This window comes from Zingiber officinale, chromosome 9B (genome assembly GCF_018446385.1).
Source record: "Zingiber officinale cultivar Zhangliang chromosome 9B, Zo_v1.1, whole genome shotgun sequence".
Lineage (NCBI taxonomy): Eukaryota > Viridiplantae > Streptophyta > Magnoliopsida > Zingiberales > Zingiberaceae > Zingiber > Zingiber officinale.
Genome location: NC_056003.1, coordinates 89,325,442 through 89,469,620, shown reverse-complemented (window position 1 = coordinate 89,469,620; position 144,179 = coordinate 89,325,442).

Sequence of the window (144,179 nt, the reverse complement as noted above, 5' to 3'; positions counted from 1 at the left end):
TCAAGAACTAACTGCTGAGTACCTCTGGGAGTATTGCCAACTTTTCGGCGAATGCCCTGGATATATAAGAATGGGTTGCCCCAGTATCGAATAAGACAGTTGCACTTTGCTGTAAAATACAAATCTGACCTGTAACAATTGTCGAGGCATTCGCTACGTCCTCTCTGGTGAGTGAGTAGATCCTCACATTCATCGTGGCTGAGGGGGCTTCTAATCTTCCCTGGCTGATGTGTGGATCGTCTAAAGCAGCCTGCATCTGATGCAACTGTGCTGGCTTGACTTCGTACTGAATCGGCTGTGGTGGAGGCAAGATGGTCTTCTTTGGGCATTGTTTAGCCATATGCCCTTCCTGGCCACATTCGAAACATCATCGAGTGCCCTTGCGACAAACTCCTGAGTGAAATTTTCCACAAGTGGAACACTTGGGATAGCTGGGTTGTTTACTAGCTGGTCCTCCTTTTGGGTAACTCCCTGGTTTACGTTTGTTGCTGGAGTTCCCGTTCCAGTTAGAGCCGTGGTAGCTGTGGCCCTGGTGTTTCTGAGTACCTGAGCCTCCTTGGTCTTTCGACTCTGAGAGGACTTGCTTCTGCTGCTGGATACTGTTCTGGTAATGCTCGGTGGTTAAAGCACTGCTCACTAGTTCTTCTGTGGTTTGCGGCCTACGGACACCGCTGGCCACATTCATTGCTATTTCTGACCTTAACATCTTGAGCATCAACCGGACTCGTTCCCTTTCAGTGCTGACTAGTTCTGGGCATAGACGAGCCAGTCAGTTGGATTTCCTCACAACCTCCTCAACTGAAAGGTTGCCCTGACGAAACTCAGTGAACTCGTCGTAGTGGCGGTTTGTTACCCGCATGTGAAAGAACTCCTCGAAGAATTCCTTTTCGAAGTCAACCCATGTCATCTGATTCACTGGGCGCTTCGCTTTAACTTTCTCCCACCACATACGTGCGTCTCCTGTCAGACAGAAAGAGGCGCACTTAACCTTCTCATGCTCTGGCCAGTCCAGAAGCTCCATCGTACTCTCCAGTGTTTTAAACCAGGCTTGAGCATCCCATGTTTCACTGGTGCCTGAGAAATTCTCCAGCTTGACTTTCTGCCACTGGATTAGATAGGCTTCCCTCTGTGTCCCCGTTGCTGGGGCCACTGGAGCTACAGGTTGGACTGGTGGAACCTCTATCACTACTGGAGTGGCCAAGTTAGGCTCTGGAGTGACAGTGGGAGTGTTCTGCTGATTAGCCCTTAAAGTGGCTATTTCCTATTGCTGTTCAGCTAATTGCTGCTGTAACTGAGCCACTACTGCTGTAAGGTCTGGAGGAGGCACTGAATTGCCTGCCTCATGCTGGGGCTCAGTGGCTGGTGCCCTTCTAGCTGGGCGTCCTCGTGCCATTTCTAGAGACATAGAGGACATACATAACTAATACAATCATAATTGCGTAATTACTGTTATCATGTTAAATACTATCATAAACAAACATGCTTTAGTTATCTCTAAACATGAAACAAGAAACATATGTAAAGTGAGAGATGTTCTTACTTGGAAGCTGCAGGTTCAATGCTGATGTGTGTGAGGAAGTATGGAACATTGCTCTGATACCACTCTGAAACGACCCGCCTCCTACTGAAACTAGGCTGCGAGGCCGGACCGTCACATTATGCTATGCTAAGCTGTAAGTGCGGAAAACTGTACTAATTAAAATTTCAGTCTGCGAATGACTATTACTGTCTGTAAGATCAGGTTCAAAGATCTTTTCATTGACATACATATACTAGGGAAGGAACTCACACTTCCTATTTGATCATAACTAAAATGAGACCCTTCCAGTTGAATTCAGACATCCCAATCGATCGGTTGATCGATTGGAAGTGCCTGATCGATCCACTGATCGATTCGGCGTGCTACTTTGCACGGGGGTCCCGTCTGGATCGATCGGCTGATCGATCCAGGATGACCAATCGATCCAGTGATCGATTCTAAAGCTCTCTGTTTGCGAGAGCTAATTCCCCGATCGATCGGTTGATCGATCCATTAACTCTCTGTTCGCGACAGAACGCTACCGGATCGATCGACTGATCGATCTAGAAGCTTACTGTTCGCGGAAACGAGCTCCCCAATCGATCAGCTGATCGATTGAGGGCCCTCCAATCGATCGACTGATCGATTGGGGTTTCTGATTTCGCAGCTGAGCTCTGATTTCAGCACTGTTTCGTGCACAAATCACATATATAAGTACTAAAATAGCTGGAAAACATCCTAATGTCAAACAACTAGTATTATAAGTATGGCATAGTGCATAGTTCACTAGTTCATGGCATTTAAACATACTAAAGTGCGGGCTAATAAAAATGCTAAAAAGTTCTAATGCTTAAAAACAAAACTCGCTGGATCCCTAAGATCTTTATTCCAAGTTCCTGCCCACACACATCTTTGTAGCATTGTCCTCCAGCCTCCGCTAATCCATCTTTCCTTTACCTTTATCTGCAATATAAGGAAAAGAAGTATTTGTAAGCTTGGGAGCTTAGTAAGAAACCATCTACCTCACAAAACATGCATACGATGCAATTTATGCTTTTAAAACATGCTATATGAAATATATACTTAACATGTTAGAGCATGGCATGACATACTATAATACAAAACATAGAAATGAAAAGCTGATCATGGCAATATCTCCTAGTATCAACAAGATAAAACTAAACTGATACAATATCTGACTAAACCAATGCTAAGCTGATACAAATTCTGAACTGTAATCACATAACTAAATTGTGAAGCTTTGAAAAACTATTTATCATAAATAGATTAAAATACATAATCATGCTGCTGTTGGGCCCGGCAACTGTACTTGCTATGCGCGCATCCCTAACTAGACCCGGGGTTGCAAGTCCCAAATTTAGTAGAGTTACTAGGTTATCTAAACCTAGGGACGACTATGAGTGCCCAACCCAAGGACAACTGAAGTCCAGTACAGTGCCACTGAAAAGTAAAATACTGATTTGTAGCTAATATACCTTATCTTGCTCTTACTAGGTTATCTGAACCTAGAACTAGGTTATCTGAACCTAGAGGCGACTATGGGTGCCCACCCGTTGGACCGTAATGCTATAAAAGTTGTAGCAAGACTAACTGTGATAAAAAAAATGCTTCTACTTCATTTATCTAAACTATTGGAATGCCTATAGGGGCATTTTACTGAGCTAAGCATTAAAGCAAACACTTGGTGTGCACTAATTTACACCCTATATACTGAAAATTCTACACATGACTAAACTAATGCATAAAACGTACAAAAATCTTCTTATACTGCAGGTGAGGGGTTTCTTACCTCCTGCGCTAGTTTTTCTTACAATCCAATCGCTAAGTTTTCCGGAGAAGGGATCTCTTCGACGATCTTCTCGCGTCTATGCGTTCTTCTCGCGGAGAGGAGCGCCCTCGTACCTTTGATGTTGCCGGAAGATACTCCTATGGCCCTAGGGATGGAACCCTAGGTTCTTCCTTGGACTCGGGCGCCGAGAGGTGAGGAAGGAAGAGGGGTCGGCGGGTGAGGGTTTGAGGGAGAGAAAATTATCGATCAAAATAATCAATCCCCACTTAAATCTCCTATTTATATTAAGTGATTAAATTCCACCCCAACTCAATCATAAATATTATTGTTCCTCTCTTCTTTAAGCACACCCCTGCTGGGGCCACCTGGTTACTTAAACTCTCTATAAGTCGTAGGGTTCGCTAGGTCTCGGGTTCGATTCTCGCTTAAGCTGTTTTACGTTTTTATTTATTTTTGCTACTTCTGCTACTCCAAAAATTCCGTAAAAATATTCTAAAATTCCAGAAAAATCATAGAATATTTCTAAAATTGATTTGAGAATTTTTCGGGCATTACAATCCCCCATACCTTATAAAAAGTTCATCCTCGAACTTAGAATAACTCTGGGTACTTCTGTCTCATACTAGCTTCTGTCTCCCAAGTTGCCTCTTCTGCTGTGTGACTTTGCCAAATAACTTTTACTAATGGTACTTCCTTGTTCCGCAATTTCTTAACTGCTCGGTCTATTATCCGAATAGGTCGACAGTCATAGCTGAGGTCTTCGCGGACTTGTACCGACTGGGGCTCAATCACCTGGGTGGCATCTGGGACATGCTTCTTCAGCATAGAGACATGAAATTCGTTATGGATAGCTGACATTTACTGGGGTAGCTCTAGCTCATATGCTACCTGGCCTACTCTTCTAGTGATAAGGTATGGTCCCACATATCTGGGACTCAATTTTCCCTTCTTCCCAAACTGCATTACTCCCTTCATGGGAGCTACTCTGAGAAATACTGTATCCCCAACTGAAAAGTCTAAGGGTCTCCGCCGTGTATCAGCATAGCTTTTCTAGTGGCTCTGAGCTGTCTCTATCCTCTGGCGGATTTGCTGTATAGCTGCTGTGGTATCTGCTACTAGATCTGTTTGAAGTTCTAGTTCTCTCTGTTCACCACTTTCATTCCAGCAGATTTAAGATCTACACCTCAACCCATAGAGAGCCTCGTAGGGTGCCATACTGATAGTGGCCTGATAGCTATTGTTGTATGCAAATTCTGCTAAACTCAGATATTTATACCAACTTCACTTGAAATCAAGGGCACACGCTCGGAGCATATCTTCGAGTACCTGATTTACCCGCTCCGTCTGACCATCTGTTTGAGGATGGAAGGCTGTGCTAAATTTTAACTTGGTGCCCAATGCTGACTGTACACACTCCCAGAAGTGTGATGTGAATCTACTGTCTCTGTCTGAAATAATGGTCCGTGGGACTCCATGCAGTATGACAATCTCTTTGAGATACAACTGAGCTAGCTGCTCCATGGAGTAGGATATCCTGATAGCTAAGAAGTGTGCTGATTTAGTCAACCTGTCGACTATTACCCAGATGGCATCAAAACCATTCTTGGTTCTGGGTAACCCCACTATGAAATCCATGGAAATATCCTCCCACTTCCATTCTGGGATTTGAATGGGCTGCAGAACTCCTCCTGGTCTCTGATGTTCTACCTTGACCCTCTGACAGGTCAGACAAATACTAACATACCTAGCGACGTCTCTTTTCATCCCAGGCCACCAAAAACATTTCTTCTGGTCTTGGTACATTTTGGTGGAACCAGGATGCATCGCATAAGGAGTCCTGTGAGTCTCGTCTAGAATCTTCCTCCGTAGTTCCTCCTGATCTGGAACGCATAGTCTGTCACCAAAATATAATACCCCACTATCTGAGACCCTGAACTCTCCACTTCCTGATTTTGTTAACCCTTGCTTGATTTTCTGAAATTCAGGGTCCTGATCCTGAGCTGTCTGGATGTCACCAAGCAGGGTAGATGCTATAGTCATAGTAGAGAGTTGTCCCACTATAAGTTCGAGACCAAAATCTATAATTTCCTTCTGTAGGGGCGGTGACATGGCTGCTAAGGATAGTAAGGTGACGCTGGACTTCCTGCTAAGTGCGTCTGCCACCTTATTGGCTTTTCCTTGGTGGTAGAGGATGTCTACGTCATAATCTTTGACCAGTTCGAGCCATCTACGCTGTCTCATATTCAGATCCTTCTGAGTGAAAAAATACTTCAGACTCTGATGATCTGTATACACTCTACACTGAGCTCCATACAAGTAATGTCTCCAAATTTTGAGAGCGAAGATGACTGCTGCAAGCTCAAGGTCATGAGTAGGATAATTCCTCTCATAGTCCTTGAGTTGTCTGGAGGCATAGGCGATCACCTTACCATTTTGCATCAGTACTGCTCCTAGTCCCAACTTAGAAGCATCACTATAAATATCAAAGCTGTCTGTGTTTTCTGGTAGAGCCAGAATGGGAGCACTGGTTAATCTCCTCTTTAGCTCGCTGAAGCTGCTCTCACAGCCCTCTACCCACTGAAATTTTCTGTTCTTTCTGGTAAGAGCTGTCAGTGGGGAAGCTATCCTGGAGAAGTCCTCTACGAATTTTCTGTAATAGCCCGCTAGTCCTAGGAAGCTTCTGATCTCACTGGAGTTCTTAGGTCTTTTCCAGTTACTCACAGCCTCTATCTTACTGGGGTCTACCATGATACCATCTTTGGAGATTATGTGACCCAGAAAGGCTACCTGATCTAGCCAGAATTCACATTTCATGAACTTGGCGTACAGCTGGTTCTGCTGAAGAGTCTGCAATACTATTTTCATGTGCGCTGCATGTTCTTCCTGAGTTCTGGAATAGATAAGAATATCATCGATGAACACGATAACAAACTTATCTAAGTATTCACTGAATACTATGTTCATGAGGTCCATTAAAGTAGCTGGAGCATTCGTCACGCCAAAGGGCATGACTACGAACTCATAATGTCCGTATCTGGTCCTGAAAGCCGTCTTGGGTATATCACCTTCTTTAACTTTCACCTGGTGATATCCCGATCTGAGGTCTATTTTAGAGAACACTGCTGCTCCCTTTAACTGATCAAACAGGTCATCTATTCTAAGAACGGGATACCTGTTCTTGATCGTGACTTGGTTCATTGCTCTGTAATCTATACACAGGCGCATGCTCCCGTCCTTCTTCTTCACGAACAATACAAGTGCTCCCCATGGTGAGTGACTAGAGTGTATGAAGCCCTGTCGAGCAGCTCCTGCAATTGCTCATAAAGTTCTTTCAGTTCGGTCGGAGCCATGCGATAGGGTGCTTTGGAGATGGGATTTGTACCGGGTATGAGCTCTATCTCAAATTCTATCTCCCTGTCTGGTGCTAGGCCTGGTAATTCCTCAGGAAAGACTGCTGGGTAGTCACATACGACTCGGACCTCCTCTAGCTTTCGATCCTTGTCATGGCTGGTACTGACTACATGTGCTAAGAATCCCATACATCCTGAATCCATTAGTTTTTGTGCTTTCAGAGCTGAGAGAAATTTCTTGGCCTTTCTCTTTGGTTATCCGATGAACCCAAACTGCACTCCTGCTTCAGGTTAGAATACAACTCTCTGTTTACAGCACTCTATGGAGGCACCGTACTTCATCAGAAAGTCCATTCCCAAGATGACGTCGTAGTCATCCATATCTAATACTATCAGATCACCAAAAAGCTCTATGTCTGCTATGATGATCGGCACTGCTCGGAGCCAGTGCGTGGACGCCATTATCTCTCCCGAAGGTAGCGTCGTCAAGAACTGACTGTTGAGTACCTCTGGGGGTATTGCCAACTTTTCGGCGAATGCCCTGGATATATAAGAATGGGTTGCCCCAGTATCGAATAAGACAGTTGCACTTTGCTGTAAAATACTAATATGACCTGTAACAACTGTCGAGGCATTCCCTACGTCCTCTCTGGTGAGTGAGTAGATCCTCGCATTCATCATGGCTGAGGGGGCTTCTAATCTGCCCTAGCTGATGTGTGGACCGTCTAAAGCAGCCTGCATCTGATGCAACTGTGCTGGCTTGACTTCGTATTGAATCGGCTGTGGTGGAGGCAAGATGGTCTTGTTTGGGCTTTGTTTAGCCATATTCCCTTCCTGGCCACATTCGAAACATCCTCGAGTGCCCTTGCGACAAACTCCTGGGTGAAATTTTCCACAAGTAGAACACTTGGGATAGCTGGGTTGTTTACTAGCTGGTCCTCCTTTCGGGTAACTCCCTAGTTTACATTTGTTGCTGGAGTTCCCTTTCCAGTTAGAGCCTTGGGAGCTGTGGCCCTTGTGTTTCTGAGTACCTGAGCCTCCTTGGCCTTTCAACTCTGAGAGGACTTGCTTCTGCTGCTGGATACTGTTCTGGTAATGCTCGGTGGTTAAAGCACTGCTCACTAGTTCTTCTGTGGTTTGCGGCCTACGGACACCCCTGGCCACATTCATTGCTATTTTCGGCCTTAACATCTTGAGCATCAACCGGACTCGTTCCCTTTCAGTGCTGACTAGTTCTGGGCATAGACGAGCCAGTCAGTTGGATTTCCTCACAGCCTCCTCAACTGAAAGGTTGCCCTGACGAAACTCAGTGAACTCATCGTAGTGGCGGTTTGTGACCCGCATGTGAAAGAACTCCTCGAAGAATTCCTTTTCGAAGTCAACCCATGTAATCTGATTCACTGGGTGCTTCGCTTTAACTTTCTCCCACCACATACGTGCGTCTCCTGTCAGACAGAAAGAGGCGCACTTCACCTTCTCATGCTCTGGCCAGTCCAGAAGCTCCATCGTACTCTCCAGTGTTTTGAACCAGGCTAGAGCATCCCATGTTTCACTGGTGCCTGAGAAATTCTCCAGCTTGACTTTCTGCCACTGGATCAGATAGGCTTCCCTCTGTGTCCCCGTTGCTGGGGCCACTGGAGCTACAGGTTGGACTGGTGGAACCTCTATCACTACTGGAGTGGCCAAGTTAGGCTCTGGAGTGACAGTGGGAGTGTTCTGCTGATTAGCCCTTAAAGTGGCTATTTCCTATTGCTATTCAGCTAATTGCTGCTGTAACTGAGCCACTACTGCTGTAAGGTCTGGAGGAGGCACTGAATTGCCTGCCTCATGCTGGGGCTCAGTGGCTGGTGCCCTTCTAGCTGGGCGTCCTCGTGCCATTTCTAGAGACATAGAGGACATACATAACTAATACAATCATAATTGCGTAATTACTGTTATCATGTTAAATACTATCATAAACAAACATGCTTTAGTTATCTCTAAACATGAAACAAGAAACATATGTAAAGTGAGAGATGTTCTTACTTGGAAGCTGCAGGTTCAATGCTGATGTGTGTGTGAGGAAGTATGGAACATTGCTCTGATACCACTCTGAAACGACCCGCCTCCTACTGAAACTAGGCTGCGAGGCCGGACCGTCACATTATGCTATGCTAAGCTGTAAGTGCGGAAAATTGTACTAATTAAAATTTCAGTCTGCGAATGACTATTACTGTCTGTAAGATCAGGTTCAAAGATCTTTTCATTGACATACATATACTAGGGAAGGAACTCACACTTCCTATTTGATCATAACTAAAATGAGACCCTTCCAGTTGAATTCAGACATCCCAATCGATCGGTTGATCGATTGGAAGTGCCTGATCGATCCACTGATCGATTCGGCATGCTACTGTGCACGGGGGTCCCGTCTGGATCGATCGGCTGATCGATCCAGGATGACCAATCGATCCAGTGATCGATTCTAAAGCTCTCTGTTCGCGAGAGCTAATTCCCCGATCGATCGGTTGATCGATCCATTAACTCTCTGTTCGCGACAGAACGCTACCGGATCGATCGACTGATCGATCTAGAAGCTTACTGTTCGCGGAAACGAGCTCCCCAATCGATCAGCTGATCGATTGAGGGCCCTCCAATCGATCGACTGATCGATTGGGGTTTCTGATTTCGCAGCTGAGCTCTGATTTCAGCACTGTTTCGTGCACAAATCACATATATAAGTACTAAAATAGCTGGAAAACATCCTAATGTCAAACAACTTGTATTATAAGTATGGCATAGTGCATAGTTCACTGGTTCATGGCATTTAAACATACTAAAGTGCGGGCTAATAAAAATGCTAAAAAGTTCTAATGCTTAAAAACAAAACTCGCTGGATCCCTAAGATCTTTATTCCAAGTTCCTGCCCACACACATCTCTTTAGCATTGTCCTCCAGCCTCCGCTAATCCATCTTTCCTTTACCTTTATCTGCAGTATAAGGAAAAGAAGTATCTGTAAGCTTGGGAGCTTAGTAAGAAACCATCTACCTCACAAAACATGCATACGATGCAATTTATGCTTTTAAAACATGCTATATGAAATATATACTGAACATGTTAGAGCATGGCATGGCATACTATAATACAAAACATAGAAATGAAAAGCTGATCATGGCAATATCTCCTAGTATCAACAAGATAGAACTAAACTGATACAATATCTGACTAAACCAATGCTAAGCTGATACAAATTCTGAACTGTAATCACATAACTAAATTGTGAAGCTTTGAAAAACTATTTATCATAAATAGATCAAAATACATAATCATGCTGCTGTTGGGCCCGACAACTGTACTTACTATGCGCGCATCCCTAACTAGACCCGGGGTTGCAAGTCCTGAATTTAGTAGAGTTACTAGGTTATCTAAACCTAGGGACGACTATGGGAGCCCAACCCAAGGACAACTGAAGTCCAGTACAGTGCCACTGAAAAGTAAAATACTGATTTGTAGCTAATATACCTTATCTTGCTCTTACTAGGTTATCTGAACCTAGAACTAGGTTATCTGAACCTAGAACTAGGTTATCTGAACCTAGAGGCGACTATGGGTGCCCACCCGTTGGACCGTAGTCCCATAAAAGCTGTAGCAAGACTAACTGTGATAAAAAAAATGCTTCTACTGCATTTATCTAAACTATTGGAATGCCTATAGGGGCATTTTACTGAGCTAAGCATTAAAGCAAATACTTGGTGTGCGCTAATTCACACCCTATATACTGAAAATTCTGCACATGACTAGACTAATGCATAAAACGTACGAAAAGCTACTTATAATGTAGGTGAGGGGTTTCTTACCTCCTGCGCTAGTTTTTCTTACAATCCAATCGCTAAGTTTTCCGGAGAAGGGATCTCTTCGATGATCTTCTCGCGTCTATGCGTTCTTCTCGCGGAGAGGAGCGTCCTCGTACCTTTGATGTTGCCGGAAGATACTCCTATGGCCCTAGGGATGGAACCCTAGGTTCTTCCTTGGACTTGGGCGCCGAGAGGTGAGGAAGGAAGAGGGGTCGGCGGGTGAGGGTTTGAGGGAGAGAAAATTATCGATCAAAATAATCAATCCCCACTTAAATCTCCTATTTATATTAAGTGATTAAATTCCACCCCCAACTCAATCATAAATATTATTGTTCCTCTCTTCTTTCAGCACACCCCTGTTGGGGCCACCTGGTTACTTAAACTCTCTATAAGTCATAGGGTTCGCTAGGTCTCGGGTTCGATGTAACACCCACTAAGATTTTAAGATAAATAAGAGAATGATGAATTTTGCCTTAGAAAAATAATAAGAAGTGAGTTGAAGCAAAAAGAAATAAAGTGAAATAAAAAGAAGAGGAGGTCAAGGATTGAACCTCGAACCTCTTATACTATAATTTATAGAATTAATTGGTAGAAACCAATTGGGATAGAGAGAAGATATTGATAGCAAAGGAGGGAAACTCATGATAAGGGTGAGAGTAAAAGTTAGCCAAAAGAAAACAAGAAAAGAACAAGAGAAAGGCAACTTGCCTTCCTTCCTTCTCTCCCTCTTTCTCTCTTCTCTTGCCGAAAATAAAAGAGGCTAATTAAGGGGATTCATTCCCCCTTATTTCACCATGAATGATGAGGATAAATAAATAAATTAAAATAAAAATAAATAGAAAAAAAAAGGCTAAGGGAGAAGGAAAGCAAAAACCAAGTTTGCTACCTCTTCCCCCTTAACATAAAAGAGAATATGTAAAGGGAAAATTCTATTTTCTCTCATTTTTCTCATTCTCCCTCTCCCTCACCGAAACCTCAGTCCCCTCTCCTCCATCTTTGGCCCCAAGCCAAGGTTTTCTCCTAAGAAAGCCTAAGATACAAGGAGGACTTAGCAAGAGGAACAAGGGAAGGGAACTAGAAGAAGAGACTACTTCTTCCATCACCATACCTTAGATCCACAAGCGAAAAGGATGTAAGCTTCCCCTCACCTGTGGTACAAGGCTTTTTATGTGATTTCGGATTTTATGAGGATTAGATAACCTAGAATAGAATTTAAGAAAATTCGGCCAAAGAAGAGTTTCAAATCTAGGAAGGTTTAAACAAGTCCTTATTTCGTGATATTTTTCTATGCTATGTAGGAAGGTTTTTCCTTCATGTTTTTATACCTATATGATGCTTGGTCAGAGGAGTACCTAACCCTAGAATTTCGGCCTAAAATATTTTAAAGAGGTTAGGGAAATCATTGTTTAACCAAACTAGTACAAGTTTCCCTCCATGAATTACTAAGGGTCTTTTATTGGTTTTCTTGCTTGAAAGTTACTTGGAACCAAAAGAAAACCCACTCATATGTTTCGGCCAAGAAAAGAGCTTAGTGTTAGGAAGACCTTTAAATTTAGGTAACCATGTTTATATGATAGAATATAGAGTTCTCTTAAAGAATTGCATGTTGAATATTGCTAGAAATTCATGAACTCTTCTTTAAGATTTTCGGCCATGATAAGATGGATAGCTTAGAAAAGCTTAAACAAAATTTTAACATGCTCAAGACCTCTGTGATATTAAGATATGAAAGTTGTTTAATGCTCTCATGCTTAATTAAGGTATAGAGAATTTAGTTACATGATACATGACATGTAAGATCACAAGGGTCCTAGCTTGTTTATGAACCAAATTTGTATATGATGTTCTTAGTAATTTTTGCCATGAAACTTACTTAGGTTTTCCATGCTTTAGGCCACTTAAAACCTAGTTTAGAGAATGGTAGGTTTCGGCCATGAGGAAAAATAAAAGAAAAAGGAAAGAAACCTAGGAAGCCTAAGACACAATGCACATGTATGTTTATTATGCTTGTCTTTATACATGCTATGAAACTTGTATGACTTCCTATGCTTTTAGGCTATTTGAAGCAAAGTTAACCACTGATGGGTCTCGGCCAAGTAGGGTTTAAATGACCTAGATGTTAGAGTGTATACTAAAAGCCTATCTTTTGGTATAAATATTTATCTAGAAATAAGAATCACATTGGTCAAATGTCTACATTTAATAAATATAGTTGTTCATTTAATTTATATTGTAGATAACATAGTATGTGGTGTCACATGCAGAAGATGATGTTATCAGTACCTTATAAATTATAAACAATAGCTCACGACCAAAATGGAAAGGAACAAACCATTAGAAGGTCATAGTGTAATTAGGTATTAGTTTATCTTGACTATATAATTACACTAGTACACTCAGAGTGTATTGAGTAGGACCATTTGAGGTCATTTCTTTTATACTGACTTTATAAAGGAACAAAGACCTCGGTTATTATGGAAGTGTGTGCTCTTAATCCTAATATAATAACAAGCACATATATTTGATATTTATTTCTTTAATTTATCAATGGGTGAGATTTAGTTCGATGAATCAATAAGCCCGATAAGTTGGGAAATGATATCACTTATAGTGTGTGTTGTTGATTATAGAAGGAAACTGTGTCCTAGAGATACTAGGTTGATAATGTCCCCAAGAGGAGCTCATAAGGATTGTCATGTTAAACCCTGCAGGTGGACTTAGTCCGACATGACGATAAGGTTGAGTGGTACTACTCTTGGACTAAGATATTAATTAAATGAGTTGTCAGTAACTCACTTAATTAGTGGACATTCGATATCTTAAACACAGGGAGACTAACACACTCATAATAAGAAGGAGCCCAAAAATGTAATTTGGGATTGGTGCGGTAGTTCAATAATAGTTCTCTAGTGGAATGAATTATTATTGATAAAATTAAGTTGTGTGTTCGGGGCGAACACGGGATGCTTAATTTTATCGGGAGACCAAAACCAATACCTCCTCTTGGTCCCTATCGTAGCCTCTTATTTATAGAGTCCTATACCCACCTATACCCACCTTCTATACCCACCAATAGGGGGTCGGCCAAGCTAGCTTGGGCACCAAGCTAGGGCCGACCTAGGTATAAAATTGGGTGGCCGGCCCTAGCTTGAACCCAAGCTAGTGGGGGCCGGCCAAATTAAATTAAAAAGGAATTTTAATTTTAATTTTTATTATGTGGAAGAAATAATTTATTAAAGAGTATTTAAATATCTCTCTTATAAAAGATCTACAAAAGATTAAAGAAAGAGATTAGATCTCTTTCCTTATTTGTAGATTGGTGAGATATTTTATTTTCTCTCTAAAAATTATTCACATGTTGTAAAATTAAAATTATATAAATTTCCTTTTATCAACCATGAAGAGATTTTTGAAGAGAAATTTTAATTTTAAAATTTCCGGAGATAAATTAGGAAGTTTTAATTTGTTGATTGAAATTCTCCTAATTTTTCTCTATTGATTGTGGCCGGCCAATACATGGATAAAAAGGAAGTTTTATTTAATACTTCAAATTAATTCATGTCAAGGAAAATTAAGGAAATTTTATTGTAATTAAATTTCCTAATTTGCCTAGGCCAAGGAATATAAAAGAAAGGGTGAGGGTGCCTTCATGGGTGACAACCTCTATAATTTTTCTCTCTCTTTTTCCTTGGTATGGTGGCCGGCCCTTCCCTTTCTCTCCTCTCCTCTTGATGGCCGAAACCTATCTTCTTGGTGGAGCTTTTTTTGGTGGCCGGATCAAGGAAGGAGAAGAAGGAGAGAAAGCAAGTCTCGTCTCTAGCATCCCTTGGAGCATTGGTGGTGGCCGAAATTCTTCATGCTTGAAGAAAGTTATTTTGGTCGGCCATCTTCTTCTTTTCTTCCTCTTTGTGGTGGCCGAAACTTATCTCTTGCTTGGAGCTCTTGTGGTGGCCGGATACTACTTGGAGAAGAAGAAGAAGAAGGAGAGGAAGCTAGCATCTCTTGGAGCTTGGTTGGTGTTTTGATTTTCTTCCTTGGTGAAGCTTCCTTGTTGTGGCCGAACCTAGCTAGGAGGAGAAGAAGGTGGTTGGTGGTTTCTCATCTTGGTAGATCGTTGCCCACACAACGTCCGAGGTTAGAAGAGGAATACGGTAGAAGATCAAGAGGTCTTTCTAAAAGGTATAACTAGTAATTTTTCCTTTCCGCATCATACTAGTTATTTATGGAAATAATACCAAATACAAGAGGCTTACGATTCTAGAATTTCGAATATGTTTTTCGATGTTGTGTTCTTTTGTTTTTCTTTTCCTTGTGATTTGATTGTTCTTTTCGGTTAACCTAAAGTTATTTTAGGAAATTAAATATTAGCTTTCTATAAAAGGTTTTGTCTAGTCGGTGGTGGTTGCTCCCATATCCAAGAAGGCCATGTACCTAGCCACGTCAGTACTGGGAACCAATTATGGAAATTAATATTTAATGGAATTAATAACTTAGGTGATTTGGATCAAACGTGTTAAGTTCCGCAGGAGATCCAAGTCTAAACCTTAAAGAACAAATAGATTAAGTTTTGGATCAAACGTGTTAAGTTCCGCAGGCGATCCAAAATTTAATTTAAAAGAACACATGGTAGCTAGGAAAAGGTTCAGACCTTTGTACAAAATTTTTGTACAGTGGAACCTCTAGGTTTTCCGAGTAGCAACCAACACTAGAGGCCTTAGAATTGAAACCAATTGTGTTAAAAATGCTTCTTATGGAAATATGATAATGTGTTGATTGTGTCACATGCTTGTGTAATTTTTTCATGACCTAAATGGACCATTGTAGGTCTCGGCCATGAAGGGATAGATGCCCTAGAAACCCTAGAACAAAATTTAAATATGCTCATGTCACTCTACATGAAATATGATAAGTAGAAAGCCAAAGTTCTCATGCTATATGTTGCTTAATGACCTAAAATGAGGCTAGGGTAAGTTTCGGCCATACCCTTTGTATGATACCTTATTATGAATTTATACATGATGTTAGTTCAAGTTCACATGCTTGTATGCTTGTTTTTAGCCCTAATGAATACTTGTGAAATTTTGTCCATGACATATGTTAAGGGCTTGAAGAACTTAGGAACTAGCTCAAATATGCTTACTATGTTACTTGGAAAAAAATGCTATAAATATGGTTTAAGGTTTCCATACTTTTATGACATTTGGGACCTTGTTTCACACCTGATAGGGTTCGGCCACATGAAGTTTAGGGACTTGGAGAACTTAGAAACCAAGTTAATCATGCTTATAATGCTTCCTATGAAATTGATGTGATGATAATTTAGGTTCCACATGCTTGGAGGTTGTTTTTACCTAAATTGAGATCTAAGGGGGTTCGACCATGATAAGAATCCAAGAGATTAGGAAACTTAGAATCCAAGTTAACTATGTTACCATGTTTCTTATGATAGTATAATCACATGATACACCCTTATGCTTAAACATGTATGCTTGTGATTCATACTTTCCATAATATGATATGTGCTTAAAATATGCATGCTTTTATGATATGCTATGTGGATAGAAATATGCATGCTTTGATGATATGCTATGTGCTTAAAATATGCATGCTTTTATGATATGCTATGTGGATAGAAATATGCATGCTTTGATGATATGCTATGTGCTTAAAATATGCATGCCTTCACGATATGCTATGTGGATAGAAATGTGCATGCTTTGATGATATGCTATGTGCCTAAAATATGCATGCTCTCATGATATGCTATGTGGTGAAAATATGCATGCTTTTATGACATGATGTATGCCTAAGTGATGCATACCTTTATGATATGATGTATGCCTAAGTGATGCATACCTTTATGATATGATGTATGCCTAAGTGATGCATACTTTTATGACATGATGTATGCCTAAGTGATGCATACTTTTATGATATGATGTATGCCTAAGTGATGCATGCTCTTATGATGTGTGATATGTATAAGTATGACATGTACTTTACTTTATATGGCTTGTACCAAGGGTGGGCTCCATAAGCGCCCCGGGGTCGATGGAATAAGACTCGGGCCTCGTTAGGGATGGGCTCCTAAGTGCCCCTAGGTCGATGGAGTAAGACTCGGGCCTAGTATGTTTGCCTTGTAGGGTTCAAGACTTGCTACCTTGGATCTACATAGGTTGCGCGCAATACGTAAGTGGTACATAGCCGGGATCCCCTTTAAGTTGATAATATGTTCAAGTATATATGTAAGAAGAAATGGTTTTAAAGATCATGAGACATACACATGTTTTTCGGATACATGTTTTCAAAATCATATTGCATATACCTTATGATCATGTTGTGATGATGCTATGATTTATGATATGCCATGATTAGATATGATTATGTTATATTTCATGCTATGCTTGATATGCCATGCTACCTTATGATGATGCTATGATATGCCATGATTAGATATGATTATGTTAGGTATCATGCTATGCTTTAAGAGCTTGATATGCCATGCTACCTTATGATGATGCTATGATATGCCATGATTAGATATGATTATGTTATGTATCATGCTATGCTTTAAGAGATGATATGTCATGACTAGTTATGATTTTGTTATGTTGCATGATATGCTTAAAGAGTATGATATGTTATGCCATGACTAGTTGAGATCATGTTATGTTGAGATATTCTTTGATCATGTGATGATTTTCGGCTTTAGTGAGTAGGAAAGGAACTTACTGAGCCATGAGTGCTCATAGCTTACTTTCCTTGTACCACAGATAAAGGAAAAAGCTGGATGAGCTAAAGGAGCAGCAGGAGAGGCAAGGAGATGTGTGTGGCGGTGGCTAGGCAACCAAATAAGAACCTGCTTTAAGAACTTTTAAGAATTACGCTTTGGTTTCATAAATTGTAGTACTATATGGGTAACTTGATGTTATGTTTCTATTTATCTTGTTATCATGTTATGGAAACCATATTAGTGTAGTTCGGATTTGAAAATAAAAGAAAAGTTTTATGAAACTAAGAAAATTATTTCAAGTCTTCCGCTGTAATATGTACATAGAGTATCATAGCCCCGTCCCTTAGAGTTAGCAAGGAGGGCGGGCGTTACATTCGATTCCTGCTTAAGCTGTTTTACGTTTTTATTTATTTTTGCTACTTCTGCTACTCCAAAAATTTCGTAAAAATATTCTAAAATTCCAGAAAATTCATAGAATATTTCTAAAATTGATTTGAGAATTTTTCGGGCGTTACACAAAGCCCTCATTACACTACAATTCGGGCTAATGAAGGAAGAGCTAAACCTAGTAGGCCCACATGAAAATGCGAAGAAATTACGGGACAAGCTCATCGAACTGCACGAAGGAACCAACGATGCTAAGGTAACTAAACGAGATCTTTATTTAAATAAATTATTTAATATAAAATGCAGGAAGGAGAATCGACGAGTCAACTCCACACGAGGATAAAGGATATCCTTAACGGGCTTCACACGATCAGCCACCAAATGGAGAACTGCGACTTCATAAGGTACGCCCTAAACACATTTCCTCGAATTGCAATGTGGGCATCCATCGTGGATGCCTACAAAATTTTGAAGAATCTTTCGAAATTAAAGTTATATGAATTGTTTTGTGAACTTGAGCTACATAAGCAAACTAACACCAGAATCGAGAAAGGTGTAATACCCCGGTTCTAAGATTATGGTTAAGTATGGCCTAAAAGGTTAGATGGTACTATCCATATCACCAAGGTGCACCTTCCTTTTCGGATGCCCAAACTTAAGAACTCTAAAGTTAAGCGTGCTTGGCATGGAGAAATCTGAGGATGGGTGACCTCCTGGGAAGTTTTCCAGGGTGCGTGCGAGTGAGGACAAAGCACGCTGAAAGGACCTCCGGTGGTCTGTGGAGCTAGTCGTCAACCCGATGGGCAATTCAGGTAGCGTTCCCGGTTCAGTTTGGGTGGGGCCTGCCCGAGCCGGGGCGTTATTTTTGGTATCAGAGCAGGTACGATACCTGTTTTGTTTTGTGTTCTGGATTTTTTGAGATTTATCTGATACCAATTAGTGGTATCAGAGTAGGTACGATGCCTATTATTCGTGTTTTGGATTTCGTGATTCGGTTGTCTTGATGTGACTTTTCGGGTTTTGGGACCAGGCAGCAGCAGGACATCTCCAGGCTATAGGAGGTATGTTTACATATTGTTATCATGCATTTCTGTTGGTGTATGTATTGTTGCCCATATAGTTATGATGGGTGTTAGTGTTCTCTTGTTAGTACTTGCCTATTTGTTTGTACCATACATTTCATGTGTTGGGTCAATCACTGATCACGGTTGACCTAATGGAGATCAAGGATTATAGTCTCAAGGGATTTGCCATATCATACTACCAGTAGTTTTAGTATCTGTTACTATGAGTTGGTTGAGAGTTAGAGCCACATACCAGTCTCTATTATTATTATCTGGGTAGTTGATGGCATCTGTATACTCATATTGACTCAGTTAGTATAGTACCAGTTTACTCTTGTTGAGGATTGATTTACCTGGTTGACTTGTATAGTTATGGTTTGACTTATTACCCTTGTTGACTTGGATAGTTGAGGATTGACTTAGTTGGTTGTGTCAGTGGCGTACTGTTTTACTCTTGTTGGATTAGACAATTGTTGACCGATTTATTTTGTTGGTCCGACCAGTAGGGGACTGACTTACTCTATTTTAGATATTCTGATCTTTGAGGTTACTTGTGCTTGGTTAGATATTTTGGGAGACACATTTGAGTGCATGACTTGTACCATTGTAGAGAAGACTGAATTAGTCGTATACCATTTTCGGCTTGGTCAGTCTGTAGAGGATTGTCGTATCCGATTCCATGGGGACTTTGACCATGGACTGTCTGTACCTGATTGGATGACTTAAAAGGTACATTCGGATAGAATACCTCCACTGATGTGGAAAAGTGTAAGGCTATTTTCTTAACACTTTGAGATACAGCCGTTACTAGGGTGTATGAATTAGAGAGTACATTTGGAGATATGATTTGTACTGAGGTGAGAGAGTTGAAGTTAGCTGCTTAACCTTTACGTGACCTGGTACCACGTGAAGGAAGAAGCAGAGAATGCTTTTTGGAGACCAGGACATCACTTAGTGATTTCCTTGAGATGTTTTGGAGAGAGAGTAGTTCTTTACCTCTTTCGGTAGCATGGTGATTTATAAGGCGATGATCAGTCGACTGCCTAACGTTGTTCCATGGGAGATCCTGACTCATGGAACTATTGGATATGATTAGATATCCATGATGTACTTAGTGATATATACCCCGCAATGGTGCGGAGGAAGTGGTATTAGTTCAGTACTACCTAGGAGGTCTGATCGTAACTAGGTATAATTTTAGATGATGATATTCAAAGGGTAGAGCGTTGATTGACGGATATTTTGATCAGCTAGTTAGTTATAGTGCTCCTCTATTTTTGTGTTCATTGCTTGATACCGGAGGTTACTGAACCTCAGATGGAGCAATCACAGTATGATGGGGTACAAGACAATGGTTAGATGACTCAGCTAACATTGTCTCTATCAGGTGGCTCAAAACCTTGACCACGTGATCATTTTACCAGATCTGGTAGTCTATATCTCAGATTAGAGGGTTGGACCTTTCATCGATATTTATCGAGGGACATTTATGGGATGATTATGAGAGTTGTGGAGATACTTTCTAGATGGGTATACTCTTAGTCAAAAGATTGTGTGACCCTTTGACTTTGGATTGATCTTCTTTTACTATGGATATATGAGTATCTAAAAAGATGAGATGATGAGATTTGACAGACTTTTTAGATACATTTAGTTTGTTGGCAGTAGGTGTTGAGGGTTGGATGCTTTCGTTTTTCTCTATCATTGTTTAGGGGACTATGTAGTATGATTGATTGATGTTGAGGATGATTGGAGTTTGGTGGATATTGTGAGATCTGGTGTGGTGATATGTTATCTTTTGATGATCTATTAGTGGATATTTGATTTGATGATCTATTGTTTAGTATTTGATGTTGATAGACGTGAGGAGTAGCACTTATGTGATATTTATGGATTTGTTGATTTATAGTTCGTGATCATATCACAGATTTGTCGAGGATCTTACGGTTGGATGTGTCTATCGTATGGATATAATGAGTCCTTGGTATTACCATTTAGGCATACCGTGCCCTAGATGTTTTTATGGACTCGATGTATTAGGTATTATTAGGGTGTTTAGATCAGTTTTCATTGTCTTCATTGGCGATGTTGTGATGTATTCCCGATCCGAGGTGGATCACGTACACTAGCTTCGCATAATTCTAGGGATGTTTCGACGGGAACATCTATATGTGAAGTTAGTAGTACGTATTGTGATTATCTTTTGTGAGGTTACGGGGACACGTGGTGACAAATAGGAGTATACAGTGGACCCACAGGAGATAGAGGCTGTTATCAGTTGGGAGTAGGCGTAGTCTATACTGGAGGTTCGCTGTTCCTTTCGTAGTCTGGTTGGATATTACTGGAGATTGATTGAGGGTTTCTCCAGCATTATTATGTCGTTGACTAGACTGTCTAGGAAGGGTATGGAATTTTCCTAGATAGATGCGTACAAGATTAGTTTCAGGAGTTGAAACGAAAAGTTGTTAATTGCACCGTCTTAGTTATGCTTTCTAGTGTAGATGGTTTTGTAATCTATACAGATGTATCGTACATGGGGTTTGGTGCAGTTTCGATGTAGCATGAACGGAGCAGTCTCCTGCCAGTATACCGAATTCTCGGGTAATGAGAATGGAATTCTTTATCTTCTTGGGAGATTGTGTGTGTTTTCGAGTCACTTCTTATCCGGGAGGAGTTACTGCAGGAAACACCTTGATTGGATTTGCGATACATTCGGGTGACATCTGATGTGTGGAGACATTGGAGCACTCTTATTGGGGGAACGATATGAAGAAAGACATCGCGGATTTTGTAGTTTGATGTCTATTATGTCAGCAAGTGGAGGCTGAGCATCAGGGATTAGTAGGATTGCCTCCATTGATTTGGATATTAGAACAGAGCTGGGAGCATGTTTTGATGGATTTTGTTGTGGGATTATCCAGGACATGGAGAGGATATAATAGTTTGGGTAATCATTGTTGGATGATGACTTAGCTTTCTAGCTATCGATTTGTAGGATAGATTCTTTTGGATTGAGTAGTAGGATTATACTCTAGAGGGATTACCGGACTGGATGATGTATCTCTGAGTATTGTTTTGGATGGAGATCAGTGATTTCATGTCATGGTTTTGATTATGGTTACAGCAGACTTTGGATTAGGAGTTGCACTTTAGTATAGATTTTCATCTCAGACTGATGGATAGTTTGAGAGCTCTATACAGGTGTTGGAGGATTTATTGATAGTGGATTTTGGATTTTAGAGATGTTTGATTTATCCATAGTTAGCTAGATTGCAGAGTGGAAGTGGCGGGAGTAGGGTGAGTTAATAGCTCACAGAGTTGTCGCTAGTCACTTGGAGGAGGATTATCATGTATGGAGATATGTTTATGATACTAGGGTTGGAGATTTGTTTATGATATTTGGATGAGTGGCATATGAGTATGTTAATTGGTAGTTACCTTGGATGAGGATCCCTGAGTTGACCAGTAAATTTGGAGACCAAATTTTTATTAGTGGGGGAGAATGTAAGATATCGTAAAATTTAATAATAAATATTATTGGACGAAAAATCTTATTGGATTTTTCCAGAATTTTTTTGAAATTTTCTGAGAATTTTTCGGAGCCCGTACAGAGGGTTTTGAGGGGATCGATCGACGGGTGCGGATAAAGCCTGTTAGGGATACCCGTTTAAGTGAGAAAATGTTTTCAATTATAAATCCATTTTCTTTTATTTTTTTTCCCAAATCCGTCGATTCCCACCTCCTCTTTCCCCGATCCCCTCTTCCTCGACCTCGCGCCCGAAATCCCCTTTCTTCTCCGGCGATCTTTCTCCTCCCTCTCGGTGTCGCCGGCGCGGTGCACACCAAAGCTTCGAGGAGGAAACGAGTTGCTGATCCTTCTTCCTCTCCCTCTCCATCTCTCTCGCGGACAACCCGACATACCCGACGCCGATGGAGACGATTTCTTTCCCCGGCGATCTCGTTCTCACCACGTCGCCGGAGGAAGCATTGCCAGATCTCAATAGTACGTGCGATTTTCGGTGGAGTGGATATCTTTGTGGCTGTTCTTGAGCGCGATTGGTAGCAGCTCGGCGCCTAGGGCATCACGGTGGACTCGCCTTGCATCGTTCCCAATCGATCGACCTTCTCGTTCATTCTCCTCGACCTGATCACTGGAGAGTGATTTGTATCTCTGCACCGGTTGGATTGAAGCGGGCGTCATCATCTAAGGGCGACCAATCTAGGTTAGTTATATGTGGAGCCTTGTAGATTCAAAGATCTTGTGTAATTTGTTTCCCCATTGTGATGCTCACTCTGATCCGGACTAGGAGGAGGGATTTGGATTAGCATGTTGGTTGATTTTCTTCCATGCCGATTACTGCTCTCTTCCTTTCTAGCTGTGGTTGGGATCTCTGGTGAAAAGGTAAGTGTTCAATTGAGGTAAATGTGGCCTTATTTGTTAGGGTTTAGCAATGTACTGCTTTATGGATCAATTAGGTTCTGGATTGAGTTTTTGGAAGAATTGGTGTAGGTGTTCTGTTGTAGCTTCTGGACAGTGCCTGGCTGGTTGTTAGCTACCGAATTTGCTGCCATCTCTCAAAGTAAGTGTTTACCACTAGTTTTCTTATTAGGTTTGCTTTGTTTTGGGTGATCATGCAAGGTTGAAAGAAGGAATAAGGTTTTACTTCTAGTTGTAAGTTGTTGCGTTTTGGGTTAATTAGTTGTTGATGGTGATTGGTTGATATAGTCGGTTATGTGATTATTCTTATGATCATTGGATTGATTGTGGTTGGATTATCAGATGTGGCGGTTAGGGATTGATTATGTGGAAGAATTATACATGTTGGATTCATGATGTTTAGTGGTTGATTTAATGGATTAAATGATTGGATGATTATTGTATTTGGAAATATTGTGATATGTTGATTTGGGTGAGCTTTTGGAGATGAATCGTGTATAGAATCATGCTAATAAGGTTGTGGATTATGTTTGGTTTAGAAAGAGTTGGATTAAGGATGGATTTAATATCGTATTGGATTTGGATCACTAGGTGGAGTTAAACATGATCGTAATTGGTATGTGTTGGATTGATTGAGGATTGTTTGGAGGATTAATCAGAGATCAAATTTAATTAGAGTGATCCTAATTATGTTAGGGACTTCATTTAGCTATTTAATTCATATGAATTTAGCTAAATAAAACATATATATATTGATTGATGCATGACTTGGATTCGGGACGAGCGTCTCGACGTGGGATTTCCGGGCACGATCTACGTATTAAGGCGGGTATTTCTTCCTTGGCCTCTATGTAGATTTTCTTGTACTTAGTGCATGGTTATTATTGGATGAATTAGGCTGCTTTATCTTATATCATGATCGGTTGCGGTTTTTCCTGCATGACACTTACGCTTGACCCTTGTGATGATCTATTTAATTCATATACAGTCTCTACTCTTGATATCTACTCTGTTGTGATTTCACGTGTAGAGTGTGTCTTGTAGGGATTGTCGGGTTGTTGGTATTACCATGCTAATTGGGTATATGATGTTGACTGTACATAGGTGGGGATGTGTTATAGGAGTCATCTTGTTGACCGTGCATTTACATATGGTGTGTACATACGTATTTGTCATGTACTTTTGGAGGAGTGGTGTTGATTGTATGTTTGGGGTATATACACCTGTCTGTTGTGTTTTTACTGAAGGATACATGTTGATTGTACTTATATTTTTGTGTACATGTGTCTGGTGGGATTATTGGAGATTTTTGGTTGATTATACATGTGTAGTGTGTACATATGTTTGGTGGGATATGTGGATGTATCATGACGATTATACTCTTGTTGGAGGTATTTATGAGGTTTGGGGTGTTGTATGGATGATGATTATATATATATATATATCATGTTCATCATTCATTGCATCTGATGACTATTGTCTCCCTTGTGGTTGAGAGAGTCATCGGTTTGGCTTAGTGCCGCACACTCGGCCACTCATGGGTAGTGGTATCTGGAGCAGTTGTCGCTCGTCCTGTCGTGCCACCCGGTCACGAGGTTTAGTGAGATCCGGCGTTGTGAGCAGTCAGGGACCCTGATACTATGTAGCTAGATAGTTACTAGTGGACTGTCCGCCTCGACCACTATATAGTGGGCTGGAGGGTAGTACAGTCGTCACAGACCCAAGCCTCTCGGCCATACAGGGGTCGTGGTGTCTGGAGAGGTGGCGGGGGTGACCATGGAGCATGCATACGCAGTTATTATTCTTGCATTTGATGCACGGTGAATCTGCATTTGCATACATGCCTAGTAGATACTAGTTGCATGTAATTGTCGTTGTTGCACTTGATTGAGATATGGTTGTTGCATTTGGTTGTCATACTGTATACATGTCATTTATTTTACATGTATATGCAGTCATACTTATATTGCACAGGTGTCACGGGTATATCTGTTGCAGATCCGGTGAGTTTACTGATCATTGTACCATGTGTCGATTCCAGATTGGGTATGTATCTATCATTATGTTAGTTGTGGTTTGTACAGTTTATATGTCAGGTTATTATATCAGATATGTTTAGGTGCATTGATTATGATAGTGTGATCATGTTCTTTATTCCCTACTGAGACTGTATACTTGTGATCTCCATGTTTGTTTATGGACCATGCACTATCTTATCTATTACCCGCTGAGTTACCTATACTCACCACCGCATGTATACATTTATTTTTCAGGTACCACCGCATGTATACATTTATGTTTTCAGGTAGCTTGTAGATGGTTGGTGTCGCTCGGAGTATCCTGTCTGCCGGGTCCTACGTCACATCTGAAGACCGTGCTTATTTTCTTTTGTATATTCTTTTCTTATTTTTGGCATTGTATTTGTGTATAGCCATGTGGCTATCCTATGGTTTTGGTGTTGTATTTGTGTTTAAGCCGTGCCGGCATGCATTGTATTTATTTGTGTTGTGTGGGCTTTCCGTCGTTTTTCCGCTGTGTTTTGGTACAGCCGTGTGGGCTGTTTTATATATAACTGCGTGGTTGTGATTGTTTCATTCCAGGCGTGTGAGCTGTTATTATAACTGCATGGTTGTGTATATAAATATTCCAGCCGCATGTGGCTGATGTATTTTGCTTGTAGTGATGCTTCAGATTGTCACCGGTACAGGGGAGGTGTTGCCGGATTTTTGTCTGGCAGAGACTCCTTTGGGGGCGTGACAATTTTTGGTATCAGAGCACCCCGGCCTTGCGACCGTGAGTGCGCCTGTGGAAGGAGCACCCAGGGCATCACCTAGCGAGGGAGATTCTGGGATTTGTTTGTGGTGTGATTTGTGGTTACACAACGAGGACGTTGTGTCTTTAAGTGGGGGGTGATTGTAATACCCCGGTTCTAAGATTATGGTTAAGTATGGCCTAAAAGGTTAGATGGTACTATCCATATCACCAAGGTGCACCTTCCTTTTCGGATGCCCAAACTTAAGAACTCCAAAGTTAAGCGTGCTTGACATGGAGAAATCTGAGGATGAGTGACCTCCTGGGAAGTTTTCCAGGGTGCGTGCGAGTGAGGACAAAGCACGCTGAAAGGACCTCCGGTGGTCTGTGGAGCTAGTCGTCAACCCGATGGACAATTCAGGTAGCGTTCCCGGTTCAGTTCGGGTGGGGCCTGCCCGAGCCTGGGCGTTACAAAAGGTGTTGCCCTTTTTACAGGTTCCTCCAAGGAAAAGTCAAGAACCAAGCCTGAATCTAAAGGTGAGTCTGACCAAGAATCAGAAGACGAAGAACACCTGGTGAACTTGGTAAGAAAAATGTTCACTAGGAGAAAGAAGAACTTCAGCAGAAAAGGCCTAAAGAATATCAACTCCACTACTGAACCAAAGAATGTGACCTACTTCGGATGCAGCAAGAAGGGTCACTACAAGAACGAGTGCCCAAAGCTGAAGAATGACAAAACCAAGACAACTAAAAAGAAGGCACTCAAAGCAACGTGGGATGGACCATCTTAAAAGGAATAAGAAGTCGAAAAACAGAAGCACCGAAGCTACCTCATGCTGATGGCTCGCGAATCAGAATTGGAGGGCGAATCGGAAGACGAGTCCAAACCCGAATCGAGCCATGAGTCCGTACTCATTTTCGAAGGTTCCAATGAGATAAACTTTAATTTAAGCAAAAAGTTTTTTAAAGTCATTTCTTGTTTAAATAGAAAATTAACTGAACAAGAAAACCAAAATAAAATGTTCCTTGAGGAAAACCAACAACTCAAGGAACAAATTGAAAAAACAAATCCAAATCAAGTCGTAAAACTTGAGGAGGAAAATTCAACACTAAAAATTGAAATTAACAAACTTAAAGATTTGTTAGAAAATTTCACAACTAGATCTAAAAATTTAGACCTAATATTAAATAATCAAAAACAATATACAACAAATCCGGGCTTGGTTACAAGCCAAATTCAACAAATAAATCATTTATGTCACTAATAACTCAACAAAAGCACAAACTAAAACTTGGGTTCCGAAAGCGTGTCTAACCACGCAAGTATGAATTAATCAATACTATATACCTAAAAACAAAGTATATTATGTAAAAACAAATAACCCAATTCAGAATCCTAACTATAAAACTAAATCAACTAAACCAAAATCAAATAATAGAAACAACTACAGAACCAAATCAAACTCAAACTATCATCAAGTCTACTACAATTATAAAAGTAATGGACATAAACCCAAAACTAAAACTTAAAAATTCTGATCAATAATTCAGGGGAGACTCCAAACTAGTTGACACCTCCAAAACTAACCTACCCGCAAGGTAATTAGGATTAGCTTAAAAAGGGACAAAGTTTAACTTGACCTACGGTACTGGTGAAGTTTTGGATAATAGTAGGTTAGGAAAGCTCTGTCTATGCATGTATAGGAAGATATGACTTCGACTTGGTGTATTTGGCTGAGTGGAACTAACTGAAGCTACCCCTTATGGATCCTAACTAGTTAGACAAAGGTTTTGTAGTAAGTTCAGTGGATAGGACAATTTGAAAAACCTCAAAAGCATGGTTACTCTAATGATATCCAGGTGACTCACCATAGCCCAGAAATTTATCCAAAGAATACCTGTTTGTTGAGCTTAAAGCTAAAACTGAATCTAACACAAAGTTAAACCAAATCCTAAAATTGAGCTTAACTCATCTCACAAAACTTATAGGATTCCTTGATTGAAAACATAGATCGGGTGAGATGACTAAGGATTTTAAATTAAATTAAATTAAAAATAATTAAAATTAAATTAAATTAAATTAAATAAAAATTAAATCAAATTAAACTAAACCAAATCAAATTTAATTTAAATTAAATTGAAAATTCAATTTCAAATTATTTTAACAAAAAAATTATCTTTTAAAAATTATTATGTTAAGTTAAAAATTATTTTAAATTTTATTTTAACTCAAAAATTATATTAAAAATTATTTTAAAATTATTTTAACTTAAAAATTATTTTAAAAAATATTTTAACTTAAAAATTATTTTAACCTAAAAATTATTTTAACTTAAAAATTATTTTATCTAAAAAATTATTTTAAAAATTAATTTAAAAATTATTTTAACTTAAAAATTAATTTAAGAATTATTTTAACTTAAAAATTGTTTAAAAATTATTTTCAATTAAAAAATTATTTTAAAAATTATTTTAACTTAAAAATTATTTTAATTTAAAAATTATTAAAAAAATATTTTAACTTAAAAATTATTTTAAAAATTATTTTAACTTAAAAATTATTTTAAAACTTTTTTTAACTTAAAAAATTATTTTAACTTAAAAATTATCTTTAAAATTATTTTAACTTAAAAATTATTTTAGTTTAAAAATTTATTTAAATGGAAATTATTTTAATTTAAAAAATTAGTTAAGAAAAAAATGATGGTGCCCCCAAATGGCGCCTCAGGAAGGCGCCTCTCGAAGGTGCCTACAGCATTGAATGATGGTGCCTTCGGGAGCGGCGGGAAAAATCTTGCCAAAGCGATGGAATGCACCTTCCACCGATAGACGGCGCCTTCCATGCGTTATGGAATGCGCTCTCCATACGGATAAAAAGTGCCTTCAAACTGGAATTTTTCAGCGAACAGAGGCGCTCTTTGTTTGTTGTTTTCTGTGATTTCAGCCACAACAAGGTGCCTTCCAACCCCGTTTTTCATCATCATCCCCTCCACAACCTTTGAAAATGCCTCTTAGGTATAATCTACCTTAGTATATTACTTCAATACTTAATTTATATGCATTTTTTTTGTATTTATGCCTGTATGTTTGTATAAACATTAGGAAGAGACAACATGTTGCCCCTAAACCTAGCAATGCCCCATCTACTAATGCTAGGTTCCCTTCTGAGCGACTTAGATTGTCCTTTTTACAACATACATATGTTCCATTAAAATCTAGATACTTGAGTAGGACCTTTTTCACCCAGTATTGCAACCCTATCATACAGGTCATTGAGCACTACCAGTTAGAAAAACTGGTTTACTATAGTCATACATTAAATCTTGAATTATGTGCTCAGTTCTATAATAACATAGGAAAGATAGATGACCTGACCTACTCCACCAGAGTTGGTGGAAAGGATTTTCATTTTTCCCCCACCTTATTATATGATAGTTTAGGATTTAGGAGGTAAGCATGCCCATTTTTATGTTACCCTAGTAGAGATTTACCATTTGGTGAGCCCTACTCTCATATTATATTAGATGATATCTATATGTATTTCTTTGGGGAGGAGAGATTACTTGTAGTGACTGACTTCAGGTCACTCTCTCTTAGAGTCCAGGACTATATCCTATATTGAGTCCTGACTACCTGTATTTTGCCAATCACATCTCGCGACATTGTGATGATGTGACCCTTCCACTCTTTCTTTTGTATGCTCTTTGTCAACATCTAGACATTGACATTTTATTACATATGTTTCATAATGTCATACATGCATCCAGTCTAGTCACTAGGTGACAGATTCATATGTCCTATTATCATATCCTGACATGCATACTTTCCACCATAGGAGTAGATATGACCTAGGGTACGTCTAGCTCCCTTAGTGCATATGACGAGTTTGGTTAGTGTCAACTAGCTTTAGTGCATATAGACATCACTGCTCAGGGGGTCCTAGCCTGGAGAGGTGGGCCACAGCCAGCTGCTCCAGCCTAGGGAGATGAGTTTTATGCCCCAACCGAGGGAGAAGAGTGGCTAGAGTTCATAGCTGAGGAGATCTTTGAGCATCCTTCTTCTCCAGCACAACCCTTGACTTCAACCCAACTTTCGACTTCACTGTCCGTTGAGGATCAACTCGCTCATCTCGAGGAGTCTTCCATGCAGATTCGGCAGTCATTCTTGGATGGTTTCATCGAACTCCGGGGGGAGATGACCTCCGGATTCACTTCTCTCCGAGTTGACATGACTACTAGATTAGCTGAGATTCTTCAGATTCTACGCGCACCCGAGTGACCCCTATCTCCACCTCCTTAATAGATTAATATCGTTACTTTCAAAATTATTTTTTAAAAAAATTATTTAAAATTATAGGATTTTTTTTTTTTCATATTTTTCAAAATTCCCTATTGTTAGAATTTTCATAATCAGTTTTAGCCTTAGTATACAACAAATCCTTAAAATGCATGCTCCTATAGGTTTAGAACTTGAGCATCTCACCAACACACTAGGACTACCTTGTTTGTGTATTACTAAACTTAGAAGAGGGTAAGATGCATATGTAGATTGTCTGGACTCAAAATGCTTATATCAGTGCATCAATACAACTCTGGGTGTTAAAAAAAACACACTAACAGGAATCAGGTTAAGTTATTCAGCTTAGTCAAACACTAACTGAATCAGATAAACTTAACCTGACTAATCAAGTGAAAGCTGTTATCTTCTGATAGTTAATAAGTAACTAATGGTTAAACAGTTAAGGACACTTTCCAGTTGTTTTATTTTAAAAATACTGTCAGGTTCAGGGGGAGTATTAATATTTTGCAAACTACTTGCATTTTTTCTAATATTTTACAAAATTATTTTTAAAAATTTTCATTTACTTCCTTAGTCTTTAAAAGTTCTAAAGATAGGTTTTAAAAATTAGTTTGTCAAAATTTTTGAAAATGACTTGACATAGTTTTTTTTTTTTTTTTACTTAAAAATTATTTTTGAAAACCTTAAATTTTTAAAAAGACATTTTTGAAAACATCCTTTATATCTTTTTTCAATTTTTAAAAATATTGTTTAAAATGTTAAAATGTTTTCAAAGCTCAATTTTCAAAATGTTTTCCAAAACTTTTTCCCATTATGAAAATGTTGTTTTATCATTTTCAAATTTTATATCTTTTGAAAATCTAATGAAAAGATAGTAAATTGTGAAAATTATGTGGAATTAGGAGACTTTGAAAATTATTTCTAACTTCTTTATTTAAAATATTTATTTTGAACAAGTTATTAACTTATTTTTATAAGTTTAAACTTCCCTAGTAACTCTGAAAATTTTCTGTTATTAAATTTTTTTTTCGTTTCCTTTACTCAGTCAATTTTTCTACACTTTATCTAAGTTTATTATTTTTGATGAATGCCAAAGGGGAGGGTTAGATGGATTAAGTTAGTAAAAACCAAATGATACTTCAAAATCAAACTAACTTAAACTATGTCATGTGTTTATTTATTTTTTTACATATTTTTTACTAACTTAATTCAGGTTGTCATTGCATCAAAAAGGGGGAGATTGTTGGTGTGGTTAGCACTAATGGTCTAACTCAGGTTTTGATGAATGAAAAAGTAGGTTAAGTTAGTTTTGTTGTGATCTAACACTTTGACTGAGTGTGCAGGAGAAATCCAGCTAGGTCGAGGGGCCGACCGGATAGCTGGTGCGAAACCTAGTTAGGTCGACGGGCTGACCAGATAGTTGACACGAAGACCTGATAGGTCGACGGGTTGACCGAATATATGGTACAAAGCCTAGCTATGCCAACGGGCCGACTGGATAGTTGGCATGAAATCCAGTTAGGTGAATGGGTTGACCGAATAGTTGGCACGAAGTCCAGACTAGTCAACGGGCTGACCGGATGTCTGGAAAAAGGTAAGTAAAGGTAAAGTTACTGGAGGAGAGTGACTGTGAGGATGCGTCCCAGTTGAGGGACAGTAGATGTCGGTCCAGTTTATGTCCGTTTGGGATCCCTAAATTGAGACCTTGAGTAGTTCCGGATCTTGGGAGGACAAGAACTAATTACCCTATTTTTTATATTGTGCTTACACTTGTCTTGCAGGGTATTTTGGACTAACACATTTGTTGTAGGGCAAGAAAGCAAGCAAAGAAGCAAAGCTGCCTTTGGGTGAACAGTACCCGAAGGCGCCTTCCATGGCTATTGAAGGCGCCTCGGTATTGTTCATAGAAGGCGCCTTCCATCTTCCATGGCTATGGAAGGTGCTTTCCATTGGATGAAATTTGGCCGAAGTCTTGGATAAGCACCAATCACTTCGAGATAGATTCTATCCCATTGGAGGTGCCTTCAAGGCCTTTGGAAGGCACTTTCCAAGCCCTTTATAAGGTAGTCTCGAGGAGGCTTTTGGACAACAACTACATACGCTACTGCACATATTTGAGCCTCCGACTCCTCCCGATTCCTATTGCGACTCTACTGCGAAGCTGCTGAGCCCGACAACTGCTCCGAGGAGTTTCAATTGCGCCCGATAGACAAACATCAACACAAAGTGCCTCGTTTTGATTCCTTAGAAGTGTTGGTAAAATCTTATTATTCTACTTACCTACTATTAAAGGACAAGTGTAGGCTGTTGCACTTAGCCTAACTTTCTGTACTTGATTCTCTCTTTTAGGGGTATCGAAAGAAGTTTTTAGTGGATTGTCCATCGATAGGTTCTCGGGACCTGGGCCTTGGAGTAGGAGTCGCCAAAGGCTCTGCACCAAGTAAAAAATCACTTGTGTTCTTCTCATACTTTCCTTTATTTTTTATTTTCCGTTGCATACTTGTGTTTTAAAACCGAAAAAGAAGTGTTTTTAAAACCACGTGATTCACCCCCTCTCTCTCACGTGCATCATGATCCAACAATTACAATTTCCTATTCTTCTCTTTGTATTTGTTTACTCTACTGGGAGTTTACTAATAGAAAATGTTAGTAGATTACCCATCGATAGGTCCAAGGGGACTGAGTATTGAAGTAAGAGTCTCCAAAGGCTTTGAATCAAGTAAGTTGATTGTGTCCTTATTTGCGATTTTCTGTTTCATTCTTTACTTAACTATTTTCCGCTGTACACTTTGTTTTTAAAACTTAGATAAAGAAATAGTTTTTAAAATACATGTGATTCACTCTCCTCTCACGTGTATATGATCTTACAATTGGTATTAGAGAAATGTTTGCTCTGAATTGGTGCAACCACCAATCAAGCATGGGATTTTTCTTATTATTTTTCTTCTTGTTTTTCAGTTTTTAGATTTTTGAATGAAGTCTGAATTGATGCAATAACCTCTTTTGACAAAGTTTTTAGTTTTATGTAATTACTCAAAATTGGTACAGTACCACTCGAGCCATTGTTTGCTTTATTCACTTTCTCCCACACTACTAATCCAAGACATAGTCTTGGCAACCATCTCTCTAATTTTTTTAAGAAGATGTCTCATCAAGAAGGGCAAAACATCCAAGAACCTCCGCCATATGATCAAGAAGATTTTAACTACTAGAGGCGGGCAATGGAATGGTTCCTGGGAAGTGAAAAATTTTATAATTTGTTGATATTAAAAAAGCTCTCTTGAGACTCAGAATTTAACAAAAAGGTAACTGAGTTAATTTGTAAAATTTTACCAAACAATGTTATATATATATTAGAAAAGTACAAGAATACATATGAGCTTTAGACTCAATTGTTCGAGTTTCACAAGATCCCATCAAAGCTAGAAGATCAAGTTGAATTCGAGATTGAATCTGAGTCTAAATCCCCAGAGTCATCTTCATAATCAAACTCAGACGAATCATACCACACTAGTTTCATGCTGTTAATGGCTAAGGAGGAGGTAGAAGGATTTGAATCTGAGTTAGAACAAGAGTCTGAGTCTGAATCCAAGATAGCAATGGTTAAGGGGGAGAATCTTAACAAGGATTCAAAAGGTAAACTTGTAAATTCAAAATTTAAAGATCATATATCACATTTAAAATATAGTGAAAGAGGGCATTACAAAAGTGAGTGACCCACTTATAAGAGTCGATCCACACAACTAGAGGCAAAGGAGAAACTAAACCCAGGAAGTCTAGAAAGGGAAGGAGCACATCAAATACTTCAAATGCAAATAAATGGGTCACTAAAAAAGTCAATGCCTAGAAAGAAGACTCAATGATCTAGGGGAGAAATCAAGGTTAGTAAGTTTATAATACATAAAAATCCTATTTTTTCTATACTTGTTAGTAACTTAGCTAATCACTATTGCTCTAGTTTAAATTTTCTTCAAAAATTAGATATGCATGCTCACCCAAATAAATTAACTAATAACTTAACTAATAAAGTTAATTAAAATCTGAATAAGAATAATTCAAAATTAGTTAAAAAAATTGAAATAAAAAACAAAGAAAAGAAATTTTCAACATTTAAAAATCCATATTCAAAATTTAGAAAATTAGAAAAATAAAATAATATTTTAAAAAATAAAATCGATAAACTAGAAAAGAAAATTAATAATTTTACCAATTTACAAAATCTAGAACTGGGTTACAAGTCTAAGTCAAATCTAAATAAAAAATTTAAACTAAGTTATAATCAAGGATCTTTTAATTATGAATCTAATCAATAAAAATAAGAAATAAACCAAAGTTTGTGTTTGAAAAGCTTACGAAATAAAGCAAGTAAGGCAAAATCTATTCTATGTACCCAAAAATAAAATTTATTATATAAAAATAAGACATAGTGTTAGAGTGTATATTAAAATCCTAGCTTTTGTAAACATTTATTTTTGAAATAAAAGATTCACATTGGTCAAATGTCTATATTTTATTTGTTAAGTGTAGTTGTTCAATTAATTTATATTGTAGATAACATGGTGTATGGTGTCACACATAGAAGATCATGTTATCAGTTCTTTATACATTATAAACAGTTGCTCACGACTAAGATGGAAAGGAACAAACCATTGGAATAGTCGTAGTGTAATTAGGTATTAGTTTATCTTGACTAATAAATTACACTAGTACACCCTAAGTGTATTGAGTAGGACCATTTTAGGTAAGTTCTTTTTATATTGACTTGATAAAAGAACTAGACCTTAGTTATTATGGAAGTGTGTGCTCTTAATCCTAATATAATAATAAACACATATATTTAGTATTTATTTCTTTAACTTATCAAAGGGTGGGATTTAGCTCGATAAATCAATAGGTCCGATAAGTTGGGAAATGATATTACTTATAGTGTGTGTTGTTGATTATAGAAGAAACTGTGTCCTAGTAATCTAGGTTGAGAATATCCCCAAGAGGAGCTCATAAGGATTGTTATGTTAAACCCTGCAGGTGGACTTAGTCCGACATGACAATGAGTTTGAGTGGTACTACTCTTGGACTAAGACATTAATTATAGTGAGTTGTCAGTAACTCAATTAAATTAATGAACATTCGATATCTTGAACACAGGGAGACTAACACACTCATGATAAGAAGGAGCCCATAATGTAATTTGGGATTGGTGCGGTAGTGCAATAATAATTCTCTAGTGGAATGAGTTATTATTGATGAACTTGAGTTGTGTGTTCAGGGCGAACACGGGATACTCAAGCTCATCGGAAGGCCAAAACCAATTTCTCCCCTAGGTCCCTATCGTAGCCTGTAACGACCCGACCCTTTAGCCTCTTGGGCGGCCCTTGTGGCGGCCCAACTAGCGGCCCTTATGTCGTCGGCCCATTTGGAGACCTCTCATGTTGTCGACCGACGACCCTTGACCGTGTCATTACTCACTAGGACTTTCCACCCCTGGCAGTGGATTTTTGCCTTCCCTAGGATTCGAACTCTAGACCTCCAAGCTAAGTAGTAGAGTTTATGAATCCTGGTAGCCAAGTGAGCGCACTCACTTGGCTACCAGGATTCATAAACTCTACTACTTAAGCCTGCTCTGGCAGTGGATTTTTGCCTCCCCCAGGATTCGAACTCTAAATCTCCAGGCTTAAGTATTAGAGTTTATGAATCCTGGTAACCAAGTAAGACCACAATAAAAGGCGCCTTTTTATTGTAACGACCCGACCCATTTGGCGGCCCATTTGGCGACCCTCGGGTCGTCGACCGTCGACCGTCGGCTGTGCTGTTACTCACTAGGACTTTCCACCCCTGGAAGTAGATTTTTACCTTCCCCAGGATTCGAACTCTAAACCTCCAGGCTAAGTAGTAGAGTTTATGAATCCTGGTAGCCAAGCCGACCCTTTGGCCTCTTGGGAAGCCCTTGTGGCGACCCAACTGGCGGCCCTTATGTCGTCAGCCCATTTGGCGACCTCTCATGTCATCGACCGACGACCCTTTGGTCGTGTCGTTACTCACTAGGACTTTCTACCCCTGGCAGTGGATTTTTTCCTTCCTCAGGATTCGAACTCTAGACCTCCAGGCTAAGTAGTAGAGTTTATGAATCCTGGTAGCCAAGTGAGCGCCACAAAAAGGAGCATTTTTATAGTAACGACCCGACCCATTTGGCGGCCCATTTAGCCCCCCATTTGGCGACCCTCGGGTCGTCGACCGTCGACCGTGCTGTTACTCACTAGGACTTTCCACCCCTGGCCAGTGGATTTTTGCCTCCCCCAGGATTCGAACTCTAGACCTCCAGGCTTAAGTACTAGAGTTTATGAATCCTGGTAGCCAAGTACTCGACCCTTTGGCCTCTTGCGTAGCCCTTGTGGCGGCCCATTTGGCGACCCTCGGGTCGTCGATCGTCGACCGTCGACCGTCAGCCGTGTCGTTACTCACTAGGACTTCCACCCTTGGCAGTGGATTTTTGCCTTCCCCAGGATTCGAACTCTAAACCTCCAGGCTAAGTAGTAGAGTTTATGAATCCTGGTGAATAATGGCACGACCAAAGGGTCGTCGGTCGACGACATGAGAGGTCGCCAAATGGGCCGACGACATAAGGGTTGCCAGTTGAGCCGCCACAAGGGCCGCCCAAGAGACCAAAAGGCCGGGTCGTTACAATAAAAAGGAGCCTTTTTATTGTAACGACTCGACCCTTTGGCCTCTTGGGCAGCCCTTGTGGCGGCCCAACTGGCGGCCCTTATGTCGTCGGCCCATTTGGCGACCTCTCATGTCGTCGACCGACGACCCTTGACCGTGTCGTTACTCACTAGGACTTTTCCCTGGCTGGGTTTTGCCTTCCCGATTTGAACTCTAGACCTCCAGCTAGTAGTAGAGTCATGAATCACGGTAACCAATGCACTCGCGGTTGCGGGATTCATAGACTCTACTACTTAGCTTGGAGGTCTAGAGTTCGAATCCTGGGGAAAGCAAAAATCCACTGCTATGGGTGGAAAGTCCTAGTGAGTAACGACACGGTCAAGGGTCGTCGGTCGACGACATGAGAGGTCGCCAAATGGGCCGACGACATAAGGGCCGCCAGTTGGGCCGCCACAAGGGCCGCCCAAGAGGCCAAAGGGCCGGGTCGTTACATAGCCTCATTAATGCTTCATGTCCATCCAAATAAAAGCCCATCTTGGTGTCCACGAAAGGGGCCGGCCCAAGGCTTGGTGACCAAGCCAAGGGTCGGCCACCATCTCCTCAAGAGGGCCGGCCCTATGCTTGGTGCCCAAGCAAGTAGGGGTCGGTCATAATAAATTCAAATAGGAGGGGTGTTTTGAATTTTTAAAATTTTCTCTTTGTAGAAAACTACAAGTTTTAAAAGCGAGTTTTTAAAATATAAAACTTTTCTTATTTGAATTAGGCCACATGGTTTAAAAGAAAATTTAAAAGTTTTAAAAGTTTCCTTTTTTAACCATCCTCTTGGTTTTAAGGAAAAAGAAAGAGAAGTTTTAAATTTGAAATTTTCTAACCATGTTAAAAAATAAAATTTTAGAAGAGAAGTTTTAAATTTTAAAACTTGGTTTTAATTTTAAAACTTTCATTTTTTATCATCCACATTAGGAAATTAAAAGAGAGCTTGTAAAATTTTATAAGTGCTTTTCTTCTTTACTTATAAAATTTTTACAAAAGTATTTCCTTCCTTTTAAGTGGCCGGCCACCCTTGCTTGGTGCCCAAGCAAGGGGCCGGCCAATCAATAAATCATCCAATCAATGATTTGATGATTGAATCAATCAAGAGGAAAGAAAAGGAAAAATAAAAGGGGAAAAGGAAAAACAAGAGGAAGATTTTAATTTTAGTAAAAAGTCTTTCCTTATTTGCCTTGGGCAAGTAATATAAAAGAAGGGGAGGGGAGGCCTCATGATGAATCAATTCTTATTCTCTTATTGGTGCTCTCCATTGTGGTCGGCCCTCTCCCCTCTCCCTCTTCTTTTCCCTTTGCTCTCTTTTGTTCTCTTGTGGTGGTGGCCGAATATTAGAGAAGGAGGAAGAAGGCTTTTGGGTGGTGTTCATCTTGGAGGATCGTCGCCCACACGACGTCCAAGGCGAGGAGAGGAATATGACAAAAGATCTCGAGGTTATTAGCATATAAAGAAAAGGTATAACTAGTAATTTTCTTCCGCATCATGCTAGTTATTTTTCTTTGTAAGAATTCCAAACACAAGAGGCATTAGATTCTAGTATTTTGAATTTTAATTCGAGTTTGTATTTTCTTTTTGTTTTTTGAATTTGTGTTTCGATTGTTCTTTTTTGGTTAAACCTAGAGTTATATAAGGAAATTAAATATTAGCTTTCCTTAAAAGGTTTTGTGTAGGAGGTGGTGGATGATCCCATACCCAAGAAGGACTAGTGCCTCGCCATGCAATCCTGGAAGCTAATTTTGAAAATTAATATTTAATTGAATTTATAACGTAGGTGGATTTGGATCAGTAGTGTTAAGTTCCGCTTGTGATCCGAGTATAAACCATTAAGAACAGATAAGTTAAATTTGGAATCAATAATGTTAAGTTCCGTTTGCGATTCCTAATTTAACTTCTAAAGAACATAATAGGTTGTTTAGGAAAGGTTCGACACTTGAACAAAATTTTGTACAGTGGAACTGGTGCGATCTTCCTAGGACCAACCAACACATAGGATATAAGATTCAAGGAGAAGCACTAAATTGGTTGATAACTCAAAAATATAACCTATCCATTTGGGTAATTAGGACTAGACTAGAAAAAGATAATTTGACTCTTATTTAATATATACCAAGGTGGGGTGAGATGCTAGTATTGTTGGATAGTGAAAGACGAGAAGGGGAGTGGTTAATCTTTTTTGTTAAAAATCTTTTCTTTATTATTAACGTAAAACTAAATCAAAGTAATAATTAAAATGGAAATAAAATGAAAGTAAAATAAAAGACTCAATTTTTTTACTTAGTTCAGAGCCCATCTGACTCCTACGTCAAGGCTCGCGATCCTTGACCACTTTCGTTGGGAAATACTAATATTAGTTCTTCTGAAGAAGCAAGATCATACAAGTATGATATGATAATAGTAACAGTCCTACTATCTTAAAAGAATAAGTGTAAGACAATATTAAAGTTACCTGCAACAATTAAGTAGAGATGTAGCACAGTTGTTGGAGAACTTCTCGGAGCAGAGTTGTCAAAGCTTGCATGGACAATCACAACAAGAGTAGAGTAGATCGAATGAGAGAGTTATGTCTGGCTCAGTGCTCGAAGGCTTCTTTTATAGACAGAGTTTGGTCAACCAAAAAATCATTCGATCGATTGATCCTTTTGGTCGACTGGTCCTTCTATCGGTCGACTGAACCCCACACCTTCCTTCTTTCCTTTGATCTAAATTGGCTAATCCCATGATTTTCACTGTTTGATCGACTAATAAAGTGTAACGCCCCAGAGGAGCCCTTGTTAGACAAAAATCTGGCAACATCTCCCCTGTACCGGTGACAATCTGAATCATACATACATCCACAAGAATACATCAGCCCATACGGCTGGAATATACACAACCACGCAGCTATATACTCAGCATACTCAGCTAGAACAAAATATCACAACCACGCAGTTATATATATTAAACAACCCACTCGTCTGTACTAAAAACACACAGTGGAAATGTAACGCCCGCCCTTCCCCTACTGATGGCAAGGGCGGCGCTACGCGAACATACATACATGCATATGAAATCATTGCAGCGGAAGAAAATTAAATTTAAAACATACATAGAGAACTACATAATTATGTAAACATATTAAACATGTGAGCATGCTTAGCATTCATGTGCGTAACTTAATTTAATATTTAATCACTGAACCTAACATAGAATTCAAGCATAGTTTAGTCACCTTAACATTCAAGCATGATAAAAAGGTTCTTAGAAATTCTTTAACTAAACCAAGCGCCTATTAGTTCAAGATTCATGGAAATAATAAAAAGAGATAATCAAGTAGCAAACATTAAAAGCATCAAATAGAAAAACAAGTTAACATGCAGAACTTAGAATATGCATAAGTCTTAAAACACAAAATAGATCTCTTCCACCATGCCACCGCCACACACATCCTTTGCCCCTCCTGCTGCTCCCTTTAGTTTAGCCATTCTTTACCCTTTTCTGCAGTACAAGGAAAAGTAAACTATAAGCACATAGGCTTAGTAAGATCCTTTCCTACTCACAAAACATACATCATGAAATTGATATAGAGTAATGACATGTTTATCTAATCAACACATAGATTTAACATTTTTCATAATAGCATAAGTAGTGTAACGACCCAACTTTCCCTATTTGGAGTTCTAAATGTCCTTCAAACCGTGGACCTCGGACTTGAACCGAATCCAGCTAGCCAACTATTCCGGAATTGTTTTGTGAATGAATATGGAGCAAAATCTATTTAAGCAGTAGTTAATGAATAGGAAATAAATTGGAATAAGAATGGTTGCAGCCGAGATTCGAACCCGTGAGCCGCGCCTTAAGCAGAAGGCAGCCAACCTGCCAGCGGGCTTTGTTAATTAAGGAAAAAGTGAATAATATTTAAGGTATAGTAATTAATAAAAATCTTACTTATAAGAAAAGGTTTAAGTTTTTTTCCCGAGCCCTAAAATTCCTTCTCCCTCTCGTGTACTCACGACGGCGCGATTTCCTCTTCTCGGGCGGAAACGAAGCCACACCTAGGGCACGTCTCTGGCGCCGGCGAGAGGCTTTTTCCGGCCGGTCTTCACCCGTGCGTGATCCTCTCGACGAGAAGAGCTTGTGAGCATGAAGGAGAAGCCGAGATCTTCATCTCTCCGAAACCCTAGCAGCCTTCCTCTTCCGGTTGTAAGTCCTAAAAGCAAGGGTAAGTTGCTTACTCACCTGCAGTAAGAGTAGCTATCGAGTTTTTTCTTTTCCTGTTGTTTTCTGTGATGTATGTCGTAAGGAGCTTGTTGTGAGGTTGTTGCCGTGAGCCTCAAAAGGGAACGAAGAAGGAAAACAGATTGTATTGCTTTGAATTGTAGTTTGAATTCGGTGGATAAGATTAGTAGCTTGTGATCCCTTGCAATCTCTCACATTCATTGATGGTAATTGTTTTTCTAGTTCTGGAAGATCCATTTTTATTTTATGCAACATCGTAATTGTGTTGTGACTAGTACCCATGAAATTCTCAGTGCATTAGCATTTTAAGTAGCCCGTGTTATGTTTAGCTAGGTTACATTTTCTAAATGATGGATCTATTGCTTTACAACTCTGCCCTTTAGGTTCATCCCATTTTCAAATACTTAAACTTTGAGTTTTGCTGTCATATTGATACTAAATTCTATACCCCTGTACATTCTGTCAGACCTCTGAAATTGAGAATGGAAAAGTTTGAGTTATGTGATATGTTGTTTAGACTCTACCTCTTTGCTGTAAAATTCTACTTTGCTGGTTAATTTCCCTTTTTGTTGCCTTAGCTTGGTTAATTTCCCCTTCCTGTCGTGAGTTTGATAAAGAAGAGGAGAAGAGATTTTAATGGATTTAGCATGTGTTTAAGTATCTCATCTTATGTTAACTTTGTAGATTTTAGTTTATATGCAATTAACTAGAAACGATTCAGAATTTGTAGACCTGTGGAGAGCATGCTTTAGTGTAACATGTGTTAACTTTGATAGCAGCAGTAATTTTCCCTTAGGCTATGCTCGGTTAGAAACAAATCAACATGAGTAGATCCATTAAGTTCTTGTTCTAGTATACCATGAAACTTGACCCATTAAGTGCAGATTTTTACAAGTAATGTACGTAGATTTTTGATAAGTATAACATTGCAGATTTTGTTTAAGGAATTTTATAGTTTTATGAAACCCGAACAGTCCTATTGTCTAATGGTGGCTGCAACATGCTTACTTTAGATAGCTTCCTATTGTAGATGGAATTGTTTTTACACTCATAGCATGCTTACGTAGTGATAATGGTCTTCTTGTATAGCATGTTTAAAATGACTATATTTCCTCTTTACTTTCACAACAAGTATTAATAATTGTGTTTATTCTGTGAAACTCTAGAATTTTCATTCATATAGTCTTCTATTAAACTCTTTTAGGGGTTATGAGTGATTATAAGTAAGAAAAGACCAAGGTCTTAAATTGATCCTAAATTCCAGAAGTTTAGGATTAAAAGCACACTAAGTGTTTGAATAAATGCCAAGACATTTTGTTATAAGAGAATTAAAGAATAACAAGTATAAGGAAGTTATAGTTAAAAAGAAAATAAGTATTTTATTTTTTTAATGGCATGTACCGGACACAAGGTCCATTGGGTGGGCTCCTAGATCGCCCCTAGGCACAATATCGCCTAGAAGTATCTTAGTAGTTTCGGGATTAGCTACCTCGACTCATATTAAGGATGCACGCAAATTGGTATAATGCCGGGTCCAAGAGAAGTTTATTATTATTTTAAACTAATAAAGTATAAGTTTTGGAACAAATGAAACAAGTTTCACATATGCTTAAAATCAGTAAGTTTAGTTCTTTTGAATTCTAGCATGCAGTATTAGTTTTATTTGTTTCCTGATTAGTTATTTAGCATGATTAGCTTTATCTCCCAGCATGCAGTTTTATCCTTGTGTAGCATGATTAGCTATTAGAATTACATGAGTAGATTCCTTAGCTTTTCTTTGCTATTAGTTTGACATGAGCAGTTATGTTTATTCTTTACTTTCTTTTAGAGCATATAGTTTCTAGTTCTTTCTGTATACATGCATATTCATGTTTTTGTGAGTTAGATAGCACTTACTAAGCAAATTTTGCTTATAGATTGCATTTCCTCTTACTGCAGATAAAGGAAAGGAAAAGATTTAGCAAGGAAGGCGACAAGGTGGTGCGGATAGTGTGTGATGCGTGGACTGTGGGAGAGAACTGGGAAGTTTTGCGTTTTCGTGTTTAGTGGATAAGAAGTAATTGAGTTGTACTCTATGGTTGAAGTCATTGAAACTATATTTTATATATTCTATGTTCCTATTGAGTTTATTCGTGTTTTAGTTTGCATGCTGTGATGAGTTTCTATATAATAGGTAGATATTATAGTTTTTGTCACTTATTAAATTGCGTGGGTATTTGATATATGTTCCAGCCGCTTGTGACTATGTATACTACGTATGTATTGATGAATTTGGTCACCGGTACAGGGGAGACTCTGCCGAAATTTTTCGGTAAGGACTCCTTGTGGTTTCGATTATACCGGTTAAGTAGAGTTAGTAGTTAAGTAACGGTCATCCTTAGAGAGTAGTAGTGGTAGTAAGAAGGGTGGTCATTACAGTTGGTATCAGAGCAGTACCCATTCTCCAGCATCACACATCATCAGCACCAGCTTTGCTGTCTTCAAGTAAGAAAGTATTTAAGTTTTCCTTTTATGCTTTCTTTATTATTTGCAGTATAGAGTATTTGCTTATATGCGCTTTAGTAAGATAGAAGTTTTATTTCTCTTTTATCTATATACATAAGTTTGTTTAGAAAGGATAGAGAATATACCAAGTCTTTTTTTTGCATAAATAGATGTCAAGAAAAGGACGTCCTCGTACTGTTCGTACTGAGAACCAAGATCTGGAGAATGAAGAGCTTAGATCAACTGAGCCCAATCTCTCTGAAGTTGTTGCCCAACTCCAGAGACAAGTAGTAGAGCAGCAGCAAGTGATTGCCAATCTGATGGACAATCAGCAGCCAGTTCCTCCCACTCCTCCAACCATCAATGTGGAGACTCCAGTGGTGACTGAAGTTCCACCAGCCACCCTGGAAGTCACCACAACACTTAGAAGATAAGAAGCATACCTGATACAGTGGCTTAAGCTGAAGCCAGAAAGTTTCTCAGGCACGACTGAGCCCTTGGATGCTCAGGCTTGGTTCAAGACACTGGAGAGCACCATAGAGCTTCTAGACTGGCCAGAAGTCGAGAAGGTCAAGTGTGCCTCATTCTGCCTATCTGGAGATGCTCGTATGTAGTGGGAGAGAGTTAAAAGCAAGAGAGCAGTCAAACATATGAGCTAGACTGACTCCGAGACAGAGTTTCATGAAGAATTCTTCCGCCAACGGATCACCAATAAGTATTATGAAGAGTTTATAGAATTCAGAAGGTGAACCATCTTTTGAGTTCACGGGAGTACCAAAGAGGAAGACCCAGAAATTCCTCTCCTCCCTAACAGCTCACCAGATGTTAGCTAAAAGATGTACTGGTTTTCTTGCGTACATTGTGAATACAGAAGAACAAGAAAGACCCAAGCAGGAAGATGTTCGGGTAGTCTGTGAGTATCCAGAGGTATTCCCAGAAGAGCTACCTGGACTACTTCTTAGCAGAGAAGTAGAGTTTGAAATTGAATTGGTTCCTGACACCAGCCCAATTTCAAAAGCTCTGTACCGAATTTCTCTAGCAGAGCTAAAAGAGTTGTTCGTTAAGAAGAAAGACGGATCCATGCTAATGTGCATAGATTTTAGAGCGCTGAGCAAAGTAGCAGTTAAGGACAAGTACCCTCTTTCCAGAATAGATGATCTATATGATCAGCTAAAGAGAGAAATAGTGTTCTCTAAAATAGACCTGTGCTCTGGGTACCATCAGTTGTAAGTGAATGAAAATACTACACCCAGAACAGTTTCCAGGACCAGATATGGACACTACAAATTTGTAGTCATGCCTTTTGGTGTGATTAATGCACCAGCAGTTTTCATGGACTTAATGAACAGAGTGTTCAGAGAATACCTTGACAAATTTGTCATTGTGTTCATCGATGACATTCTAATTTATTCCAGAACCCCAGAGGAGCATGACACGCACTTGAGGATAGTACTGCAGACTCTTCAGCAAAAGCAGCTTTACGCTAAGTTCTCAAAGTGCGAGTTCTGGTTAGAGCAGGTGGCGTTTCTAGGTCACATAATTTCTAAAGAAGGCATCCAAGTGGATCCAGCCAAAATAGAAGCAGTCAACAACTGGAGTATACCCAAGAATGCCAGGGAGATCAGAAGCTTCCTTGGTTTAGCCGGATACTACAGAAAATTTGTGGAGGACTTTTCCAGGATAACCTCTCCACTGACAGCCCTCACCAGAAAGAACAAGAAGTTTGAATGGTCAGACAAATGTGAGTAGAGTTTCCAAGAGCTAAAGAAGAGACTGACCAGTGCTCCCATCCTGACAGTTCCAGAAAGTGACAAGAGTTTTGACATCTATAGTGATGCTTCCAAGATGGGCCTAGGAGCTGTACTCATGCAAGAAGGAAAAGTTATAGCTTATGTTTCCATGCAACTCAAAGACTACGAGAAGAACTACCCCACTCATGATCTTGAGCTGACAGCTGTGGTCTTTGCGCTGAAACTCTACACCACTTGTATGGAGTTCAATGTAGAATTTTCACAGACCATCAGAGTCTTAAGTACTTCTTTACTCAGAAGGACTTAAACATGAGACAGCGTAGGTGGCTAGAGTTGGTCAAAGACTATGACTGTGAAATCCTCTACCACCCAGGCAAAGCTAATAAAGTGGAAGATGCACTAAGCAGGAAATCCAGTGCATCCCTGATGTCTTTGTCATCATTAGCCCTACCACTGCAGAAGGAGTTGTCAGACTTTGGTATGGAAATTATTTATGGGCAACTCTCTACATTGACCTTAGAGTCTACCTTGCTTGAGGATATACAGAGAAAGCAAAGTGAAGATCCAGATATCCAGAAGATCAAGCAAGGGATACAAAAAGAAGAAAATTCAGAGTTTCGAATATCAGACAATGGAATTCTCTATCAGGGGAGCCACCTTTGTGTTCCCAATGATGAGAAATTAAGGAGGAAGATTCTAGAAGAAGTACATAGTACACCCTACTCCATGCATCCTGGTTCTACAAAGATGTACCAAGACGTGAAACAGAGGTTCTGGTGGTCTGGACTCAAAAGAGATGTTGCTAAATATGTCAGTACTTGCCTGACATGCCAGAGGGTGAAAGCAGAACACCAGAGACCAGGAGGAGTTCTACAGCCTCTTCCTATACCAAAGTGGAAGTGGAAAGACATATCCATGGACTTCATAACAGGTCTCCCAAGAACCACAAATGGATATGATGCGATATGGGTAATAGTAGACCGATTGACTAAGTCTGCTCATTTTCTAGCCATCAAGGTGTCCCACTCTATAGAGCAGTTGACACAGTTATATGTTAAGGAGGTGATCAGGCTTCACGGAGTTCCTAAATCTATTGTTTCTGATAGAGATGGATGCTTCACCTCACACTTTTGGGAGTGTGTTCAGAATGCACTAGGTACCATACTCAAGTTCAGCACAGCTTTTCATCCTCAGACTGATAGACAGACAGAGTGAGTAAATTAGATTCTAGAAGATATGCTCAGAGCTTGTGCACTAGATTTCAAGGGAAGTTGGTGCAAGTACCTATACTTAGCTGAGTTTGCCTACAACAATAGCTATCAGGCCACCATCAAGATGGCACCTTATGAGGTGTTGTATGGCAGGAAGTGCAGATCACCCATTTGCTGGCAAGAAGCAGGTGAAAGAAGAGAGATGGAAGTAGAGCTGGACATTCAGACGAGCTGATAGATGAAACTACTCAGGTTATTCAGAAGATCAGACAGAGAATTGAAACTGCCCAGAGTAGACAGAAGAGTTATGCTGACACACGCCGTAGGCCACTTGAATTCCAAGTAGGGGATTCAGTCTTTCTCAAGGTTGCTCCGATGAAGGGAGTGATGAGATTTGACAAGAAGGGCAAATTAAGTCCTCGTTATGTAGGACCTTACCTGATCACAGAAAGGATTGGGAAAGTAACTTACAAGCTGGACTTATCACAGGACATGTCTGCAATATATAATGTATTTCATGTCTCTATGTTAAAGAAGTGTATTCACGACCCTAGCCAAGTGATTCAGCCTCAGTCAGTGCAAATCTAAGAGGATCTTAGCTACGAGAGCAAACCTACACAGATAGTGGACAGAGCAGTCAAGAGACTAAGAAATAAAGAAGTGCCACTAGTGAAGGTCATTTGGTAGAACCAGAAGCACGAGGAAGTCACTTGGGAGCGTGAGGATAGTATGAGACAGAAATATCCAGAACTATTCTAAGTTCGTGGACGAACTTTTTATAAGGTATGGGGGATTATAACTACCCAAATGTTCCTATTTCGAGATCTAAATGTCCTTAAAAATATTTGAAAATGCTTTTAAAATATTCTAGAGATTTTTAGGAATTTTTAGAGTATTTTTATGTAATTTTTGGAGGTCGTTTGGTATTTTTACTAAATGAAGGAAGTTTTGACAAAAAAACGTCCAAATCAAGATTCGAACCGTGGACCTCGGACTTGAACCGAGTCTTAACCGAATCCAGCTAGCCAACTTTTCCGGAATTGTTTTGTGAATAAATATGGAGCAAATTCTATTTAAGCATTAGTTAATGAATAGGAAATAAATTGGAATAAGAAGGGTTGAAGCCGAGATTCGAATCCGCTAGCCGCGCCTTAAGCAGAAGGCAGCCAACCAACTGTGCCAGCGGGCTTTGTTAATTAAAGAAAGAGTGAATAATATTTAAGGTATAGTAATTAACAAAATTCTTAGTTATAAGAAAAGGTTTAAGTTTTTTTCTCGAGCCCTAAAATTCCTTCTCCCTCTCGTGTACTCGCGACGGCGCGATTTCCTCTTCTCCGGCGGAAACGAAGCCACACCTAGGGCATGTCTCCGGCGCCGACGAGAGGCTTTTTCCGGCCGGTCTTCACCCGTGCGTGATCCTCTCGACGAGAAGAGCTTGTGAGCACGAAGGAGAAGTCGAGATCTTCATCTCTCCGAAACCCTAGCAGCCTTCCTCTTCCGGTTGTAAGTCCTAAAAGCAAGGGTAAGTTGCTTACTCACCTGCAGTAAGAGTAGCTATCAAGTTTTTACTTTTCCTGTTGTTTTCTGTGATGTATGCCATAAGGAGCTTGTTGTGAGGTTGTTGCCGTGAGCCTCAAAAGGGAACGAAGAAGGAAAATAGATTATATTGCTTTGAATTGTAGTTTGAATTCGGTGGATAAGATTAGTAGCTTGTGATCCCTTGCAATCTCTCACATTCATTGATGGTAATTGTTTTTCTAGTTCTGGAAGATCCATTTTTATTTTATGCAACATCGTAATTGTGTTGTGACTAGTACCCATGAAATTCTCAGTGCATTAGCATTTTAAGTAGCCCGTGTTATGTTTAGCTAGGTTACATTTTCTAAATGATGGATCTGTTGCTTTACAACTCTGCCCTTTAGGTTCATCCCATTTTCAAATACTTAAACTTTGAGTTTTGCTGTCATATTGATACTAAATTCTATACCCCTGTACATTCTGTCAGACCTCTGAAATTGAGAATGGAAAAGTTTGAGTTATGTGATATGTTGTTTAGACTCTACCTCTTTGCTGTAAAATTCTACTTTGCTGGTTAATTTCCCTTTTTGTTGCCTTAGCTTGATTAATTTCCCCTTGCTGCCGTGAGTTTGATAAAGAAGAGGAGAAGAGATTTTAATGGATTTAGCATGTGTTTAAGTATCTCATCTTATGTTAACTTTGCAACTTTTAGTTTATATGTAATTAACTAGAAACGATTCAGAATTTGCAGACCTGTGGAGAGCATGCTTTAGTGTAACATGTGTTAACTTTGATTAGCAGCAGTAATTTTCCCTTAGGCTATGCTCGGTTAGAAACAAATCAACATGAGTAGATCCATTAAGTTCTTGTTCTAGTATACCATGAAACTTGACCCATTAAGTGCAGATTTTTACAAGTAATGTACGCAGATTTTTGATAAGTATAACATTGCAGATTTTGTTTAAGGAATTTTAAAGTTTTATGAAACCCGAACAGTCCTATTATCTAATGGTGGCTGCAGCATGCATACTTTAGATAGCTTCCTATTGTAGATGGAATTGTTTTTACACTCATAGCATGCTTACGTAGTGATAATGGTCTTCTTGTACAGCATGTTTTAAAAGACTGTATTTCCTCTTTACTTTCATAGCAAGTATTAATAATTGTGTTTATTCTGTGAAACTCTAGAATTTTCATGCATATAGTCTTCTATTAAACTCTTTTAGGGGTTATGAGTGATTATAAGTAAGAAAAGACCAAGGTCTTAAATTGATCCTAAATTCCAGAAGTTTAGGATTAAAAGCACACTAAGTGTTTGAATAAATGCCAAGGCATTTTGTTATAAGAGAATTAAAGAATAACAAGTATAAGGAAGTTATAGTTAAAAAGAAAATAAGTATTTTATTTTTTTAATGGCATGTACCGGACACAAGGTCCATTGGGTGGGCTCCTAGATCGCCCCTAGGCACAAGATCGCCTTGAAGTACCTTAGTAGTTTCGGGATTAGCTACCTCGACTCTTATCAAGGATGCGCGCAAATTGGTACAATGCCGGGCCCAAGAGAAGTTTATTATTATTTTAAAGTAATAAAGTATAAGTTTTGGAACAAATGAAACAAGTTTCAAATATGCTTAGAATCAGTAAGTTTAGTTCTTTTGAATTCTAGCATGCAGTATTAGTTTTATTTGTTTCCAGATTAGTTATTTAGCATGATTAGCTTTATCTCCCAGCATGCAGTTTTAGCCTTGTGTAGCATGATTAGCTATTAGAATTACATGAGTAGATTCCTTAGCTTTTCTTTGCTATTAGTTTGACATGAGCAGTTATGTTTATGCTTTACTTTCTTTTAGAACATATAGTTTCTAGTTCTTTCTGTATACATGCATATTCATGTTTTTGTGAGTTAGATAGCGCTTACTAAGAAAATTTTGCTTATAGATTGCATTTCCTCTTACTGCAGATAAAGGAAAGGAAAAGATTTAGCAAGGAAGGCGACAAGGTGGTGCGGATGGTGTGTGATGCGTGGACTGTGGGAGAGAATTGAGATGTTTTGCGTTTTCATGTTTAGTGGATAAGAAGTAATTGAGTTGTACTCTATGGTTGAAGTCATTGAGACTGTATTTTATATATTCTATGTTTCTATTGAGTTTATTCGTGTTTTAGTTTGCATGTTGTGATGAGTTTCTATGTAATAGGTAGATATTATAGTTTTTGTCACTTATTAAACTGCGTGGGTGTTTGATATATGTTCCAGCTGCCTGTGACTGTGTATACTGCGTATGTATTGATGAATTTGGTCACCGGTACAGGGGAGACTTTGTCAAAATTTTTCGGTAAGGACTCCTCGTGGTTTCGATCATACCGGTTAAGTAGAGTTAGTAGTTAAGTAACAGTCATCCTTAGAGTGTAGTAGTGGTAGTAAGAAGGGTGGTCGTTACAAGTAGTGTCATACTCATTTGGCAAATCATAGACATAGCATACGAGAGCATAAACATAAGGTAGTTGCATGTTTATTTAGGCATCATAGACATATCACAAGAGAGCATTTTCATGAAGCATAATAATCAAATAGTATGAAATAAGTATATGCAAAAATATTCTTTTGAAAACATATATCATATAGATACTTAAATATAAATCTCAACATGTGGGTCTGGCATTGTACCACATACATGAATTACGCGCATCCTAAATAAATCCGAAGTAGCTAATCCCGAACCTACTAGGAAACTAGGCCCGTGCTTCGACCTAGGGGCAACTTAGGAGCCCATCCTATGGACCATTCTTAGGGTCCGGTACAAGCCATACAAAGGTAAAATAGCATATCATGTTTCTTGTCATATCATGAAGAGTGCTCTTAATCTCAACTTATTGGGAAGCAACTCTTAGGCATTTCATCATACATAAGCCTTGCATAAGTATAACATGGTGACATAAGGTTCACATATCACATAGCATATCATAGAGAGTCATTATCATGCATAGTTGTGGTTTTGAACTTTCTACAAACCCTAATTCCATGTCTTGGCCAAAACCTATAAAGCATGATTCTAGGTTTCTTTTAAGCAACTTTAAGCATGAAACTTTAAACTAATATCACATAATACATAGCATATCATAGAAGAAAACATAGGTAAGTCTAGTTGGAATTAAACTTCCCTAAACCTTTTCATTTCCTTCTTGGCCGAAACTTACAAGGCATGTCCCTAGGTTTCTAAGCTACATAAATCACGAATAGAATCTTTATAACATCACATAACATATTAGGTATCATGAGAGAAAGCATAAGCAAGTATAATTGGAGTTTAAACTTCCCTAAGCCTTTTATTTCTTCTTGGCCGAAACTTCAAGGCATGCCCCTAGGTTTTTAAGCTACATAAATCATGAATAGCATCTTTATAACATCACATAACATATTAGGTATCATGAGAGAAAGCATAAGCAAGTCTAATTGGAGTTTAAACTTCCCTAAGCCTTTTATTTCTTCTTGGCCGAAACTTCAAGGGCATGTTCCTAGGTTTTTAAGCTACATAAATCATGAATAGCATCTTAATAACATCACATACCATATTAGGTATTATGAGAGAAAGCATAAGCAAGTCTAATTGGAGTTTAAACTTCCCTAAGCCTTTTATTTCTTCTTGGCCGAAACATTACAAGGGCATGATTCTAGATTTTAGCCAACACCAAACATGAATAACATCTTAATAACACCACATAATATATTAGGTATCATGGGAGAAAGCATAAGCAAGTCTAGTTGGAGTTTAAACTTTTCTAAGCCTTTTTGTTTCTTTCTTGGCCGAAACTTACAAGGCAAGTCCCTAGGTTTTTAAGCAACATAAAAACATGGAGCCATCAAACTAACATCACCTAATAGATTACACATCATGAGGAATCATAATCAAGCATGGTTAAAGTTTTGAACTCTCTTCATATTTGGCCGAAACTTACAAGGGCATGTTCCTAGGTTTTAAGAAACATCAACCATGAACAACATCTTAATAACATCATATAATATACTAGGTATCATGGGAGAAAGCATAAGCAAGCCTATTTGGAGTTTAAACTTTCCTAAGCCTTTTTGTTTCTTTCTTGACCGAAACTTACAAGGGCATGCTCCTAGGTTTTAAGCAACATCAACCATGAATAACATCTTAATAGCATCACATAATATACTAGGTATCATGGGAGAAAGCATAAGCAAGCCTATTTGGAGTTTAAACTTCCCTAAGCCTTTTATTTCTTCTTGGCCGAAACATTACAAGGACATGATTCTAGGTTTGAGCAACATAAAAAGAAGAAAACAACAAGGAAAAACTACTTGTACTGCAGGTGAGGGGAATACTTATATCCTCTTGCTTGATTTACTAAGAAAATACCCTTGGTGGAGAAGAAGAAGAGGACTTTTCGCTTCTAGAATCTCCCTTTTTCTTATTTTTGCTTGTAAGAAGAAGTGTGTTCTAACGGCTTCTCATTGTGAAGTTTTCCTAGGAAGGAACCTTTAGCTTGAATTCCGAAAATGGAGGAGGAGAAGGAGGAAAGTTTCGGTGGACGGAGAAGAAGGAGGAAGGAGGAAAAATCTAACTTTTCTTTCCCTTACTCCTATTTATTCCAAATGAAAGGGAGAAGGGAAAACACCTTTTCATTCTTCCCTTCATTTATTCTAAATGAAGGGAGAAGGGAAAATGAACTCTTCATGCTAAGTGAAGGGGAGAAAGGAAAGATAAACTTTTCTTCTAAGTGAAGGGAGAAAGGTGTCCCTTCTGTTAGTTACAGTCCTAGAGCCAATCATTTGATGATTGTTGTATGGACTCGTTGTATCATATTCTTATATAAATAAAGGTATTTATTTTTTTGGTTATTATACTTACTTGTATTGGTGCCAAATAACTAAGTATAATAGCGTCCTTGAGTACAAGGTTCTTACCTATATCAATCGATTGGTTGAATCGATAGTGAGATGATATAGGGAACACTACTCTTAATCATTCCTAGTCGAGTATTAACATTCAGGGACAATGTTAATGCGATGAGACTAGCATGTAGGTCAACTCGATGACTTGATCTCACAAGTCATGGATATGGAGATATCAAGTTGACACATGGGTATGCATTAGAGAATGTATACTGAATGACCCGCCATAAGAAAGTAGCATGGATCGTTATATGAGTGTCATATACTTTCTCATGTGGCTATTAGTATGACTACTAGTCCTTGGACCTGAAGTCGCCATGGTTCCCTACATAAGGAGTTACGTACTTTGGTTTCGTCAAACGTCACCCGTAACTGGGTGGACTATAAAGGCGATTACTGGGTATGTAACAAATTATGCGGAGGGATGTGAGTGATGTAGATGGGATCTATCCCTCCTATATGATGAGAGAGACATCGATATTCTTGATAGAGTGAGACCACTAAGTGCATGGCCATGCCCAATTGAGTCAATATAAGATATTGAGCTCATTTGATTGAGTGAGTCTACTTGGAGTTCAAGATTTAGATTGAATAGAGGATGACACGGTCTATGCCTCATATTGATCAATCTAGATGTCTAGGATAGAAGGACAATGTCATATATTGTGAGGAGTCACAATTAGTAGTCACAAGGTGATGTTGGATCTCAACATTCTTATAACTTGGGTAGTAATAATGTGTTGCTAGATACCGCTCATTACTTATGCTTCTAAATTGGTTTAGGAGCATTGCCAACGTTATAAGAACCTATAGGGTCACACACAAAGGACAATTAGATGGAGATAGGTTCATATGATGAACCAAGAGGATTAGATTCATGTGATAAATCAAATTGGATTAAGAGTAATCCTAATTGAACTAATTGAGTTGGACTCAATTTGATTCATGTGTTCAATGAGTCTAATTTAGATTATGACTCATTGAATCAATTTAATTAAATGAATTAGATCTATTATATTAAATTGGCTTGAATCAAATGGTTGGATTTGATCAACCATGGGAGTTATAACGTCAAGTTTGACTTGACTTGAGAGGAAAATGAAAAGTCAAGTTTGACTTGACTATATGCCACCTCATTTGTGGTTGACATTAAGTGACCTAATGATGATATGCCACATCATCATGTTTAGCACATGTGTGTGCCACCTCATGGAGGTTATAAATCTCCTCTTTAATGGCCACATTAAATGAGAATGGAGGTTACAACTCCAATAGTGGCCGGCCACTTATGGTGAAGAAAGGAGTTGATTTTTCATTCAAGGCATTCTTTCCTCCTTCTTCCTATCTTCTTGCTCTCCCTCTCCTCCTCGTTGGCCGAACCATCTAAGGTGATAGTACACCTTTTTTTGGTCTTCTCCACCTAGTTTGTTCGTGTGGATACTTCTAGAGGATCATACACTTGATGATCTCGAGATCCGGCGAACTGTTGGACGAGAGGGATTGCGAAGGGCATCGCATCGAGGGTAAATTCCTTTTCCTTGTAGATCTAGTTTAGAACTAGCATAATAAACTCGTACTCATAATCTTTTTCGAAAATTTTACTTCGCACGGATCCGGTGGCATGGGAATCGGGGTTTCCGCAATGCGAAAAAGCGATATTTGCGGCCCGAAATTCCCAACAGTGGTATCAGAGCCACGTGCGAAATCTTGTACGAGTTTAATTTTTATTTTTAGAAAAAATATCAGTTCTGTAACTTTCTGTAATTTTATGGTTTTTATGGTTTTTATGGGTATTTTTCTCGTAGAAGCGAAGCACAAGTGTTTCGACACTTGTAGGCTTCGACTACCGAGAAGATTTTTCCGAAACGACAAGGTTTTGCCCCAAAACGTTTTGGGACAGCGGGCTAAGGCACTATAGGATCGCTAAGGAACACTCGTGATGGTTATATCGCGGGTAGGGGTACTGCCCATGGGCCCGCAAGGGGATTCATTCCGTGATTACGCCCGAAAACCCGCTAAACGGAACCGCCGGGAATTTTACTCATAAAAATTGTAAAAATTGTAGTAAAAATTACAGAAAATTATAGAAAATACATAATTTAGAATTATGTATTATTTTGTGATAGTCATGGCCCAAAAGACCCAAATTGGATTTGAAAAATTGTGTTGTAATTCATATTACGGCCTGCGCGCCGTCATTTGTGTTGTGTGTGCTGTATACTTGATACGCGACCTGCTCATTGTGCCTCTCTTTTTATTCTTGTTGTAAATTAGTTTAGACTCGAATGTAACTCGAGTTTCAAAATTGTAATGTACAAAAATTGGAGCGGTGGAAGGTCCACTCGAGACGGAGCTACAAGGAGGGCGCGAGTAACACAAGGTGGTCAAAGGGAGGAGCTTGGAGAAGCTGTTGACCATAGGTTGACCATCCGATCTTCTCATTGTCTTGAGAAGATCGTAGTAGGGCCATGACTAATCACAAATAGTATAATTAATTGCTTGTGTGTGTATATGTGATGCATGCTAATATAGTAATTAATTAGTGCCTTAACGATTAGATTAGATCTAAATCGTGTACAAGATGCACCCTACGATTAGATTAGATCTCAATCGCGTCAATTCTAAAATGCCTACCATGCCATGATACCTATCACTACCTTGATCACATGTGTTGTTGAATCTGCCAAAGCAGAGCAACACATATTATCTTGGTAGGGTACGGAGAGACAATCTTGGTCCCGCCTATCAACGCATGGGTGAGTACTACTCAATTAGATTGAGTAACTAGTTAACTCGGTTGGATCGAGTAAAACTATAGGCATATTTCCAACGGTTGGAATATAGGACATAATCACATTTATATTAATTCTTGGGCGTATTAGCCAAAGCTAACTCAAGTTTTAATATAACTGCGGATAATGATCCTATAAATAAGAGTTGCATAGAGATGTAATTGGTAATTAGTTACCTACCTATTATACTAAGTCTTGGGCGATTTAGCCAAAGCTAACTCAAGGCATAGTATGATGTGGATCTTGTCCCACTTGAATTATAGAATTCAGTGGGAGCATCATTTAGTTAAAGGTCTAATTAAATGATTAAAAGAATATGATATTTATTTTCTGTATTTTTCTATTGTAGATAACCAAGACGTCAAACACGAACACCTTCTCTCTGCGTTCTATCCTTGACAAGGACAAGCTCAACGGAGCAAATTTCCTGGACTGGTATAGGAATCTGACAATAGTTCTCACCCAAGAACGTAAACTGTACGTTCTGGAGCAGCCCATTCCGGAGGCTCCTCCTGCCAATGCCACGCGAGCTGACAAAGATGCTTATAAGAAGCATCAAGATGACGCATTAGATGTGTCATGACTTATGCTCGCGACCATGAACTCTGAGCTTCAGAAGCAACATGAGTTAATGGGTGCTTATGATATGGTTGAACATCTTCGTCAACTATATCAAGGACAAGTACGACACGAGAGATTTGAGATCTCAAGGGCACTATTTCAGTGCAAGATGTCAGATGGGGCTCCCGTAGGCCCATATGTACTCAAAATGATTGGGTACATAGAAAACGTACAGAGGTTGGGATTACCGCTTGGCCAAGAGCTGGCCACTGACCTGATCTTGCAATCCTTGTCAGATAGCTATAGTCAATTCATTCTAAACTACAACATGAACGAAATTGACAAGCCACTGCTTAAGAACTGCTGAGCTGAACCTTAAGAAGGTTAAGCCCCACTATGTTCTGATGGTTCAGAAACACAAGGGCAAGGGCAAGTCCAAAGGCAAAGGAAAGTCCCAAGCCAAGGGCAAAGGCAAGGCACTGAAGCCTAAAGGAGGGGTCGCCAAGGATGCTACCTGCTTCCACTGCGGTCAGACCGGACACTGGAAGAGGAACTGCAAGGTGTACCTGGAAGATCTTAAGAAGAAGAGAAGTGAGACTTCCACTTCAGGTATATATGTTATAGAAGTCAATCTATCTATTTCTTTATCATGGGCATTAGATACCGGATGTGCTTCTCACATTTGTACTAATGTGCAGGCATTGAGAAATAGCAGGGCATTGACGAAGGGCGAGGTGGACTTACGCGTAGGCAATGGAGCACGGGTTGTTGCTGTTGCTGTAGGGACTTATTTTCTATCTCTGCCCTCTGGGCTTGTACTAGAGTTGGATGATTGTTGTTATGTGCCTGCTTTAACTAAGAACATAATTTCAGTTTCTTGTTTGGAAAAGAAAGGTTTCTCTTTTATAATAAAGGACAAATGTTGTTCAGTTTATTTAAAAGATATGTTCTATTGTAGTACACCTCTGATGAACGGACTCTACATTCTAGACCTTGAAAACCCTATCTATAACATAAATACCAAGAGGTTCAAGTCAAATGACATGAACCAAACCTATCTCTGGCACTGTCGCTTAGGTCATATAAATGACAAGCGCTTATCCCAGCTCCATAAGGATAGTTTGCTGGACTCATTTGATTTTGAATCTTATGAGACGTGCGAGTCATGCCTACTAGGCATGATGACCAAGACTCCCTTTAGTGGGCACTGCGAAAGAGCGACTGATTTGTTAGAACTTATACATAGTGATGTATGTGGCCCTTTCAATGTCACTGCTAGAGGCGGTTATAGGTACTTTATCACATTTACTGATGACTTCAGTAGATATGGTTATGTGTACTTGATGACACATAAGTCTGAATCCTTTGAAAAGTTCAAAGAATTCAAGAATGAAGTACAGAACCAGCTTGGCAAGAGTATTAAGATACTTCGGTCAGATCGAGGTGGAGAATACCTTAGCCATGAGTTTCGTGACTATCTAGTTGAGTGTGGGATTCTATCCCAACTCACTCCTCCTGGAACACCATAGTGGAATGGTGTATCCGAAAGGAGGAACCGTACTCTATTAGATATGGTACGGTCTATGATGATTCACACAGATCTTCCTACATTTCTTTGGGGCTATGCTCTAGACACGACAACTTTTATACTCAACCGAGTTCCATCCAAGGCCGTGATAAAGACACCATATAGGATATGGACTGGGAGAGATGCCCACGTGTCTTTTATGAGGATTTGGGGTTGTGAGGCTTACGTTAGACGTCAAGTCTCAGACAAACTGGGACCCAAATCTGATAAGTGCTATTTCATTATATATCCTAAGGAAACTAAGGGATATTACTTCTACATTCCCAGTCAGCACAAGGTAGTTGTGGCAAAAACTGGGGTCTTTCTAGAAAGGGACTTTGTTTCTAGAAAGACTAGTGGGAGTACGTTCGATCTTGAAGAAGTTCAAGATGCGGACCATAGCACTGAAGCCTTGATGGAAGTTGAACTAGAACCACAAAGTGTTGTGGATGATGTTGTTCCACAAGGAGTTGAGGAACCACAACCAGTTCAAGTAGACATACCTCTTCGCAGGTTTGATAGGGTACGTCGTCAACCTGAGAGATACTCATTTCTCTTGTCGGACCATGATGACGTTGTGCTCATAGAGGATGAGCCTACCACCTATCAGGAAGTTGTGATGAGACCAGATTCTGAGAAATGGCTTGAGGCCATGAGATCCGAGATGGCATCCATGTACACTAATCAAATATGGACTTTGGTTGATCCACCTGAGGGTGTAAAACCCATAGGGTGTAAGTGGATCTTTAAGAGAAAGACTGACATGGATAGACTTATCTATAAGGGCCGCTTGGTAGCTAAAAGTTTCAAGCAGATTCATGGTATTGACTATGATGAAACCTTTTCTCCAGTAGTGATGTTTAAGTCCATTCGGATCATGCTTGCTATTGCAGCATAAAATGACTATGAGATATGGAAGATGGATGTCAAAACTGCGTTTCTGAATGGAAACCTACTCGAGGATGTGTACATGACACAACTTGAGGGTTTTGAAGATCCACAGCATATTGGCAGAGTATGCAAGCTACATAGGTCCATTTATGGACTAAAGCAAGCTTCTCGGAGCTGGAATCTTCGATTCGATGATGCAATCAAATAGTTTGGTTTCATCAAGAATGAAGATGAACCTTGTGTCTACAAGAAGGTTATAGGGGATGTAGTTGTCTTCCTCATATTGTATGTGGATGACATACTACTCATTGGGAAAGACATCCCTTTGCTACAGTCTGTCAAGACTTGGCTAGGGACATGTTTCTCAATGAAGGATTTAGGTGAGACATCTCGCATTCTAGGAATATAGATCTAAGAGATTGCTTGGCCTAAGTCAGAGTACATACATTGACAAGGTACTCCTTCGGTTTGCCATGCAGAACTCCAAGAAGGGATTTCTGCCGATGTCACATGGCGTGAGTCTTTCGAAGACTCAAGGTCCCTCTTCTAGAGAGGAGAGAGACCGCATGGATCAGATCCCTTATGCTTTAGCCATAGGATCTATCATGTACGCCATGCTATGTACTCGTCCTGATGTCTCGTATGCTTTGAGCATGACGAGCAGATACTAGTCAGATCCAGATGAAAGTCACTGGATAGCGGTCAAGAATATTTTTAAGTACTTAAGAAGGACTAAAGAATATTTCTTGATATATGGAGGCGATGACGAGCTAGCTGTAAAGGGTTATAGTGATGCCAGCTTCCAGACCGACCAGGATGATTATCGATCGCAGTCAGGGTTCGTGTTTTGTATAAATGGTGGTGCTATGAGCTGGAAGAGTTCGAAGCAGGACACAGTCGTTGATTCTATGACAGAGGCCGAGTATATTGCTGCATCAGAAACAGCAAAGGAGGTAGTTTGGATCCGCAAGTTCATCACTGAACTTGGGGTGGTTCCTAGCATCGCTGACCCTATTGAGCTCTATTGTGACAACAATGGAGCAATTGCGCAGGCTAAGGAAACTCGCTCGCACCAGCGGACCAAACACATACTACGGCGCTTCCATCTCATTCAAGAGATTATCGAGAGAGGAGATGTGAAGATTTGCAGAGTACCCACAGAGGCTAACATCGCAGATCCCTTGACCAAGGCTTTGGCACAGAGGAAGCATGATGGTCACACTAGGTCATTGGGGCTTAGAGCCTACACTGATTGGCACTAGTGCTAGTGGGAGATTGTAAGTTAGAGCCCTGAAGCCAATCATTTGATGATTGTTGTATGGACTCGTTGTATCATATTCTTATATAAATAAAGGCATATGTTTTTATGGTTATTATACTTACTTGTATTGGTGCCAAATAACTAAGTATAATAGCGTCATTGAGTAGAAGGTTCTTACCTATATCAATCGATTGGTTGAATCGATAGTGAGATGATATAGGGAACACTACTCTTAATCATTCCTAGTCAAGTATTAACATTCAGGGGCAATGTTAATGCGACGAGACTAGCATGTAGGTCAACTCGATGACTTGATCTCACAAGTCATGGATATGGAGATATCAAGTTGACACATGGGTATGCATTAGAGAATGTATACTGAATGACCCGCCATGAGAAAGTATCATGGATCGTTATATGAGTGTCATATACTTTCTCATGTGGCTATTAGTATGATTACTAGTCCTTGGACCTGAAATCACCAAGGTTCCCTACATAAGGAGTTACGTACTTTGGTTTCATCAAACGTCACCCGTAACTGGGTGGACTATAAAGGCGATTACTGGGTATGTAACAAATTATGCGGAGGGATGTGAGAGATGTAGATGGGATCTATCCCTCCTAAATGACGGGAGAGACATCGATATTCTTGATAGAGTGAGACCACTAAGTGCATGGTCATGCCCAAATGAGTCAATATAAGATATTAAACTCATTTGATTGAGTGAGTCTACTTGGAGTTCAAGATTTAGATTGAATAGAGGATGACACGGTCTATGCCTCATATTGATCAATCTAGATGTCTAGGATAGAAGGACAATGTCATATATTGTGAGGAGTCACAATTAGTAGTCACAAGGTGATGTTGGATCTCAACATTCTTATAACTTGGGTAGTAATGATGTGTTGCTAGATACCGCTCATTACTTATGCTTCTAAAATAGTTTAGGAGCATTGCCAACGTTATAAGAACCTATAGGGTCACACATAAAGGACAATTAAATGGAGATTAGGTTCATATGATGAACCAAGAGGTTTAGATTCATGTGACGAATCAAATTGGATTAAGAGTAATCCTAATTGAACTAATTGAGTTGGACTCAATTTGATTCATGTGTTCAATGAGTCTAATTTAGATTATGACTCATTGAATCAATTTAATTAAATGAATTAGATCAATTATATTAAATTGGCTTGAATCAAATGGTTGGATTTGATCAACCATGGGAGTTATATTGACAAGTTTGACTTGACTTGAGAGGAAAATGAAAAGTCAAGTTTGACTTGACTATATGCCACCTCATTTGTGGTTGGCATTAAGTGGCCTAATGATGATATGCCACATCATCATGTTTAGCACATGTGTGTGCCACCTCATGGAGGTTACAAATCTCCTCTTTAATGGCCACATTAAATGAGAATGGAGGTTACAACTCCAATAGTGGCCGACCACTTATGGTGAAGAAAGGAGTTATTTTTTCATTCAAGGCATTCATTCCTCCTTCTTCCTCTCTTCTTGCTATCCCTCTCCTCCTCCTTGGCCGAACCATCTAAGGTGCTAGCACACCTTTGCTTGGTCTTCTCCACCTAGTTTGTTCGTGTGGATACTTCTTGAGGATCGTACACTTGACGATCTCGAGATCCGGCGAACCGTTGGACGAGCGGGATTGCTAAGGGCATCACATCGAGGGTAAATTCCTTGTCCTTGTAGATCTAGTTTAGAACTAGCATAAGAAACTCATACTCGTAATGTTTTTTGAAAATTTTACTTCGCACGGATCCGGTGGCATGGGAATCGGGGTTTTCGCAATGCGAAAAAGCAGATTTTGTGGCCCGAAATTCCCAACACCTTCACCCTCCCTACCTCTAACTACAATTTTCCTTTCCTTCCTAACAATACTTCCTCCTGGGGTAATGGTTATCCCATACTACTTAAAACTTTCCACTTGTTAAGATGTTCAAGGTTCAAGCCTTGACCACTCTTCTTTTTCTTTTCTTTTTGGTTCCATTTTCTTTTATTCTTAAAAGAAATTCATATGAAATTGTTGGGCGTTATAGGAAAAATAAAATGAAAGAAAGCCCATAGAAACCAAAACAATAAAGACTGCTAGCTGACTAGGCTTACACAACACAACAAAATAATACCCGATACCACGTAGCAACACTCCAGAACCAAAACCGGAATATACAATGCTAAATCCACCAAATAAATAAACCAGATAAAACTTAAATGAAACCAAAAATAGTCTTTAGATGTGACGTAGGACCGGCAGATAGGATACTTCAAGCGACTTCAACCTGAAATAGGAATAAATCAACGGAGTGACTTCAAGAACTTAGCGGATATCTATCAGATATGCATAGCAAGATATAACTATCTGTAGTAATCATGCAGTATAGTCTCTTGAACAATAACAGGTAATGCAAAACTGAACAACAGAAGAAACTGTACTCACCAAGACCTCGTATCCAAATATAAGGGTATGAACCATACCAATAGGTGTAGGGTCGTCAGACCAAATACATCATGTCTCTTGTATGCATGTCAATCATATCCAACCACCAAAATGCAGCAATCACAAGCAATAAATGCAATCCATGCATATGATGCAAATGACATGGTCAACCCTGACGCCATTCAGCCATCTCACATGCGATGGTGAGACCGAGTGGGTAGGGCTATGACAACTGTGCACTCTGCTATCACTACTCTTGAGTGACCGAGTGGACATAATGCTGTTGGAATACATCTATCCTCCTACCCCAAACATAGTGAGGCAGCCTAAGCTCTCATCTCCCTATATCATAGTCAAGAGGAGGGATCCCTACCCGCTACCATGCTACAGTCACACTACCCATGAGCGGACTAGCAGAGCAAAATTGTACACACCTTACCTGATATACCACTAACCCATGAGTGGTTGTGTGTGCAGATCATGTAACTGGCGATGTGCTCAACAACAATGGAGTTGAGAATCACTCAGCATGTAAAATGGTGCATGGCACTAAAGCATGTAACTCCTAAAAATACCAGCCTCCTCATAATGTGTACCAAAAGGAAAATCGAGTCCATAATAATGATCTAGGTAAACATGCCAGATAATAAACCTAGGTACACATGCCAAGTATATCTAGTAGCAAGACTTGTAACCTGGTAATGCATTGTATGCCACTACTACTATGGATATGAGTGCACATGGCAAGAATCAAGAGGACATAAGCATAAATGCATAACAGATAACAATATGGGCATACTACGGGTATCAAGTAGTGACATACCAAGCAGATTTAAACATAACTATTACTATTAGCTATAACCAACTATGCATATCAAAATGACAATATCAAAAGAGATAAGTTAAAGGTACCCACCTCAAAAAGAAGATCGTATAAAATAAAGTCCACATCATGATGCCATCTCAAATAGATCCTGCATCAAATTATTTTATTTAGCTATGTTTCCTTTGAATTAAATAGCTAAATAAAATCCTTAACACTAGTTAGGGAAAACCCTAATTGATATGATCACCTTCAATTCATCTAATCCATGAATCCTTTAAAATCTTCCCATCATAATTTCATCCATTGGCAATCTATCATGAACCAAACATACTTAATTCATCTCAATATGAACTGACTAATCTCAACTCATAAACCATCACAACCACATTAGAAAAGATATTCATAATTATTTCACAACTAAATTGCATTAGATCTATGCATAAACAAATCCAAACTCACCCAAATATAGATTCGTAGCTGTTGATCCATAGTAAGAGATGTTGGCTGGGGAAATTGGTATCCGAAGCAAGGTGGGGTTGCTGATCTCCCACTTCTAACACCCTACAACATAATAAACACATCCTCGATTAAGCACAAGACCAAATTCAAAATCCAAAAACCTCAAACTAACCACTTACCCTTCAAATGATTCTCACTATTGCTGGACAGTCCTGCTTGGCCAGCGTTTTGAGGGATCCTGGCCAGAAACTCTACATCGAAGTAGAGGGAAAGGTCTTGCACCAACCCTAGGCATAGGGGATTAGCCAGAGTGGAGGATCCGATGGTTGCAGCTAGCCACCGACGACCAAGATCCAATTGAAACTGAGTGCCCAACAGAGGAGAAGGCCTAGTCGATCAAATCTCTCATGCTAGGGCTGTGACGGATCTGCTTTGGCTATGACAAAGGAAGGAGAAGATCACTGATGGTGGATCATCAGCTATGGCTCCGCTCAGCAAGGCCTGTGGGTAGCTGATGCGTTGACCAACTCCTGGTTGGGGCCATCATCCAAGGAGGAGAGACTGGCTGAGGAGATTAGGGCAGAGGTGGTCGGCGTCGGCGCTATTTGGAGAAGAGTAAGGAGACGACGCAATGGAGAGAGCTCAGACTTGGGTGCTTGGTTTTGTATGGGTGGGAGAAGAAGAACGTTGTGAGGCGACGTGTCAAGTTGGGGAGGTGAAGGGCTCGGGAGAGGCAGCGGTGGTTCAGCATCACAAGAGGGGAGAAGGAGAGGAAGGGGGATCAGGAGGAGAGGAAGAGAAGTTGGCGTGAGGGAGAGGAGAAAAAAATAAATAAAAAAACTTTTATAATCCTAACTTAGGTTTAATTAATTAAACCCTAAGTTGACTCCTCAATTAACTCCCAATAAATGGATATTCCAAACAGGTTTTTCTCTAAGCATACAAATTTATCCCCTTAAACCTGTCATACGAGCTCCGATAAAATCTCAGAAAATTTCTAAAAATATTTAAAAATTCCATTAATGTTATTCGTCCATTAAACCCTATTATTTTATTATTATTTTGTTATGATATTTTACATAAAGTCTATCGATCAATTGAACCCCTGAATTACCATTCCAGTGAAGATTCGATCTGATCGTCTGTAACTTCCATTTTGGGTTTAGTCGACCGATCCACCTTTTTACCAAGTTCGTGAGTTCTTCCATTTCTGCTTGATCAGTCAACCAATCCTATAGTTTGGTCGACTAAACCTTAGTTAACCCAGAACTTAATTTTATCTACAAAGCAGAGTTAGCATAAATACAATAATAATAGTGTTCCTATAAAACAAAGTTAGACAGATATATTAATGTATGAACAAGTAAGGACTGTCCTGATCTCAACTTAGAAACCTCTTGGTTTCTTCAGTTGGATCAATGCCTAAAGTTTGTCCCTTCAGGGACACAACTTCACCACACTACCTATAGTAGCTTACCTAAACTCACTTGCCGAACATCGGGTCCTCCAAACCTATTTGGACTTAATTGCTCAACATCAGATCAACTGCCAGGGCTTCTACTTGACTCGATATCGGGTCCTCTAGACCTATCGAGTCCACCTGCTAGATGTTGTAGGTACTTTGAGGTAGTTTTGATGTGGTCAACCGAGTTAAATTAGGTCCAGTGTGTGTTTGATGCCTTGTGTCTAAGTGTGCAGGAACTTAGGAGTACAAGAACTCAGCTGGCAAGGCTTCCACTTGACTCGATATTGGGTCCTCTAGACCAATCGAGTCCACCTACTAGATGTTGTAGGTACTTTGAGGTAGTTTTGATGTGGTCAACCAAGTTAAATTAGGTCCAGTGTGTGTTTGATGTCTTGTGTATAAGTGTGCAGGAACTTAGGAGTACAAGAAGTCGAGTGAAAGATGCAGCTAGTGAGAAGGATGAAATGGGAGAGGGTCGACGGGCTCGGTGCGTCTAAGAAATGAGGTGCTATGGAAGAGTATGCTAGCCAACGAGAAGGAAGCACATGACATTTCCAAGCGATGAGAAGCCGGAGTGGAAGATTGCTCGAGGAGAAGGCCGGAAGATAGGTTTGGGTGAACCCAATTCTGGATGGACAAAATCACCCTACTGAACGGAGCCGAAATGGAGGAGAATCCATATAGTCAACTTGGTATTGACTATCTAAGCGGCCAGACTAGTCCAAGTGCCTGGACCCCCTGGCACCCCAGGGGTGCCTCCTTGATGTGCTGCTGAGTGAGGACACATCATCCACGTCCGGGCACTCGGACCAAGATAAGTTTTATCCATTATGAACTATTGTCAATGTGGATAAAGTTTTATCCACGTCCAGACACCTGGACCCTTTCTGGGTGCCCAAAGCTGTCACATCAGTAAATAGTCAAATTTGATGAGAATGCTATAAATAGAGCTCTGGTCTTAGTAGTTTAGTACAACACTTATGATCCAATTCATTTTCTATTCTACTATATTTTTCTATGCTTAAACTGTTGTAAGAGGCTACTCCGCTAGAAGGAGATCTTCTAGTGAGCTTTTCAACGCCTTGGAATAGCAATCTTCTGACTGTAAACTAAGTAATTCTTGTCCCTCTTCAATCCTTTCTTTTAATTAGTTTCTTTTTAAACAAGTGTTTCTTAATTTAGTTTGAAAAATTGAGATGGATTTTTTACTTTTTGTTTTCAGGGAAATTCATCCCCCTCTTGCTAGCCGAATGGGTCTTACAAGTGGTATTAGAGCCAGGATACTTTAGAAGGACTAACCGCCATCTAAAGCACAAGAAATGACTGGATCCAGCATCTATCCACCGAAATTCGAGGGAAATTTCATGACATGGAAAAAGAATATGGAGGTATTCTTTAAAACTAACTTTGAGATTCTATTAATTATAAAGTATGGTTTTGGAGCACCTAAGGATCAACAAAGAGCCGATAAAGAAGAGTACATGTGGACAAAGAAGGAACAAGCCGACTTCGTGGCTAATGGCAAAGCAGAATTTCATCTACTTAGTGTTCTTCTACTCTAGGAGGTTAGCCAGATTGGAAGCTATGACTCTGCCAAAGATCTTTGGGAAAAATTCTTAAAATTTCACAAGGGTGCTTCAGAAGCCAAATTAGTGAGACGGGGTATCCTCTAAAATCAACTAATGAACCTCCAGATGAACAAGGGAGAAAAGGTAACCCAACTCCATGCAAGGATCAAAGAACTAATCACCCAACTCAACAATCTCAAAGAATTGATAATGAATTAAGATTTTATCTGGTACACACTCAATGCTTTTTCGAGAACTCTAGAGTGACCAGCCTTAGTAGATTCATTGTACATCTCTTAGGACCTTGAGGTAAGTATGTCTGAAAATCTATTTTCTACTTTCAAACTTCATGAGTCTCGATGTCTAGATAATAAAGAAATAGAAAAGTTGAACAATATTGCCCTAAAAGCCAAGAAGGATGAATCAGATGCTGACACTTCCCTCGACGATGATAAAACAACATTTATTGTAAGGAAATTTAAGAAATTTTTTAGATCTAATAAATTTAATCAAGTGTAAGCAAAGAAAAGAAGATCAAGGAAGGTAAAATGATATAACTGCAATGAAGAGGGGCACATCAAGGATGACTACCCAAGGATAAAAAAGAAGGACAGCAAGAAAGGGCTAAGCACAATGAAGCACAAGACATTGAAGGCAACTTGGAACGAGACGTGATCAGAATCTGAATTAGAGGAATATGTTACTATTAGCCCTAGTACCAATTATGCGATGATTGTAAAGAGCTCATTATTGTAACATATTTCATTATAAATAAAAAGGCAAAATTGGTTATTATATTTATTTCAGTTCAGTGCCGATTGAATAAATATAATAATATCCTTGGGTAGTAGGTTCTTATCTACAGTATATCAATTGGTTGAATTGATAGTGAGATATTGTAGAGAACACTACTCTTAACTATTCCTAGTTGAGCATTAATATACAAGGACAATATTAATGCGTTGAGACTAGCATGTAGGTCAACGGATGACTTGATCTTACAAGTCATGGATATGAGATATCAGGTTGACACATGGGTATATATTAGAGAATATATACTGAATGACCCGCCATGAGAATGTTTCATGGATCGTTATATGAGTGTCATAAACATTCTCATGTGACTATTGGTATGAATATTCCTTAGACCTTAAGTCACTACAGTTCCCTACATAAAGAGTTGTGTACTTTGGTATCGGCAAACGTCACCTGTAACAAGGTAGACAATAAAGTCGATTACTCGGTATGCAATGAATTATGCGGAGGGATGTGAGTAATGTAGATGAGATCTATCCCTTCCATATGACATAATTGATATCTGTGGGCCCCTTGATTAGTAGGATACAAGAAAGCATGACCATGCGCAAATGAGTCAATATGAGATATTGAGCTTATTTGATTGAGTGTCTCTACTTAGAGATCAAGAAACCTTTGAGATCAAGAAACACAAAGGTTGATAAGAGGATGACACGGTCTATGCCTCATTGATCAACCTAGATATCAAGGATAGAGGGACAAAGTCATACAAGATAATAACCACGGACAGGTTAGGTCGGATCTTGACCTTCTCGTCACTTGGGTAGCAATGATACCTTGCTAGATGCCACTCATTGCTTATGTATCTAAATGTTGATATGGGTACATTGCCAATGTTACGAGAACCTATTGGGTCACACACAAAGAACAAGTAGATTTGGAGATAGGTTCATATGATGAATCATTGGATTAGGTTTAATCCGAATTGGACTTATTGAGTTGGACTCAAGTGGATCTAATTGTTGGATTAAGTACAATTCAAACTAGACTCAAGGAGTCAATTTGAATTAATGAAATAGTGATTCATTGAATTTGAATTGCATGAGATCAATTGAGTAAAACTCTATTGAATTAGACTTGAGTTAGACTCGAGTGAATTAGACTTGAGTTAGACTCAAGTGAGGAGACTTGAGTTAGACTCAAGTGAAGATTAATGGAAATAATCATTGAATTTTCAAATTCAATGATTATTTATCCCATTCAATTTTCAAAATTGAAATGAGGAGTTACACTCATTCAAAATGAAGAGTTACAAGTTTGGTCCTTAATGGAGTGTAAATGCTCATTAAGGCCATTAATGCTAACTAAGTATTTCATTGGATGAAAATACTTAATCTTTTTGCTCTTCATTTTGGACTTAATCTTCATTCTTCTTGCTCCTCTTCTCCTTGGACGAATTCCACCTTCAAGTTTGCTAGCACAACCTTTCTCCTTTTGTGAGTTTTTGAGGCAAATGAACACTTGTTCGTGTGGATACCGTAGAGGCGCGAATGCGAGATCGTGCTGTGATCCGAGCTGTGAGGAATCCGTGAGCACGCACCAAAGGTATACTTCATCATGTTTTAGATCTAACTTAGTATAAAGTTTTGTTTCCCTTCGCATGGATCTTCTAGGGTAATAGGTTTTTTCGCTGCGCGTTTGTGTGTTTAGCAACCTATTACCTTACAGAATATAGAAATGCCCCTTGACTTCCCTCACCTTCATGGAACCCCTAACATAGATCACAACATTTATGAATCACATAGTGACCCCTCAATCAGACAAGTAGCATAACTCTAAACCACTTGAATGGAAAACTATAGTAGCAATCCCACTGGTTACAAACCACCATGTTCGACATACATGGAAACATTATGACTCAAGAAATTTTAGGTAAAGGAAGAGTGGAAACACCAACAACCCATCCAAAACATATCAAAAACAAATTCATAGAGAATAGAAATGTTTCCACGGCGCTCCTAAAATTCTTGAATAGTGTGTCAAGGTACCATCCCGCCTCCTCGTCTACTCCATATGAATGCCCTCAGTGGTACCCTAGGGAAAGTCTCCCTCACCTGCATCATATACATCATGAGTCTATAGACCCAGCAAGAATATCTCAATATTAAAAATATGACATCCATCAGAAGAAGGATCAGTAACTAGAACAAATCATGCAACGTAGATATAATATAGAGGAAAACATGTGAAGCAGAAAAAGAAATATACATCTCTAGTAAAGATGAATATGTCACACATGTGATAACCACAGTTTTGATCCAGTCATTCAGTCCGTAATTATGACCCTAGAGGTACCTCCTAGAGAAATGCAGTCATATAGCTGAAGCTAACATAAATTAAATTATCAGTCATGTTTGGAAGGACCCTCCCCAGAGCTCATCACGAGGCACCTTGTAAAATACCAAAAATGGGTGAATCACCATAAGGGAATTTTTCAGAATTTTTAGAAATTTTTCGGGAATTTTTCGGAGCTTGTATGGCTTAGGTTACAAGGATAAATATTGGGCCCCGGGAAAGGCTGTTTAGGCTACCCCATTTAAGCAAGGAAATGTTTGATTTTTCCTTTTTTATTTTCCTTTCCTTTTTCTTTTATTCTTTTCCTTCCCCTGCCGAACCCATACCGGAGCCGTCCCCGACGCCCTTCCCCCGCACCTTCTACTCTCTCGATCTTTTGCCCTAACCGCCCCTTTTCCCAATCGGCGCCACACGCGGAGGTTTCTCCTCCCCTCGCGTACAAAACCGTCGGCCGAGGGTGTTTGCATCTTCTTCTTCTTCGTCTCCTCCAACCTCACGGCGTTTCTCCCTCTTTGTGAGTTGCTGCCGCACCACCGATGGACCTCACCATGCCATAGTTTTCTTCGCGACTTCATCCCTGGGGGATCGGCGGCTCTTCCCTCAGCCGATCCCTTCCCTTCGGTCGGTGATGCCCTCGTGCGCCCGAGGCAGTTGTGTCACCTTCCTTCTTCACAGCATCGATCATCTTCCTCTCCCTCTCCCTCGCGACGCCAAATCAGCCGCCCGTCAGTCACCAGCCACCGGACACCGAGCCACTGCATCACTGATTCGGTCACTTCGGTCGATCGTCGTGCCGTCTTCCTCTACTCCGGCTGGGTACTACAGTAGCTGACTGCCTATCCGTGCCCTAGTTTTGGTCATCGCCGGCTTGGATCTACTGTTTTATGCTCAAGCTTCCATTTCACACACGGTAAGCATCCCTGGTTGTTTCCATCAGTAAGCTACTAGGGTATGATTGCTACGTGTTGTTTTGGATTAATGATCCCTATTTCTTGGTTCCACCTTGAACCGAACAGAAGGGAAGAATTCCAGGAGGTGAGGTTCTGTGTAGTAGGGTATCCGGTTGGTGGACAGCAAGTTGATCAGAGTAGAGAGGTAGATTCCAGTAGTGTTTCCATGCCGCCAGCACTCCAACTAGCAATCGTATCGGCTGTGAATCAAGGTAAGGAGTAGGGATTTAGTTACATGTTGTGGATAATGGATCCTTGTGGTAGATTATGGTGTAATTGATCATTTAGTAGTTGATTGTGCTTAGATTTATTTGTTTAGATTAATCTAATGGGATGATTAGGGTAAAGTCCAATAACCCTTGTCAACTGTTGGATTTATTTTAGGTTTGGATTATTAATCTAATGGGTTGATTGGGGATTATGTAACTAACCATAATTAACCATTGGATTTAATTTAGGTAGGTTGAGGTTTATGATTTAGGGTTTTTTCCTAAATTATTTTTAAGTATTTTATTTAGCTATTCATTTGAGTTGTAGCTAAATAAAAATGTATATATATTGGTGACACAGGACTTTGACGCGAGACGAGCATCTCGACGTCGAATTTGGATCGGATTGGACCATTCTATTGGAGGCGGGTACCTTGACTTATCTATTTTGATATGTCATTTGATATGCATAGTAGCTTTTAACAAGTAGTAATAATTATGTTTCTTATCTGCATCGATTTGTCACTACCGGATACTTGTTACATGCTTATTTTTGCTTACTTGTTATGCATTCCATGTTAGTACCCACCTGATTTTATATGCTTATAGAGGTAGTGACATAACCATGCCTTATTATGTTCAGGACCTAGGTTTTTTTATACCTTATCTGACCTATGTACCTAGACCATTGAGTTGGTCCATTTGTCCTATCGTACACATTATGTAGAGATGGATAGGTTCAGGATATTTCCATGTGTAGTGTGGCATGCACCATCTCGCATGATTGCATGTTGTGCGATAGTCGGCTCCATTATTGTTGAGCACATCGCCAGTACATGGATCTGCTCACACAACCACTCATGGGTTAGTGGTTTTTATCAGGCAGGGTGTGTTGTAGCAGGTTGCTCTATCAAGGGCTCTGTTGGCCCACTCATGGGTAGTGTGACGTAGTGTGGTAGCTAGACAGGGATCCCTCTCTGGACTTGCTCAGGGAGATGAGAGCTTTGAGCTCCCCCACTTATGATTTGGGGTAAGGAGGATAGGTGTACTCCGACAGCATCCCATCCACTCGGTCACTCAGGAGCAGTGATGGTAGAGTGCATGGTTGTCACAGACCTATCCACTCGGTCTCACCATCGTGTGTGAGACGGCTGACTGGCAGTAGAGGTGACCAGGACATGTCATTGGCATCATACACATTGATGCATTTATTGCTTGTGTTTGTTGCACTTGTTTGCTACATATTTGGTGGATGCATATGTTTGACATGCATATAGGATTTCTATACCTCTCAGTCTATTATCCATATACCAGGTCCTGGTTAGTACAATTTTTTTCATATATATTTCAGTTTGTATTTATCATTCCTATATCAGGATACTGCACGCATAATTATTGCTATTGGTTATTTTCTTACTATGCATGTTAGTAGTTACCCGCTGAGGAGTTGACTCACCCTGTTGTTATTACTATTTTCAGGTTGAGACTGTCTGGAGAGTTCCAATCGCTAGTCCCCCTGCAGATCGCGAGGATATTTATTTGGTCATTTGGTTTTTCTTATGATGATATATAGACTACGTTTTAGACTTGTACTAGTTTTATTCTATGGATTACTGTATAGTCTTTTGTTTGATGATGAGTTTTCTTTTTATATTTATTGGATATGTTCTTCTACATGCCTGCTTGGATGGCAGAAGAGGTGAGTTGATTTTATTTGTGTCGTTGTGATTTTTATTTTACGGGTGTAGTTGAGTAGGATATAAGTTTTGAGCTTTATGGGTGTAGTTGAGTAGGATTTTTAAGATGATTTTCCTTATCATTGCATTAGTTTAGTTTTACTATTAAACTGCGTGGGTGTTTACTTATTTTTATTGTTATTGTTCCGGCCGTGTTGGCTGAGGTATCTGGATGGTTGTAGGAAGTTTCAGATTGTCACCCGTATAAGAGAGATGCTATCAAAATTTCTTCTGGCAGGGACTACCTGGGACGTGACAATTTATTTGGTATCAGAGCCAAGTTTTGGATACTTGATTTTCGTATTTTGGTTTTGTGTGTTAATCTGATTCCAATATTTTTGGTATCAGAGCCAGGTTTACGAGTCAAACTGGTATTTTTGGATTTGTACGGATTTCTGTTAAGTTCATGTTTCGAAATTCCATTTTGGATTTTTATGGATTTCCATCGATTTTCTCGTACGGGATTCTGAGGATATATATGGGGGCTGGACAGCGACGGAACATCTCTAGACAACAAATAGGTATAAAGGTAATTTTATTATTTTTATACTTGTAGTAATATCTAAGTTATAACTTAACAGATATGAGGAGATCTACATGAGTAGTTGCGAGATGTAGTGCTAGATGACCACGTAAGAGGACTTTGGAATCTCTAGACTTGCCAGAAATCCCTACTGGGGTTCAGCCTGTCGGTTAGGGACAGACTCAAGATACTGCGGGTGCGTCGGGTTCTCAGACTCCGGTGGCTTCGTTGGAGGTACCCACCCATACCGTACAAACTGTACCACCCGTGGCAAACCCGATACCTCCACCAGCAGAGCCTGTGGCGTACCCGGTACCACCGCCACATGGACCCACTGTGTACCCGGCACCAGCGGCACCTGTGCCCAGTGCCTATAGTGTACCCAATGTAACACCCACTAAGCTTTTAAGATAAGTATATGAATGTAGGATTTTGCCTTAGAAAAATAAAAAGGAAGTCGGTTGAAGCAAAAAGAAATAAAATGAAATAAAAAGAAGAGGAGGTCAAGGATTGAACCTTGAACCTCTTATATTATAATTTATAGAATTAATTAGTAGAAACCAATTGGGATAGAGAGAAGATATTGATAGCAAGGAAAGGGAATGCATGATAAAGATAGGAGTAAAGATCTAAGAAGAGAAAACAAGAAAAGAGCAAGAGAAAGACAACTAGCCTTCCTCCCTTCCTCTCTCTTTTCCCTCTCTTGCCGTGACCTTAAATGAAGAATTAAGGGGATTCATTCCCCCTTATTTCATCATGAATGGTGGGAATAAATTAGAAAATAAAATAAATGAAAGAAAAATAGAAAATGGGTTAAGGGAGAAGGAAAGCAAAAATCAATCTTGCTACCTCTTCCCCCTTAACATAAAAGGGAGCAAGAAAAGAGAAGTTTATTTTTCTCTCATTTCTCTCATTCTTCCTCTCCCTCACCAAAACCATCAGTCCCCTCTCCTCCATCTTCGGCCCCAAAGCCAAGGTTTTTCCCATAAGAAAGCCTAAGATACAAGGAGGACTTAGCAAGGGAATCAAGGGAAAGGAACTAGAAGAAGAGGCTACTTCTTCCATCACCACACCTTAGATCCACAAGCAAAAAGGATGTAAGCTTCCCCTCACCTGTGGTACAAGGCTTTTTATGTGATTTTCGGATTTTATGAGGATTAGAAAACCTAGGAAAGAATTTTAGAAAATTTGGCTAAAGAAAGGGTTTTCAAATCTAGGAAGGTTTAAACAAGTCTTTATTTTATGATATGTTTTCTATGCTATGTAGGAAGGATTTTCTTCATGTTTTTATACCTAATTGATGCTTGATCAGAGGAGTGCCTAACCCTAGAATTTCGGCCAAAAATATTTTAAGGAGGTTAGGGAAAACATGGTGTAACCAAACTAGTACAAGATTTCCCTCTATGAACTACTAAGGGTCTTTTATTGGTTTTCTTGCTTGAAAGTTACTTGGAACCAAAAGAAACCCATTTATATGTTTCGGCCAAGAAAAAGGGCTTAGGGTTAGGAAGACCTTTAAATTTAAGTAACCATGTTTGTATGATAGAATATAGAGTTCTCTTAAAGAATTGCATGTTGAACATTGTTAGAAATTCATGAACTCTTATTTTAGATTTTTGGCCATGATAAGATGGATAGTTTAGAAAAGATTGAACAAAATTCTAATATGCTCAAGACCTCTGTGATATCATGATATGAAAGTTGTTTAATGCTCTCATGTTTAATTGGAGTATAGAAAATTTGTTACATGATATATGACATGTAAGATCACAAGGGTCCTAGCTTGTTTATGAACCCACTTTGTATATGATGTTCTTAGTAATTTTTTCCATGAAACTTACTTAGGTTTTCCATGCTTTAGGCCACTTAAAACCTAGTTTAAAGATTGGTAGGTTTCGGCCATGAGGAAAAATAAAAGAAAAAGGGAAAGAAACCTAGGAAGCCTAAGACACAATTCACATGTATGTTTATTATGCTTGTCTTTATACATGCTATGAAACTTGTATGATTTCTTATGCTTTTAGGCTATTTGAAGCAAGTTCATATACTGTTGAGTTTCGGCCAAGTAGGGTTTAAAAGACCTAGAGGCCTTAGGAATGAAACCAAAGGTGTTAAAAATGCTTCTTATGGAAATATGATAATGTGTTGATTGTGTCACATGTTTGTACAATTTTTTCCATGACCTAAATGGACCATTGTATGTTTCGGCCATGAAGAGATAGAGGCCCTAGAAATCCTAGAAAAAAAATTAAATATGCTTATGTTACTCTACATGAAATATGATAAGTAGAAAGACAAAGTTTCTATGTTATATGCTGTTTAATGACCTAATTGAGGCTAGGGTAAGTTTCGGCCATACATATTGTATAATGTCTTGTTATGAATTTATACGTGATGTTAGTTCAAGTTCACATGATTGTATATTTGTTTTTAGCCCTATTGAACACTTGTTAAAAGTTTGACCATGACATATGTTAAGGGCTTGAAGGACTTAGGAACTATCTCAATATGCTTACTATGTTACTTGGAAAAAATGCTATAAATGTGGTTTAAAGTTTCCATGCTTTCATGACATTTGGGGCCTTGTTTGACACCTGATAGGGTTTGGCCACATGAAGTTTAGGGACTTGGAGAACTTAGAAACCAAGTAAATCATACTTATAATGCTTCCTATGAAATTTATGTAATGATAATTTATGTTTCACATGCTTGGAGGTTGTTTTTACCTAAATTGAGAGCTAAGGGGGTTCGGCTATGATAAGAACCCAAGAGATTAGGAAGCTTAGAACCCAAGCTAACTATGTTACCATGTTTCTTATGATAGTATAATTACATGATACACCCTTATGCTAAAACATGTATGCTTGTGATTTCTACTTTCCATGATATGATATGTGCTTAGAAATATGCATGATTTGATGATATGTTATGTGCTTAAAATATGCATATTTTTATGATATGATATGTGTTTAGAAATATGCATGCTTTGATGATACGTTATGTGCTTAGAATATGCATGCTTGATGATATGCTATATGCTTAGAATATGCATGTTTTTATGATATGATATGTGTTTAGAAATATGCATGCTTTGATGATATGTTATGTTCTTAGAATATGCATGCTTGATGATATGCTATATGCTTAGAATATGCATGCTTTTTATGATATGCTATGCGGAAGGAAATATGCATACTTTGATGATATGCTATGTGCTTAAAATATGTATGCTTTTATGATATGCATGTTAATATGATGTATGCCTAAGTGATGCATACTTTTATATGATGTATGCCTAAGTGATGCATACTTTTATGACATGATGTATGCCTAAGTGATGCATACCTTTATATGATGTATGCCTAAGTGATGCATACTTTTATGACATGATGTATGCCTAAGTGATGCATACTTTTATATGATGTATGCCTAAGTGATGCATGCTTGTATGATGTATGATATGTATAAGTATGACATGTATTTTACTTTGAATGGCTTGTACCAAAAGGGTGGGCTCCTTATGCGCCCCTAGGTCGAATTACGGGCCTAGTAAAGGGTGGGCTCCTTACGTGCCCCTAGGTCGAGCTACGGGCCTAGTTTCCTAGTAGGATCAAGACTAGCTACCTTGGATCTACTTAGGATGCACGCATTATGTATGTATGTGGTACTAAGCCGGGGCCCTGAATATGTTGATATTATGTTCAAGTATATATGTAAGAAGAAATGGTTTTAAAGATCATGAGACATACACATGTTTTTCGGATACATGTTTTCAAAATCATATTGCATATATCTTATGATCATGTTGTGATGATGCTATATGATATGCCATGATTAGATATGATTATGTTATGTATCATGCTATGCTTTAAGAGCTCGATATGCCATGCTACCTTATGATGATTCTATGATTTATGATATGGCATGATTAGATATGATTATGTTATGTTTCATGCTATGCTTGATATGCCATGCTACCTTATGATGGTGCTATGATATGCCATGATTAGATATGATTATATTATGTATCATGCTATGCTTTAAGAGATGATATGCCATGATTAGATATGATTTTGTTATGTTGCATGATATGCTTAAAGAGTATGATATGTTATGCCATGACTAGTTGAGATCATGTTATGTTGAGATTGTGAGATACGGCAAAATAAAATAACCTATAATGATTTAAGGGAATTTTTGGACATTTTTCTGGATTTATTTGGAGGACGTATGACCGTATTTAAGGGGATAAATTATTGGGCTTAAGATGGTATTGGAAATCATCATTAGAGGAGGGCTAATTAAGGGTTGGGAAGAAATTAAACCCTACCTTTATAAGAAGCTACAGTAACCCCCTACCGAAGCCCTAAAAACGCCGATCCCTCCTTCCTTCGTGACTTCTTCTCCCGAAACCGCCGACCCAGCGCTGCGACGGCACTTCGCACCCGAGCTCACGGTGACGCGGAGTTCAGCGAAGCCTCGCCGAAGCCTCCAGTCCTCTACCCCGACCCTCTACCCCTTCCTCTCTTCGGATTTGCTGCCTCGTGCGAGGACCATCGGGCAGGAGGAGCCAAGCTGAAGATCGGAGACGCTGAGATCGAATCGCCGGAACCCTGAGCTCAATCTTAGCTGAGGGTGCATTCCAGACGGTGGTCATGACGTTCCCTAGCCCTAACGCCAAGCTGATTTCATCGGGTTTTCTCCGCCGATTGTGGAGGTCTTCGGCAGCAAGGTATTGAGGTATGGATTGTTTGATTAGGGTTTTATTTGGTAGCAATAGAAGTTGTGATTGGTGACCAGATGAGGGGATGAATGGATTGTGGGTCGATTCTGGCAGTGGCTCACTGTGAGGAGTCCGGCCACAATTCCCAACTGTTGTGCTTCATCCGGGGATTAGTAGGTAAGGTTTCTACCACTATAAATGTTAGGTTGCAGATCTAAATGTTGGTTTCAGATTGAATTTGATACTGATTAGGCAACGTTTGGGATGCTTGTGATGCATATAGCTCTGTGAGAGATCAGATCTGTGATCAGCAATATTGGGCAGCATCAGTGTGCTAGTGGCAGCGAGTCCATTTTCCAGCAGCGATTCTTCACTCAGAAAATAGTAGGTAAGGTCTCCACAACTCCAGGAATTCGATCTGTAGACCTAGGTAGTGAATTTTGTTTGAATGGGGTACTGATCAATGAGATTGCCTCTGATTGTAGTCTCGTGGAGGCTCTGAATGGTGGATTTGTGACAGTAGGCAGCCCCAGCGTGCCAGCGTCGGCTATCACATCTCTCGACAGTGAGCCGACAGTGAAGAGTTGTGGTAAGGTATGTGTATTTGTTGGAAATCTTGTGATGTGAAGACATAAATTAGGGTTTGGGAATTGTTTTGGAGTAGATCAGTGTAGGGTGTATTTAGATAATGAAGGAACCCAGATTAGCATACCTGTTTTGAGTATTGGCTTAACTATTTGGTTCTATACGTATATGGTTAAAATCGATACGTTGATGCAGGACATTGATCAGGACGAGTGTCGTGACGAGATTGGCGTTGGATTCTGCCTACACTTAGAGGCTGGTACTTCTGGACTTGCTTCTTTAGATATCGATCTTAGTGCATGAGTTAGTTTCATATATGTAGTATTTATCTTGACTCCACTCGTCTTACTTCTTGTCCTTGATACTTTATCCACTAAATCTGTGAGCTACTCGTTTCTGTATCTATACAGTCTCTTGTTGTTATCGATGATATTTAGCAGATACTATATCACTAGGTATCAGATACCAGATACCAGATGCCAGACATTAGATATTAGGTATTGGATATATATAGACACCTGATACTATGTTTACATGCTTTGATTTATGTTTATTTACACACCTTACCGAGCATGCTGGCTTCATGTAGCATACCTGTTTCTGTTTATATATATATGATGACCGTTGCATTGTTCGCATCATGTCATTTCATGCATTGCCGACGATCCTGTCTCCCTTGTGGTTGAGGCGGTCGTTGGCTTGGGCCGCACGCTCGGCCACTCAGGGGTAGTGGTAGCTGGAGCGTGCCGCTTGTCCTGTCGTGCCACACTCGGCCACTCATGGGTAGTGGCGGCTGGAGTCGTGGCAGCAGGGACCCCCGTCGCAGACGTAGCTATTCAGCTACTATGCACCTATCCATCCGGTCACTCGAGAGTAGTGGCGGCCTTTGGGTGGTACAGTTTGTCATCGATCCGGCCTCTCGACCATACAGGGGTCATGGTGCAGAGAGGTGGGCGGGGTGACCATCCGTACATACTGTAATGCCCGCCCTTCCAAGTAGAACTAAGGCCACCCCGGAGGGACGGACGTCACTGAAACATAGACATCAAATATACAAATGCATATGGATTCATGGCAGCGGAAGACTTATTTAAAAAATTTTTCTTTTATCATATGCATTTAGTTTACTTATCATGGCATGTGAATCAAAGCATACTGAACATTATCATCATATCATCATTATTCTAACATGAGTAAAATATCATAAGTGTATGAAATACTAGCTGAAATCATCAGCATAAGCATAGGTCCAACATTGTTCACATGCATAATTTAGATAATTCAAAGAAACTTAAATAGATCTATCCACCAGCACTTCCACACACATCTTCCTTGCCTTTCCTGCTCTGCTCCCCTTAAACAATCCATTCCTTGCCTTTATCTGCAGTACAAGGAAAACGTGTAGCTATAAGCCAAAGGCTTAGTGAGATCCTTGCCTACCCATAAATCCAAAAGAAACACATAACATAACATAACATGTAGAAAAGATAGCATAGCATAACATAGCATGGAGAGTCATAACATAGAACATATCTTATCATGTAAAAACCATAACAACTCATAGCGTCACATGAGGGAAAGCAGAACATAATATATCATATCACATAAGGAGCATAACATATCCAAGTCTATCATGTGAAGGTATATCATGATTCATATCACATTCTTTAAGCACATATCATAAAGCCTATCATATCATGTAAACATGTATCGTAACTCATACCTGTTCATAAGGGTGCATAAACATAATTTCATAAATATGTGCATGTAGATGCAATATGCATATTTTTAAAACATGTATCATGGAATGCACATATGCATCATGCTTCTTTCAAAACATATAGTATACATACTTGAATATCATATCATCATCATCATGAGAAGGGCCCTGGCTTGTACCACATGTAAACATAAATGCGCGCAATCCCTAGGACAGGGTAGCTAGCCCCGAACCTACTAGGGATCTAGGTCCGTTCATAGTCCGTCGACCTAGGGGCGTACTGAGGAGCCCATCCCTTAACGAGGTCCGTTCATAGTCCGTCGACCCCGGGGCGCTTATGGAGCCCACCCTTGGTACAAGCCATACAAAGTAAAATATCATGCATATCATATCTCATCATATCATACATGTCATAATTCTTGTCATATCATTAAGAGAGCTCTTGATCCCAACTTAAGGGAAGCATCTCTTTACCATAGCATGAAGAGTGTTCTTGATCCCAACTTAAGGGAAGCAACTCTTTTCCATAACATGAAGAGTGCTCTTGGTCCCAGCTTAAGGGAAGCAACTCTTTAGGCTTTTCTTCTTACATAAGCCATTCATACATGCATTATGAAATATAACATGTTCTTATCATAACATAAAGCATAACATGTCATTTTCATATCATCAAACATGGCATATCATCTCATGAACTTAACATACATATCATGAACATGGCATATCATATCATGAGTCTAGCATATCATATCATTAACATGGCATATCATGTCATAAGTCTATCATGTCATATCATAAGCATGGCACATCTTATCATAAGACATAGAAATGCAACATATCATAAAGCATGAAAGCTTACTTCACTTACATATCAAAGACTACATAACATGAAAATGCCTAAGCATGTTTGGTTAGGTTTAACTCTTTCCTAACCCAATTTATCCATCTTGGCCGAACCATATCAGTAGGTTTCATCCTCATTTTATTCCATATTAAGCATAGAACTTACCCACATAACATGTAAAACTTAATCTAAGCACATACAAGATAATATACTTCATGAATAAGCATGTTTGAATTCAAAACTCTAACCTTAACCCATTTATCTCAATTTGGAAAAAACATATCAGTAGGGTTCTTATATCATTTGGTTCCATATGAAGCATAAAACTTATCCACATAGCATGTAAACTTGATCTAAGCACATACAAGGCAATGTACTTCATGAATAAGCATGTTTGAGTTCAAAACTCTAACTCTAACCCATTTATTTCAATTTGGATAAAACATATCAGTAGGGTCTCATATCATTCTACTCCATAAGAAGCATAAGTCTTAAACATATAACATGCACATTTAATCTAAGTTCCTATAGAGCATAGTACAAGTACCTACAAGGAACCATACTTCATGAATAAGCCTATTTGAGTTCAAAACTCTAACCCTAACCTTTTTATTTTCATTTGGCCGAAACATATCAGTAGGGTTTCATGTCTTTTTATCCCTTAGGAAGCATAAAACTTAAACATGTAGCATGCACATTTAATCTAAGTACCTATAGAATATTGTACAAGTACTTACAAGGAAACATACTTCATGAATAAGCCTATTTGAGTTCAAAACTCTAACCCTAACCTTTTTATTTTCATTTGGCCAAAACATATCAGTAGGGTTTCATGTCTTTTTATCCCTTAGGAAGCATAAAACTTAAACATGTAGCATGCACATTTAATCTAAGTACCTATAGAATATTGTACAAGTACTTACAAGGAACCATACTTCATGAATAAGCCTATTTGAGTTCAAAACACTAACCCTAACCCTTTTATTTTCATTTGGCCGAATCATATCAGTAGAGTTCCATATCATTTTATTCCATAAAAAGCATAAAACTTAAACTTATAACAAGCCCATTTAATCTAAGTGCCTACAAGGTATTGTACTTCATGTTCTAAGCATATTTGAGTTCAAAAAACTTAAACCCTAACCCATTTATTCAATTTGGCCAACCATATCAGTAGGGTTTACTACCATTTCATTCCATATGAAGCATAAAAACCTTAGTTGTAGACATGTAAAAATTCATACATCACAAAGAGGTACAACTAGTATGGTTTCTAACTAAAATTCTTGACCTAAGGCCTTATAATCAATTTGGCCGAACCATATATATAGAAATCTCCTTGTTTTTGTGACAACATGAAGAATGAGAACTTAACTATCAACACATAAAATTCACATATCATATAAGTATGAAATCAAGCATGTCTCACAAGAACAAGAACCTAGCCTTAACCCTCTTTTGTCTCTTGGCCGAAATATTCATAGTGAGGGTTTAGATTTATTTTATTTTATTTTTTTAAAACATAACTTGAAACTTATTGACCCTAAAAGATCATCCATCAAACCCCACAAGAAAGTTTTTACGGTTTTGAAAACTCTTGAAAAAAAATGTAACGATCGATTCGACAACAACTTGTACTGCAGTGAGGGGAATACTCATATCCTTGCGCTTGTTTTCCTTAGAGATTTAACCTTTTGTTGTGGATCCTTCCTAGAGAAGAGCTTCCTTGCTCCTTGGTCTCGGCAAGAAGAAGAAAGGGAGAGAGAGGTCACGGTGAGGGAGAGGAGGAGGAGAATGAGAGCAAATGACAACTCATCTTTAATTTCCTCCTTTTATTCATTATTTAATTTCCTCCTTTTAATTTTCTTTTACTCTCTTCATAATTAAGAGAAAAGTCTAGATACATCCCTTCTTGGTGAGTAAGAAAGGAATATTCTAGAGCATCTCTTCATTAGAGAGGGAGAAGACAACTCTTACTTCTCCTTCTAAGAAAAGAGTCTTTTCTTCTTATATTTAATTATGGTTTCCCTCTCTTTCCTTACAATAATTTCTCTTGGTCTAGTGGTTATCTCATTCAGGTATCTAATGAGAGATCTAGAGTTCAAGTCCTAGACCTTATGTATTTTTATTTCTATTTTATTTATTTAAGTGTTTGGCTAGGAGCAAAAATTCAACTAAAGCATATATATTTTCTTTATTCTTTATTCATGATAGAATATTATAGAATTTTTGCTAAGGATCCTATGGGTGTTACACATACGCTGTTGTTATTATATCTACTGGTTGCTTATTTATGCTGTTGTTACTTATTTATGTTGCTGTTACTAGATCATTCTGCTGTCGTTTATTTATGCTGTTATGCTTACATAGGTTGAGATTTATACCTGTGATATGTGTTTAGACACTGACTTACTTACTGTTGACATGTATATACCTCACACGATACCATGTAGTTATAAGCAGTACTGTAGCAGTTTATGCTATCTCAGACCTTACCCTGTTAGCCTAGGATATGGTTCCAGGTATGGATATATACTTTGTTTACCCAGTAGTATCTGCTATTTATTTTTCCCGAGACTGTATCCTGTTGTACTCCTAGCTGTTTATGATACTCATGCACTGTCTATTCTATTACCCGCTGAGTCTTTATACTCACCACCCCGTATTTTGGTAATTTCACCAGGTAGTCGATAGATGATACCAGTACACTGGAGGAGGTTCCCGACTGCCGGTCCCACGTCGCTTTCGAGGACGGTTTTATGATTTTGGTTTCCATTTTATTGTGAGTTAAAACTTTGAATTTAGCATTGTAATAATTGGGTTGTGGACTTGTTTTGTATTTGGTTGTTTTTTCGAGGAGTCAAGCCGGGCCGGCCCGCGGTGAGTTTTCGTTACTTTATACTTGTTATTCTTGCTTTCCGCTGTGTTTGGTTTTACAGCCGTGTGGGCTGCATATTATCTGCGTGGTTGTGATTTAATTTGCATATGTATTATCTGTAGGTGATGTATACCGGTTCCATTTGTCATTGCTACAGAGGAGGTGCTGTCCGATTTTCGTCGGACAACCTTACTCCCGGGGCGTGACAATTTATTGGTATCAGAACTACAGGTTTACAATGCCGGATTCGTACGTTTTGGATTTTTTCCGTGATTTTATTCCTCGAAGTGACTTTTTGGGATTTGGGACCAGGCAGCGGTGGAACACCTCCAAGATACAGGTTGTAAGTTTTATATGTACGAACTTATATTGTTTGTAGTACTTATTAGTGGTTTACACCAGGTATGAGACGTGGTCGATCGGCAGCCGGGGCTCGTCGTGGTCCGGGACGACCACGGAAACAACCCATTGAGGCTGAGGAACCAGAACCAGTGACTCAGGAGGCGGATTCGTCTAGGGATCCAACTGATTTTGAGACGGTTAGTCGGGGACATACCCATCAGACTCCTAGAGATCAGGGACATCAACCTCAGGAGATCCCTTCAGTCATACCATCTGGTAGGAATCAGGAATTTCAGCCTCAGGGGATTCCCTCCGGGGTACCATCAGCATTTCCTACTCCTGCTACTACTGACTGGATGAGGGATAGAGCGCGTATACCACTGTTGGCAAGGTCCGTCAAGGACAGGGTTAATCTATACCAGGGCGGAGCAGACCCCTGGGCTGCTCGTAGCTGGTTGAAGAATTTGGAAAGCACTTTCGGATACATGAGTTGTTCAGATGAAGAGAAAGTGGAACTGGTAGCGTATCATCTCCGGGATCAGGCAGTCACCTGGTGGGACATGCAGAAGACGATCTTTGGAGAGCAGCGCATCACATGGGCGATGTTCCGAGACGCATTTGAGCGACAATATTTCCCAGCGACCTTCTGTCTAGCTCGACGCCAGGAATTTCTGAATCTCAAGCAGGGCGACCGGTCAGTGATGGAGTACAATGCTGAATTCTGTAGGTTGGCAGAATTTTGTCCTCACTTAGTGGCACAAGATTATGATCGTATGCAGCAGTTCACTTAGGGTCTTGCGGCATACATTCGGATCCGGATGTCAGGATTTCCAGGTAGTTCTTATCGGGAGGTTCTAGATCGAGTACTATTCATAGAGATGACTCAGCAGCAGGTAAATCAGGAGAAAGGACATGAAAAACAGTCGTCGCAGAAGAGAGGGAATAAGGGTCAAGACTTGCAAGTTACTTCCGAAGGATTTACTCGACCACAGAAATCAGGGCGCACCACAGACGGGTCTACTAGTTCCCCTAAGAGAAATCGGAAGAATGGTAATAGTGAAACCAGGTGTTTCCAGTGCGGCTCGAAAAGTCACCTCAAGTCTGATTGTCCGTTGGATCACTCGATATGCTTCTATTGTAAGCTTCCGGGTCATGAGAGTCGGGAATGTACCTTGAAGGCTCAGCTAGAGACTACTAAAGTTACCTGTCAGGGAGATCGACCCACCCAGCCATGGCAGCAAAGACTTCAGCCTTCTCAGGGACAGATATATCATGTGCAGGGTCAGGAACCAGCGACTACACAGTATTCTGCCGCAGTATCTTCTCATCAGACATTTCCTGTACAGCAGGTTTTTCATCCACCTCAGCCCTACTCAGCGTTCCAGCAGCAGCCTCAGTCTCAGTATCAGCAGCCGATTCCTGCACCTTCGATTCCAGCACAGACCACCCCAGGCATGCCTCAGCTGAGCTCGGAGGAGGGTCGTGTTTATGCTGTCACACGAGAGGAGGCACAGGGAGCTGAGAGATCGGTCTTCCGAGGTATTATTTTTCTTTATACATTTATTATAGGACTATTAATAGGTGCTAGTGGAACCCATTTGTTCATCTCTCAAGTATCTTTTTGGGGGGTGTTACCTATACGCTAAACAAGTGACATAGCGGTATCTTTACCGTCTGTAGAGGTACTTGTTGTATGTCAAGAAGTCAGTGGTTGTTATGTGGATTTGGATGGTCCGATATTTGGGTTATAAATTTGGGGACCAAATTTTTATTAGAGTGGGAGAATGTGAGATACGGCAAAATAAAATAACCTATAATGATTTAAGGGAATTTTTGGACATTTTTCTGGATTTATTTGGAGGACGTATGACCGTATTTAAGGGGATAAATTATTGGGCTTAAGATGGTATTGGAAATCATCATTAGAGGAGGGCTAATTAAGGGTTGGGAAGAAATTAAACCCTACCTTTATAAGAAGCTACAGTAACCCCCTACCGAAGCCCTAAAAACGCCGATCCCTCCTTCCTTCGTGACTTCTTCTCCCGAAACCGCCGACCCAGCGCTGCGACGGCACTTCGCACCCGAGCTCACGGCGACGCGGAGTTCAGCGAAGCCTCGCCGAAGCCCTCAGTCCTCTACCCCGACCCTCTACCCCTTCCTCTCTTCGGATTTGCTGCCTCGTGCGAGGACCGTCGGGCAGGAGGAGCCAAGCTGAAGATCGAAGACGCTGAGATCGAATCGCCGGAACCCTGAGCTCAATCTTAGCTGAGGGTGCATTCCAGACGGTGGTCATGACGTTCCCAAGCCCTAACGCCAAGCTGATTTCATCGGGTTTCTCTCCGCCGATTGTGGAGGTCTTCGGCAGCAAGGTATTGAGGTATGGATTGTTTGATTAGGGTTTTATTTGGTAGCAATAGAAGCTGTGATTGGTGACCAGATGAGGGGATGAATGGATTGTGGGTCGATTCTGGCAGTGGCTCACTGTGAGGAGTCCGGCCACAATTCCCAACTGCTGTGCTTCATCCGGGGATTAGTAGGTAAGGTTTCTACCACTATAAATGTTAGGTTGCAGATCTAAATGTTGGTTTCGGATTGAATTTGATACTGATTAGGCAACGTTTGGGATGCTTGTGATGCATATAGCTCTGTGAGAGATCAGATCTGTGATCAGCAATATTGGGCAGCATCAGTGTGCTAGTGGCAGCGAGTCCATTTTCCAGCAGCGATTCTTCACTCAGAAAACAGTAGGTAAGGTCTCCACAACTCCAGGAATTCGATCTGTAGACCTAGGTAGTGAATTTTGTTTGAATGGGGTACTGATCAGTGAGATTGCCTCTGATTGTAGTCTCGTGGAGGCTCTGAATGGTGGATTTGTGACAGTAGGCAGCCCCAGCGTGCCAACGTCGACTATCACATCTCTCGACAGTGAACCGACAGTGAGGAGTTGTGGTAAGGTATGTGTATTTGTTGGAAATCTTGTGATGTGAAGACATAAATTAGGGTTTGGGAATTGTTTTGGAGTAGATCAGTGTAGGGTGTATTTAGATAATGAAGGAACCCAGATTAGCATACCTGTTTTGAGTATTGGCTTAACTATTTGGTTCTATACGTATATGGTTAAAATCGATACGTTGATGCAGGACATTGATCAGGACGAGTGTCGTGACGAGATTGGCGTTGGATTCAGCCTACACTTAGAGGCGGGTACTTCTGGACTTGCTTCTTTAGATATCGATCTTAGTGCATGAGTTAGTTTCATATATGTAGTATTTATCTTGACTCCACTCGTCTTACTTCTTGTGCTTGATACTTTAAACACTAAATCTTTGAGCTACTCGTTTCTGTATCTATACAGTCTCTTGTTGTTATCGATGATATTTAGCAGATACTATATCACTAGGTATCAGATACCAGATACCAGATGCTAGACATTAGATATTAGGTATTGGATATATATAGACACCTGATACTATGTTTACATGCTTTGATTTATGTTTATTTACACACCTTACTGAGCATGCTGGCTTCATGTAGCATACCTGTTTCTGTTTATATATATATGATGACCATTGCATTGTTCGCATCATGTCATTTCATGCATTGCCGACGATCCTGTCTCCCTTGTGGTTGAGGCGGTCGTTGACTTGGGCCGCACGCTCGGTCACTCAGGGGTAGTGGTAGCTGGAGCGTGCCGCTTGTCCTGTCGTGCCACACTCGGCCACTCATGGGTAGTGGCGGCTGGAGTCGTGGCAGCAGGGACCCCCGTCGCAGACGTAGCTATTCAACTACTATGCACCTGTCCATCCGGTCACTCGAGAGTAGTGGCGGCCTTTGGGTGGTACAGTTTATCATCGATCCGGCCTCTCGACCATACAGGGGTCATGGTGCAGAGAGGTGGGCGGGGTGACCATCCGTACATACGCTGTTGTTATTATATCTACTGGTTGCTTATTTATGCTGTTGTTACTTATCTATGCTGCTGTTACTAGATCATTCTGCTGTCGTTTATTTATGCTGTTATGCTTACATAGGTTGAGATTTATACCTGTGATATGTGTTTAGACACTGACTTACTGTTGACATGTATATACCTCACACGATACCATGTAGTTATGAGCAGTACTGTAGCAGTTTATGCTATCTCAGACCTTACCCTGTTAGCCTAGGATATGGTTCCAGGTATGGATATATACTTTGTTTACCCAGTAGTATCTGCTATTTATTTTTCCCGAGACTGTATCCTGTTGTACTCCTAGCTGTTTATGATACTCATGCACTGTCTATTCTATTACCCGCTGAGTCTTTATACTCACCACCCCGTATTTTGGTAATTTCACCAGGTAGTCGATAGATGATACCAGTACACTGGAGGAGGTTCCCGACTGCCGGTCCCACGTCGCTTTCGAGGATGGTTTTATGATTTTGGTTTCCATTTTATTGTGAGTTAAAACCTTGAATTTAGCATTGTAATAATTGGGTTGTGGACTTGTTTTGTATTTGGTTGTTTTGTCGAGGAGTCAAGCCGGGCCGGCCCGCGGTGAGTTTTCGTTACTTTATACTTGTTATTCTTGCTTTCCGCTGTGTTTGGTTTTACAGCCGTGTGGGCTGCATATTATCTGCGTGGTTGTGATTTAATTTGCATATGTATTATCTGTAGGTGATGTATACCGGTTCCATTTGTCATTGCTACAGAGGAGGTGCTGTCCGATTTTCGTCGGACAACCTTACTCTCGGGGCGTGACAGAGATATTCTTTGATCATGTGATGATTTTCGGTTTTAGTGAGTAGGAAAGGAACTTACTGAGCCATGAGTGCTCACAGCTTACTTTCCTTGTACCGCAGATAAAGGAAAAAGCTGGATGTGCTAAAAGAGCAGCAGGAGTGGCAAGGAGATGTGTGTGGCTGTGGCTAGGCAACCAAATAAGAACCTGCTTTAAGAACTTTTAAGAATTACGCTTTGGTTTCATAAATTGTAGTACTAAATGGGTGACTTGATGTTATGTTTCTATTTATATTGTTATCATGTTATGCAAACCATATTAGTGTAGTTCGGGTATGCAAACAAAAGAAAAGTTTTATTAATCTATGAAAAATTATTTTAAGTCTTCCGCTGTAATATGTACGTAGAGTATCGTAGCCCCATCCCTTAGGGTTAGCAGGGAGGGCGGGCATTACAGGTTGGTATCAGAGCCAAAGTTTTTGCCAGCTCACTACACACACATCAAGCCTCCGACCTGCCGCTCCAAGTAAGAATGTTTATGCTTGAATTTCTTGTTATATGCTTATGCTTAGTTTCATGTTATACGATTTATGCTTTATTTTCTTTGCTATATTGCTTATGCTTTATTTCCTTATGTCATATTGTTGTCACTCTACTTCTTACATTTTTTTTTATGTTGTTTATGCTTTAGCTTTATGTTCTACTTGCTTATGTTTAATGCTTTATTCTATGCTTTTAGTTATAATTTGGATTAGGATCTCATATTGGTAGGTTAGGAATAATACCAGAACAAATAAATAGAAACAAAACAGTACATTAGATTGGCTAAAAACGATAACCACTTACACTAGTCTATTTGTCCTTATTTAGATAAACATGGTTAGGACACGCAATACCCGAACCAAGGGAACAGTGACTCCACCAGACCTTACGCAGGTAGTCGCAAATCTCCAGCATCAGATTGCCGAGCAACAGCAACTGATCACTACCTTAATGGGTCAGCAAGGCAACCCAGTTACCCCACCGGCAAATCAGAATGCACTACCGGTTATACCTACAGCCGCGCCAGTGCCCCCGGCAGCCCCTACTCCAATGGTCCGACAAGAGGCCTATCTGATTTAGTGGCAAAGGCTTAAGCCGGAAGCATTCTCGGGAAACTGTGAACCATGGGATGCACAAGCCTGGCTCAAGACCGTGGAAAACATAATGGAACTATTGGATTGGCCTGAACACGAGAAGGTCAAATCCGCGTCGTTCTGTCTTACCGGAGATGCCCGGATGTGGTGGGACAGAGTAAGGCGAAAAGACAAATAAACCAAATGCAGTGGGCAGATTTTGAGACAGAGTTCTTAGAGGAATTTTTCCATATGCAAGTGACCAACAAGCACTATGACGAGTTCACTGAATTCCGGCAAGGTGATCTGTCAGTTAACGAAGCCGTTAAGAGGTTCAACCGCCTAGCCCGATTGTGTCCAGAACTGATCCGTACTGAAAAAGAAAGGATCCGGTTAATGTTAAAGATGCTCCGACCCGAGATAGCTCTGAATGTAGCCGGCAGAGTTAATAGACCGCAGACTACAGAGGAGCTAGTCAGCAGTGCCCTGATTACCGAGCACTATCAGGAAGCAATGAACAAGGGCAAGAACCAAGCACTGACCGGAGGACAAAAATCGCACAATACCAGAACTGACTGGAAGGGAAACTGAGGTGGAAAGAGGAAACAATGGAATAAAACAAAAGGTGGTCCGGCCAATAAGCAGACTAAGTACCCTCAGTGTGCCACATGTGGGAAGATGCATTCTGGAGTATGTCTTCTGTGCACCAGAAAGTGCTACAACTGCGGAAAGGAAGGTCATTTGGTAAGAAATTGCCCTACTCAGCCTCAGGCACCACCTCAGCAGAACTTCCAGAATATGAGTACCCCTGCTCAGCTTCACCAGATGCAAGCTGCCATAGAAGGGACTTCAATCAGCCAAGGAAGATTGGAGGCCCCTCCCACTATGACCAATGCCAGAGTCTACTCTCTTGCTCAAGATGATGTGGCGAACGCCTCTACTATCGTCACAGGTCAGCTATCTAATTTCAGTCAGTATACTAGAATTTTTATTCAATGCTGAAAGTGAACTGATGAGGGAATCCATCGAGAAACTGAAACATGTTTCGTATCCGTTAGTTGAAACCATGTCCGGACGACTCTCTACCCTCACCATAACACCAACGTTATTCGAGAACATGTTAGAGAAGCAAACCAGTGACTTGAGCCTTCAAAGAATTAAGCAAGAGACCACAGAAGGAAAGAATGACGGGTTCCGTATCACAGACAGATGGGCAGACTGAAAGAGTAAATCAAATATTGGAGGATATGTTAAGAGCATGTGCCCTGGACTTCAAGGGGAGCTGGTGCTGATATTTATACCTGGCAGAATTCGCCTACAATAATAGCTACCAAGCTACTATTGGAATGGCACCTTACGAAGCTCTATATGGGAGGAAGTGTAGATCTCCTATATGCTGGTATGAAAGTGGTGAAAAGAAGGAAATGGGGTTCCGAACGGAACTTATTGATGACACCACACGAACTATACAAAAGATCCGTCAACGAATAGAAACTGCTCAGAGTCGGCAGAAGAATTATGCCGATAAACGGCGCAGGCCACTAGAATTCAACATCGGAGACTTGGTATTCCTTAAAGTATCCCCCATGAAAGGGATAATGAGGTTCGGAAAGAAGAGCAAGTTAAGCCCACGATACGTAGGACCGTACCGGATTTTAGAAAGAGTGGGCCAAGTCACATACAGACTAGAACTACCTCCAGACATGGCAGCCATTCACAATGTGTTCCATGTATCGATGCTCAAGAAGTGTATTCCCAGCATAGATCAAGTGATTGAGCCACAGTCGGTACAGGTTCAAGAGGACCTAAGTTACGAAAGTAGACCTATTCAGATCCTAGACCGAGAAGTCAAGAGGTTAAGGAACAAAGAAATACCTTAGTAAAGGTCCTGTGGCGGAATCAACGATTCGAAGAAGCCACCTGGGAACGCGAGGACGATATGAAACAAAAGTACCCGGAGCTATTTTAAAGTTCGAGGATGAACTTTTTATGAGATACGGGGTACTGTAACACCCACTAATCTTTTAAGATAAGTATATGAATGTAGGATTTTTCCTTAGAAAAATAAAAAGGAAGTGGGTTGAAGCAAAAAGAAATAAAATGAAATAAAAAGAAGAGGAGGTCAAGGATTGAACCTTGAACCTCTTATATTATAATTTATAGAATTAATTAGTAGAAACCAATTGGGATAGAGAGAAGATATTGATAGCAAGGAAAGGGAATGCATGATAAAGATAGGAGTAAAGATCTAAGAAGAGAAAACAAGAAAAGAGCAAGAGAAAGACAACTTGCCTTCCTCCCTTCTTCTCTCTTTTCCCTCTCTTGTCGTGACCTTAAATGAAGAATTAAGGGGATTCATTCCCGCTTATTTCATCATGAATGATGGGAATAAATTATAAAATAAAATAAATAAAAGAAAAATAGAAAATGGGTTAAGGGAGAAGGAAAGCAAAAATCAATCTTGCTACCTCTTCCCCCTTAACATAAAAGGGAGCAAGAAAAGAGAAGTTTATTTTTCTCTCATTTCTCTCATTCTTCCTCTCCCTCACCAAAACCATCAGTCCCCTCTCCTCCATCTTCGGCCCCAAAGCCAAGGTTTTTCCCCTAAGAAAGCCTAAGATACAAGGAGGACTTAGCAAGGGAATCAAGGGAAAGGAACTAGAAGAAGAGGCTACTTCTTCCATCACCACACCTTAGATCCACAAGCAAAAAGGATGTAAGCTTCCCCTCACCTGTGGTACAAGGCTTTTTATGTGATTTTCGGATTTTATGAGGATTAGAAAACCTAGGAAAGAATTTTATAAAATTCGGCTAAAGAAAGGGTTTTCAAATCTAGGAAGGTTTAAACAAGTCTTTATTTTATGATATGTTTTCTATGCTATGTAGGAAGGATTTTCTTCATGTTTTTATACCTAATTGATGCTTGATCAGAGGAGTGCCTAACCCTAGAATTTCGGCCAAAAATATTTTAAGGAGGTTAGGGAAAACATGGTGTAACCAAACTAGTACAAGATTTCCCTCTATGAACTACTAAGGGTCTTTTATTGGTTTTCTTGCTTGAAAGTTACTTGGAACCAAAAGAAACCCATTTATATGTTTCGGCCAAGAAAAAGGGCTTAGGGTTAGGAAGACCTTTAAATTTAAGTAACCATGTTTGTATGATAGAATATAGAGTTCTCTTAAAGAATTGCATGTTGAACATTGTTAGAAATTCATGAACTCTTATTTTAGATTTTCGGCCATGATAAGATGGATAGTTTAGAAAAGCTTGAACAAAATTCTAATATGCTCAAGACCTCTGTGATATCATGATATGAAAGTTGTTTAATGCTCTCATGTTTAATTGGAGTATAGAAAATTTGTTACATGATATATGACATGTAAGATCACAAGGGTCCTAGCTTGTTTATGAACCCACTTTGTATATGATGTTCTTAGTAATTTTTGCCATGAAACTTACTTAGGTTTTCCATGCTTTAGGCCACTTAAAACCTAGTTTAAAGATTGGTAGGTTTCGGCCATGAGGAAAAATAAAAGAAAAAGGGAAAGAAACCTAGGAAGCCTAAGACACAATTCACATGTATGTTTATTATGCTTGTCTTTATACATGCTATGAAACTTGTATGATTTCTTATGCTTTTAGGCAATTTGAAGCAAGTTCATATACTGTTGAGTTTCGGCCAAGTAGGGTTTAAAAGACCTAGAGGCCTTGGGAATGAAACCAAAGGTGTTAAAAATGCTTCTTATGGAAATATGATAATGTGTTGATTGTGTCACATGCTTGTACAATTTTTTCCATGACCTAAATGGACCATTGTATGTTTCGGCCATGAAGAGATAGAGGCCCTAGAAATCCTAGAAAAAAAATTAAATATGCTTATGTTACTCTACATGAAATATGATAAGTAGAAAGACAAAGTTTCTATGTTATATGCTGTTTAATGACCTAATTGAGGCTAGGGTAAGTTTCGGCCATACATATTGTATAATGTCTTGTTATGAATTTATACGTGATGTTAGTTCAAGTTCACATGATTGTATATTTGTTTTTAGCCCTATTGAACACTTGTTAAAAGTTTGACCATGACATATGTTAAGGGCTTGAAGGACTTAGGAACTATCTCAATATGCTTACTATGTTACTTGGAAAAAATGCTATAAATGTGGTTTAAAGTTTCCATGCTTTCATGACATTTGGGGCCTTGTTTGACACCTGATAGGGTTTGGCCACATGAAGTTTAGGGACTTGGAGAACTTAGAAACCAAGTAAATCATACTTATAATGCTTCCTATGAAATTTATGTAATGATAATTTATGTTTCACATGCTTGGAGGTTGTTTTTACCTAAATTGAGAGCTAAGGGGGTTCGGCTATGATAAGAACCCAAGAGATTAGGAAGCTTAGAACCCAAGCTAACTATGTTACCATGTTTCTTATGATAGTATAATTACATGATACACCCTTATGCTTAAACATGTATGCTTGTGATTTCTACTTTCCATGATATGATATGTGCTTAGAAATATGCATGATTTGATGATATGTTATGTGCTTAAAATATGCATATTTTTATGATATGATATGTGTTTAGAAATATGCATGCTTTGATGATATGTTATGTGCTTAGAATATGCATGCTTGATGATATGCTATATGCTTAGAATATGCATGTTTTTATGATATGATATGTGTTTAGAAATATGCATGCTTTGATGATATGTTATGTTCTTAGAATATGCATGCTTGATGATATGCTATATGCTTAGAATATGCATGCTTTTTATGATATGCTATGTGGAAGGAAATATGCATACTTTGATGATATGCTATGTGCTTAAAATATGTATGCTTTTATGATATGCATGTTAATATGATGTATGCCTAAGTGATGCATACTTTTATATGATGTATGCCTAAGTGATGCATACTTTTATGACATGATGTATGCCTAAGTGATGCATACCTTTATATGATGTATGCCTAAGTGATGCATACTTTTATGACATGATGTATGCCTAAGTGATGCATACTTTTATATGATGTATGCCTAAGTGATGCATGCTTGTATGATGTATGATATGTATAAGTATGACATGTATTTTACTTTGAATGGCTTGTACCAAAAGGGTGGGCTCCTTATGCGCCCCTAGGTCGAATTACGGGCCTAGTAAAGGGTGGGCTCCTTACGTGCCCCTAGGTCGAGCTACGGGCCTAGTTTCCTAGTAGGATCAAGATTAACTACCTTGGATCTACTTAGGATGCACGCATTATGTATGTATGTGGTACTAAGCCGGGGCCCTGAATATGTTGATATTATGTTCAAGTATATATGTAAGAAGAAATGGTTTTAAAGATCATGAGACATACACATGTTTTTCGGATACATGTTTTCAAAATCATATTGCATATACGTTATGATCATGTTGTGATGATGCTATATGATATGCCATGATTAGATATGATTATGTTATGTATCATGCTATGCTTTAAGAGCTCGATATGCCATGCTACCTTATGATGATGCTATGATTTATGATATTCCATGATTAGATATGATTATGTTATGTTTCATGCTATGCTTGATATGCCATGCTACCTTATGATGGTGCTATGATATGCCATGATTAGATACGATTATATTATGTATCATGCTATGCTTTAAGAGATGATATGCCATGATTAGATATGATTTTGTTATGTTGCATGATATGCTTAAAGAGTATGATATGTTATGCCATGACTAGTTGAGATCATGTTATGTTGAGATATTCTTTGATCATGTGATGATTTTCGGTTTTAGTGAGTAGGAAAGGAACTTACTGAGCCATGAGTGCTCACAGCTTACTTTCCTTGTACCGCAGATAAAGGAAAAAGCTGGATGTGCTAAAGGAGCAGCAGGAGGGGCAAGGAGATGTGTGTGGCTGTGGCTAGGCAACCAAATAAGAACCTGCTTTAAGAACTTTTAAGAATTACGCTTTGGTTTCATAAATTGTAGTACTAAATGGGTGACTTGATGTTATGTTTCTATTTATCTTGTTATCATGTTATGGAAACCATATTAGTGTAGTTCGGGTATGCAAACAAAAGAAAAGTTTTATTAATCTAAGAAAAATTATTTTAAGTCTTCCGCTGTAATATGTACGTAGAGTATCGTAGCCCCGTCCCTTAGGGTTAGCAGGGAGGGCGGGCGTTACAGGTTGGTATCAGAGCCAAAGTTTTTGCCAGCTCACTACACACACATCAAGCCTCCGACCTGCCGCTCCAAGTAAGAATGTTTATGCTTAAATTTCTTGTTATATGCTTATGCTTAGTTTCATGTTATACGATTTATGCTTTATTTTCTTTGCTATATTGCTTATGCTTTATTTCCTTATGTCATATTGTTGTCACTCTACTTCTTACATTTTTTTTTATGTTGTTTATGCTTTAGCTTCATGTTCTACTTGCTTATGTTTAATGCTTTATTCTATGCTTTTAGTTATAATTTGGATTAGGATCTCATATTGGTAGGTTAGGAATAATACCAGAACAAATAAATAGAAACAAAACAGTACGTTAGATTGTCTAAAAATGATAACCACTTACACTAGTCTATTTGTCCTTATTTAGATAAACATGATTAGGACACGCAATACCCGAACCGAGGGAATAGTGACTCCACCAGACCTTACGCATGTAGTCGCAAATCTCCAGCATCAGATTGCCGAGCAACAGCAGCTGATCACTACCTTAATTGGTCAGCAAGGCAAATCAGAATGCACTACCGGTTATACCTACAGCCGCGCCAGTGCCCCCGGCAGCCCCTACTCCGATGGTCGGACAAGAGGCCTATCTGATTCAGTGGCAAAGGCTTAAGCCGGAAGCATTCTCGGGAAACTGTGAACCATGGGATGCACAAGCCTGGCTCAAGACCGTGGAAAACATAATGGAACTATTGGATTGGCCTGAACACGAGAAGGTCAAATGCGCGTCGTTCTGTCTTACCGGAGATGCCCGTAAGTGGTGGGACAGAGTAAAGGTGAAAAGTCAAATAAACCAAATGCAGTGGACAGATTTTGAGACAGAGTTCTTAGAGGAATTTTTCCATATGCAAGTGACCAACAAGCACTATGACGAGTTCACTGAATTCCGGCAAGGTGATCTGTCAGTTAACGAAGCCATCAAGAGGTTCAACCGCCTAGCCCGATTGTGCCCAAAACTGATCCGTACTGAAAAAGAAAGGGTCCGGTTAATGTTAAAGATGCTCTGACCCGAGATAGCTCTGAACGTAGCCGGCGGAGTTAATAGACCGCAGACTGCAGAGGAGCTAGTCAGCAGTGCCCTGATTACTACAGCACCGGGAGTCCCCCCCCCCCCCCCCCCGGTCTATCTAGCGGTACTACCTGTAGCACCAGCTCTAAGAATTCCGCCAGTTCCCACGACTATCCCTAATACCTCACTAATATTATCACGGGTCAAGCCCGAATCCCAGCATTGTCAGAGTCAAAGAAGGGTCGATTAACACTCTTCCGAGGAGAGACTGATCCGAGTGTGGCCCAGTCCTAGATTAAGACTATGGACCGGACCTTCTTCTACATGGCTTGCTTCGAGTGGGAGAAAGCAGAGCTGGCTGCTTTCCATTTACGGGATGAGGCCGACACCTGGTTCGTTACGCAGCGTTCTATCATAGGCGAGCAGAACAACCACACTTCCCACGAGCATATCAGATGACTCGTCGATAGGATTTTCTGAACCTTCGGCAGAACAACCACACTGTGACGGAATATAATGTCGAGTTTAATTGGTTGGCCAGGTTTTGTTCAGAACTAGTTGCTGAAGACAGATCCCACATGCTTCAGTTTATCCAGGGAGTGGATGGACATCTGCAAGTAAAGCTTGCCGGTTTTGGGAGTTCATCCTATTTAGAGACGTTGGACAGAGCCCTCATGATTGAGTCAGCTCAGCAGAGAGCATTTCCGGATAAGAAAAGAAAGCAGACAGGGTTTTTTTTATTATCTTCGACTACTACTGAAGATGGCAGTAGTTCTCAATTCTCTGATGTTCTGGTAGTCTGAAAGTATCCGGATGTATTTCCAGAGGAGCTACCAGGCTTGCCTCCCAGAAGGCAAGTGGAGTTTGCTATCGAGCTGATTCTGGGGATCGCGCCGACATTGAAAGCTCCTTACTGTATGACACAAAAAGAGTTGAACGAACTAAAGGTAACTCCAGGAGATTTTAGACAGGGGATTTATACGCCCTAGTGCTTCTCCGTGGGGTTCTCTGGTATTATCTGTCAAGAAAAAGGATGGTACTATGAGGTTGTGCATAGATTATAGACAGCTGAATGCAGTGATCGTCAGAAATAAGTACTCCTTACATCGGATCAAGGATTTATTTGATCATCTCAGAGGTACATCAGTGTATTCTAAGATTGATTTGTGGTCCGGATATCATCAGCTAAGAGTCAAAGAATTTGATATTCAGAAGACAACATTCCGTACTAGATACGACCATTATGAGTTTTTGGTAATGCCATTTGGGCTTACCAATGCTGCAGTGGTATTTATGGATTTGATGAACCGTGTCTTCCTAAAGTATCTTGATCAATTTGTTATCATTTTCATTGATGACATATTGGTCTATTCGCGTTCCGAGGAGAAACATGCACAACATCTTAGCACAATCTTGGAGACTCTTCGACGACATCAGCTATATGCGAAGTTCAGCAAGTGTGCCTTCTGACTATCTTTAGTTGGTTTTCTGGGTCACATAGTTTCCAGCCAAGGTATTTCAATAGACCCTCAGAAGATCGAGGCTATCACCAGCTGGGAGCAACAAAAATCAGTATAGGAGATCTGCAGTTTCTTGGGACTAGAAGGATATTACAGACGTTTTGTCGAGGGTTTCTCCCGCATAGCTATGCCACTGACACGCCTGACCAGGAAAGACGTGAAGTTCACGTGGTCCGAGGCCTGCAAGACCAGCTTCCAGGAGTTGAAGCAGAGATTTGCGTCGGGTCCAGTTTTGGTTTTACCCTCTGGAGAGGACGGATTCGTGCTCTACATCGACGCATCTCTTCAGGGTTTGGGCGCTGTCCTGATGCAGCACGACAGGGTAGTCTCCTATGCTTCTCGTCAGTTGAAGGAGCATGAGAAGAACTACCCCGTACATGATCTGGAGCTAGCCGCCATCATCTTTGCTTTGAAGATTTGGCGACATCATCTTTACGACATTACCTTTGAGATTCTCACGGATCATAAGAGTCTCAAATATATTTTCACCCAGAAGGAATATAATCTCCGATAGAGGAGATGGATTGAGTTCTTGAAGGATTATGATTGTACCATTAGTTATTACCCAGGGAAAGCTAATGTGGTTGCCAACGCACTCAGCAGGAAGTCCAGAGGGACTTTGGCTTATCACCGAGCTTCAGTAACAGATTTGATTAAGGGCTTCTCCGATTTGGGCCTTCAGGACAGGGAGAGACAGATTAAGGTATTCCGGTTACCATGGCTGCTTAGTCGTCGATCAGGACTAGGATCCGAGAGTCTCAGGCCGGTGATCAACATTTTCAGTTCTTTGGCAGCTAGATAGCTTCCGGGCATCAGACAGAGTTCACTCGAGATGATGCGGGTATTATATATTTCCAAGGTCAATTTGTTGGTTGCTACTCGGAATACCGTTTTAGTTCCCCTGTACAAAAATTTGTACAAGCATAGAACTATCCTAGCTACCCATGTGCTCTACTGAAGTTAAATTTGGATTACAAACAATGCTTAACATTATTAATCTAAATTGTCCTTCAGAAGTTAAACTTAGATTGGAAATGATACTTAACAATTTACTCCAAGTTTAACCGATGTGATCTTCCTAAGTTAAACCATATTACAGAAATTGACTAAATATCTATTTCAAAGATTGGCATCCAGGTTAAACATGGCGAGGCACTAGACCTTCTTGGTTATGAGATCATCCACCACTTCCTAGACAAAGCCTTTCAAAGAAATTGGATATTTAACTTCTTATAGTAACCCTAGGTTTAACTATAGAGACCACAATAGAAACACAAGATCGAAACACAAAATTGAAATACAAAATCGATAGCACGAAATCGAAACATAAAATCACTAGCCTCTTGTGTTGGTGTTTCAGAATCCATTCAAAGAAAACTAACTAATTAATTTGAAGCGAAAACCATTAATTAGTTATAACTTTCTTTGTAGCTAATAACCTCTTGATCTTCTGTTGTATTCCTCTCCTTCTCTTGGACGTTGTGTGAGCGATGATCTACCAAGATAACTCCACCCGAACCACTTCTTTGCCTCCAAGAAACTCGAGCCACCAAGGGATGCCAAAATAGGAAATTTCCTTCTTCTTCTTCTTCCTTTCCAAGCAACCAACCACAAGAAGATGCCAACTTGATGTGCCACCGACCCTTAGGAAGAAAAAGAGAAAGGAAGGAAAGAGAGAAAATCCGGCCACCAACCACCAAGGGATGCTAGGATACAATGCCTCATTCTCTTCTTCTTCTTCTCTATACAACCCGGCCACCAAGGATAAGGTTCTCTCCTTAATGCCGTCGGCCACAAAGAATAGGGAAGGGAGAAGAGGATGACCGACCACACCAAGGAAAATGGAGGAGCTAAGAGAGATCAATCCAATAATCATAAGGCAACCCTTACTTCTCTTTTATAATCCTTGTTCATGGTAAAAAAGGAAATTTTAATAACAATTAAAATCTCTCTTTTTTAAATTTCCTATTGTACATGACAAATAAAGGAAAATTTTAAAATTAATCTCTCTTTTAAAACATGTAGACAACTACAAAAAGGGAAAGATTAATTAAAACTTCTCTTTTTAAATGATGATTACAAATAAGGAAAGTTTTATTAAAAATTAAAATATCTCTTTTAAACATTATAGATAACTACAAATAAGGAAAGATTTTAACTAAATTAAAATCTCTTTAATCTTTTGTAGATATCTGTAAAAGGAAAGATTTTAAAATTTTAAAACTCTCTTTTAAAACCATGAGGATGGCTATAAAAGGAAAGATTTTAACAAAAATCAAATCTTCCTTTTATTTCTTTAGTGGATGCTAAAAAGGAAAGTTTAAACAAAATTAAAATATTTCTTTTAACCATTGTAGATAACTACAAAAAAAGGAAAGATTTTAATAAAAATAAAATCTCTCTTTTAACCATTGTAGATAACTACAAATAAGGAAAGATTTTAACAAAATTTTATTTTAAAATAAAACTTCCTTCTCTGCCACTAGTAGCCGGCCACATCTTGGACACCAAGATATGCTTGGGTTGACCACCTCTTGGACTCCAAACAATGCTTGGTCGGCCCACCTTGCTCCAAGCAAGGATGTGTCCGACCCATTACTTGGGTAAGAAGTGGACGTTGTGGATACAAGGCTTTATAAAGGCTACAACAGGGACCGAGAGGAGAAATTGGTTTTGATCTCCCGATGAGCTTGAGCTTCCTGTGTTCGCCTTGAACACCCAACTCAAGTTCATCAATAATAACTCATACCACTAAAGATTTATTATTAAACAACCGCACCAATCCCAAATTACATTATGAGCTCCTTATTATCATGAGTGCATTAATCTCCCTGTGTTTAAGATATCGAATGCCCACTAATTAAATGAGTTACTGACAACTCACTTAATTAATATCTAGCTCCAAGAGTAGTACCACTCAACTTCATTGTCATGCCGGACTAAGTCCACCTGTAGGGTTTACATGACAATCCTTATGAGCTCCTCAAGTGGACATCATTAATCTAGATTACTAGGACACAATTTCCTCCTTTAATCAACAACACACCATATAAATAATATTATTTCTCAACTTATCGGGCCTATTAATTTAATGAACTAAATCTCACCTATTGATAAATCAAATAAATAAATACTAAGTATATGTGCTTATTATTATATCGGGATTAAGAGTACACACATCCATAATAATAGAGGTTTTGTTCTTTTATGTAGTCAGTATAAAAAGAAACAACCTCAAATGGTCTTGCTCAATACACACATAGTGTATTAGTGCAATTTTATAGTTAAGATAAATTAATACCAAATTACAATACAACCACTCCAATAGTTTGTCCCATTCCATCTTGGTTGTGAGCTACTATTTATAATTTATAAGGAACTGATAACATGATCTTCTGTGTCACACCAAATACCATGTTATCTACAATATAAATTAAATGGACAACTGCATTTAACATAAATGTAGACATTTGACCAATGTGATTCTTATTTCAAAATAAATGTTCATACAAAAAGTTAGGCTTTTAGTATACATCCCAACACGACCAACACGATTATGCATACCTCCATCTCACCCAGTCAGGGAGGAGTTACTTCAGGAGGCTCATCGCTCATGATTTACTATCCACCCAAGCGGGACTCATATGTATCGAGATTTGAGGCATTCCTACTGGTGGAACGACATGAAGAAAGACATCGCGGAATTCGTAGCTAGATGTCTTGTCTGTTAGCAGGTGAAGGTTGAGAACCAGAGACCTGCCAGATTACTTCAGCGGATTCTTATTCATGAGTGGAAATGGGAACACATTACCATGGATTTTATGGTGGGTTTGCCTAGGACACGTCGAGGCCATGACGCGATTTGGGTAATTGTTGATCGATTAACCAAATCCGCGCACTTCTTAGCGATCCGGAAGACTGATTCCCTAGATCGATTGGCAGATTTGTATTTCCGGGAGATCATCATATTACATGGTGTTCCTTTGTGTATTATTTCAGATAGAGACCATTGGTTCACATCCCGATTCTGGCAGAGTCTACAGCAGGCCTTGGCCACTCAGCTCCGTTTTAGTACAGCTTTTCATCCGCAGACAGATGGACAGTCAGAGCAGACCATTCAGACTCTAGAGGACTTGTTGAGATCTTGTGTATTTGATTTTGGAGGTAGTTGGGAGGACCATTTTCTATTGGTAGAGTTCGCCTACAACAACAACTTTCATTCGGCTCTCAAGATGGCACCGTTTGAAGTGTTGTATGGTAGGCCTTGTCGGACACCCACCCTCTAGGATGAGGTTGGGGAGACCCAGTTGCTAGGACCTCATAGAGATCAACAGGAGGTAGAGTTGGTCCGTACTATCAGACGGAGGATGTCAAAGGCGTAGGACCGCTAGAAGAGTTATGTTGATTGGAGACGGAGACCCCTGCAGTTCTCTACTAGCGACCATATTTTTCTGCGAGTCTCACCCACGAAAGGGGTGAAGAGATTTGGCCTCAAAGGTAAGCTAGCTTCGCGATACATTGGACCTTTCCAGATCTTGGAGAGGATTAGACCGGTAGCTTATCGTCTGACACTACCTCCATCCCTAGCAGGCATTTACGACATATTCCACGTGTCTATGCTGAGGAGATACGTAGCTAGCCCATCGCATATGCTATCTAATATACCAGTTCCCCTTCAGCCTGATGCTACCTACGAGGAGGTTCTGGTACGGATCCTAGACCAGAAAGAGCATCGGTTGTGGAACAAGACTATCCGACTGGTTAAAGTAGGATGACAACATCATTCAGACGAGGAAGCCACCTAGGAGCTCGAGGATACAATTTGAGCTCGATACCCGCACCTTTTTACTTGAGGTATGTGGGTTATTTTTCATTCAGCATTTATACTATCTATCTATTGTTAGTACTTGCTGATGGTAGCTAATGAAAATTTGGGGACGAAATTTTTATTAGTGGGGGAGAATGTAAAATACCAAAAATGGGTGAATCACCATTAGGGAATTTTCCAAAATTTTAAGAAATTTTTCAGAAATTTTTTGGAGCTCATATGTCTTAGGTTACGGGGATAAATTTTGGGCCCCGGGAAAGCCTGTTTAGGCTACCCCATTTAAGCGAGGAAATGTTTGATTTTTCCTTTTTATTTTCCTTTCCTTTTGTTAGTGAGAGCCCTAGAGCCAATCATGTGATGATTGCTGTATGGACTCGATGTATCATATTCCTGTATTTATAAAGACATTTCTTTATGGTTATTATACTTACTTGTATTGGTGCCAAATAACTAAATATAAAACCGTCCTTGAGTAGAAGGTTCTTATCTATATCAATCAATTGGTTGAATTGATAGTGAGATGATATACAGAACACTACTCTTAATTATTACTAGTCAAGTATTAACATTCAGGGACAATGTTAATGCGATGAGACTAGCATGTAGGTCAACTCGATGACTTGATCTCACAAGTCATGGATATTAGATATCAAGTTGACACATGGGTATGCATTGGAGAATGTATACTGAATGACCCGCCATAAGAAAGTATCATGGATCGTTATATGAGTGTCATATACTTTTTCATGTGACTATTAGTATGACTATTAGTCCTTGGACCTGAAGTCACCATGGTTCCCTACATAAGGAGTTGCATACTTTGGCTTCGTTAAACGTCACCCGTAAATGGGTGGACTATAAAGTTGACTACTGGGTATGTAACAAATTATGCGGAGGGATGTGAGTGATGTAGATGAGATCTATCCCTCATATATGACGGGAGTTACATCATGATTCTTGATAGAGTGAGACCACTAAGTACATGACCATGGCCAAATAAGTCAATATAAGATATTGAGCTTATTTGATTAGAGTGAGTCTACTTGGAGTTCAAGACATAGATTGATTAGAGGATGACACGGTCTATGCCTCATTTAATCAATCTAAATGTCTAGGATAGAAGACCATTGTCACATATTGTGAGAGTCATAATTAGTAGTCACAAAGGTGATGTTGGATCTCAACATTCTTGTAACTTGGGTAGTAATGATGTTTTGCTAGATACCGCTCATTACTTATGTTTCTAAATGAGTTTAGGAGCATTGCCAACCTTACAAGAACCTATAGGGTTACACACAAAGGGCAATTAGATGGAGATTAGGTTCATATGATGGACCAAGAGGATTTGGTTCATGTGATGAACCAAATTGGATTAAGAGTAATCCAAATTAGACTAATTGAGTTGGACTCAATTTGATTCTTGTGTCGAATGAGTCTAATTTAGATTATGATTCATTGAATCAATTTAAACCAATGAATAGAGATTCATTAAATTAAATTGATTTGAATTAAAGGTTAGATTTGATCAACCATGGGAGATAAAAGGTCAAGTTTGACTTGACTTGAGAGGGAAGATGAAGGGTCAAGTTTGACTTGACCAAATGCCACTTCATTGTGACTTGGCATGGGCCGGCCAATGATTGTATTCCACATCATCAAGGCCACATCATTGTGTGCCACCTCATGAGGAAGACCAAGAGCCATGACTCTTGGTATTACATGGAGGTTTAAAATGCATTTTAAGTGGCCGACCACATTAGTTGAAGGTGTAAGTGCAATTGCGTGCTCATTGATTCACTTCTTCTTTTTCCTCTCTTCTTCTCTCCCTCTCCTCCATTGCTGAAACCATACAAGGGTGCTAGCACACTCTAAGTGGTTTTTCTCCATCTTTTGTCCGTGTGGATACATGTAGACGAGTGTACACTTGACACTCTACGAGATCCGACAACCTTTTGGACGAGCGGGATAAGAAAAGGGCATCGCTACAAGGGTATACTTCCTTTTTCATGTAGATCTAAGGTATATCTAGTGTAGATAAACATGTACATGAATTTTTATTATTTATCTTCGCACAGATCCTTGGCTAGCTTCGAGGTTTCCGCAACTCAAAAAGCGATTTTTGTGGCTCGAATTGCTTATAGTGGTATCAGAGCCACGTGCGAAGCATGTACATGTTTGTATTTGTTATTATGAAAAAGATTTAGATCTGTAAGTTTCTGTAATTTTTTTATTTTTATTGATTTTGTGAGTATTTTTCTCATAGAGGCGAAACAACAAGTGCTTGGACACTTGTAGGCTTCGAATACCGAGAAAAATCTTCCGAAACGGCAAGGTCTCACCCAAACAAAAACTATTTTTTTTGGGACAGTGACTTAAGGCGCTTTTAGATCATTTTGGCACACTCGCGATATTCATTTCGCGAGAAAGGGCGCTGCCCCTAACCCCACAAGGGACATTGTCTTGCTATCGCGCCCGAAAATCGCTAAACGGGACCGCCGCGGAGTTGTGACTCATAAAATTGATAAAAATAGTAGTAAAATTATAGAAATTTATGTAAAATACATAATTTAGAATTATGTATGATATTGTGATGGTCATGGCCCAGAACGCCAATTTGATTGGTTTAAAATTGTGTTGTAATTCATAATATGGCCTGCGCGCCATTTTAATGTTGTGCGTGTTGTATATGATATGCGACCTGCGCATCGTGCCTCCTTTATTTATGTTCCTGTTGTAAATAGACTTTAGACTTGAATGTAACTTGAGTTTCATGTTTGTAATGTACAAAATGAAGCGGTGGAAGGTCCACTCAAGAAGGAGTTACGAGCAAGATGCTGTCAACACATGGCGGTCAAAGGAGGCGCTTGAAGAAGTCATTATCCCTAGGTTGACCATCCGATCTTCTCATTGGCTTGAGAAGATCGTAGTAGGGCCATGACCTCATCACAATTTAATTTTCTTGTGTGTATCTAATGCATGCTAATGTAGGGTAATTATTGCCTTAATGCGTATATGATACACATTCATGATTAGATTAGATCTTAATCAAGTCAACTCGAAATGCCTATCAATTTTTGATACCCATCACTATCTCGATCATTTGTTGTTGTTGAATCTGCCAAAGCAGAGCAACGCATATTATGTTGGTAGGGTGCAGAGGGACAATCTTGGTCCCGCCTATCAAAGCTTGGGTGAGTACAAACTCAATTAGATTGAGTATAACTAGTTAACTCAATTGGGTCGAGTAAAACTATAGGTATTTTCTAATGGTTGGATAAACAAGAGTTGCATAGAGATGTAATTGATAATTAGTTATCTATCGATCGTACTAAGTCTTGGGTGATTTAGCCAAAGCTAACTCAAGGCGTAGTATGATGTGGATCTTGTCCCACAAGAATTATAGCTAATTGGTATGAATCTAGTAGTGTGGTTTGACTACATCCATGACTTGATTCTACAAAATCCCTATAATTTAGTGGGAGCATCATTTAGTTAAAGGCCTAATTAAATGATAAGTGCAATATGATATTTACTTTCTGCTTTATTTATGTTGTAGATTGTCATGTCGACAAACACGAACACTTTCTCCCTGCGTCTGTCCTTGACAAGGATAAGCTCAATGGAGCTAATTTCCTGGACTGGTACAGGAATATGAGAATCGTTCTCACACAAGAAAGAAAACTATACGTCCTGGAGCAGCCCATTCCAAAGGCACCTCCTGCCACTGCCACACGAGCTGACTGAGATGTTTATAAGAAGCATCAAGATAATGCATTAGATGTGTCATGCCTCATGCTCGTAACCATGAACTTTGAGCTTTAGAAGCAACACGAGTTGATGACTGCTTATGATATGGTTGAACATTTTCGTCAACTATATCAAGGACAAGCAAGGCACGAGGGATTCGAGATCTCTAAGGCACTGTTTCAGTGCAAGATGCAAGATGGGACTCCCGTAGGTCCATATATACTCAAGATGATTGGGTACATAGAGAACTTACAGAGGTTGAGATTCCCACTTGGCCAAGAACTGGCCACTGACTTGATCTTGCAATCCTTGCTAGAAAGTTAAGGTCAATTTGTCATGAATTACAACATGAACGAAATTGATAAGCCACTGCCTGACCTGCTAAGCATGTTGCAAACTGCTGAGCTCAACCTTAAGAAGGTAAAGCCCAACTCCATTCTAATGGTGCAAAAGCATAAAGGCAAGGGCAATCCTAAAAGCAAGGGAAAGTCCCAAGCCAAAGGAAAAGGCAAGGTAATGAAACCTAAAGGAGGGGTTGCCAAGGATGCTACCTGCTTCCATTGCGATCAGACCGGACACTGGAAGAGGAACTACAAAGTATACCTGGAAGATCTTAAGAAGAAGAGAAATGAGGTTTCTACTTTAGGTTTATATGTTATAGAAGTCAATCTCTCTATTTTTCATCATGGGTATTAGATACCGGATGTGCTTCTCACATTTGTACTAATGTGCAGGCGCTGAGAAATAGCAGGACATTGACAAAGGGTGAGGTGGACCTATGAGTAGGCAATGGAGCACGGGTTGCTGCTGTTGCTGTAGGAACTTACTATCTATCTCTGTCCTCTGGGCTTGTACTAGAATTAGATGAATGTTGTTATGTGCCTGCTCTCACAAAGAACATCATTTTAGTTTCTTGTTTAGACAAGAAAGGTTTTTCTTTTATAATAAAGAACAAATGTTTTTCCATTTATTTGAAAGATATGTTCTATTATAGTGCACCTCTGATAAACAGACTCTACATTTTAGACTTAGAGAACCCCATCTATAACATAAGTACCAAAAAGTTCAAGTCAAATGAAATGAACCGAACCTATCTCTGGTATTGTCGCTTAGGTCATATAAATGAGAATCGCTTATCCTAGCTCCATAAAGATGGTTTGCTGGACTCATTTGATTTTGAATCATATGAGACATGCAAGTCATGCTTACTGGGTAAGATGACCAAGACTCCCTTTAGTGGACACAGTGAAAGGACAACTGACTTGTTAGGACTTATACATAGTGATGTATGTGGCCCTTTCAATGTCACTGCCAGAGGTGGTTATAGGTACTTCATTACATTTACTGATAACTTCAGTAGATATGGTTATGTGTACCTGATGACACATAAGTCACAATCCTTTGAAAAGTTCAAAAAATTTAAAAATGAAGTACAAAACCAACTAGGCAAGAGTATTAAAATACTTCAATCAGATCGAGGTGGTGAATACCTTAGCCATGAGTTTCGTGACTATCTAGCTGAATGTGAGATTCTATCCCAACTCACTCCTCTTGGAACACCACAGTGGAATGGTGTATCCGAAAGAAGGAATCATACCCTATTAGATATGATGTGATCTATGATGAGTCACACAGATCTTCCTATATCTTTTTAGGGATATGCTCTAGACACAGCAGCCTTCCGGCTTAACTGTGTTCCATCTAAAGCTGTGATAAAGACACCATATAGGATATGGACTGGGAGAGATGTCTAGATGTCTTTTATGAGGATTTAGGGTTGTGAGGCTTACGTTCGACATCAAGTCTCGGACAAACTGGAACCCAAATTCGATAAGTGCTATTTTATAGGATATCCCAAGGAAACAAAGGGATATTAGTTCTACATTCCCAGTCACCACAAAGTGTTTGTGGATAAGACTGGGCTATTTCTAGGAAAGGATTTTGTTTCTAGAAAAACTAGTGGGAGTACGTTCGATCTTGAAGAAGTTCAAGATATGGACTATAGCACTGAAGCCTTGATGGAAGTTGAACTGGAACCGCAAAGTGTTGTGGATGATGAGATTGTTGCACAAGAGGTTGAGGAACAACAACCAGTTCAAGTAGACCTACCTCATCGCAGGTCTGACATAGTATGTCGTCAGCCTGAGAGATACTCATTTCTCTTGTCTGACCATGACGACATTATGCTCGTTGAGAATGAGCCTACCTCCTATCAGGAAGCTGTGATGATACCAGATTCTGAGAAATGGCTAGAGGCCATATGAGCCGAGATGGAATCCATGTACACCAACCAAGTATGGACTTTGGTTGATCCACTTGAAGGCGTCAAACCCATTGGGTGTAATTGGGTCTTTAAGAGAAAGACTGACATGGATGGACTTATTACCTATAAGGGTCGTTTGGTAGTTAAAGGTTTCAAGCAAATTCAATGGTATTGACTATAATGAAACTTTTTCTCCAATAGCGATGTTTAAGTCCATTTGGATTATGCTTGCTATTACAACATACCATGATTATGAGATCTGGCAGATGGATGTCAAAACCGTGTTTCTGAATGGAAACTTGCTCGAGGATGTGTACATGACACAACCTGAGGGTTTTGTAGATCCACTGCATACTGGCAGAGTATGCAAGCTGCATAAGTCCATTTATGGACTAAGGCAAGCTTCTCGAAGCTGGAATCTTTGATTCGATGATGCGATCAAACAGTTTGGTTTCATCAAGAATGAAGATGAACCCTGTGTCTACAAGAAGGTTGTTAGGAACACAGTTGTCTTCCTTGTATTGTATGCGGATGACATACTACTCATTAGAAATGATATCCCTTTGCTGCAGTCTATAAAAACTTGGCTGGGGAATTGTTTCTCAATGAAGGACTTAGGTGAAGCAACCTGTATTCTAGGCATAAAGATCTATAGAGATAGATCTAAGAGATTGCTTGGCCTAAGTCAAAGTACATATATTGACATGGTATTACTATGGTTTGCCATGCAGAATTCCAAGAAAGGATATCTGTCGATGTCACATGGCGTGAGTCTTTCGAAGACTCAAAGTCCCTCTTCTAGAGAGGAAAGAGACCACATGGATAAGATCTCTTATGCTTCAGCCATAGGATCTATCATGTACGCCATGCTATGTACTCGTCCTGATGTATCGTATGCTTTGAGCATGACGAGTAGATACCAGTCAGATCCAGGTGAGCGTCACTGGATAGCGGTCAAGAATATTCTTAAGTACTTGAGAAGTTCTAAAGAATATTTCTTGATATATGGAGGTGATGGTGAGCTAACTGTAAAGGGTTACAGTGATGCCAGCTTCCAAATTGACTAGGATGACTATAGATCGCAGTCTGGGTTCATGTTTTGCTTGAATGGTGGTGCTGTGAGCTAGAAGAGTTTGAAGCAGGACACAGTTGCTGATTCTACAACAGAGGCTGAGTATACTACTACATCAGAAGCAGCAAAGGAGGCAGTTTGGATCCGCAAGTTCATTATTGAGTTTGGGGTGGTTCCTAGCATAGCAGATCCTATATAGCTCTATTGTGACAACAATGGAGCAATTGTGTAGGCTAAGGAACCTCGCTCACACCAGCGAAACAAACACATACTACGTCGCTTCTATCTCATTCGAGAGATCATCGATAGAGGAGATGTGAAAATTTACAGAGTACCCATAGAAGCTAACATAGCTGATCCCTTGACCAAGGCTTTGGCACAGAGAAAGCATGATGGTCACACTAGGTCATTGGGCCTTAGAGCCTACAATGATTAGCACTAGTGCTAGTGGGAGATTGTTAGTGAGAGCTGATGTGCGTAGATTGTATACACTTGTTAGCATGTTTTGACGTGCATTCACATATTTTGAGCATGCTTGATCTATGCATTTTCGTACATCTAGCTTTCCATTTTAGCATATTTATTCTTTTTGTTCAGAGATCTACTTTTGTGCATTTTCTGTACACAGGAGTCAAATTTGGTGAAGGATGCGTGTTCGTGGCCAAATCTGCAAACAAAGCAATGGAGGAAGGCATTGTACTTGAACCCCACACGACCCTGCCATGGGGATTTGCCCAGGCCGTGTGGAGAAGAGAGGTCGTGTAGCTACAACAGAGAAGGGAGATGGCCTGGCCGTGTGAACCTCACACGGTCGTGCCAAGTTTTGAAGCCCAATGAAGCCTAGGCCATGTACACCACACGACCATGTCAGTTTTCCATAGACTAGAGAAGCCTCGGTCGTGTACTTTACACGGCTGTGTTAGGTTTCCAGTGAGCAAGAGAGTGCTGGCCGTGTGCACCACACGGTTGTACCGGGTTTCCAGAGGCGAAGGTAGTACAGGCCGTGTAGATCTACACGACCGTGCAAGGTGATCATCGGTAGAGGCAAGCCATGGCCGTGTACCTCACACGACCGAGTGAAGTTGGCAGAGAAGAGAATGGAGTAGGCCGTCTGAACCTCACACGGCCGTACTTCGGGGCCGTGTGGCTGCCAAACCCCTCTTCTATATAAGGCTTCCTTCAAGATTTGAAAGGGGATCTTCTCCCCTTTGGGAGAGAGGAAGATTTGGGCAATTTTCCCTTCATCTTGGAGGGATTTTCTGGCGATTCTAGGGACGATCTTCACCGATTCGACTCCAAGATCGAAGGATTGGATCCGAAGACGATTCTTCTCCATAGATAAGTTTTCTTTCTCTCATTTCTTGGATTTGAGGGATTAAGAATGCTTGTAATCTTTGTTTCTTGGGATTTCTTTCTTAGATTTATGGAGTAGATCTTTTGTTCTAGAAATGGAGGGAGTATTTGTAAGGATATCTTGATGTAAAACTCTTGTGCATATGTCAATTTCCTATTTCTATGATTTTGTCCTGTTTGTATCTATTCTTTCTTGTGTGGATTGTTGAGATTGTGCCTAATTACCATGCTTGATTGAATGATTGGATACCTTGTGGATCTTATAGAGGTGATTTCTCATTCGATTTTTCGATGGATCTTCGTGATAGGAACATGCCCGTGTTAGGACGTTTGAGGGAGAATCTTGAAGGTGAAATAAGGTCATTCAAGGGGGTAGGATAGATAGGTTGTATTAATCTTTATATCTGGATGGGTTGATGAGTGATGGATTCCCATGTTGATTTTCCGAGGGACGCACGTGACAGGCAAGCCCGTGTAAGGACAACATATATTCATGCCTAATTGATCAATCAAGGTATGGATTTCAGTCCTAGGTCGGTTCTCTATTGCAAAAGAGAACCGACAACCTTCTACAAATGATGGACAATTGAGAAAAATGATTTGGTAGATCATTTGCATTGAATAACCTTACAAAGAAACCAAAACTCCTAGAATATCCCTTATCATTGCCTTTATTCTTGTTGCCTATTCTTTCATTCCTTTGTTTACTTTTCATAGTTACACTTAGACTTTGTCAACCCATTGATTTGCTGTCTAGCTAATTCGCGTTGAGATATTCTTAGTGCTTATTCTAGTCCCTGTGGATACGATAATCTTTTATATTACTTGCGATATTTCCGTACACTTACAGAGAGACAACAAGTTTTTGGCGCCGTTGCCGGGGATTGCGCTATAACAATAGGGATTTTCAATTGAGTTAGACTAGACATAACTTTTCTTTTCATTTGCATAGTTAAACCTAATTGTTAGAATTCTGTTTTCATTACTTTTTCTTGTATTCTTTGCTACATCTTGTTTCTTTTGTAATTCTAATTCTACACTTTTTAATTCTTAACATTCTAACCTAACTTTTCTATGTTTTTCTTGTCTTTAATTCAGTTTCGTTCTTCTTTCTTTTCTTTTGAACATATCTTGCTATCTTGTTCTTGTGTATGCGAAGGTCTAACTTTGCAAGAGAACTTCTTCCTTTAGATCCTGAGATAGATAGAATATTTCATAGAAGAAAAATTCTGCAAAGACAACAAGAAGAATAAGAACATTCTATCATGGTGAATATACCACTAAAGGATTATACAACACCTTACACTAGGGGTTTTCGATCTAGTATTTCAAGGCCTTCTGTTGAAGTAAATAATTTCGAGATAAAACCTATAATTATATCTATGGTGAAGCAAAATCAGTTTGGTAGAGGACCGCATGAAGACCCGAACCAACATTTAGAGGTCTTCTATGAGATTTGCGAGACAATGAAGATGAATGGTGTTCCTTCAGAGGCAGTACGCCTACTATTATTTGGGTTTTCTTTGAGAGATATTGCCAAGCAATGGCTAAATTCTTTGGCTCCAAATAGCATCACCACATGAGAGCAATGCGAGCAGCAATTTCTTGACAAATTTTATCCCCCAAGTAAGACTGCTCATATGAGGAATCTTATTGCAAGTTTCAAGGAAGCAGACTCTGAATCTTTATTTGAAGCTTGGGATAGATACAATTGTATGCTCAGACAATGCCCACACCATGGTTTGGAAAGGTGGTTAGTGATACATACATTTTATAATGATATTAATTATTATACAAAAGTGTCCCTTGATTCAGCTGCTGGAGGGGCACTTATGAATAAGAGCTTGGATGAAGCCGAGGAGATAATAGAAAGTGTAGCACAAAACCACCATCAATGGGCTAATGAAAGAAGTGGTGGCTATTCTTGTATGAACCCAACAACAAAAGCATCGGGAAAATTTGATGTTGATGCAGTGACCTTATTGGCTGTAAAACTGGATGCTCTTACAAAAAGGTTTGAGAATATGGGAGCTAGCTCAAGTACGGTCAATGCCATTATTTCTTCTTGTGAAGTATGTGGAAGTTTTGAACATTCAAATGACTCATGTCCATTAGGAGCTATCACTGCACAAATCAATCAATTAGAGCAATGTGATGCAATCATGGGTTTCAATCAAAGGCAGAATAACCCATACTCAAATACCTACAACCCCGGATGGAAAAGTCATCCCAATTTTATCTATAGAAATAATCAAGATCAAGGACCATTTATGGGGGCAAGGCCTAATTTTCAATTCGGGCAGCAAAATTTTCAGCAACAATCTCCTCAAGGCTTTCCTATGTCTAAAATTGAAAAGATGTTTGAAGAAATTATGTCCACTCAGAATGAAATGAAACAAGACATTTTAAAACTCACTCAGAGCAATGGATAATTCTGATAGACATCAAAAGATCTTGGAAAGTCAGATTGCCCAACTAGCTTCCTCATCTTCTAGAGCACCAGGACAATTACCTGGCAAGCCTGATGTCAATTCCATAGAGCACTGCAACAGAATTGAGCTTAGGAGCGGACGGACCTTGGGAGATCCCCAAGTGACTGCTCCAAAAGGGATGCACACGGAAGAAGAGCTCTCTTCTCCAACACCAAATCAGATTCAAGATAATGAGGAGAGTACCACTAAGGTTGAAGAGACTCTTCCACTTAACCATCAAAGTATAGTAGTTCCTTATCCTCAAAGACTTATTATGTTAAAGAAGGATGAAGAGTTTGGCAAATTCTTGGAGAAGGTAAAAGAAATATGTGTTGAAGTACCACTTATTGATGCAATCCTTCAAATGCCCAAGTTTGCCAAATTCCTAAAGGACATCATGTCAAACAAGAGAAGGAAGGGAGACATAGAGACCATTGCACTTACAGAGGAATACAACACTCTTTTTGAAAAGAACACTTTCCCAAAGTTGAAAGACCCCGGAAGCTTTTATATTCCTTGCAATATAGGAACTGAATTTATTGAGAAAGCTTTTTGTGATTTGGGGGCAAGTGTTAGCCTCATTCCTTATTCTATTTGTAATAAATTAGGTCTCAAAAACTTTAAACTTACTACCATGACACTACAACTTGCTGATCACTCCTGCAGGTGCCCTATGGGTATCGTTGAAGATGTGCCGGTAGAAGTAGGTGGGAGTATAATTCCCACCGATTTTGTTGTATTAGACATGGAGGAGGACCCAAAAATCCCTATCATATTGGGAAGACCATTCCTTGCTACAGTAGGAGCTCTTATAGATGTTAAAAATCATAAACTTTCTTTGGTGATTGGTAAGGAACGATTGGAATATGATTTATCTAAAGCCTCTAACCATGTATCTTCTCTCTTAAATGCTTGTAGCAGGACAAACATTTACAAATTGGAAGAATGGAACTTCCACCCTCATGGGAGGTCACCAAACGAAGAAAATAATGTGGTGGAAGATGTTGGGAGGAGACCTCCCAACAAAAGTGACAAATATGTCTGCCCTCCAAGGGCAAGGAAAAGAGAGGAGTAATCAAGATTGGTGGAGCTTAAGACCTTAAACAAGCGCTTCTTGGGAGGCAACCCAAGGATTTTTTTTAATTAGTTTCATTCCATATTTTTATTGTTCATTAGTAGTGTTTTTACTTGGTTTTTGCTTTGTTTTCAGGTTGAAATTTCACTTCCATGAGCTGGCCATGACTTCTTCATGGGCATGGAAGTGTTGGAAGAGCTAGAAAGGAGGAGAAGCATCAAGTGGAGCAAAACAGAGTATGGTCATGTGTTGTACACGACAAGGCTTATGGTGCAGAGAAGGGAGATGCTTTGGCCGTGTCTACATGACACGACTGTGTGGAGTCTCCAAAGAAGAAAAGGTTCATGGCCATGTCCCAGACACGGTCGTGTGAAGAATCCAAGGGAGGAAAACTTTTTGGCTATGTCTCACACACGACCATGTGAAGAATCCAGAGGAGGACAACTTCTTGGCCGTGTCTCACACACGGCCGTGTGAAGGAACCTGTGCAGAAGCATGCACTGGTCGTGTCATCTGACACGACCGTATGCTGATTCTAGAGAAGGAGGCTGGTGAGGCCATGTCCCAGACACGGCTGTGCAAAGATACCTGAGAAGGAGAAGGTAGGGGTCGTGTAGATCTACACGGCCCGTGTGGAGAAACCTATTCAGGCCGTGTTCCTATACACGGCCAGATCTAGGCTGTGTCCCCCACACACCCACCTCATCTCAACACCCTCTTCTCTCCAAAATTCCTCTCTTCTTCAACCTTTCTCCCAAACCTTTTTAGATCTAGACCTAAAACCCTTTCTTCTTCACAAACTTCACCTAGATCTAGATTCTTCTCTTCTCCTAGATCCAAGATTTCCACTTTCATAACCCTAAGATCTATTTCCTCAAGATCTAGTTCCTCCAACCCTAAACAGTATCCTTCCCCACTCAAGCTTGACAATATGTCCAACCTATTGAAGAGACTTCGCAAGGGTGGTGGTGGATCTAGTGGTGGAGACAAAGGAAAGGAACCATCCAAAGAGAAAAGGAAACAACTAGTGCAAGGCAAAGGAAAGAGGACCTCACACAACGAAGGTAATGACAACGAATTCAATATCGTATTTAGAAATGATGATCAAATTACTAGATTTACAATTCTTGTCAATAGAAAGATCGTGTGTACTAGGTATATGGACCCAACCGTTTTAGATATGATGAGAATTAGGGATGATATAGATTGGATGATTGGGTTCTTAGATTGGAGTAATATGTCACATCTACCTACTTATCCTCGCCTTGTTTTGGAGTTTCTAAGCTCACTAGATGTCCATTTTGCCAATGAGGATGATTATGTTGGCAAGATAACCATTAGATTAATGAATCAAGAATTTCAATGGACATTTAGGGATTTTAACACTTGTTTTGGATTGTCTTTCGGTAGCTCTCGGAGGTTTGACTCTAGGTTTAATTGGAACAATTTTTGGAATTCTATTACCGGATTAGATCATCCCTATGAGCCCTCTAGAGCCAAGGCTTCTCTCATGCAAAACCTTGTTTTTAGATACCTACATCGTGTCATGAGCAAAATTATTTTCGGTAGAGGGGAAAGTGATGGAGTCGTTAAGAAAGTAGAACTTTATGCTTTATGGGCTATGTTGCATAAGGTTGATTTTGATTCCGGTTTTCATTTTCTGCAAACCTTAGTGAGAGCTGCGAGGGTGTCTTCGAGATCAATAGTTCTTGGTGGGTTGATTACTCAAATAGCAATTAACTTGGAACTTGATTTAGATGGGTTGGAAGTTATTCATGGCAATGATATGATCAACATGGATGCATGTCTTGCCATGAAAATGATTATTCAGGATGAGAATGGTTTCGCATTTCCTAGGAGGAATGGTTTTCCTCTACCTCTTCCTTGTCTCGAACAAACTTCCATTGGTAACCCAGCTAATTGGGTAATCACTGATGTAGACCCCGAGAATGTCCCCTCCATATCCGGAGACACAGAGCCACACATTGAGCCCTCGACATCTGGATACCCGCAGCCCTCTGGACACTCAGATCCTGCTAGGCATTCTTTTGCCTATGGTACGGGTCCCTCCAGATTTGACTTTTCTGATTTTCATACTTCTTTAGAATCGCTTCATGAGAAGCATGATGCCCAATGAAGAATGTTGGAAGGTCGCTTCTCTTTATTAGATAATCAGTTTAGAGAAGTACAAGAGCACTTTCAATTCACGAGGAATTTTCAAGGTCAAGTGACTGAATTTGTCCAGGATTATGATACGGGTCAAGCTAGAATGAGATATTTTATGCAAAGCATGAGTGTCACTAGCCAACAAGTAGATGCTTTGTTTGAGTATCATATAATCCTGAGTGAAACTCCAGGTTTCCCTAGTTTTCCCATTGGACAACCACGTGGTAGGCATCCTTTTCCTCGTCCTCCTCCACCTCCACCGCCACCTCCTCCACCATATTGATTTCATCGGGATGATGAAAAGTTTAAGTCTGGGGGGGGTGTCGTACCTGATTTTTCTTTCTGCATTCTAGTTTTCAGTTTTTGTTTATTTTCTGCATGTTTAGTTTTTGCTCTACATTCTATTTCGATTGTCTTGCTTGGATTGCTTGTTTTGATAGTCACTTGACTATCTTTTGAAAATCTTGTGGCATACATCTTGAGAACATCAAAACTTCACTTATATGCTTTCTTATCTTCAAGATTAAATGTTAGCACGTTCATTATCTAGATTCATGATGTTTTAAGTGATGCTAGTAGTATGCTTAATGTACCTCTTTTCTCTATCTTGGGTAGCATGAAATAAGCTAAGTATCTTAAGGAGATGAGTTTTAGTCTTGGCTTGACCCTAAGGATCTTATCTTCACTACACCTATACTTGATGCTTGAATGGTTGATATCATTGAAATAGTCATGATTCATCTTGTTTGTTTAGTACTTGGTTTCCATGGTGATTTCTCAAACTTCATTTTGGTTACTGGATGAGGCTCAACTCATGTAAGCTCAGTTGGAAAAATCAAAATATCCCAACATTTGTGCTAAAAGTATATTTGTGAATAAGATTTGCACAATGCAAATACTTATGAAAAAAAAGTGAAAAAGGGATATAAAAAATAGTTGTCGTGAGTGGAATCTAGCTAGTCACCCCTTTGAGACCGAGTTAGGTTATTAGGGAAATGACTGCTTAGTTTCTCTTGATATTGAGCATGCCTTTGAGACCTTGGGTTGATTGAGAAATATGAACCAAGTGTGTGGCAAGTAAGTGCCTATCACTGGTTACTTGTCTATCACTGGAAACATTAAGAATTCAAACTTGATGACGACTTGACTAGGACATAGATTGAAACTTGAAGAGTTTTGAGTTGTTCTATTTGCACTGTGCACAGGATACTTATGCTTGAGCCAAACTTAACTTGTTTTCATGATCATGCTTACTAATGAAACCTTTTGATAGAGCTAGGAGAATGCATTAGGGATATGAGAGCATTGTAGAGCATATGAATTTAGATTGTAGCATTTTGCTTGAGGACAATCAAAGGTTTAAGTCTGGGGTGTGATGTGCTTAGATTGTATACACTTGTTAGCATGTTTTGACGCACATTCACATATTTTGAGCATGCTTGGTCTATGCATTTTCGTACTTCTAGCCTTCCTTTTTAGCATATTTACTCTTTTTTTTTTGGAGATCTGTTTTTGTACATTTTCTGTACACAGGAGTCGAATGTGGTGAAGGATGCGTGTTCGAGGCCAAATCTGCAAACAAAGCAATGGAGGAAGGCATTATACCTGAACCCCACACGTCCCTGCCATGGGGGTTTGCCTAGGCCGTGTGGAGATGAGAGGCCATGTAGCTGCAGCAGAGAAGGGAGATGGCCTGGCCGTGTGAACCTCACACGGTCGTGCCAAGTTTTGAAGTCCAATGAAGCCTAGGTCGTGTACACCACACGACCATGTCAGTTTTCCAGAGACCAGAGAGGCCTCGGCCATGTACCTTACACGACTGTGTGAGGTTTCCAGTGAGCAAGAGAGTGTTGGTCATGTGCACCACACGAACGTGCCGGTTTTCCAGAGGCGAAGGCAGTACATGTCATGTAGATCTACACGGCAGTGCAAGGGGATTAATGGTAGAGGCAAGCCATGGTCGTGTACCTCACATGGTCGTGTGAAGTTGGCAGAGAAGAGAATGGAGCAGGCCATGTGAACCTCACACGATCGTGCTTTGGGGCCGTGTGGCGCCCAAACCCCTCTTCTATATAAGGCTTCCTTCAATATTTGAAATGGGATCTTCTCCCCTTTGGGAGAGAGGAAGATTTGGGTATTTCCCTTCATCTTGGAGGGATTTTTTGGCGATTCTAGGGAGGATCTACCAATTCGACTCCAAGATCGAAGGATTGGATCCAAAGACGATTCTTCTCCGTAGATAAGTTTTCTTTCTCTCCTTTCTTGGATTTGAGGTATTAAGATTGCTTGTAATCTTTGTTTCTTGGGATTTCTTTCTTGGATTTATGGAGTAGATGTTTTGTTGTAGGAATGGAAGGAGTATTTGTAAGGATATCTTGATGTAAAACTCTTGTGGATATGCCAATTTCCAATTTCTATGATTTTGTCCTGTTTGTATCTATTCTTTCTTGTGTGGATTGTTGAGATTGTGCCTAATTACCATGCTTGATTGAATGATTGGAAACCTTGTGGATCTTGTAGAGGTGATTTCTCATTCGATTTTTCGAGGGATCTTCGTGACAGGAACATGCCCGTGTAAGGACGTTTGAGGGAGAATCTTGAAGGTGAAATAAGGTCATTCAAGGGGGTAGGATAGATAGGTTGTATTAATCTTTATATCTGGATGGGTTGATGAGTGATGAATTCCTATGTTGATTTTTTGAGGGACGCACGTGACAGGCAAGCCCGTGTAAGGACAACATAGATTCATGCCTAATTGATCAATCAAGGTATGGATTTCAGTCCTAGGTCGGTTCTCTATTGCAAGAGAGAACCGACAACCTTCTACAAATAATGGACAATTGAGAAAAAGGATTTGGTAGATCATTTACATTGAATAACCTTACAAAGAAACCAAAACTCCTAGAATATCCCTTATCATTGCCTTTATTCTTGTTGCCTATTCTTTCATTCCTTTGTTTACTTTTCATAGTTACACTTAGACTTTGTCAACCCAATGATTTGTTGTCTAGCTAATTCATGTTGAGATATTCTTAGTACTTATTCCAGTCCCTGTGGATATGATAATCTTTTATATTACTTGCGATACTTCCGTACACTTGCGGAGAGACAACAGGAGCCCTAGAGCCAATCATGTGATGATTGTTGTATGGACTCGATGTATCATATTCCTGTATTTATAAAGGCATATCTTTATGGTTATTATACTTACTTGTATTGGTGCCAAATAACTAAATATAATAGCATCCTTGAGTAGAAGATTCTTATCTATATCAATCGATTGGTTGAATTGATAGTGAGATGATATAAAGAACACTACTCTTAATTATTTCTAATCAAGTATTAACATTCAGGGACAATATTAATGCGATGAGACTAGCATGTAGGTCAACCAAATGACTTGATCTCACAAGTCATGGATATTAGATATCAAGTTTACACATGGGTATGCATTGGAGAATGTATACTGAATGATCCGCCATGAGAAAGTATCATGGATCGTTATATGAGTGTCATATACTTTCTCATGTTACTATTAGTATGACTATCAGTCCTTGGACCTGAAGTCACCATGGTTCCCTACATAAGAGTTGCATACTTTGGCTTTATTAAACGTCACCCGTAAATGGGTGGACTATAAAGGCGACTACTGAGTATGTAACAAATTGTGCGGAGGGATGTGAGTGATGTAGATGGGATCTATCCCTCCTATATGATGGGAGTGACATCATGATTCTTGATAGAGTGAGACCACTAAGTGCATGGCCATGCCCAAATAAGTCAATATAAGATATTGAGCTTATTTGATTAGAGTGAGTCTACTTGGAGTTCAAGACATAGATTGATTAGAGGATGACATGGTCTATGCCTCAATTTAATCAATCTAGATGTCTAGGATAGAAGGACATTATCACATATTGTGAGGGTCACAATTAGTAGTCACAAAGGTGATGTTGGATCTCAACATTCTTGTACCTTGGGTTGTGATGATATGTTGCTAGATGTCGCTCATTACTTATGTTTCTAAATGGGTTTAGGAGCATTCCAATGTTACAAGAACCTATAGGGACACACACAAAGGGCAATTAGATGGATATTAGGTTCATATGATGGATCAAGAGGATTAGGTTCATGTGATTAACCAAATTGGATTAAGAGTAATCCAAATTAGACTAATTGAGTTGGACTCAATTTTATTCATGTGTCGAATGAGTCTAATTTAGATTATGATTCATTGAATCAATTTAAACCAATGAATAGAGATTCATTAAATTAAATTGATTTGAATCAAAGGTTAGATTTGATCAACCATGGGAGATAAGAGGTCAAGTTTGACTTGACTTGAGAGGGAAGATGAAGGGTCAAGTTTGACTTGACCAAATGCCACTTCATTGTGACTTGGCATGGGCCGGCCAATGATGGTGTTCCACATCATCAAGGCCACATCATTGTGTGGCACCTCATGTGGAAGACCAAGAGTCATGACTCTTGGTATTACATGGAGGTTTAAAATGCATTTTAAGTGGCCGGCCACATTAGATGAAGGTGTAAGTGTAATTGTGTGCTCATTGATTCACTTCTTCTTCTTCCTCTCTTCTTCTTCTCTCCCTCTCCTCCATTGCCAAAATCATACAAGGGTGATAGCACACTCTAAGTGGTTTTTCTCTATCTTTTGTCCGTGTGGATACGTGTAGAGGAGTGTACACTTGACACTCTACGAGATCCGACAACCTTTTGGACGAGCGGGATAAGCGAAGGGCATCGCTACAAGGGTATACTTTCTTTTTCATGTAGATCTAAGGTAGATCTAGTGTAGACAAACATGTACATGAATTTTTATTATTTATCTTCGTACAGATCCGTGGCTATCTTTGGGGCTTCCGCAATGCAAAAAATAGTTTTTTCGGCTCGAATTGCTAACACCTTTTTCTTTTATTCTTTTCCTTCGTTTCCTTCCCCCACCGAACCCATGCTCGAGCCATCCTCAATGCCCTTCCCCCGCACCTTCTCCTCTCCCGATCTTCTGCCCTAACCGTCCGTTTTCCCAACCGGTGTCGCACGCGGTGGTTTCTCCTCCCCTCGCGTACAAAACCGTCGGCCGAGGGTGTTTGCATCTTCTTCTTCTTCGTCTCCTCCAACCTCGCGATGTTTCTCCCTCTTCGCGAGTTGCTGCCGCGCCACCGACGGACCTCACCGTGCCCTAGTTTTCTTCGTGACTTCTTCCTTGGGCGATCAACGACTCTTCCCTCAGCCGATACCTTCCATTCGACCGGTGATGCCCTCGTGTGCCTGAGGCAGTAGTGTTGCCTCCCTTCTTCATAGCACCGATCATCTTCCTGTCCCTCTCCCTCGCGACGCCAAATCAGTCGGCCGCCAGTCACCAGCCACCGGATGTCGAGCCACTGCGTCACTGATTTGGTCGCTTCAGTCGATCATCGTGCCGCCTTTCTCTGCTCCGGCTCGATACTGCAATAGTTGACTGCCTATCCGTGCCCTAGTTTTGGTCATCGCCGGCTTGGATCTACTGTTTTGTGCTCAAGCTTCCATTTCACACACGATAAGCATCCCTAGTTGTTTCCATCAGTAAGCTACTAGGGTATGATTGCTACGTGTTGTTTTGGATTAGTGATCTTTATTTCTTGGTTCCACCTTGAACCGAACAGAAGGGAATAATTTCAGAAGGTGAGGTTCTGTGTACTAGGGTATCCGGTTGGTGGACAACAAGTTGATCAGGGAAGAGAGGTAGATTCCAGTAGTGTTTCCTTACCGGTAGCACTCCAACTAGCAACCGTATCGGCTGTGAATCGAGGTAAGGAGTAGGGATTTAGTTACATGTTGTGGATAATGGATCCTTGTGGTAGATCATGGTGTAATTGATCATTTAGTAGTTGATTGTGCTTAGATTTATTTATTTAGATTAATCTAATGGGATGATTAGGGTTAAGGCAAATAACCCTAGTGAATTATTGGATTTATTTTAGGTTTGGATTATTAAACTAATGGGTTGATTGGGGATTATATAACTAACCATAATTAACCGTTGGATTTAATTTAGGTAGGATGAGGTTTAGGGTTTAGGGTTTTCCCCTAAATTGATTTTAATGATTTTATTTAGCTATTCATTTGAGTTGTAGCTAAATAAAAAAGTATATATATTGGTGACACAGGAGTTTGACGTGAGATGAGCATCTCGACATCGGATTTGGATCGGGTTGGGCCTTTCTATTGGAGGTGGGTACCTTAACTTATCTATTTTGATATGTTATTTGATATGCATAGTAGTTTTTAACAAGTAATAATTATGTTTCTTATCTGCATTGATTTGTCACTACCGGATACTTATTACATGCTTATTTTTGCTTACTTGTTATGCATTCCATGTTAGTACCCACCTGATTTTATATGCTTATAAAGGTAGTGACATAACCAGGCCTTATTATGTTTAGGACCTAGGTTTTTTTATACCTTATCTGATGTAGACCATTGATTTGGTCCATTTGTCCTATGGTACACATTATATAGAGATGGATAGGTTCAGGATATTTCCATGTTTAGTGTCATGCACTATCTCGCATGATTGCATACTATACGATAGTCGGCTCCATTATTGTTGAGCACATCGCTAGTACATGGATCTGCACACACAACCACTCAGGGTTAGTGGTTTTTATCAGGCAGGGTGTGTTGCAGCAGGTTGCTTTGTCAAGGGCTCCGTTGGTCCACTCATGGGTAGTGTGACGCAGCGTGGTACCTAGATAGGGATCCCTCTCTGGACTTGCTCAGGGAGATGAGAGCATTCAGCTCCCCCACTTATGATTTGGGCTAAGGAGGATAGGTGTACTCCGACAGCATCCCGTCCACTCGGTCACTCAGGAGTAGTGATGGCAGAGTGCACGGTTTTCACAGCCCTACCCACTCGGTCTCACCATCGTGTGTGAGACGGCTGATTGGCAGTAGGGTTGACCAGGACATGTCATTGGCATCATACACATTGATGCATTTATTGCTTGTGTTTGCTGCACTTTTTTGCTGCATATTTGGTGGATGCATATATTTGACATGCATACAGGATTTCTATACCTCTCGGTCTATTATCCATACACCAGGTCCTGGTTAGTATAGTTTTTCTCTTATATATTTTTGTTTGCATTTATCATTCATATATCAGGAGACTGTACACATAATTATTGCTATTGGTTATGTTCTTACTATGCATGTTAGTACTTACCCGCTGAGGAGTTGAATCACCCCGTTGTTATTACTATTTTCAGGTTGAGCCTGTCCGAAGAGTTCCAATCGCTAGTCCCCCTGCAGATCGTGAGGAGATTTATTTGGTCATTTGGGTTTTCTTATCATGCTATATAGACTACGTTTTAGACTTGTACTAGTTTTGTTCTATGGATTACTGTATGGTCTTTTGTTTGACGATGGGTTTTCTTTTTATATTTATTGGATATGTTCTGCTATATGCCTGCCTTGACGGCAGAAGAGGTGAGTTGATTTTATTTGCGTCGTTGTGATTTATGTTTTATGGGTGTAGTTGAGTAGGATATAAGTTTTGAGCTTTATGAGTGTAGTTGAGTAGGATATAAGTTTTGATCTTTATGAGTGTATTTGAGTAGGATTTTTGAGATGATTTTCCTTATCATTGCAATAGTTTAGTTTTACTATTAAACTGCGTAGGTGTTTCCTTATTTTTATTGTTATTATTTCGGCCATGTTGCCCGAGGTATCTGGATGGTTGTAAGAAGTTTCAGATTGTCACCCGTATAAGGGAGATGCTGTCGAAATTTCTTCTGGCAGGGACTACCTGGGGCGTGACACACCCATCCCGTACTACCACAACATATGCCCATATCCATCCAATTATACACATAAAACATAACCAATCAAGGGACAAATACACAAACATTCCATTAATAGTAGCATGAATTAGCTTGGCGTCCAAAACCAAATCCTCATCTTTCAAATCTACTTTTCAAATCCATACCAGTAATCTCATCCAACATAAAAGAAAACATAGCAACAACGGAATTGAATTGAAATCTCCCCAAGCTAACAATACCAACACCACAGAAGGAATTCGCAAGGTAAATACTGGAATCCAATCTAAATCACAAAAATTCCTTTCCATGATCCTAAAATATCACAGAAAAAAGATCATTTTCAAAATTAAGCTAAAATCCCAGAGCTGTCAAGGAAACATAGAACCTCAAAAGAAGAAGGACATCATCGAAATCCACTATAAAACTTAACTAGATGAGAAACCTGAGTTAAAAGAAGAACCAGAATTGTCCCTAGTCAAATTTCATTACATACTATCTACAAATTCAGATGAAGAAGAAAACAACGACATCACATATCGATACCTTAAACCACCATACTGACCCAAAACCATCGAGAGCTGTAGAATGAAGCAAACATCACACCCACATCTCTACGAAACCTATTCAGAAACTCGATTCAATAAGAAGAACAGAGTAACCTTGAAATCAAACTTCAATACCTAGATTTGTTGCCAAAACTTGATACAAATTGCAAGAGATAACAACACATCAATGGTCATCGATTCGCAACCATACCATGCCTAAATCCCTAAAGAAACCATCCGGAGTCGTAACCCAATAGGAGCAAACGGGGTAACATCGAACTCTGTAACACCCACTAAGCTTTTAAGATAAGTATATGAATGTAGGATTTTGCCTTAGAAAAATAAAAAGGAAGTGGGTTGAAGCAAAAAGAAATAAAATGAAAAAAAAAGAAGAGGAGGTCAAGGATTGAACCTTGAACCTCTTATATTATAATTTATAGAATTAATTAGTAGAAACCAATTGGGATAGAGAGAAGATATTGATAGCAAGGAAAGCGAATGCATGATAAAGATAGGAGTAAAGATCTAAGAAGAGAAAACAAGAAAAGAGCAAGAGAAAGACAACTTGCCTTCCTCCCTTCCTCTCTCTTTTCCCTCTCTTGCCGTGACCTTAAATGAAGAATTAAGGGGATTCATTCCCCCTTATTTCATCATGAATGGTGAGAATAAATTAGAAAATAAAATAAATGAAAGAAAAATAGAAAATGGGTTAAGGGAGAAGGAAAGCAAAAATCAATCTTGCTACCTCTTCCCCCATAACATAAAAGGGAGCAAGAAAAGAGAAGTTTATTTTTCTCTCATTTTCTCTCATTCTTCCTCTCCCTCACCGAAACCATCAGTCCCCTCTCCTCCATCTTCGGCCCCAAAGCCAAGGTTTTTCCCCTAAGAAAGCCTAAGATACAAGGAGGACTTAGCAAGGGAATCAAGGGAAAGGAACTAGAAGAAGAAGCTACTTCTTCCACCACCACACCTTAGATCCACAAGCGAAAAGGATGTAAGTTTCCCCTCACCTGTGGTACAAGGATTTTTATGTGATTTTCGGTTTTTATGAGGATTAGAAAACCTAGGAAAGAATTTTAGGAAATTCGGCTAAAGAAAGGGTTTTCAAATCTAGGAAGGTTTAAACAAGTCTTTATTTTATGATATGTTTTCTATGCTATGTAGGAAGGATTTTCTTCATGTTTTTATACCTAATTGATGCTTGATCAGAGGAATGCCTAACCCTAGAATTTCGGCCAAAAATATTTTAAGGAGGTTAGGGAAAACATGGTGTAACCAAACTAGTACAAGATTTCCCTCTATGAACTACTAAGGGTCTTTTATTGGTTTTCTTGCTTGAAAGTTACTTGGAACCAAAAGAAACCCATTTATATGTTTCGGCCAAGAAAAAGGGCTTAGGGTTAGGAAGACCTTTAAATTTAAGTAACCATGTTTGTATGATAGAATATAGAGTTCTCTTAAAGAATTGCATGTTGAACATTGTTAGAAATCCATGAACTCTTATTTTAGATTTTCGGCCATGATAAGATGGATAGTTTAGAAAAGCTTGAACAAAATTCTAATATGCTCAAGACCTCTGTGATATCATGATATGAAAGTTGTTTAAGGCTCTCATGTTTAATTGCAGTATAGAAAATTTGTTACATGATATATGACATGTAAGATCACAAGGGTCCTAGCTTGTTTATGAACCCACTTTGTATATGTTGTTCTTAGTAATTTTTGCCATGAAACTTACTTAGGTTTTCCATGCTTTAGGCCACTTAAAACCTAGTTTAAATATTGGTAGGTTTCGGCCATGAGGAAAAATAAAAGAAAAAGGGAAAGAAACCTAGGAAGCCAAAGACACAATTCACATGTATGTTTATTATGCTTGTCTTTATACATGCTATGAAACTTGTATGATTTCTTATGCTTTTAGGCTATTTGAAGCAAGTTTATATACTGTTGAGTTTCGGCCAAGTAGCGTTTAAAAGACCTAGAGGCCTTAGGAATGAAACCAAAGGTGTTAAAAATGCTTCTTATGGAAATATGATAATGTGTTGATTGTGTCACATGCTTGTACAATTTTTCCATGACCTAAATAGACCATTGTATGTTTTGGCCATGAAGAGATAGAGGCCCTAGAAACCCTAGAACAAAAATTAAATATACTTATGTTACTCTACATGAAATATGATAAGTAGAAAGATAAAGTTTCTATGCTATATGCTGTTTAATGACCTAATTGAGGCTAGGGTAAGTTTCGGCCATACATATTGTATAATGTCTTGTTATGAATTTATACATGATGTTAGTTCAAGTTCACATAATTGTATATTTGTTTTTAGCCCTATTGAACACTTGTTAAAAGTTTGACCATGACATATGTTAAGAGCTTGAAGGACTTAGGAACTGGCTCAATATGCTTACTATGTTACTTGGAAAAAAATGCTATAAATGTGGTTTAAGGTTTCCATGCTTTCATGACATTTGGGACCTTGTTTCACACCTGATAGGGTTCGGCCACATGAAGTTTAGGGACTTGGAGAACTTAGAAACCAAGTAAATCATACTTATAATGCTTCCTATGAAATTTATGTAATGATAATTTAGGTTCCACATGCTTGGAGGTTGTTTTTACCTAAATTGAGAGCTAAGGGGGTTCGGCTATGATAAGAACCCAAGAGATTAGGAAACTTAGAACCCAAGCTAACTATGTTACCATGTTTCTTATGATAGTATAAATTACATGATACACCCTTATGCTTAAACATGTATGCTTGTGATTTCTACTTTCCATGATATGATATGTGCTTAGAAATATGCATGCTTTGATGATATGTTATGTGCTTAAAATATGCATGTTTTTATGATATGATATGTGTTTAGAAATATGCATGCTTTGATGATATGTTATGTGCTTAGAATATGCATGCTTGATGATATGCTATGTGCTTAAAATATGCATGTTTTTATGATATGATATGTGTTTAGAAATATGCATGCTTTGATGATATGTTATGTGCTTAGAATATGCATGCTTGATGATATGCTATATGCTTAGAATATGCATGCTTTTTATGATATGCTATGCAGAAGGAAATATGCATACTTTGATGATATGCTATGTGCTTAAAATATGTATGCTTTTATGATATGCATGTTAATATGATGTATGCCTAAGTGATGCATACTTTTATATGATGTATGCCTAAGTGATGCATACTTTTATGACATGATATATGCCTAAGTGATGCATACCTTTATATGATGTATGCCTAAGTGATGCATACTTTTATGACATGATGTATGCCTAAGTGATGCATACTTTTATATGATGTATGCCTAAGTGATGCATGCTTGTATGATGTATGATATGTATAAGTATGACATGTATTTTACCTTGAATGGCTTGTACCAAAAGGGTGGGCTCCTTATGCGCCCCTAGGTCGAATTACGGGCCTAGTAAAGGGTGGGCTCCTTACGTGCCCCTAGGTCGAGCTACGGACCTAGTTTCCTAGTAGGATCAAGACTAGCTACCTTGGATCTACTTAGGATGCGCGCATTATGTATGTATGTGGTACTAAGCTGGGGCCCTGAATATGTTGATATTATGTTCAAGTATATATGTAAGAAGAAATGATTTTAAAGATCATGAGACATACACATGTTTTTCGGATACATGTTTTCAAAATCATATTGCATATACCTTATGATCATGTTGTGATGATGCTATGATTTATGATATGCCATGATTAGATATGATTATGTTATGTATCATGCTATGCTTTAAGAGCTCGATATGCCATGCTACCTTATGATGATGCTATGATTTATAATATGCCATGATTAGATATGATTATGTTATGTTTCATGCTATGCTTGATATGCCATGGTACCTTATGATGGTGCTATGATATGCCATGATTAGATATGATTATGTTATGTATCATGCTATGCTTTAAGAGCTTGATATGCCATGCTACCTTATGATGATGCTATGATTTATGATATGCCATGATTAGATATGATTATGTTATGTTTCATGCTATGCTTGATATGCCATGCTACCTTATGATGGTGCTATGATATGCCATGATTAGATATGATTATGTTATGTATCATGCTATGCTTTAAGAGATGATATGCCATGATTAGATATGATTTTGTTATGTTGCATGATATTCTTAAAGAGTATGATATGTTATGCCATGACTAGTTGAGATCATGTTATGTTGAGATATTCTTTGATCATGTGATGATTTTCGGTTTTAGTGAGTAGGAAAGGAACTTACTGAGCCATGAGTGCTCACAGCTTACTTTCCTTGTACCGCAGATAAAGGAAAAAGCTGGATGTGCTAAAGGAGCAGCAGGAGGGGCAAGGAGATGTGTGTGGCTGTGGCTAGGCAACCAAATAAGAACCTGCTTTAAGAACTTTTAAGAATTACGCTTTGGTTTCATAAATTGTAGTACTAAATGGGTGACTTGATGTTATGTTTCTATTTATCTTGTTATCATGTTATGGAAACCATATTAGTGTAGTTCGGGTATGCAAACAAAAGAAAAGTTTTATTAATCTAAAAAAAAAATTATTTTAAGTCTTCCGCTGTAATATGTACGTAGAGTATCGTAGCCCCGTCCCTTAGGGTTAGCAGGGAGGGCGGGCGTTACAGGTTGGTATCAGAGCTAAAGTTTTTGCCAGCTCACTACACACACATCAAGCCTCCGACCTGCCGCTCCAAGTAAGAATGCTTATGTTTAATTTCTTGTTATATGCTTATGTTTAATTTTCTTGTTATATGCTTATGCTTAGTTTCATGTTATACGATTTATGCTTTATTTTCTTTGCTATATTGCTTATGCTTTATTTCCTTATGTCATATTGTTGTCACTCTACTTCTTACATTTTTTTTATGTTGTTTATGCTTTAGCTTCATGTTCTACTTGCTTATGTTTAATGCTTTATTCTATGCTTTTAGTTATAATTTGGATTAGGATCTCATATTGGTAGGTTAGGAATAATACCAGAACAAATAGATAGAAACAAAACAGTACGTTAGATTGGCTAAAAACAATAACCACTTACACTAGTTTATTTGTCCTTATTTAGATAAACATGATTATGACACGCAATACACGAACCGAGGGAACAGTGACTCCACCAGACCTTACGCAGGTAGTCGCAAATCTCCAGCATCAGATTGCAGAGCAACAGCAGCTGATCACTACCTTAATGGGTCAGCAAGGCAACCCAGTTACCCCACCGGCAAATCAGAATGCCCTACCGGTTATACCTACAGCTGCGCCAGTGCCCCCGGCAGCCCCTACTCTGATGTTCCGACAAGAGGCCTATCTGATTCAGTGGCAAAGGCTTAAGCTGGAAGCATTCTCGGGAAACTGTGAACCATGGGATGCACAAGCCTGGCTCAAGACCGTGGAAAACATAATGGAACTATTGGATTGGCCTGAACACGAGAAGGTCAAATGCGCGTCGTTCTGTCTTACCGGAGATGCCCGGATGAGGTGGGACAGAGTAAAGGCGAAAAGACAAATAAACCAAATGCAGTGGACAGATTTTCAGACAGAGTTCTTAGAGGAATTTTTCCATATGCAAGTGACCAACAAGCACTATGACGAGTTCACTGAATTCCGGCAAGGTGATCTGTCAGTTAACGAAGCCGTCAAGAGGTTCAACCGCCTAGCCCGATTGTGCCCAGAACTGATCCGTACTGAAAAAGAAAGGGTCCGATTAATGTTAAAGATGCTCCGACCCGAGATAGCTCTGAACGTAGCCGGCGGAGTTAATAGACCGCAGACTGCAGAGGAGCTAGTCAGCAGTGCCCTGATTACCGAGCACTATCAGGAAGCAATGAACAAGGGCAAGAACCAAGCACTGACCGGAGAATAAAAATCGCATAATACCAGAACTGACTGGAAAGGAAACTCAGGTGGAAAGAGGAAACAGTGGAATAAACCAAAAGGTGGTCTGGCCAATAAGCAGACTAAGTACCCTCAGTGTGCCACATGTGGGAAGATGCATTCTGGAGTATGTCTTCTGAGCACCAGAAAGTGCTACAACTGCGGAAAGGAAGGTCATTTGGTAAGAAATTGCCCTACTCAGCCTCAGGCACCACCTCCGCAGAACTTCCAGAATATGAGTACCCCTGCTCAGCTTCACCAGATGCAAGCTGCCATAGAAGGGACTTCAATCAGCCAAGGAAGATTGGAGGCCCCTCCCACTATGACCAATGCCAGAGTCTACTCTCTTGCTCAAGATGATGTGGCGAACGCCTCTACTATCGTCACAGGTCAACTATCTAATTTCACTCAGTATACTAGAATTTTTATTCAATGCTGAAAGTGAACTGATGAGGGAATCCATCGAGAAACTGAAACATGTTTCGTATCCGTTAGTTGAAACCATGTTCGGATGACTCTCTACCCTCACCATAACACCAACGTTATTCGAGAACATGTTAGAGAAGCAAACCAGTGACTCGAGCCTTCAAAGAATTAAGCAAGAGACCGCAGAAGGAAAGAATGACGGGTTCCGTATCATAGACGGATGGGCAGACTGAAAGAGTAAATCAAATATTGGAGGATATGTTAAGAGCATGTGCCCTGGACTTCAAGGGGAGCTGGTGCCGATATTTCTACCTGACAGAATTCGCCTACAATATTAGCTACCAAGCTACTATTGGAATGGCACCTTACGAAGCTCTATATGGGAGGGAGTGTAGATCTCCTATATGCTGGTATGAAAGTGGTGAAAAGAAGGAAATGGGGTTCCGAACGGAACTTATTGATGACACCACCCGAACTATACAAAAGATCCGTCAACGAATAGAAACTGCTCAGAGTCGGCAGAAGAATTATGCCAATAAACGGCGCAGGCCGCTAGAATTCAACATCGGAGACTTGGTATTCCTTAAAGTATCCCCCATGAAAGGGATAATGAGGTTCGGAAAGAAGAGCAAGTTAAGCCCACGATACGTAGGACCGTACCGGATTTTAGAAAGAGTGGGCCAAGTCGCATACAGACTAGAACTACCTCCAGACATGGCATCCATTCACAATGTGTTCCATGTATCGATGCTCAAGAAGTGTATTCCCAGCATAGATCAAGTGATTGAGCCACAGTTGGTATAGGTTCAAGAGGACCTAAGTTACGAAAGTAGACCTATTCAGATCCTAGACCGAGAAGTCAAGAGGTTAAGGAACAAAGAAATACCCTTAGTAAAGGTCCTGTGGCGGAATCAACGATTCGAAGAAGCCACCTGGGAACACGAGGACGATATGAAACAAAAGTACCCGGAGCTATTTTTGTAATACCCACTAAGCTTGTAGGATAAATATATGAATGTGGGATTTTGCCTTAGAAAATAATAGGAAGTGAGTTGAACCAAAAAGGAAATAAAAAGAAATAAAAATAGGGAGAAGTCAAGGATTGAACCTTGAACCTCTTATATGATAATTCATAGAATTAATTAGTAGAAACCAATTGGGATAGAGAGAAGAAATTGATAGCAAAGGAGGGAAACTTATGATAAAGGTAAGAGTAAAAGCTAACCAAAAGAAAATAAGAAAAGAGCAAGAGAAAGGCAACTTGTCTTCCTCCCTTTCTCTCCCTCTTCCTCTTTGATCTTGCCAAAATTTTAAAGAGGAGTTAAGGGGATTCATTCCCCCTTATTTTATCATGAATGGTGAGAATAAATGGAAAATAAGATAAATAAAATAAAAATAGAGAAAAAGGCTAAGGGAGAAGGAAAGCAAAAATAAAGTTTGCTACCTCTTCCCCCTTAACATAAAAGGGAGCAAGAAAAGAGAAAATTATTTTTCTCTCATTTTCTTTCACTCATCCTCTCCCTCACCGAGAACACCACAGTCCCCTCTCCTCCATCTTCAGCCCCAAGCCAAGGTTTTCTCCTAAGAAAACCTAAGATACAAGGAGGACTTAGCAAGGGAATCAAGGGAAAGGAACTAGAAGAAGAGGCTACTTCTTCTTCACCATACCTTAGATCCACAAGCGAAAAGGATGTAAGCTTCCCCTCACCTGTGGTACAAGGAGTTTTAAGTGTTTTTCGGATTTTATGAAGATTTTAAAACCAAGAAACAAGTTTGAGAAAATTCGGCCAAGAAGGGCTTTCAAAATCTAATGATGTTTAAACTAGTCTTCACTACATGATAGATTTTTCTATGCTATGTAAAGGGGTTCTTCTTCATGATTTTATACCTATATGATGCTTGATCAGAGGAGTATTGAACCCTAGAGTTTCGGCCAAAAATATTCTTGAGAGGCTAGGGAAATTTATTGTTTTACCCAACTAGTACAAGGTTCTCCCTATGAAATATTAAGGATCATGTATTAGTTTTCTTCCTTAGAAGATATTTGAAACTAAAAGAAAACCCACTCATATGATTCGGTCAAGAAAGGGTTTAGGGTTAGGAAGACCTTTAAATTTAAATAACCATGCTCATGTGATAGAATACAAAGATCTTAAAGGATTTGTATGCTTGAATATTGCTAAAATTTCATGAACTCCCTCTTAGGGTTTTTCGGCCATGATGAGATGGATAGCTTAGAAATTCTTAAACAAAATTTTAATATGCTCAAGACCTCTGTGCTATTTAGATATGGAAGTTGTTCAATGCCCTCATGCTTAATTAGGGTGTAGAAAAATTAGTTGCATGACATATAACATGTATGATCACAAGGGGTCCTAGCTTATTCATGAACCAATTTGTATATATGTTTCTTAGTAACTTTTGCCATGAAACTTACTTAGGTTTTTCATGCTTTAGGCCACTTAAGAACCTAGCTAAAGAATGGTAGGTTTCGGCCATGAGAAAAAAATAAAAGAAAAAGAGAAAAAGAAACCTAGAAAGCCTAAGACACAATTCATATGTATACTCATTATGCTTGTCCTTATACATGCTATGAAACTTGTATAAATTCTCATGCTTTTAGGCTATTTGAAGCAAGTTTATATTCTGTGAGTTTCGGCCAAGTAGGGTTAAAAAGACCTAGAGGCCTTAGAAATGAAACCAAATGTGTTAAAAGTACTTCTTATGAAAATAGGATAATGTGTTGATTGTTTCACATGCTTGTATGATTTTTCCATGACCTAAATGAACCCTTGAATGTTTTGGTCATGAAGGTTTAGATGCCCTAGAAACCTAGGACTTAAATTAAATATGCTCATGTCACTCTACATGAAATATGATAGGTAGAAAGTCAAGGTTCAATTGTTATATGTTGTTTTGTGACCTAAAATGATGCTAGGGTATGTTTCAGCCATAACTATTGTATGATGCCTTGTATGAATTTATACATAATGTTAGTCCAAGTTCACATGCTTGTATGCTTGTTTGTAGCCCAAATGAGAACTTGTTAAATTTCGGCTATGACATATGTTAAGGGCTTAAGGAACTTAGGAACTAATTCAAATGTGTCAAATGTGTTTACCTTGTTCCTTGGTAAAAATGTTATAAATATGATTTAAAGTTGTCCATGCTTTTATGTTATATGGAACCTTGTTTCACACCTTAAGGTTTCGGCCATATGAAATTAGGGACTTGAGGAACTTAGAAACTAAGTTAATCATGTTTATAATGCTTCCTATGAAAATGTTATGATGATAATTTTGGTGCCACATGCTTGGATGTTGTGCTTAACCTAAATTGAGCTCTAAAGGGTTTCGGCCACAAGGGTTTAGGAAGCTTAAAACCAAGATAAATATGATACCATGTTTCCTATGATAGGATATTCACATGATACACCTTTATGCTTAATATGTATGCTTGTGATTTATGACTTATGATATGAGATATGCATGCTTTCATGATATGATATGTGCTTAAGAAATATGCATGCTTTTATGATATGATACGTGCTTAGAGACATGCATGTTTTATGATATGATATGTGGTTAAAAATGCATGCCTTGATGATATGTTAAGTGCTTAAAAATGTGCATGCTTTAAAATGTGATATGTGGTTAATATATGCATGCTTGATGATATGTTAAGTGCTTAAAAATATGCATGCTTTAAAATGTGATATGTGGTTAATATATGCATGCTTGGTGATATGTTAAGTGCTTAAAAATGTGCATGCTTTAAAATGTGATATGTGGTTAATATATGCATGCTTGATGATATGTTAAGTGCTTAAAAATGTGCATGCTTTAAAATGTGATATGTGGTTAATATATGCATGCTTTGATGATATGTTAAGTGCTTAAAAATGTGCATGCTTTAGAATGTGATATGTGGTTAATATATGCATGCTTTGATGATATGCTAAGTTTTTAAAAGAATGCATGCTTTATGTTATGATATGTGGTTAAAAATGCATGATTTGATGCTGTAGTGTATGCCTAAGTGATGCATACTTTTATGAAGTGATGTATGCCTAAGTGATGCATACTTTTATGATGTGATGTATGCCTAAGTGATGCATACTTTTACGACATGATGTATGCCTAAGTGATGCATAATTTTATGATATGATGTGTGCCTAAGTGATGCATGCTTTTATGATACATGATATGTATGACATGTACTTTACTTTCTTTGTGAGAGGCTTGTACAAAGGGTGGGCTCCATAAGCGCCCCGGGGACTAAGGATCTCGTTAGGGATGGGCTCCTAAGTGCCCCTAGGACTAAGGGCCTAGTATGTTTGCCTCGTAGGGTTCAAGACTTGCTACCTTGGACCTACAAGGTTGCACGCAATATGTAAGTGGTACATAGCCGGGATCCCCCTTATGTTGAGATTACTTTCAAGTATATATATGTAAAAGAAAATGGTTTTAAAGATCATGAGACATACACATGTTTTTCGGATACATGTTTTCCAAAATCATATTGCATACACCTTATGATTATGATATGTTTCATGTTATGCTCTTGATTATGATATGCCATGATAAGGTATGATTATGTTTTGCTCATGCTATACTTTATAGACATGTTTTCGACTATGGATATGTTGATGCTTGATATATAGATTTCGGCCATGGATATGATGATGCCTTGATGTACATGTTTCGGCCATAGTATGATGCTTTGATATATATGTTTCGGCCATGCTTTGATATACCATGATACTTGTTTGTTATGCCATGTCTAGCTATGTTTTATGCAATGCACTATGTATATGTTTCGGCCATGGTGATGCTTGATATGCTATGACTAGTTGTGATTATATTATGATGCATGATATGCTTGAATAGAATGCTATGTTATGCCATGATTAGTTGAGATTATGATTTGTTGATGCATTCTTGATTATGTGCTGATTTTTGGCTTTAGTGAGTAGGAAAGGAACTTACTGAGCCATGAGTGCTCACAGCTTACTTTCCTTGTACCACAGATAAAGGGAAAAGCTGGATGAGCTAAAGGAGCAGCAGGAGGGGCAACGAAGATGTGTGTGGCGGTGGCTAGGCAACTAATTAAGAACCTGCTTAAAGTTTCTTTAAAGAACTATGCATTGGTATTTTATGATCTGTGATACCTAAACATGTGTGGCTTGACATTATGGTTCCACTGGATTTGATGTTATGATTTTGATGCCATGTGATAGTATAGTTGAAAAGAAATTTAAAAGAAAAGTTTTATTAAAACTATGAAAATTATTTTAAGTCTTCCGCTGTTTTAAAAAGAAAAATTTATACGTAGAGTATCGTAGCCCCGTCCCTTAGGGTTGCAGGGAGGGCGGGCGTTACAGGTTGGTATCAGAGCCAAAGTTATTGCCAGCTCACTACACACACATCAAGCCTCCTACCTGCCGCTGCAAGTAAGAATGTTTATGATTAATCTACTGGTTATATGCTTGTGTTTAAATTTTCTTGTTACATGCGTATGTTTATGCTCTATTTTTCTTTCTTGTCATATTGCCTATGTTTTATTTCTTTACTACATTGCTTATGCTTATTTTCTTGTGTTATATTATTTGCTTGATTTATTCTTTAATTTTCTTATATTGCTTACGCTTAGATTTCTTGTTATATACTTATGCTTTATTTGCTTTATTGCTTGTGTCATTTGCTTGCTATTTAATTTATTTGCTTTATCATATTGCTTATGCTTTATTTATGATGCATGGTTGCTACCTTATTCTTTATTTTTAGTCATAGTTTTAGACTAGGATTGCATCTTGGTAGGTTGGGAAAATACCAGAACAATCTCACCAATGGATAGAAACAAATATAACAATACGTTAGGTTGGCTAGAAAATGATAACCACTTACACTAGCTTTATTGTCATTAATTAGATAAACATGATTAGGACACGCAATGCCCGAACCAAGGAGACAGTAACTCCACCAGTGCCCCCGGCAGCCCTTACTCCGATGGTCCGACAAGAGGCCTATCTGATTCAGTAGCAAAGGCTTAAGCCAGAAGCCTTCTCGGGAAACTGTGAACCATGGGATGCGCAAGCCTGGCTCAAGACCGTGGAGGGCATAATGGAACAACTGGACTGGCCTGAACACGAGAAGGTCAAATGCGCGTCGTTATGCCTTACCGGAAATGCCCGGAGGTGGTGGGACCGAGTAAAGGTGAAAAGACAAATAAACCAGATGCAATGGACGGATTTTGAGACAGAGTTCCTAGAAGAATTCTTCCATATACAAGTAACCAACAAGCACATTGAATTCTTACGGCAAGGTAATCTGTCAGTCAACGAAGCCGTCAAGAAGTTCAACCGCATAGCACGTCTGTGCCCAGAACTGGTCAGCACTGAAAGAGAAAGGGTCCGGTTAATATTAAAGATGCTCCGACCCGAGATTGCTCTGAACATAGCCGGCGGAGTTAATAGACCGCAGACTGCAGAGGAGCTAGTCAGTAGTGCCCTGATTACCGAGCACTATCAGGAAGCAATGAACAAGGGCAAGAACCAAGCACTGACCGGAGCACAAAAATCGCACAATACCAGAACCGACTGGAAAGGAAACTCAGGTGGAAAGAGGAAACAGTGGAACAACACAGAAGGTGGTACGGCCAATAAGCAAACCAAGTTTCCTCAGTGTGCCACATGTGAAAAGATGCATTCTGGAGTATGTCTCCTAAGCACCAGAAGGTGCTACAACTGCGGAAAGGAAGGTCATTTGGCAAGAAATTGCCCTACTCAGTCTCAGGCACTACCTCTGTAGAACAACCAGAATAGGAGCACCCCTGCACAGCTTCACCAGATGCATATTGCCATAGAAGGGACTTCAATCAGCCAAGGAAGATTGGAGGCCCCTCCCACTATGACCAATGCTAGAGTCTACTCTCTCGCTCAGGATGACGTGGCGAACGCCTATGCCATCGTCTCAAGTCAGCAACCTAACTTCAATCAACATGCTAAAATTTTACTTAATGCTGGAAACAAAAGTACCCGGAGCTATTTTAAAGTTCGAGGACGAACTTTTTATGAAGTACGGGGTACTGTAATACCCACTAAGCTTGTAGGATAAATATATGAATGTGGGATTTTGCCTTAGAAAATAATAGGAAGTGAGTTGAACCAAAAAGGAAATAAAAAGAAATAAAAATAGGGAGAAGTCAAGGATTGAACCTTGAACCTCTTATATGATAATTCATAGAATTAATTAGTAGAAACCAATTGGGATAGAGAGAAGATATTGATAGCGAAGGAGGGAAACTTATGATAAAGGTAAGAGTAAAAGCTAACCAAAAGAAAATAATAAAAGAGCAAGAGAAAGGCAACTTGCCTTCCTCCCTTTCTCTCCCTCTTCCTCTTTGATCTTGCCGAAATTTTAAAGAGGAGTTAAGGGGATTCATTCCCCCTTATTTTATCATGAATGGTGAGAATAAATGGAAAATAAGATAAATAAAATAAAAATAGAGAAAAAGGCTAAGGGAGAAGGAAAGCAAAAATCAAGTTTGCTACCTCTTCCCCCTTAACATAAAAGGGAGCAAGAAAAGAGAAAATTATTTTTCTCTCATTTTCTTTCACTCATCCTCTCCCTCACTGAGAACACCACAGTCCCCTCTCCTCCATCTTCAGCCCCAAGCCAAGGATTTCTCCTAAGAAAACCTAAGATACAAGGAGGACTTAGCAAGGGAATCAAGGGAAAGGAACTAGAAGAAGAGGCTACTTCTTCTTCACCATACCTTAGATCCACAAGCGAAAAGGATGTAAGCTTTCCCTCACCTGTGGTACAAGGCGTTTTAAGTGTTTTTCGGATTTTATGAAGATTTTAAAACCTAGAAACAAGTTTGAGAAAATTCGGCCAAGAAGGGCTTTCAAAATCTAATGATGTTTAAACTAGTCTTCACTACATGATAGATTTTTCTATGCTATATAAAGGGGTTATTCTTCATGATTTTATACCTATATGATGCTTGATCAGAGGAGTATTGAACCCTAGAGTTTCGGCCAAAAATATTCTTGAGAGGCTAGGGAAATTTATTGTTTTACCCAACTAGTACAAGGTTCTCCCTATGAAATATTAAGGATCATGTATTAGTTTTCTTCCTTAGAAGATATTTGAAACTAAAAGAAAACCCACTCATATGATTCGGTCAAGAAAGGGTTTAGGGTTAGGAAGACCTTTAAATTTAAATAACCATGCTCATGTGATAGAATACAAAGATCTTAAAGGATTTGTATGCTTGAATATTGCTAGAATTTCATGAACTCCTTCTTAGGGTTTTTCGGCCATGATGAGATGGATAGCTTAGAAATGCTTAAACAAAATTTTAATATGCTCAAGACCTCTGTGCTATTTAGATATGGAAGTTGTTCAATGCCCTCATGCTTAATTAGGGTGTAGAAAAATTAGTTGCATGACATATAACATGTATGACCACAAGGGGTCCTAGCTTATTCATGAACCAATTTGTATATATGTTTCTTAGTAATTTTTGCCATGAAACTTACTTAGGTTTTTAATGCTTTAGGCCACTTAAGAACCTAGCTAAAGAATGGTAGGTTTTGGCCATGAGAAAAAAATAAAAGAAAAAGAGAAAAAGAAACCTAGAAAGCCTAAGACACAATTCATATGTATACTCATTATGCTTGTCCTTATACATGCTATGAAACTTGTATAAATTCTCATGCTTTTAGGCTATTTGAAGCAAGTTTATATTCTGTGAGTTTCGGCCAAGTAGGGTTTAAAAAGACCTAGAGGCCTTAGAAATGAAACCAAATGTGTTAAAAGTACTTCTTATGAAAATAGGATAATGTGTTGATTGTTTCACATGCTTGTATGATTTTTCCATGACCTAAATGAACCCTTGAATGTTTTGGTCATGAAGGTTTAGATGCCCTAGAAACCTAGGACTTAAATTAAATATGCTCATGTCACTCTACATGAAATATGATAGGTAGAAAGTCAAGGTTCAATTGCTATATGTTGTTTTGTGACCTAAAATGATGCTAGGGTATGTTTCGGCCATAACTATTGTATGATGCCTTGTATGAATTTATACATAATGTTAGTCCAAGTTCACATGCTTGTATGCTTGTTTGTAGCCCTAATGAGAACTTGTTAAATTTCGGCTATGACATATGTTAAGGGCTTAAGGAACTTAGGAACTAATTCAAATGTGTCAAATGTGTTTACCTTGTTCCTTGGTAAAAATGTTATAAATATGATTTAAAGTTGTCCATGCTTTTATGTTATATGGAACCTTGTTTCACACCTTAAGGTTTCGGCCATATGAAATTAGGGACTTGAGGAACTTAGAAACTAAGTTAATCATGTTTATAATGCTTCCTATGAAAATGTTATGATGATAATTTTGGTGCCACATGCTTGGATGTTGTGCTTAACCTAAATTGAGCTCTAAAGGGTTTCGGCCACAAGGGTTTAGGAAGCTTAAAACCAAGATAAATATGATACCATGTTTCCTATGATAGGATATTCACATGATACACCTTTATGCTTAATATGTATGCTTGTGATTTATGACTTATGATATGAGATATGCATGCTTTCATGATATGATATGTGCTTAAGAAATATGCATGCTTTTATGATATGATACGTGCTTAGAGACATGCATGTTTTATGATATGATATGTGGTTAAAAATGCATGCCTTGATGATATGTTAAGTGCTTAAAAATGTGCATGCTTTAAAATGTGATATGTGGTTAATATATGCATGCTTGATGATATGTTAAGTGCTTAAAAATGTGCATGCTTTAAAATGTGATATGTGGTTAATATATGCATGCTTGATGATATGTTAAGTGCTTAAAAATGTGCATGCTTTAAAATGTGATATGTGGTTAATATATGCATGCTTGATGATATGTTAAGTGCTTAAAAATGTGCATGCTTTAAAATGTGATATGTGGTTAATATATGCATGCTTTGATGATATGTTAAGTGCTTAAAAATGTGCATGCTTTAGAATGTGATATGTGGTTAAAATATGCATGCTTTGATGATATGCTAAGTGTTTAAAAGAATGCATGCTTTATGTTATGATATGTGGTTAAAAATGCATGATTTGATGCTGTAATGTATGTCTAAGTGATGCATACTTTTATGAAGTGATGTATGCCTAAGTGATGCATACTTTTATGATGTGATGTATGCCTAAGTGATGCATACTTTTACGACATGATGTATGCCTAAGTGATGCATACTTTTATGATATGATGTGTGCCTAAGTGATGCATGCTTTTATGATACATGATATGTATGACATGTACTTTACTTTCTTTGTGAGAGGCTTGTACCAAGGGTGGGCTCCATAAGCGCCCCGGGGACTAAGGACCTCGTTAGGGATGGGCTCCTAAGTGCCCCTAGGACTAAGGGCCTAGTATGTTTGCCTCGTAGGGTTCAAGACTTGCTACCTTGGACCTACAAGGTTGCGCGCAATATGTAAGTGGTACATAGCCGGGATCCCCCTTATGTTGAGATTACTTTCAAGTATATATATGTAAAAGAAAATGGTTTTAAAGATCATGAGACATACACATGTTTTTCGGATACATGTTTTCCAAAATCATATTGCATACACCTTATGATTATGATATGTTTCATGTTATGCTCTTGATTATGATATGTCATGATAAGGTATGATTATGTTATGCTCATGCTATACTTTATAGACATGTTTTCGACTATGGATATGTTGATGCTTGATATATAGATTTCGGCCATGGATATGATGATGCCTTGATGTACATGTTTCGGCCATAGTATGATGCTTTGATATAAATGTTTCGGCCATGCTTTGATATACCATGATACTTGTTTGTTATGCCATGTCTAGCTATGTTTTATGCAATGCACTATGTATATGTTTCGGCCATGGTGATGCTTGATATGCTATGACTAGTTGTGATTATATTATGATGCATGATATGCTTGAATAGAATGCTATGTTATGCCATGATTAGTTGAGATTATGATTTGTTGATGCATTCTTGATTATGTGCTGATTTTTTGCTTTAGTGAGTAGGAAAGGAACTTACTGAGCCATGAGTGCTCACAGCTTACTTTCCTTGTACCACAGATAAAGGGAAAAGCTGGATGAGCTAAAGGAGCAGCAGGAGGGGCAACGAAGATGTGTGTGGCGGTGGCTAGGCAACTAATTAAGAACCTGCTTAAAGTTTCTTTAAAGAACTATGCATTGGTATTTTATGATCTGTGATACCTAAACATGTGTGGCTTGACATTATGGTTCCACTGGATTTGATGTTATGATTTTGATGCCATGTGATAGTATAGTTGAAAAGAAATTTAAAAGAAAAGTTTTATTAAAACTATGAAAATTATTTTAAGTCTTCCGCTGTTTTAAAAAGAAAAATTTATACGTAGAG